Genomic DNA, 144,179 nt, shown 5'->3' with positions numbered 1-144,179 from the left:
CCGACATACAATCGCAATCATAGAACCACAATCGTACAATCACAATCACACAATCACAATCATACAATCAGCATTATACAATAGCAATCCGGCAATAACAATCACGCAAATACAATTATATATTCACAATCATACAACCACAATCACCCAAGTAGAATCATACAATCACAATCATACAATCACAATCATACAATCACAATCTTACAATCACAATCATACAATCACAATCATACAATCACAATCATAAAACCACAATCATACAATGACAATCATAGAATCACAATCATGCAATCACAATCATACAATCACAATCGTACAATCACTATCGTACAATCACAATCATACAATCACAATCATAGAACCACAATCGTACAATCAAAGTCACACAATCACTATCATACAATCAGAATTATACAATAGCAATCCGGCAATCACAGTAACTCAAATACAATTATATATTCACAATCATACAATCACAATCATACAATCACAAGCATACAATCACAATCATACAATCACAATCATACAATCACAGTCATACAATCACGATCATACAATCACGATCAAACAATCACGATCAAACAATCACGATCAAACAATCACGATCATACAATCACAATCTTACAATCACAATCATACAATTACAATCATACAATCTCAATCATACAATCGCAATCATATTATGACAAACATACAATCAGAATTATACATTCACATGCATACAATTAGAATCATACAAACGCAATCACGCAATAACAATGAAACAATCACAATCGTACAATCACATTCATACAATTACAATCATACAATCACAATCATAGAATCACAATCATAGAGTCAGAATCATACATTCACAATCACACAATCGCAATCAGACAATTGCAATCAGGGAATCATAATCATACATTCACAATCATACAATTGCGGTCATGCAATCACAATCACATTCACACAATCAATATCATATAGTTACAATGATAATGTCACAATTATAAAATCACAATCGTACAATCACAATCGTACAATCACAATCGTACAATCACAATCATACAATCACAACCATACAATCACAAAGATACAATCACAATCATACAATCACAATCATACAATCACAATCATACAACCGCAATCATACAATCGCAATCATACAATCGCAATCATACAATCACAATCATACAATCACAATCATACAATCACAATCATACAATCACAATCATACAATCACAATCATACAATCACAATCATACAATCACAATCATACATTCACAATCATACAATCACGATCATACAATCACGATCATACAATCACGATCATACAATCACGATCAAACAATCACGATCAAACAATCACGATCAAACAATCACGATCATACAATCACAATCTTACAATCACAATCATACAATTACAATCATACAATCACAATCATACAATCACAATCACAATCCTGCATTCGCAATCATACAATCAGAATCAGACAACCACAATCACACAATCACTATCATACAATCACAGTTATACAATGAGAATCATAGGAACACAATCACACAATCAAAATCATACAACCACAATCACAATCCTGCATTCGCAATCATACAATCACAATCAGACAACCACAATCACACAATCACTATCATACAATCACAGTCATACATAGAGAAACATAGCAACACAATCACAACAACCACAATCATACAATCACAATGATACAATCACAATGATACAATCACAATGATACAATCACAATGATACAATCACAATGATACAATCACAATGATACAATCACAATGATACAATCACAATGATACAATCACAATGATACAATCACAATGATACAATCACAATGATACAATCGCAATGATACAATCGCAATGATACAATCGCAATGATACAATCGCAATGATACAATCGCAATGATACAATCGCAATGATACAATCGCAATGATACAATCGCAATGATACAATCGCAATGATACAATCGCAATCACACAATCGCAATCACACAATCGCAATCACACAATCGCAATCACACAATCGCAATCACACAATCGCAATCACACAATCGCAATCACACAATCGCAATCACACAATCGCAATCACACAATCGCAATCACACAATCGCAATCACACAATCGCAATCACACAATCGCAATCACACAATCGCAATCACACAATCGCAATCACACAATCGCAATCACACAATCGCAATCACACAATCGCAATCACACAATCGCAATCACACAATCGCAATCACACAATCGCAATCACACAATCGCAAACACACAATCGCAATCACACAATCGCAATCACACAATCGCAATCACACAATCGCAATCACACAATCGCAATCACACAATCGCAATCACACAATCGCAATCACACAATCGCAATCACACAATCGCAATCACACAATCGCAATCACACAATCGCAATCACACAATCGCAATCACACAATCGCAATCACACAATCGCAATCACACAATCGCAATCACACAATCGCAATCACACAATCGCAATCATACAATCGCAATCATACAATCGCAATCATACAATCACAATCATACACTCACAATCATACAGTCACAATTATAAAAACACAATCATACAATCACAATCACACAATCACTATCATACAATCACAGTTATACATAGAGAAACATTGCAACACAATCACAACAAACACAATCGTACAATCACTATCATACAATCACAATCATGCATCCACAATCATACAATTACAATCATACAATCACAATCTCACAATCACAACCCTACAATCGCAATCATACAATCGCCATCATACAATTACAATCATATAATAACAGTCATACAATCACAATCATACAATCACAATCACGCAAGTAGAATCATACAATCACAATCGTACATTTACAATCATTCAATCACAATCATAGAATCACAATCATGCAATCACAATCACACAATCACAGTCATACAATCACAATCATTTAATCACAATCCTACAATCACAATCATACAATCACAATCATACAATCACAATCATACAATCACAATCATACAATCACAATCATACAATCACAATCATTTAATCACAATCACACAATCACAATCACACAATCACAATCATACAATCACAATCATACAATCACAATCATACAATCACAATCATGCAATCACAATCCTACAATCACTATCATACAATCACAATCATACAATCACAATCATACAATCACAATCATACAATCACAATCATACAATCACAATCATACAATCACAATCATACAATCACAATTATACAATCACAATCATACAATCACAATCATACATTCACAATCATACAATCACAATCATACATTCACAATCATACAATCACAATCATACAATCACAATCATACAATCACAGTCATACAATCACAATCATACAATCGCAATCAAACAATCACAATCATACAATCACGATCATACAATCACAATCATACAATCACAATCATACAATCACCGACATACAATCGCAATCATAGAACCACAATCGTACAATCACAATCACACAATCACTATCGTACAATCAGCATTATACAATAGCAATCCGGCAATAACAATCACGCAAATACAATTATATATTCACAATCATACAACCACAATCACCCAAGTACAATCATACAATCACAATCATACAATCACAATCATACAATCACAATCTTACAATCACAATCATACAATCACAATCATAAAACCACAATCATACAATGACAATCATAGAATCACAATCATGCAATCACAATCATACAATCACAATCGTACAATCACTATCGTACAATCACAATCATACAATCACAATCATAGAACCACAATCGTACAATCAAAGTCACACAATCACTATCATACAATCAGAATTATACAATAGCAATCCGGCAATCACAGTAACTCAAATACAATTATATCTTCACAATCATACAATCACAATCATACAATCACAAGCATACCATCACAATCATACAATCACAATCATACAATCACAATCAGACAATCACAATCATACAATCACAATCATACAATCACAATCATACAATCACAATCACACAATCACAATCATACAATCTCAATCATACAATCGCAATCATATTATCACAAACATACAATCAGAATTATACATTCACATGCATACAATTAGAATCATACAAACGCAATCACGCAATAACAATGAAACAATCACCATCGTACAATCACATTCATACAATTACAATCATACAATCACAATCATAGAATCACAATCATAGAGTCAGAATCATACATTCACAATCACACAATCGCAATCAGACAATTGCAATCAGGGAATCATAATCATACATTCACAATCATAGAATTGCGGTCATGCAATCACAATCACATTCACACAATCAATATCATATAGTTACAATGATAATGTCACAATTATAAAATCACAATCGTACAATCACAATCGTACAATCACAATCGTACAATCACAATCATACAATCACAACCATACAATCACAAAGATACAATCACAATCATACAATCACAATCATACAATCACAATCATACAACCGCAATCATACAATCGCAATCATACAATCAGAATCATACATTCACAATCACACAATCGCAATCAGACAATCGCAATCATACAATCATAATCCTACAATCACAATCATAGAATCACAATCATACAATCACAATCATACAATCACAATCATACAATCACAATCATACAATCACAATCATACAATCACAATCATACAATCACAATCCTAAAATCCCAATCATACAATCACAATCATAAAACCACAATCATACAGTGACAATCATACAATCATAATCATGCAATCTCAATCACACAATCACAATCATACAACCACTATAATACAATCACAATAATACAATCACAATCATACAATCACAATCATACAATCATAACCATACATTCGCAATCATACAATTACGATCATGCAATCACAATCATACAATCACAATCATACAATCACAATCATACATTCACAATCATACAATCACAATCATACAATCACAATCATACAATCACAATCATACAATCACGATCATACAATCACGATCAAACAATCACAATCATACAATCACAATCATACAATCACGATCAAACAATCACAATCATACAATCACAATCATACAATCACAATCATACAATCACGATCAAACAATCGCAATCATACAATCACGATCATAAAACCACAATCATACAGTGACAATCATACAATCACAATCATGCAATCACAATCACACAATCACAATCATACAACCACTATAATACAATCACAATCATACAATCACAATCATACAATCACAATCATACAATCATAATCATACATTCACAATCATACAATTACGATCATGCAATCACAATCATACAATCACAATCATACAATCACAATCATACATTCACAATCATACAATCACAATCATACAATCACAATCATACAATCACAATCATACAATCACGATCAAACAATCACGATCATACAATCACAATCATACAATCACAATCATACAATCACAATCATACATTCACAATCATTCAATCACAATCATACAATCACAATCATACAATCACAATCATACAATCACGATCAAACAATCACGATCATACAATCACGATCATACAATCACAATCATACAATCACAATCATACAATCACCGACATACAATCGCAATCATAGAACCACAATCGTACAATCACAATCACACAATCACTATCATACAATCAGCATTATACAATAGCAATCCGGCAATAACAATCACGCAAATACAATTATATATTCACAATCGTACAACCACAATCACCGAAGTAGAATCACACAATCACAATCATGCAATCACAATCATACAATCACAATCATACAATCACAATCTTACAATCACAATCATACAATCACAATCATACAATCGCAATCATACAATCACAATCACAATCCTGCATTCGCAATCATACAATCAGAATCAGACAACCACAATCACACAATCACTATCATACAATCACAGTTATACAATGAGAATCATACGAACACAATCACACAATCAAAATCATACAATCACAATCACAATCCTGCATTCGCAATCATACAATCACAATCAGACAACCACAATCACACAATCACTATCATACAATCACAGTCATACATAGAGAAACATAGCAACACAATCACAACAACCACAATCGTACAATCTCAATCATACAATCACAATCATACAATCACAATCATACAATTAAAATCATACAGTGACAATTACAAACACAATCATACAATCACAATCACACAATCACTATCATACAATCACAGTTATACATAGAGAAACATTGCAACACAATCACAACAAACACAATCGTACAATCACTATCATACAATCACAATCATGCATTCACAATCATACAATTACAATCATACAATCACAATCTCACAATCACAACCCTACAATCGCAATCATACAATCGCCATCATACAATTACAATCATATAATAACAGTCATACAATCACAATCATACAATCACAATCACGCAAGTAGAATCATACAATCACAATCGTACATTTACAATCATTCAATCACAAACATGCAATCACAATCATACAATCACAATCATACAATCACAATCATACAATCACAGTCATACAATCACAATCATTTAATCACAATCACACAATCACAATCACACAATCGCAATCGGACAATCTCAATCATACAATCACAATCATACAATCACAAACATACAATCACAATCATACAATCACAATCATACAATCATAATCATACAATCACAATCATACAATCACAATCATATAAACACAATCATACAATCACAATCATACAATCACAATCATACAATCACAATCCTAAAATCCCAATCATACAATCACAATCATAAAACCACAATCATACAGTGACAATCATACAATCACAATCATGCAATCATAATCACACAATCACAATCATACAACCACTATAATACAAACACAATCATACAATCACAATCATACAATCACAATCATACAATCACAATCATACAATCATAATCATACATTCACAGTCATACAATCACAATCATACAATCACAATCCTAAAATCCCAATCATACAATCACAATCATAAAACCACAATCATACAGTGACAATCATACAATCACAATCATGCAATCACAATCACACAATCACAATCATACAACCACTATAATACAAACACAATCATACAGTCACAATCATACAATCACAATCATACAATCACAATCATACAATCATAATCATACATTCACAATCATACAATTACGATCATGCAATCACAATCATACAATCACAATCATACAATCACAATCATTCATTCACAATCATACAATCACAATCATACAATCACAATCATACAATCACGATCATACAATCACGATCAAACAATCACGATCATACAATCACAATCATACAATCACAATCATACAATCACAATCATACATTCACAATCCTACAATCACAATCATACAATCACAATCATACAATCACAATCATACAATCACAATCATACAATCACGATCAAACAATCACGATCATACAATCACGATCATACAATCACAATCATACAATCACAATCATACAATCACCGACATACAATCGCAATCATAGAACCACAATCGTACAATCGCAATCACACAATCACTATCATACAATCAGCATTATACAATAGCAATCCGGCAATAACAATCACGCAAATACAATTATATATACACAATCATACAACCACAATCACCCAAGTAGAATCATACAATCACAATCATGCAATCACAATCATACAATCACAATCATACAATCACAATCTTACAATCACAATCATACAATCACAATCATACAATCGCAATCATACAATCACAATCACAATCCTGCATTCGCAATCATACAATCACAATCAGACAACCACAATCACACAATCACTATCATACAATCACAGTCATACATAGAGAAACATAGCAACACAATCACAACAACCACAATCGTACAATCTCAATCATACAATCACAATCACACAATCACTATCATACAATCACAGTTATACATAGAGAAACATAGCAACACAATCACAACAAACACAATCGTACAATCACTATCATACAATCACAATCATATATTCACAATCACACAATCGCCGTCCGACAATCGCAATCATACAATCACAATCCTACAATCACAATCATAGGATCTCAATCATACAATCACAATCATACAATCACAATCATACAATCACAATCATACAATCACAATCATACAATCATAATCATACAATCACAATCATAGAACCACAATCGTACAATCAAAATCACACAATCACTATCATACAATCAGAATTATACAATAGCAATCCGGCAATCACAGTAACTCAAATACAATTATATATTCACAATCATACAATCACAATCACGCAAGTAGAATCATACAATCACAATCATACAATCATAATCGTACAATTACAATCATACAATCACAATCATAGAATCACGATCATGCAGTCAAAATCACACAATCACTATCACACAATAACAATTATACAATCAAAATCATACAATCACAATCATACAATCACAATCATACAATCACAATCATACAATCACAATCATACAATCACAATCATACAATCACAATTATACAATCACAATCATACAATCACAATCATACATTCACAATCATACAATCACAATCATACATTCACAATCATACAATCACAATCATACAATCACAATCATACAATCACAATCATACAATCACAATCATACAATCGCAATCAAACAATCACAATCATACAATCACGATCATACAATCACAATCATACAATCACAATCATACAATCACCGACATACAATCGCAATCATAGAACCACAATCGTACAATCACAATCACACAATCACTATCGTACAATCAGCATTATACAATAGCAATCCGGCAATAACAATCACGCAAATACAATTATATATTCACAATCATACAACCACAATCACCCAAGTACAATCATACAATCACAATCATACAATCACAATCATACAATCACAATCTTACAATCACAATCATACAATCACAATCATAAAACCACAATCATACAATGACAATCATAGAATCACAATCATGCAATCACAATCATACAATCACAATCGTACAATCACTATCGTACAATCACAATCATACAATCACAATCATAGAACCACAATCGTACAATCAAAGTCACACAATCACTATCATACAATCAGAATTATACAATAGCAATCCGGCATTCACAGTAACTCAAATACAATTATATCTTCACAATCATACAATCACAATCATACAATCACAAGCATACAATCACAATCATACAATCACAATCATACAATCACAATCAGACAATCACAATCATACAATCACAATCATACAATCACAATCATACAATCACAATCACACAATCACAATCATACAATCTCAATCATACAATCGCAATCATATTATCACAAACATACAATCAGAATTATACATTCACATGCATACAATTAGAATCATACAAACGCAATCACGCAATAACAATGAAACAATCACCATCGTACAATCACATTCATACAATTACAATCATACAATCACAATCATAGAATCACAATCATAGAGTCAGAATCATACATTCACAATCACACAATCGCAATCAGACAATTGCAATCAGGGAATCATAATCATACATTCACAATCATAGAATTGCGGTCATGCAATCACAATCACATTCACACAATCAATATCATATAGTTACAATGATAATGTCACAATTATAAAATCACAATCGTACAATCACAATCGTACAATCACAATCGTACAATCACAATCATACAATCACAACCATACAATCACAAAGATACAATCACAATCATACAATCACAATCATACAATCACAATCATACAACCGCAATCATACAATCGCAATCATACAATCAGAATCATACATTCACAATCACAAAATCGCAATCAGACAATCGCAATCATACAATCATAATCCTACAATCACAATCATAGAATCACAATCATACAATCACAATCATACAATCACAATCATACAATCACAATCATACAATCACAATCATACAATCACAATCATACAATCACAATCATACAATCACAATCCTAAAATCCCAATCATACAATCACAATCATAAAACCACAATCATACAGTGACAATCATACAATCACAATCATGCAATCTCAATCACACAATCACAATCATACAACCACTATAATACAATCACAATAATACAATCACAATCATACAATCACAATCATACAATCATAACCATACATTCGCAATCATACAATTACGATCATGCAATCACAATCATACAATCACAATCATACAATCACAATCATACATTCACAATCATACAATCACAATCATACAATCACAATCATACAATCACAATCATACAATCACGATCATACAATCACGATCAAACAATCACAATCATACAATCACAATCATACAATCACGATCAAACAATCACAATCATACAATCACAATCATACAATCACAATCATACAATCACGATCAAACAATCGCAATCATACAATCACGATCATAAAACCACAATCATACAGTGACAATCATACAATCACAATCATGCAATCACAATCACACAATCACAATCATACAACCACTATAATACAATCACAATCATACAATCACAATCATACAATCACAATCATACAATCATAATCATACATTCACAATCATACAATTACGATCATGCAATCACAATCATACAATCACAATCATACAATCACAATCATACATTCACAATCATACAATCACAATCATACAATCACAATCATACAATCACAATCATACAATCACGATCAAACAATCACGATCATACAATCACAATCATACAATCACAATCATACAATCACAATCATACATTCACAATCATTCAATCACAATCATACAATCACAATCATACAATCACAATCATACAATCACGATCAAACAATCACGATCATACAATCACGATCATACAATCACAATCATACAATCACAATCATACAATCACCGACATACAATCGCAATCATAGAACCACAATCGTACAATCACAATCACACAATCACTATCATACAATCAGCATTATACAATAGCAATCCGGCAATAACAATCACGCAAATACAATTATATATTCACAATCGTACAACCACAATCACCGAAGTAGAATCACACAATCACAATCATGCAATCACAATCATACAATCACAATCATACAATCACAATCTTACAATCACAATCATACAATCACAATCATACAATCGCAATCATACAATCACAATCACAATCCTGCATTCGCAATCATACAATCAGAATCAGACAACCACAATCACACAATCACTATCATACAATCACAGTTATACAATGAGAATCATACGAACACAATCACACAATCAAAATCATACAATCACAATCACAATCCTGCATTCGCAATCATACAATCACAATCAGACAACCACAATCACACAATCACTATCATACAATCACAGTCATACATAGAGAAACATAGCAACACAATCACAACAACCACAATCGTACAATCTCAATCATACAATCACAATCATACAATCACAATCATACAATTAAAATCATACAGTGACAATTACAAACACAATCATACAATCACAATCACACAATCACTATCATACAATCACAGTTATACATAGAGAAACATTGCAACACAATCACAACAAACACAATCGTACAATCACTATCATACAATCACAATCATGCATTCACAATCATACAATTACAATCATACAATCACAATCTCACAATCACAACCCTACAATCGCAATCATACAATCGCCATCATACAATTACAATCATATAATAACAGTCATACAATCACAATCATACAATCACAATCACGCAAGTAGAATCATCCAATCACAATCCTACATTTACAATCATTCAATCACAAACATGCAATCACAATCATACAATCACAATCATACAATCACAATCATACAATCACAGTCATACAATCACAATCATTTAATCACAATCACACAATCACAATCACACAATCGCAATCGGACAATCGCAATCATACAATCACAATCATACAATCACAAACATACAATCACAATCATACAATCACAATCATACAATCATAATCATACAATCACAATCATACAATCACAATCATACAAACACAATCATACAATCACAATCATACAATCACAATCATACAATCACAATCCTAAAATCCCAATCATACAATCACAATCATAAAACCACAATCATACAGTGACAATCATACAATCACAATCATGCAATCATAATCACACAATCACAATCATACAACCACTATAATACAAACACAATCATACAATCACAATCATACAATCACAATCATACAATCACAATCATACAATCATAATCATACATTCACAATCATACAATCACAATCATACAATCACAATCCTAAAATCCCAATCATACAATCACAATCATAAAACCACAATCATACAGTGACAATCATACAATCACAATCATGCAATCACAATCACACAATCACAATCATACAACCACTATAATACAAACACAATCATACAGTCACAATCATACAATCACAATCATACAATCACAATCATACAATCATAATCATACATTCACAATCATACAATTACGATCATGCAATCACAATCATACAATCACAATCATACAATCACAATCATTCATTCACAATCATACAATCACAATCATACAATCACAATCATACAATCACGATCATACAATCACGATCAAACAATCACGATCATACAATCACAATCATACAATCACAATCATACAATCACAATCATACATTCACAATCCTACAATCACAATCATACAATCACAATCATACAATCACAATCATACAATCACAATCATACAATCACGATCAAACAATCACGATCATACAATCACGATCATACAATCACAATCATACAATCACAATCATACAATCACCGACATACAATCGCAATCATAGAACCACAATCGTACAATCGCAATCACACAATCACTATCATACAATCAGCATTATACAATAGCAATCCGGCAATAACAATCACGCAAATACAATTATATATACACAATCATACAACCACAATCACCCAAGTAGAATCATACAATCACAATCATGCAATCACAATCATACAATCACAATCATACAATCACAATCTTACAATCACAATCATACAATCACAATCATACAATCGCAATCATACAATCACAATCACAATCCTGCATTCGCAATCATACAATCACAATCAGACAACCACAATCACACAATCACTATCATACAATCACAGTCATACATAGAGAAACATAGCAACACAATCACAACAACCACAATCGTACAATCTCAATCATACAATCACAATCACACAATCACTATCATACAATCACAGTTATACATAGAGAAACATAGCAACACAATCACAACAAACACAATCGTACAATCACTATCATACAATCACAATCATATATTCACAATCACACAATCGCAATCCGACAATCGCAATCATACAATCACAATCCTACAATCACAATCATAGGATCTCAATCATACAATCACAATCATACAATCACAATCATACAATCACAATCATACAATCACAATCATACAATCATAATCATACAATCACAATCATAGAACCACAATCGTACAATCAAAATCACACAATCACTATCATACAATCAGAATTATACAATAGCAATCCGGCAATCACAGTAACTCAAATACAATTATATATTCACAATCATACAATCACAATCACGCAAGTAGAATCATACAATCACAATCATACAATCATAATCGTACAATTACAATCATACAATCACAATCATAGAATCACGATCATGCAGTCAAAATCACACAATCACTATCACACAATAACAATTATACAATCAAAATCATACAATCACAATCATACAATCACAATCATACAATCACAATCATACAATCACAATCATACAATCACAATCATACAATCACAATCATAAAATCACAATCATACAATCAAAATCACACAATCACTATCATACAATCAGAATTATACAATAGCAATCCGGCAATCACAGTAACTAAAATACAATTATATATTCACAATCATACAATCACAATCACGCAAGTAGTATCATACAATCACAATCATACAATCACAATCCTACAATCACAATCATACAATCACAATCATAAAACCACAATCATACAATGACAATCATAGAACCACAATCATGCAATCACAATCATACAATCACAATCGTACAATCACTATCATACAATAACTATCATACAATCACAATCATACAATCACAATCATACAATCACAATCATACAATCACAATCATACAATCACAATCATACAATCACAATCATACAATCACAATCATACATTCACAATCATACAATCACAATCATACAATCACAATCATACAATCACAATCATACAATCACAATCATACAATCACAATCATACAATCACAATCAAACAATCACAATCGTAAAATCACGATCATACAATCACAATCATACAATCACAATCATACAATCACAATCATACAATCACAATCACACAATCACAATCACACAATCGCAATCATACAATCACAATCATACAATTACAATCATACAATCACAATCATACAATCACAATGATACAATCACAATCATACAATCACAATCATACAACCACAATCACACAATCGCAATCAGACAATCGCAATCATACAGTCATAATCATACATCCACAACCATACAATTACGATCATGCAATCACAATCACATTCACACAATCACTATCATACAGTTACAATCATACAATCACAATCATACAATCACAATCATACAATCACAATCATACAATCACAATCATACAATCATAATCATACAATCACAATCATACAATCACAATCATACAAACACAATCATACAATCACAATCATACAATCACAATCATACAATCACAATCCTAAAATCCCAATCATACAATCACAATCATAAAACCACAATCATACAGTGACAATCATACAATCACAATCATGCAATCACAATCACACAATCACAATCATACAACCACCATAATATAATCACAATCATACAATCACAATCATACAATCACAATCATACAATCACAATCATACAATCACAATCATACAATCATAATCATACATTCACAATCATACGATTACGATCATGCAATCACAATCATACAATCACAATCATACAATCACAATCATACATTCACAATCATACAATCACAATCATACAATCACAATCATACAATCACAATCATACAATCACGATCAAACAATCACGATCATACAATCACAATCATACAATCACAATCATACAATCACAATCATACATTCACAATCATACAATCACAATCATACAATCACAATCATACAATCACAATCATACAATCACGATCAAACAATCACGATCATACAATCACGATCATACAATCACAATCATACAATCACAATCACACAATCACCGACATACAATCGCAATCATAGAACCACAATCGTACAATCGCAATCACACAATCACTATCATACAATCAGCATTATACAATAGCAATCCGGCAATAACAATCACGCAAATACAATTATATATTCACAATCATAAAACCACAATCACCCAAGTAGAATCATACAATCACAATCATGCAATCACAATCATACAATCACAATCATACAATCACAATCATACAATCACAATCTTACAATCACAATCATACAATCACAATCATACAATCGCAATCATACAATCACAATCACAATCATACAATCACAATCTTACAATCACAATCATACAATCACAATCACACAATCACTATCATACAATCACAGTTATACATAGAGAAACATAGCAACACAATCACAACAAACACAATCGTACAATCACTATCATACAATCACAATCATGCAATCACAATCATACAATTACAATCATACAATCACAATCTCACAATCACAACCCTACAATCGCAATCATACAATCACAATCATACAATCACAATCATACAATTACAATCATGCAATCACAATCATAGAATCACAATCATACAATCACAATCATAGAACCACAATCGTACAATCAAAATCACACAATCACTATCATACAATCAGAATTATACAATAGCAATCCGGCAATCACAGTAACTCAAATACAATTATATATTCACAATCATACAATCACAATCACGCAAGTAGAATCATACAATCACAATCATACAATCATAATCGTACAATTACAATCATACAATCACAATCATAGAATCACGATCATGCAGTCACAATCACACAATCACTATCACACAATAACAATTATACAATCAAAATCATACAATCACAATCATACAATCACAATCATACAATCACAATCATACAGTCACAATGATACAATCACAATCATACAATCACAATCATACAACCACAATCACACAATCGCAATCAGACAATCGCAATCATACAGTCATAATCATACATCCACAATCATACAATTACGATCATGCAATCACAATCACATTCACACAATCACTATCATACAGTTACAATCATACAGTCACAATCATAAAATCACAATCGTACAAACATAATCGTACAATCACAATCATACAATCACTGTCATACAATCACAATCATATAATCACAATCATACGATCACAATCATACAATCACAATCATACAACCACAATCATACAATCACAATCAGACAACCACAATCACACAATCGCAATCATATTATCTCAAACATACAATCAGAATTATACATTCACATGCATACAATTAGAATCATACAAACGCAATCACACAATAACAATCAAACAATCACAATCATACAATCACATTCATACAATTACAATCATACAATCACAATCATAGAATCACAATCATAGAGTCAGAATCATACATTCACAATCACACAATCGCAATCAGACAATTGCAATCAGGGAATCATAATCATACATTCACAATCATACAATTGCGGTCATGCAACCACAATCACATTCACACAATCAATATCATATAGTTACAATGATAATGTCACAATTATAAAATCACAATCGTACAATCACAATCGTACAATCACAATCGTACAATCACAATCATACAATCACAACCATACAATCACAAAGATACAATCACAATCATACAATCACAATCATACAATCACAATCATACAACCGCAATCATACAATCGCAATCATACAATCGCAATCATACAATCGCAATCATACAATCGCAATCATACAATCAGAATCATACATTCACAATCACACAATCGCAATCAGACAATCGCAATCATACAATCATAATCCTACAATCACAATCATAGAATCACAATCATACAATCACAATCATACAATCACAATCATACAATCACAATCATACAATCACAATCATACAATCACAATCATACAATCACAATCCTAAAATCCCAATCATACAATCACAATCATAAAACCACAATCATACAGTGACAATCATACAATCACAATCATGCAATCTCAATCACACAATCACAATCATACAACCACTATAATACAATCACAATAATACAATCACAATCATACAATCACAATCATACAATCATAACCATACATTCGCAATCATACAATTACGATCATGCAATCACAATCATACAATCACAATCATACAATCACAATCATACATTCACAATCATACAATCACAATCATACAATCACAATCATACAATCACAATCATACAATCACGATCATACAATCACGATCAAACAATCACAATCATACAATCACAATCATACAATCACGATCAAACAATCACAATCATACAATCACAATCATACAATCACAATCATACAATCACGATCAAACAATCGCAATCATACAATCACGATCATAAAACCACAATCATACAGTGACAATCATACAATCACAATCATGCAATCACAATCACACAATCACAATCATACAACCACTATAATACAATCACAATCATACAATCACAATCATACAATCACAATCATACAATCATAATCATACATTCACAATCATACAATTACGATCATGCAATCACAATCATACAATCACAATCATACAATCACAATCATACATTCACAATCATACAATCACAATCATACAATCACAATCATACAATCACAATCATACAATCACGATCAAACAATCACGATCATACAATCACAATCATACAATCACAATCATACAATCACAATCATACATTCACAATCATTCAATCACAATCATACAATCACAATCATACAATCACAATCATACAATCACGATCAAACAATCACGATCATACAATCACGATCATACAATCACAATCATACAATCACAATCATACAATCACCGACATACAATCGCAATCATAGAACCACAATCGTACAATCACAATCACACAATCACTATCATACAATCAGCATTATACAATAGCAATCCGGCAATAACAATCACGCAAATACAATTATATATTCACAATCGTACAACCACAATCACCGAAGTAGAATCACACAATCACAATCATGCAATCACAATCATACAATCACAATCATACAATCACAATCTTACAATCACAATCATACAATCACAATCATACAATCGCAATCATACAATCACAATCACAATCCTGCATTCGCAATCATACAATCAGAATCAGACAACCACAATCACACAATCACTATCATACAATCACAGTTATACAATGAGAATCATACGAACACAATCACACAATCAAAATCATACAATCACAATCACAATCCTGCATTCGCAATCATACAATCACAATCAGACAACCACAATCACACAATCACTATCATACAATCACAGTCATACATAGAGAAACATAGCAACACAATCACAACAACCACAATCGTACAATCTCAATCATACAATCACAATCATACAATCACAATCATACAATTAAAATCATACAGTGACAATTACAAACACAATCATACAATCACAATCACACAATCACTATCATACAATCACAGTTATACATAGAGAAACATTGCAACACAATCACAACAAACACAATCGTACAATCACTATCATACAATCACAATCATGCATTCACAATCATACAATTACAATCATACAATCACAATCTCACAATCACAACCCTACAATCGCAATCATACAATCGCCATCATACAATTACAATCATATAATAACAGTCATACAATCACAATCATACAATCACAATCACGCAAGTAGAATCATACAATCACAATCGTACATTTACAATCATTCAATCACAAACATGCAATCACAATCATACAATCACAATCATACAATCACAATCATACAATCACAGTCATACAATCACAATCATTTAATCACAATCACACAATCACAATCACACAATCGCAATCGGACAATCTCAATCATACAATCACAATCATACAATCACAAACATACAATCACAATCATACAATCACAATCATACAATCATAATCATACAATCACAATCATACAATCACAATCATACAAACACAATCATACAATCACAATCATACAATCACAATCATACAATCACAATCCTAAAATCCCAATCATACAATCACAATCATAAAACCACAATCATACAGTGACAATCATACAATCACAATCATGCAATCACAATCACACAATCACAATCATACAACCACTATAATACAAACACAATCATACAATCACAATCATACAATCACAATCATACAATCACAATCATACAATCACAATCATACAATCACAATCCTAAAATCCCAATCATACAATCACAATCATAAAACCACAATCATACAGTGACAATCATACAATCACAATCATGCAATCACAATCACACAATCACAATCATACAACCACTATAATACAAACACAATCATACAGTCACAATCATACAATCACAATCATACAATCACAATCATACAATCACAATCATACAATCACAATCATTCATTCACAATCATACAATCACAATCATACAATCACAATCATACAATCACGATCATACAATCACGATCAAACAATCACGATCATACAATCACAATCATACAATCACAATCATACAATCACAATCATACAATCACGATCAAACAATCACGATCATACAATCACGATCATACAATCACAATCATACAATCACAATCATACAATCACCGACATACAATCGCAATCATAGAACCACAATCGTACAATCGCAATCACACAATCACTATCATACAATCAGCATTATACAATAGCAATCCGGCAATAACAATCACGCAAATACAATTATATATACACAATCATACAACCACAATCACCCAAGTAGAATCATACAATCACAATCATGCAATCACAATCATACAATCACAATCATACAATCACAATCTTACAATCACAATCATACAATCACAATCATACAATCGCAATCATACAATCACAATCACAATCCTGCATTCGCAATCATACAATCACAATCAGACAACCACAATCACACAATCACTATCATACAATCACAGTCATACATAGAGAAACATAGCAACACAATCACAACAACCACAATCGTACAATCTCAATCATACAATCACAATCACACAATCACTATCATACAATCACAGTTATACATAGAGAAACATAGCAACACAATCACAACAAACACAATCGTACAATCACTATCATACAATCACAATCATACATTCACAATCACACAATCGCAATCCGACAATCGCAATCATACAATCACAATCCTACAATCACAATCATAGGATCTCAATCATACAATCACAATCATACAATCACAATCATACAATCACAATCATACAATCACAATCATACAATCATAATCATACAATCACAATCATAGAACCACAATCGTACAATCAAAATCACACAATCACTATCATACAATCAGAATTATACAATAGCAATCCGGCAATCACAGTAACTCAAATACAATTATATATTCACAATCATACAATCACAATCACGCAAGTAGAATCATACAATCACAATCATACAATCATAATCGTACAATTACAATCATACAATCACAATCATAGAATCACGATCATGCAGTCAAAATCACACAATCACTATCACACAATAACAATTATACAATCAAAATCATACAATCACAATCATACAATCACAATCATACAATCACAATCATACAATCACAATCATACAATCACAATCATACAATCACAATCATAAAATCACAATCATACAATCAAAATCACACAATCACTATCATACAATCAGAATTATACAATAGCAATCCGGCAATCACAGTAACTAAAATACAATTATATATTCACAATCATACAATCACAATCATACAATCACAATCCTACAATCACAATCATACAATCACAATCATAAAACCACAATCATACAATGACAATCATAGAACCACAATCATGCAATCACAATCATACAATCACAATCGTACAATCACTATCATACAATAACTATCATACAATCACAATCATACAATCACAATCATACAATCACAATCATACAATCACAATCATACAATCACAATCATACAATCACAATCATACAATCACAATCATACATTCACAATCATACAATCACAATCATACAATCACAATCATACAATCACAATCATACAATCACAATCATACAATCACAATCATACAATCACAATCAAACAATCACAATCGTAAAATCACGATCATACAATCACAATCATACAATCACAATCATACAATCACAATCATACAATCACAATCACACAATCACAATCACACAATCGCAATCATACAATCACAATCATACAATCACAATCATACAATCACAATCATACAATCACAATGATACAATCACAATCATACAATCACAATCATACAACCACAATCACACAATCGCAATCAGACAATCGCAATCATACAGTCATAATCATACATCCACAACCATACAATTACGATCATGCAATCACAATCACATTCACACAATCACTATCATACAGTTACAATCATACAATCACAATCATACAATCACAATCATACAATCACAATCATACAATCACAATCATACAATCACAATCATACAATCATAATCATACAATCACAATCATACAATCACAATCATACAAACACAATCATACAATCACAATCATACAATCACAATCATACAATCACAATCCTAAAATCCCAATCATACAATCACAATCATAAAACCACAATCATACAGTGACAATCATACAATCACAATCATGCAATCACAATCACACAATCACAATCATACAACCACCATAATATAATCACAATCATACAATCACAATCATACAATCACAATCATACAATCACAATCATACAATCACAATCATACAATCATAATCATACATTCACAATCATACGATTACGATCATGCAATCACAATCATACAATCACAATCATACAATCACAATCATACATTCACAATCATACAATCACAATCATACAATCACAATCATACAATCACAATCATACAATCACGATCAAACAATGACGATCATACAATCACAATCATACAATCACAATCATACAATCACAATCATACATTCACAATCATACAATCACAATCATACAATCACAATCATACAATCACAATCATACAATCACGATCAAACAATCACGATCATACAATCACGATCATACAATCACAATCATACAATCACAATCATACAATCACCGACATACAATCGCAATCATAGAACCACAATCGTACAATCGCAATCACACAATCACTATCATACAATCAGCATTATACAATAGCAATCCGGCAATAACAATCACGCAAATACAATTATATATTCACAATCATAAAACCACAATCACCCAAGTAGAATCATACAATCACAATCATGCAATCACAATCATACAATCACAATCATACAATCACAATCTTACAATCACAATCATACAATCACAATCATACAATCGCAATCATACAATCACAATCACAATCATACAATCACAATCTTACAATCACAATCATACAATCACAATCACACAATCACTATCATACAATCACAGTTATACATAGAGAAACATAGCAACACAATCACAACAAACACAATCGTACAATCACTATCATACAATCACAATCATGCAATCACAATCATACAATTACAATCATACAATCACAATCTCACAATCACAACCCTACAATCGCAATCATACAATCACAATCATACAATCACAATCATACAATCACAATCATACAATTACAATCATGCAATCACAATCATAGAATCACAATCATACAATCACAATCATAGAACCACAATCGTACAATCAAAATCACACAATCACTATCATACAATCAGAATTATACAATAGCAATCCGGCAATCACAGTAACTCAAATACAATTATATATTCACAATCATACAATCACAATCACGCAAGTAGAATCATACAATCACAATCATACAATCATAATCGTACAATTACAATCATACAATCACAATCATAGAATCACGATCATGCAGTCACAATCACACAATCACTATCACACAATAACAATTATACAATCAAAATCATACAATCACAATCATACAATCACAATCATACAATCACAATCATACAGTCACAATGATACAATCACAATCATACAATCACAATCATACAACCACAATCACACAATCGCAATCAGACAATCGCAATCATACAGTCATAATCATACATCCACAATCATACAATTACGATCATGCAATCAAAATCACATTCACACAATCACTATCATACAGTTACAATCATACAGTCACAATCATAAAATCACAATCGTACAAACATAATCGTACAATCACAATCATACAATCACTGTCATACAATCACAATCATATAATCACAATCATACGATCACAATCATACAATCACAATCGTACAACCACAATCATACAATCACAATCAGACAACCACAATCACACAATCGCAATCATATTATCTCAAACATACAATCAGAATTATACATTCACATGCATACAATTAGAATCATACAAACGCAATCACACAATAACAATCAAACAATCACAATCATACAATCACATTCATACAATTACAATCATACAATCACAATCATAGAATCACAATCATAGAGTCAGAATCATACATTCACAATCACACAATCGCAATCAGACAATTGCAATCAGGGAATCATAATCATACATTCACAATCATACAATTGCGGTCATGCAACCACAATCACATTCACACAATCAATATCATATAGTTACAATGATAATGTCACAATTATAAAATCACAATCGTACAATCACAATCGTACAATCACAATCGTACAATCACAATCATACAATCACAACCATACAATCACAAAGATACAATCACAATCATACAATCACAATCATACAATCACAATCATACAACCGCAATCATACAATCGCAATCATACAATCGCAATCATACAATCGCAATCATACAATCGCAATCATACAATCAGAATCATACATTCACAATCACACAATCGCAATCAGACAATCGCAATCATACAATCATAATCCTACAATCACAATCATAGAATCACAATCATACAATCACAATCATACAATCACAATCATACAATCACAATCATACAATCACAATCATACAATCACAATCATACAATCACAATCCTAAAATCCCAATCATACAATCACAATCATAAAACCACAATCATACAGTGACAATCATACAATCACAATCATGCAATCACAATCACACAATCACAATCATACAACCACTATAATACAATCACAATCATACAATCACAATCATACAATCACAATCTTACAATCACAATCATACAATCACAATCATACAATCGCAATCATACAATCACAATCACAATCATACAATCACGATCATACAATCACAACCATACAATCACAATCATACAATCGCAATCATAGAACCACAATCGTACAATCGCAATCACACAATCACTATCATACAATCAGCATTATACAATAGCAATCCGGCAATAACAATCACGTAAATACAATTATATATTCACAATCGTACAACCACAATCACCCAAGTAGAATCATACAATCACAATCATGCAATCACAATCATACAATCACAATCATACAATCACAATCTTACAATCACAATCATACAATCACAATCATACAATCGCAATCATACAATCACAATCACCATCCTGCATTCGCAATCATACAATCAGAATCAGACAACCACAATCACACAATCACTATCATACAATCACAGTTATACAATGAGAATCATACGAACACAATCACACAATCAAAATCATACAATCACAATCACAATCCTGCATTCGCAATCATACAATCACAATCAGACAACCACAATCACACAATCACTATCATACAATCACAGTCATACATAGAGAAACATAGCAACACAATCACAACAACCACAATCGTACAATCTCAATCATACAATCACAATCACACAATCACTATCATACAATCACAGTTATACATAGAGAAACATTGCAACACAATCACAACAAACACAATCGTACAATCACTATCATACAATCACAATCATGCATTCACAATCATACAATTACAATCATACAATCACAATCTCACAATCACAACCCTACAATCGCAATCATACAATCGCCATCATACAATTACAATCATATAATAACAGTCATACAATCACAATCATACAATCACAATCACGCAAGTAGAATCATACAATCACAATCGTACATTTACAATCATTCAATCACAAACATACAATCACAATCATACAATCACAATCACACAATCACAATCATACAATCACAATCATACAATCACAATCATACAATCATAATCATACAATCACAATCATACAATCACAATCATACAAACACAATCATACAATCACAATCATACAATCACAATCATACAATCACAATCATACAATCACAATCCTAAAATCCCAATCATACAATCACAATCATAAAACCACAATCATACAGTGACAATCATACAATCACAATCATGCAATCACAATCATACAATCACAATCATACAATCACAATCCTAAAATCCCAATCATACAATCACAATCATAAAACCACAATCATACAGTGACAATCATACAATCACAATCATGCAATCACAATCACACAATCACAATCATACAACCACTATAATACAATCACAATCATACAATCACAATCATACAATCACAATCATACAATCACAATCATACAATCATAATCATACATTCACAATCATACAATTACGATCATGCAATCACAATCATACAATCACAATCATACAATCACAATCATACATTCACAATCATACAATCACAATCATACAATCACAATCATACAATCACAATCATACAATCACAATCATACATTCACAATCATACAATCATAATCATACAATCACAATCATAGAACCACAATCGTACAATCAAAATCACACAATCACTATCATACAATCAGAATTATACAATAGCAATCCGGCAATCACAGTAACTCAAATACAATTATATATTCACAATCATACAATCACAATCACGCAAGTAGAATCATACAATCACAATCATACAATCACAATCGTACAATTACAATCATACAATCACAATCATAGAATCACGATCATGCAGTCACAATCACACAATCACTATCACACAATAACAATTATACAATCAAAATCATACAATCACAATCATACAATCACAATCATACAATCACAATCATACAATCACAATCATACAATCACAATCATACAATCACAATCATACAATCACAATCATAAAATCACAATCATACAATCAAAATCACACAATCACTATCATACAATCAGAATTATACAATAGCAATCCGGCAATCACAGTAACTCAAATACAATTATATATTCACAATCATACAATCACAATCACGCAAGTAGTATCATACAATCACAATCATACAATCACAATCCTACAATCACAATCATACAATCACAATCATAAAACCACAATCATACAATGACAATCATAGAATCACAATCATGCAATCACAATCATACAATCACAATCGTACAATCACTATCATACAATCACAATCGTAAAATCACGATCATACAAACACAATCATACAATCACAATCATACAATCACAATCATACAATCACTATCACACAATCACAATCACACAATCGCAATCATACAATCACAATCATACAATCACAATCATACAATCACAATCATACAATCACAATGATACAACCACAATCATACAATCACAATCATACAACCACAATCACACAATCGCAATCAGACAATCGCAATCATACAGTCATAATCATACATCCACAATCATACAATTACGATCATGCAATCACAATCACATTCACACAATCACTATCATACAGTTACAATCATACAGTCACAATCATAAAATCACAATCGTACAAACATAATCGTACAATCACAATCATACAATCGCAGTCATACAATCACAATCATATAATCACAATCATACGATCACAATCATACAATCACAATCATACAACCACAATCATACAATCACAATCAGACAACCACAATCACACAATCGCAATCATATTATCTCAAACATACAATCAGAATTATACATTCACATGCATACAATTAGAATCATACAAACGCAATCACACAATAACAATCAAACAATCACAATCATACAATCACATTCATACAATTACAATCATACAATCACAATCATAGAATCACAATCATAGAGTCAGAATCATACATTCACAATCACACAATCGCAATCAGACAATTGCAATCAGAGCATCATAATCATACATTCACAATCATACAATTGCGATCATGCAATCACAATCACATTCACACAATCCATATCATACAGTTACAATGATAATGTCACAATTATAAGATCACAATCGTACAATCACAATCGTACAATCACAATCATACAATCACATTCATACAATCACAAAGATACAATCACAATCATACAATCACAATCATACAATCACAATCATACAATCACAATCATACAATCACAATCATACAATCGCAATCGTACAATCGCCATCATACAATTACAATCATATAATAACAGTCATACAATCACAATCATACAATCACAATCACGCAAGTAGAATCATACACTCACAATCGTACATTTACAATCATTGAATCACAATCATAGAATCACAATCATGCAATCACAATCACACAATCACAGTCATACAATCACAATCATTTAATCACAATCCTACAATCACAATCATACAATCACAATCATACAATCACAATCATACAATCACAATCATAAAACCACAATCATACAATGACAATCATAGAATCACAATCATGCAATCACAATCATACAATCACAATCGTACAATCACTATCGTACAATCGCAATCATACAATCACAATCATAGAACCACAATCGTACAATCAAAGTCACACAATCACTATCATACAATCAGAATTATACAATAGCAATCCGGCAATCACAGTAACTCAAATACAATTATATATTCACAATCATACAATCACAATCATACAATCACAAGCATACAATCACAATCATACAATCACAATCATACAATCACAATCAGACAATCACAATCATACAATCACAATCATACAATCACAATCATACAATCACAATCACACAATCACAATCATACAATCTCAATCATACAATCGCAATCATATTATCACAAACATACAATCAGAATTATACATTCACATGCATACAATTAGAATCATACAAACGCAATCACGCAATAACAATGAAACAATCACAATCGTACAATCACATTCATACAATTACAATCATACAATCACAATCATAGAATCACAATCATAGAGTCAGAATCATACATTCACAATCACACAATCGCAACCAGACAATTGCAATCAGGGAATCATAATCATACATTCACAATCATACAATTGCGGTCATGCAATCACAATCACATTCACACAATCAATATCATATAGTTACAATGATAATGTCACAATTATAAAATCACAATCGTACAATCACAATCGTACAATCACAATCGTACAATCACAATCATACAATCACAACCATACAATCACAAAGATACAATCACAATCATACAATCACAATCATACAATCACAATCATACAACCGCAATCATACAATCGCAATCATACAATCGCAATCATACAATCGCAATCATACAATCGCAATCATACAATCAGAATCATACATTCACAATCGCACAATCGCAATCAGACAATCGCAAGCATACAATCATAATCCTACAATCACAATCATAGAATCACAATCATACAATCACAATCATACAATCACAATCATACAATCACAATCATACAATCACAATCATACAATCACAATCATACAATCACAATCATACAATCACAATCCTAAAATCCCAATCATACAATCACAATCATAAAACCACAATCATACAGTGACAATCATACAATCACAATCATGCAATCACAATCACACAATCACAATCATACAACCACTATAATACAATCACAATCATACAATCACAATCATACAATCACAATCATACAATCATAATCATACATTCACAATCATACAATTACGATCATGCAATCACAATCATACAATCACAATCATACAATCACAATCATACATTCACAATCATACAATCACAATCATACAATCACAATCATACAATCACAATCATACAATCACGATCAAACAATCACAATCATACAATCACAATCATACAATCACGATCAAACAATCACAATCATACAATCTCAATCATACAATCACAATCATACAATCACGATCAAACAATCGCGATCATACAATCACGATCATAAAACCACAATCATACAGTGACAATCATACAATCACAATCATGCAATCACAATCACACAATCACAATCATACAACCACTATAATACAATCACAATCATACAATCACAATCATACAATCATAATCATACATTCACAATCATACAATTACGATCATGCAATCACAATCATACAATCACAATCATACAATCACAATCATACATTCGCAATCATACAATCACAATCATACAATCACAATCATACAATCACAATCATACAATCACGATCAAACAATCACGATCATACAATCACAATCATACAATCACAATCATACAATCACAATCATACATTCACAAACATACAATCACAATCATACAATCACAATCATACAATCACAATCATACAATCACGATCAAACAATCACGATCATACAATCACGATCATACAATCACAACCATACAATCACAATCATACAATCACCGACATACAGTCGCAATCATAGAACCACAATCGTACAATCGCAATCACACAATCACTATCATACAATCAGCATTATACAATAGCAATCCGGCAATAACAATCACGTAAATACAATTATATATTCACAATCGTACAACCACAATCACCCAAGTAGAATCATACAATCACAATCATGCAATCACAATCATACAATCACAATCATACAATCACAATCTTACAATCACAATCATACAATCTCAATCATACAATCACAATCATACAATCACAATCATACAATCACGATCAAACAATCACGATCATACAATCACGATCATACAATCACAACCATACAATCACAATCATACAATCACCGACATACAGTCGCAATCATAGAACCACAATCGTACAATCGCAATCACACAATCACTATCATACAATCAGCATTATACAATAGCAATCCGGCAATAACAATCACGTAAATACAATTATATATTCACAATCGTACAACCACAATCACCCAAGTAGAATCATACAATCACAATCATGCAATCACAATCATACAATCACAATCATACAATCACAATCTTACAATCACAATCATACAATCACAATCATACAATCGCAATCATACAATCACAATCACAATCATACAATCACAATCATACAATCACAATCATACAATCGCAATCATACAATCGCAATCATACAATCACAATCACAATCCTGCATTCGCAATCATACAATCACAATCAGACAACCACAATCACACAATCACTATCATACAATCACAGTCATACATAGAGAAACATAGCAACACAATCACAACAACCACAATCGTACAATCTCAATCATACAATCACAATCATACAATCACAATCATACAATTAAAATCATACAGTGACAATTATAAAAACACAATCATACAATCACAATCACACAATCACTATCATACAATCACAGTTATACATAGAGAAACATAGCAACACAATCACAACAAACACAATCGTACAATCACTATCATACAATCACAATCATGCAATCACAATCATACAATTACAATCATACAATCACAATCTCATAATCACAACCCTACAATCGCAATCATACAATCACAATCATACAATCACAATCATACAATTACAATCATGCAATCACAATCATAGAATCACAATCATACAATCACAATCATAGAACCACAATCGTACAATCAAAATCACACAATCACTATCATACAATCAGAATTATACAATAGCAATCCGGCAATCACAGTAACTCAAATACAATTATATATTCACAATCATACAATCACAATCACGCAAGTAGTATCATACAATCACAATCATACAATCACAATCCTACAATCACAATCATAAAATCACAATCATAAAACCACAATCATACAATGACAATCATAGAATCACAATCATGCAATCACAATCGTACAATCACTATCATACAATCACAATCGTAAAATCACGATCATACAATCACAATCATACAATCACAATCATACAATCACAATCATACAATCACAATCACACAATCACAATCACACAATCGCAATCATACAATCACAATCATACAATCACAATCATACAATCACAATCATACAGTCACAATGATACAATCACAATCATACAATCACAATCATACAGCCACAATCACACAATCGCAATCAGACAATCGCAATCATACAGTCATAATCATACATCCACAATCATACAATTACGATCATGCAATCACAATCACATTCACACAATCACTATCATACAGTTACAATCATACAGTCACAATCATAAAATCACAATCGTACAAACATAATCGTACAATCACAATCATACAATCACTGTCATACAATCACAATCATATAATCACAATCATACGATCACAATCATACAATCACAATCATACAACCACAATCATACAATCACAATCAGACAACCACAATCACACAATCGCAATCATATTATCTCAAACATACAATCAGAATTATACATTCACATGCATACAATTAGAATCATACAAACGCAATCACACAATAACAATCAAACAATCACAATCATACAATCACATTCATACAATTACAATCATACAATCACAATCATAGAATCACAATCATAGAGTCAGAATCATACATTCACAATCACACAATCGCAATCAGACAATTGCAATCAGGGAATCATAATCATACATTCACAATCATACAATTGCGGTCATGCAACCACAATCACATTCACACAATCAATATCATATAGTTACAATGATAATGTCACAATTATAAAATCACAATCGTACAATCACAATCGTACAATCACAATCGTACAATCACAATCATACAATCACAACCATACAATCACAAAGATACAATCACAATCATACAATCACAATCATACAATCACAATCATACAATCACAATCATACAACCGCAATCATACAATCGCAATCATACAATCGCAATCATACAATCGCAATCATACAATCAGAATCATACATTCACAATCACACAATCGCAATCAGACAATCGCAATCATACAATCATAATCCTACAATCACAATCATAGAATCACAATCATACAATCACAATCATACAATCACAATCATACAATCACAATCATACAATCACAATCATACAATCACAATCCTAAAATCCCAATCATACAATCACAATCATAAAACCACAATCATACAGTGACAATCATACAATCACAATCATGCAATCACAATCACACAATCACAATCATACAACCACTATAATACAATCACAATCATACAATCACAATCATACAATCACAATCTTACAATCACAATCATACAATCACAATCATACAATCGCAATCATACAATCACAATCACAATCATACAATCACGATCATACAATCACAACCATACAATCACAATCATACAATCGCAATCATAGAACCACAATCGTACAATCGCAATCACACAATCACTATCATACAATCAGCATTATACAATAGCAATCCGGCAATAACAATCACGTAAATACAATTATATATTCACAATCGTACAACCACAATCACCCAAGTAGAATCATACAATCACAATCATGCAATCACAATCATACAATCACAATCATACAATCACAATCTTACAATCACAATCATACAATCACAATCATACAATCGCAATCATACAATCACAATCACCATCCTGCATTCGCAATCATACAATCAGAATCAGACAACCACAATCACACAATCACTATCATACAATCACAGTTATACAATGAGAATCATACGAACACAATCACACAATCAAAATCATACAATCACAATCACAATCCTGCATTCGCAATCATACAATCACAATCAGACAACCACAATCACACAATCACTATCATACAATCACAGTCATACATAGAGAAACATAGCAACACAATCACAACAACCACAATCGTACAATCTCAATCATACAATCACAATCACACAATCACTATCATACAATCACAGTTATACATAGAGAAACATTGCAACACAATCACAACAAACACAATCGTACAATCACTATCATACAATCACAATCATGCATTCACAATCATACAATTACAATCATACAATCACAATCTCACAATCACAACCCTACAATCGCAATCATACAATCGCCATCATACAATTACAATCATATAATAACAGTCATACAATCACAATCATACAATCACAATCACGCAAGTAGAATCATACAATCACAATCGTACATTTACAATCATTCAATCACAAACATACAATCACAATCATACAATCACAATCACACAATCACAATCATACAATCACAATCATACAATCACAATCATACAATCATAATCATACAATCACAATCATACAATCACAATCATACAAACACAATCATACAATCACAATCATACAATCACAATCATACAATCACAATCATACAATCACAATCCTAAAATCCCAATCATACAATCACAATCATAAAACCACAATCATACAGTGACAATCATACAATCACAATCATGCAATCACAATCATACAATCACAATCATACAATCACAATCCTAAAATCCCAATCATACAATCACAATCATAAAACCACAATCATACAGTGACAATCATACAATCACAATCATGCAATCACAATCACACAATCACAATCATACAACCACTATAATACAATCACAATCATACAATCACAATCATACAATCACAATCATACAATCACAATCATACAATCATAATCATACATTCACAATCATACAATTACGATCATGCAATCACAATCATACAATCACAATCATACAATCACAATCATACATTCACAATCATACAATCACAATCATACAATCACAATCATACAATCACAATCATACAATCACAATCATACATTCACAATCATACAATCATAATCATACAATCACAATCATAGAACCACAATCGTACAATCAAAATCACACAATCACTATCATACAATCAGAATTATACAATAGCAATCCGGCAATCACAGTAACTCAAATACAATTATATATTCACAATCATACAATCACAATCACGCAAGTAGAATCATACAATCACAATCATACAATCATAATCGTACAATTACAATCATACAATCACAATCATAGAATCACGATCATGCAGTCACAATCACACAATCACTATCACACAATAACAATTATACAATCAAAATCATACAATCACAATCATACAATCACAATCATACAATCACAATCATACAATCACAATCATACAATCACAATCATACAATCACAATCATAAAATCACAATCATACAATCAAAATCACACAATCACTATCATACAATCAGAATTATACAATAGCAATCCGGCAATCACAGTAACTCAAATACAATTATATATTCACAATCATACAATCACAATCACGCAAGTAGTATCATACAATCACAATCATACAATCACAATCCTACAATCACAATCATACAATCACAATCATAAAACCACAATCATACAATGACAATCATAGAATCACAATCATGCAATCACAATCATACAATCACAATCGTACAATCACTATCATACAATCACAATCGTAAAATCACGATCATACAAACACAATCATACAATCACAATCATACAATCACAATCATACAATCACTATCACACAATCACAATCACACAATCGCAATCATACAATCACAATCATACAATCACAATCATACAATCACAATCATACAATCACAATGATACAACCACAATCATACAATCACAATCATACAACCACAATCACACAATCGCAATCAGACAATCGCAATCATACAGTCATAATCATACATCCACAATCATACAATTACGATCATGCAATCACAATCACATTCACACAATCACTATCATACAGTTACAATCATACAGTCACAATCATAAAATCACAATCGTACAAACATAATCGTACAATCACAATCATACAATCGCAGTCATACAATCACAATCATATAATCACAATCATACGATCACAATCATACAATCACAATCATACAACCACAATCATACAATCACAATCAGACAACCACAATCACACAATCGCAATCATATTATCTCAAACATACAATCAGAATTATACATTCACATGCATACAATTAGAATCATACAAACGCAATCACACAATAACAATCAAACAATCACAATCATACAATCACATTCATACAATTACAATCATACAATCACAATCATAGAATCACAATCATAGAGTCAGAATCATACATTCACAATCACACAATCGCAATCAGACAATTGCAATCAGAGCATCATAATCATACATTCACAATCATACAATTGCGATCATGCAATCACAATCACATTCACACAATCCATATCATACAGTTACAATGATAATGTCACAATTATAAGATCACAATCGTACAATCACAATCGTACAATCACAATCATACAATCACATTCATACAATCACAAAGATACAATCACAATCATACAATCACAATCATACAATCACAATCATACAATCACAATCATACAATCACAATCATACAATCGCAATCGTACAATCGCCATCATACAATTACAATCATATAATAACAGTCATACAATCACAATCATACAATCACAATCACGCAAGTAGAATCATACACTCACAATCGTACATTTACAATCATTGAATCACAATCATAGAATCACAATCATGCAATCACAATCACACAATCACAGTCATACAATCACAATCATTTAATCACAATCCTACAATCACAATCATACAATCACAATCATACAATCACAATCATACAATCACAATCATAAAACCACAATCATACAATGACAATCATAGAATCACAATCATGCAATCACAATCATACAATCACAATCGTACAATCACTATCGTACAATCGCAATCATACAATCACAATCATAGAACCACAATCGTACAATCAAAGTCACACAATCACTATCATACAATCAGAATTATACAATAGCAATCCGGCAATCACAGTAACTCAAATACAATTATATATTCACAATCATACAATCACAATCATACAATCACAAGCATACAATCACAATCATACAATCACAATCATACAATCACAATCAGACAATCACAATCATACAATCACAATCATACAATCACAATCATACAATCACAATCACACAATCACAATCATACAATCTCAATCATACAATCGCAATCATATTATCACAAACATACAATCAGAATTATACATTCACATGCATACAATTAGAATCATACAAACGCAATCACGCAATAACAATGAAACAATCACAATCGTACAATCACATTCATACAATTACAATCATACAATCACAATCATAGAATCACAATCATAGAGTCAGAATCATACATTCACAATCACACAATCGCAACCAGACAATTGCAATCAGGGAATCATAATCATACATTCACAATCATACAATTGCGGTCATGCAATCACAATCACATTCACACAATCAATATCATATAGTTACAATGATAATGTCACAATTATAAAATCACAATCGTACAATCACAATCGTACAATCACAATCGTACAATCACAATCATACAATCACAACCATACAATCACAAAGATACAATCACAATCATACAATCACAATCATACAATCACAATCATACAACCGCAATCATACAATCGCAATCATACAATCGCAATCATACAATCGCAATCATACAATCAGAATCATACATTCACAATCGCACAATCGCAATCAGACAATCGCAAGCATACAATCATAATCCTACAATCACAATCATAGAATCACAATCATACAATCACAATCATACAATCACAATCATACAATCACAATCATACAATCACAATCATACAATCACAATCATACAATCACAATCATACAATCACAATCCTAAAATCCCAATCATACAATCACAATCATAAAACCACAATCATACAGTGACAATCATACAATCACAATCATGCAATCACAATCACACAATCACAATCATACAACCACTATAATACAATCACAATCATACAATCACAATCATACAATCACAATCATACAATCATAATCATACATTCACAATCATACAATTACGATCATGCAATCACAATCATACAATCACAATCATACAATCACAATCATACATTCACAATCATACAATCACAATCATACAATCACAATCATACAATCACAATCATACAATCACGATCAAACAATCACAATCATACAATCACAATCATACAATCACGATCAAACAATCACAATCATACAATCTCAATCATACAATCACAATCATACAATCACGATCAAACAATCGCGATCATACAATCACGATCATAAAACCACAATCATACAGTGACAATCATACAATCACAATCATGCAATCACAATCACACAATCACAATCATACAACCACTATAATACAATCACAATCATACAATCACAATCATACAATCATAATCATACATTCACAATCATACAATTACGATCATGCAATCACAATCATACAATCACAATCATACAATCACAATCATACATTCGCAATCATACAATCACAATCATACAATCACAATCATACAATCACAATCATACAATCACGATCAAACAATCACGATCATACAATCACAATCATACAATCACAATCATACAATCACAATCATACATTCACAAACATACAATCACAATCATACAATCACAATCATACAATCACAATCATACAATCACGATCAAACAATCACGATCATACAATCACGATCATACAATCACAACCATACAATCACAATCATACAATCACCGACATACAGTCGCAATCATAGAACCACAATCGTACAATCGCAATCACACAATCACTATCATACAATCAGCATTATACAATAGCAATCCGGCAATAACAATCACGTAAATACAATTATATATTCACAATCGTACAACCACAATCACCCAAGTAGAATCATACAATCACAATCATGCAATCACAATCATACAATCACAATCATACAATCACAATCTTACAATCACAATCATACAATCTCAATCATACAATCACAATCATACAATCACAATCATACAATCACGATCAAACAATCACGATCATACAATCACGATCATACAATCACAACCATACAATCACAATCATACAATCACCGACATACAGTCGCAATCATAGAACCACAATCGTACAATCGCAATCACACAATCACTATCATACAATCAGCATTATACAATAGCAATCCGGCAATAACAATCACGTAAATACAATTATATATTCACAATCGTACAACCACAATCACCCAAGTAGAATCATACAATCACAATCATGCAATCACAATCATACAATCACAATCATACAATCACAATCTTACAATCACAATCATACAATCACAATCATACAATCGCAATCATACAATCACAATCACAATCATACAATCACAATCATACAATCACAATCATACAATCGCAATCATACAATCGCAATCATACAATCACAATCACAATCCTGCATTCGCAATCATACAATCACAATCAGACAACCACAATCACACAATCACTATCATACAATCACAGTCATACATAGAGAAACATAGCAACACAATCACAACAACCACAATCGTACAATCTCAATCATACAATCACAATCATACAATCACAATCATACAATTAAAATCATACAGTGACAATTATAAAAACACAATCATACAATCACAATCACACAATCACTATCATACAATCACAATCATACAATCACAATCATACAATCACAATCATAGAATCACAATCATACAATCACAATCATAGAACCACAATCGTACAATCAAAATCACACAATCACTATCATACAATCAGAATTATACAATAGCAATCCGGCAATCACAGAAACTCAAATACAATTATATATTCACAATCATACAATCACAATCACGCAAGTAGAATCATACAATCACAATCATACAATCATAATCGTACAATTACAATCATACAATCACAATCATAGAATCACGATCATGCAGTCACAATCACACAATCACTATCACACAATAACAATTATACAATCAAAATCATACAATCACAATCATACAATCACAATCATACAATCACAATCATACAATCACAATCATACAATCACAATCATACAATCACAATCATACAATCACAATCATACAATCACAATCATACAATCAAAATCACACAATCACTATCATACAATCAGAATTATACAATAGCAATCCGGCAATCACAGTAACTCAAATACAATTATATATTCACAACCATACAATCACAATCACGCAAGTAGTATCATACAATCACAATCATACAATCACAATCCTACAATCACAATCATAAAATCACAATCATAAAACCACAATCATACAATGACAATCATAGAATCACAATCATGCAATCACAATCGTACAATCACTATCATACAATCACAATCGTAAAATCACGATCATACAATCACAATCATACAATCACAATCATACAATCACAATCATACAATCACAATCACACAATCACAATCACACAATCGCAATCATACAATCACAATCATACAATCACAATCATACAATCACAATCATACAGTCACAATGATACAATCACAATCATACAATCACAATCATACAGCCACAATCACACAATCGCAATCAGACAATCGCAATCATACAGTCATAATCATACATCCACAATCATACAATTACGATCATGCAATCACAATCACATTCACACAATCACTATCATACAGTTACAATCATACAGTCACAATCATAAAATCACAATCGTACAAACATAATCGTACAATCACAATCATACAATCACTGTCATACAATCACAATCATACAATCACAATCATACGATCACAATCATACAATCACAATCATACAACCACAATCATACAATCACAATCAGACAACCACAATCACACAATCGCAATCATATTATCTCAAACATACAATCAGAATTATACATTCACATGCATACAATTAGAATCATACAAACGCAATCACACAATAACAATCAAACAATCACAATCATACAATCACATTCATACAATTACAATCATACAATCACAATCATAGAATCACAATCATAGAGTCAGAATCATACATTCACAATCACACAATCGCAATCAGACAATTGCAATCAGGGAATCATAATCATACATTCACAATCATACAATTGCGGTCATGCAACCACAATCACATTCACACAATCAATATCATATAGTTACAATGATAATGTCACAATTATAAAATCACAATCGTACAATCACAATCGTACAATCACAATCGTACAATCACAATCATACAATCACAACCATACAATCACAAAGATACAATCACAATCATACAATCACAATCATACAATCACAATCATACAATCACAATCATACAACCGCAATCATACAATCGCAATCATACAATCGCAATCATACAATCGCAATCATACAATCGCAATCATACAATCAGAATCATACATTCACAATCACACAATCGCAATCAGACAATCGCAATCATACAATCATAATCCTACAATCACAATCATAGAATCACAATCATACAATCACAATCATACAATCACAATCATACAATCACAATCATACAATCACAATCATACAATCACAATCATACAATCACAATCATACAATCACAATCCTAAAATCCCAATCATACAATCACAATCATAAAACCACAATCATACAGTGACAATCATACAATCACAATCATGCAATCACAATCACACAATCACAATCATACAACCACTATAATACAATCACAATCATACAATCACAATCATACAATCACAATCTTACAATCACAATCATACAATCACAATCATACAATCGCAATCATACAATCACAATCACAATCATACAATCACGATCATACAATCACAACCATACAATCACAATCATACAATCGCAATCATAGAACCACAATCGTACAATCGCAATCACACAATCACTATCATACAATCAGCATTATACAATAGCAATCCGGCAATAACAATCACGTAAATACAATTATATATTCACAATCGTACAACCACAATCACCCAAGTAGAATCATACAATCACAATCATGCAATCACAATCATACAATCACAATCATACAATCACAATCTTACAATCACAATCATACAATCACAATCATACAATCGCAATCATACAATCACAATCACAATCCTGCATTCGCAATCATACAATCAGAATCAGACAACCACAATCACACAATCACTATCATACAATCACAGTTATACAATGAGAATCATACGAACACAATCACACAATCAAAATCATACAATCACAATCACAATCCTGCATTCGCAATCATACAATCACAATCAGACAACCACAATCACACAATCACTATCATACAATCACAGTTATACATAGAGAAACATTGCAACACAATCACAACAAACACAATCGTACAATCACTATCATACAATCACAATCATGCATTCACAATCATACAATCACAGTTATACATAGAGAAACATTGCAACACAATCACAACAAACACAATCGTACAATCACTATCATACAATCACAATCATGCATTCACAATCATACAATTACAATCATACAATCACAATCTCACAATCACAACCCTACAATCGCAATCATACAATCGCCATCATACAATTACAATCATATAATAACAGTCATACAATCACAATCATACAATCACAATCACGCAAGTAGAATCATACAATCGCAATCGTACATTTACAATCATTCAATCACAAACATACAATCACAATCATACAATCACAATCACACAATCACAATCATACAATCACAATCATACAATCACAATCATACAATCATAATCATACAATCACAATCATACAATCACAATCATACAAACACAATCATACAATCACAATCATACAATCACAATCATACAATCACAATCATACAATCACAATCCTAAAATCCCAATCATACAATCACAATCATAAAACCACAATCATACAGTGACAATCATACAATCACAATCATGCAATCACAATCACACAATCACAATCATACAACCACTATAATACAATCACAATCATACAATCACAATCATACAATCACAATCATACAATCACAATCATACAATCATAATCATACATTCACAATCATACAATTACGATCATGCAATCACAATCATACAATCACAATCATACAATCACAATCATACAACCGCAATCATACAATCGCAATCATACAATCGCAATCATACAATCGCAATCATACAATCGCAATCATACAATCAGAATCATACATTCACAATCACACAATCGCAATCAGACAATCGCAATCATACAATCATAATCCTACAATCACAATCATAGAATCACAATCATACAATCACAATCATACAATCACAATCATACAATCACAATCATACAATCACAATCATACAATCACAATCATACAATCACAATCATACAATCACAATCCTAAAATCCCAATCATACAATCACAATCATAAAACCACAATCATACAGTGACAATCATACAATCACAATCATGCAATCACAATCACACAATCACAATCATACAACCACTATAATACAATCACAATCATACAATCACAATCATACAATCACAATCTTACAATCACAATCATACAATCACAATCATACAATCGCAATCATACAATCACAATCACAATCATACAATCACGATCATACAATCACAACCATACAATCACAATCATACAATCGCAATCATAGAACCACAATCGTACAATCGCAATCACACAATCACTATCATACAATCAGCATTATACAATAGCAATCCGGCAATAACAATCACGTAAATACAATTATATATTCACAATCGTACAACCACAATCACCCAAGTAGAATCATACAATCACAATCATGCAATCACAATCATACAATCACAATCATACAATCACAATCTTACAATCACAATCATACAATCACAATCATACAATCGCAATCATACAATCACAATCACAATCCTGCATTCGCAATCATACAATCAGAATCAGACAACCACAATCACACAATCACTATCATACAATCACAGTTATACAATGAGAATCATACGAACACAATCACACAATCAAAATCATACAATCACAATCACAATCCTGCATTCGCAATCATACAATCACAATCAGACAACCACAATCACACAATCACTATCATACAATCACAGTTATACATAGAGAAACATTGCAACACAATCACAACAAACACAATCGTACAATCACTATCATACAATCACAATCATGCATTCACAATCATACAATCACAGTTATACATAGAGAAACATTGCAACACAATCACAACAAACACAATCGTACAATCACTATCATACAATCACAATCATGCATTCACAATCATACAATTACAATCATACAATCACAATCTCACAATCACAACCCTACAATCGCAATCATACAATCGCCATCATACAATTACAATCATATAATAACAGTCATACAATCACAATCATACAATCACAATCACGCAAGTAGATTCATACAATCGCAATCGTACATTTACAATCATTCAATCACAAACATACAATCACAATCATACAATCACAATCACACAATCACAATCATACAATCACAATCATACAATCACAATCATACAATCATAATCATACAATCACAATCATACAATCACAATCATACAAACACAATCATACAATCACAATCATACAATCACAATCATACAATCACAATCATACAATCACAATCCTAAAATCCCAATCATACAATCACAATCATAAAACCACAATCATACAGTGACAATCATACAATCACAATCATGCAATCACAATCACACAATCACAATCATACAACCACTATAATACAATCACAATCATACAATCACAATCATACAATCACAATCATACAATCACAATCATACAATCATAATCATACATTCACAATCATACAATTACGATCATGCAATCACAATCATACAATCACAATCATACAATCACAATCATACATTCACAATCATACAATCACAATCATACAATCACAATCATACAATCACAATCATACAATCACAATCATACATTCACAATCATACAATCATAATCATACAATCACAATCATAGAACCACAATCGTACAATCAAAATCACACAATCACTATCATACAATCAGAATTATACAATAGCAATCCGGCAATCACAGTAACTCAAATACAATTATATATTCACAATCATACAATCACAATCACGCAAGTAGAATCATACAATCACAATCATACAATCATAATCGTACAATTACAATCATACAATCACAATCATAGAATCACGATCATGCAGTCACAATCACACAATCACTATCACACAATAACAATTATACAATCAAAATCATACAATCACAATCATACAATCACAATCATACAATCACAATCATACAATCACAATCATACAATCACAATCATAAAATCACAATCATACAATCAAAATCACACAATCACTATCATACAATCAGAATTATACAATAGCAATCCGGCAATCACAGTAACTCAAATACAATTATATATTCACAATCATACAATCACAATCACGCAAGTAGTATCATACAATCACAATCATACAATCACAATCCTACAATCACAATCATACAATCACAATCATAAAACCACAATCATACAATGACAATCATAGAATCACAATCATGCAATCACAATCATACAATCACAATCGTACAATCGCAATCATATTATCTCAAACATACAATCAGAATTATACATTCACATGCATACAATTAGAATCATACAAACGCAATCACACAATAACAATCAAACAATCACAATCATACAATCACATTCATACAATTACAATCATACAATCACAATCATAGAATCACAATCATAGAGTCAGAATCATACATTCACAATCACACAATCGCAATCAGACAATTGCAATCAGAGCATCATAATCATACATTCACAATCATACAATTGCGATCATGCAATCACAATCACATTCACACAATCCATATCATACAGTTACAATGATAATGTCACAATTATAAGATCACAATCGTACAATCACAATCGTACAATCACAATCGTACAATCACAATCATACAATCACATTCATACAATCACAAAGATACAATCACAATCATACAATCACAATCATACAATCACAATCATACAATCACAATCATACAATCACAATCATACAATCGCAATCGTACAATCGCCATCATACAATTACAATCATATAATAACAGTCATACAATCACAATCATACAATCACAATCACGCAAGTAGAATCATACAATCACAATCGTACATTTACAATCATTGAATCACAATCATAGAATCACAATCATGCAATCACAATCACACAATCACAGTCATACAATCACAATCATTTAATCACAATCCTACAATCACAATCATACAATCACAATCATACAATCACAATCATACAATCACAATCATAAAACCACAATCATACAATGACAATCATAGAATCACAATCATGCAATCACAATCATACAATCACAATCGTACAATCACTATCGTACAATCACAATCATACAATCACAATCATAGAACCACAATCGTACAATCAAAGTCACACAATCACTATCATACAATCAGAATTATACAATAGCAATCCGGCAATCACAGTAACTCAAATACAATTATATATTCACAATCATACAATCACAATCATACAATCACAAGCATACAATCACAATGATACAATCACAATCATACAATCACAATCAGACAATCACAATCATACAATCACAATCATACAATCACAATCATACAATCACAATCACACAATCACAATCATACAATCTCAATCATACAATCGCAATCATATTATCACAAACATACAATCAGAATTATACATTCACATGCATACAATTAGAATCATACAAACGCAATCACGCAATAACAATGAAACAATCACAATCGTACAATCACATTCATACAATTACAATCATACAATCACAATCATAGAATCACAATCATAGAGTCAGAATCATACATTCACAATCACACAATCGCAATCAGACAATTGCAATCAGGGAATCATAATCATACATTCACAATCATACAATTGCGGTCATGCAATCACAATCACATTCACACAATCAATATCATATAGTTACAATGATAATGTCACAATTATAAAATCACAATCGTACAATCACAATCGTACAATCACAATCGTACAATCACAATCATACAATCACAACCATACAATCACAAAGATACAATCACAATCATACAATCACAATCATACAATCACAATCATGCAACCGCAATCATACAATCGCAATCATACAATCGCAATCATACAATCGCAATCATACAATCGCAATCATACAATCAGAATCATACATTCACCATCACACAATCGCAATCAGACAATCGCAAGCATACAATCATAATCCTACAATCACAATCATAGAATCACAATCATACAATCACAATCATACAATCACAATCATACAATCACAATCATACAATCACAATCATACAATCACAATCATACAATCACAATCATACAATCACAATCCTAAAATGCCAATCATACAATCACAATCATAAAACCACAATCATACAGTGACAATCATACAATCACAATCATGCAATCACAATCACACAATCACAATCATACAACCACTATAATACAATCACAATCATACAATCACAATCATACAATCACAATCATACAATCATAATCATACATTCACAATCATACAATTACGATCATGCAATCGCAATCATACAATCACAATCATACAATCACGATCAAACAATCACAATCATACAATCACAATCATACAATCACGATCAAACAATCACAATCATACAATCACAATCATACAATCACAATCATACAATCACGATCAAACAATCGCGATCATACAATCACGATCATAAAACCACAATCATACAGTGACAATCATACAATCACAATCATGCAATCACAATCACACAATCACAATCATACAACCACTATAATACAATCACAATCATACAATCACAATCATACAATCATAATCATACATTCACAATCATACAATTACGATCACGCAATCACAATCATACAATCACAATCATACAATCACAATCATACATTCACAATCATACAATCACAATCATACAATCACAATCATACAATCACAATCATACAATCACGATCAAACAATCACGATCATACAATCACAATCATACAATCACAATCATACAATCACAATCATACATTCACAAACATACAATCACAATCATACAATCACAATCATACAATCACAATCATACAATCACGATCAAACAATCACGATCATACAATCACGATCATACAATCACAACCATACAATCACAATCATACAATCACCGACATACAGTCGCAATCATAGAACTACAATCGTACAATCGCAATCACACAATCACTATCATACAATCAGCATTATACAATAGCAATCCGGCAATAACAATCACGTAAATACAATTATATATTCACAATCGTCCAACCACAATCACCCAAGTAGAATCATACAATCACAATCATGCAATCACAATCATACAATCACAATCATACAATCACAATCTTACAATCACAATCATACAATCTCAATCATACAATCACAATCATACAATCACAATCATACAATCACGATCAAACAATCACGATCATACAATCACAATCATACAATCACAATCATACAATCACAATCATACATTCACAATCATACAATCACAATCATACAATCACAATCATACAATCACAATCATACAATCACGATCAAACAATCACGATCATACAATCACGATCATACAATCACAATCATACAATCACAATCATACAATCACAATCATACAATCACCGACATACAATCGCAATCATAGAACCACAATCGTACAATCGCAATCACACAATCACTATCATACAATCACAATCATGCATTCACAATCATACAATTACAATCATACAATCACAATCTCACAATCACAACCCTACAATCGCAATCATACAATCGCCATCATACAATTACAATCATATAATAACAGTCATACAATCACAATCATACAATCACAATCACGCAAGTAGAATCATACAATCACAATCGTACATTTACAATCATTCAATCACAATCATAGAATCACAATCATGCAATCACAATCACACAATCACAGTCATACAATCACAATCATTTAATCACAATCCTACAATCACAATCATACAATCAGAATCATACAATCACAATCATACAATCACAATCATACAATCACAATCATACAATCACAATCATTTAATCACAATCACACAATCACAATTACACAATCGCAATCGGACAATCGCAATCATACAATCATAATCCTACAATCACAATCATAGAATCACAATCATACAAGCACAATCATACAATCACAATCATACAATCACATTCAAACAATCACAATCATACAATCAGAATCATACAATCACAATCATACAATCACAATCATACAATCACAATCATACAATCACAATCATACAATCACAATCATACAATCACAATCATACAATCATAATCATACAATCACAATCATACAATCACAATCATACAAACACAATCATACAATCACAATCATACAATCACAATCATGCAATCACAATCATACAATTACAATCATACAACCACAATCTCACAATCACAACCGTACAATCGCAATCATACAATCACAATCATACAATCACAATCACACAATCGCAATCAGACAATCGCAATCATACAATCACAATCACAATCCTGCATTCGCAATCATACAATCACAATCAGACAACCACAATCACACAATCACTATCATACAATCACAGTCATACATAGACAAACATAGCAACACAATCACAACAACCACAATCATACAATGACAATGATACAATGACAATGATACAATCAGAATGATACAATCACAATGATACAATCACAATGATACAATCACAATGATACAATCACAATGATACAATCACAATGATACAATCACAATGATACAATCACAATGATACAATCACAATGATACAATCACAGTGATACAATCACAATAATACAATCACAATCATACAATCACAATCATACAATCACAATCATACAATCACAATCACAAAACCGCAATCACACAATCGCAATCACACAATCACAATCATACAATCACAATCATACAATCACAATCATACAATCACAATCATACAATCACAATCATACAACCACAATCATACAATCACAATCATACAATCACAATCATACAATCACAATCATACAATCACAATCATACAATCACAATCATACAATTAAAATCATACAGTCACAATTATAAAAACACAATCATACAATCACAATCACACAATCACTATCATACAATCACAGTTATACATAGAGAAACATTGCAACACAATCACAACAAACACAATCGTACAATCACTATCATACAATCACAATCATGCATTCACAATCATGCAATTACAATCATACAATCACAATCTCACAATCACAACCCTACAATCGCAATCATACAATCGCCATCATACAATTACAATCATATAATAACAGTCATACAATCACAATCATACAATCACAATCACGCAAGTAGAATCATACAATCACAATCGTACATTTACAATCATTCAATCACAATCATAGAATCACAATCATGCAATCACAATCACACAATCACAGTCATACAATCACAATCATTTAATCACAATCACACAATCACAATCACACAATCGCAATCCGACAATCGCAATCATACAATCATAATCCTACAATCACAATCATACAATCCCTATCATACAATCACAATCATACAATCACAATCTTACAATCACAATCATACAATCACAATCATACAATCACAATCATACAATCACAATCATACAATCACAATCATACAATCACGATCAAACAATCACGATCATACAATCACAATCATACAATCACAATCATACAATCACAATCATACATTCACAATCATACAATCACAATCATACAATCACAATCATACAATCACGATCATACAATCACGATCAAACAATCACGATCATACAATCACGATCATACAATCACAATCATACAATCACAATCATACAATCACCGACATACAATCGCAATCATAGAACCACAATCGTACAATCGCAATCACACAATCACTATCATACAATCAGCATTATACAATAGCAATCCGGCAATAACAATCGCGCAAATACAATTATATATTCACAATCATACAACCACAATCACCCAAGTAGAATCATACAATCACAATCATGCAATCACAATCATACAATCACAATCATACAATCACAATCTTACAATCACAAACATACAATCACAATCATACAATCGCAATCATACAATCACAGTCAGAATCCTGCATTCGCAATCATACAATCACAATCAGACAACCACAATCACACAATCACTATCATACAATCACAGTCATACATAGAGAAACATAGCAACACAATCACAACAACCACAATCGTACAATCTCAATCATACAATCACAATCATACAATCACAATCATACAATTAAAATCATACAGTGACAATTATAAAAACACAATCATACAATCACAATCACACAATCACTATCATACAATCACAGTTATACATAGAGAAACATAGCAACACAATTACAACAAACACAATCGTACAATCACTATCATACAATCACAATCATGCAATCACAATCATACAATTACAATCATAAAATCACAATCATAGAATCACAATCATACAATCACAATCATACATTCACAATCACACAATCGCAATCAGACAATCGCAATCATACAATCACAATCCTACAATCACAATCATAGAATCTCAATCATACAATCACAATCATACAATCACAATCATACAATCACAATCATACAATCACAATCATACAATCACAATCATACAATCACAATCATACAATCACGATCATACAATCACGATCATACAATCACGATCATACAATCACGATCATACAATCACGATCATACAATCACGATCATACAATCACGATCATACAATCACGATCAAACAATCACGATCAAACAATCACGATCAAACAATCACGATCATACAATCACAATCTTACAATCACAATCATACAATTACAATCATACAATCGCAATCATACAATCACAATCACAATCCTGCATTCGCAATCATACAATCAGAATCAGACAACCACAATCACACAATCATTATCATACAATCACCGTTATACAATGAGAATCATAGGAACACAATCACACAATCAAAATCATACAATCACAATCACAATCCTGCATTCGCAATCATACAATCACAATCACACAATCGCAATCACACAATCGCAATCACACAATCGCAATCACACAATCGCAATCACACAATCGCAATCACACAATCGCAATCACACAATCGCAATCACACAATCCCAATCATACAATCACAATCATACAATCACAATCATACAATCACAATCATACAATCACAATCATACAATCACAATCATACAATCACAATCATACAATCACAATCATACAATCACAATCATACAATCACAATCATACAATCACAATCATACAATCACAATCATACAATCACAATCATACAATCACAATCATACAATCACAATCATACAATCACAATCACACAATCACAATCATACAATCTCAATCATACAATCTCAATCATACAATCGCAATCATATTATCACAAACATACAATCAGAATTATACATTCACATGCATACAATTAGAATCATACAAACGCAATCACGCAATAACAATGAAACAATCACAATCGTACAATCACATTCATACAATTACAATCATACAATCACAATCATAGAATCACAATCATAGAGTCAGAATCATACATTCACAATCACACAATCGCAATCAGACAATTGCAATCAGGGAATCATAATCATACATTCACAATCATACAATTGCGATCATGCAATCACAATCACATTCACACAATCAATATCATATAGTTACAATGATAATGTCACAATTATAAAATCACAATCGTACAATCACAATCGTACATTCACAATCGTACTATCACAATCATACAATCACAACCATACAATCACAAAGATACAATCACAATCATACAATCACAATCATACAATCACAATCATACAATCGCAATCATACATCGCAATCATACAATCGCAATCATACAATCGCAATCATACAATCGCAATCATACAATCACAATCATACATTCACAATCACACAATCGCAATCAGACAATCGCAATCATACAATCATAATCCTACAATCACAATCATAGAATCACAATCATACAAGCACAATCATACAATCACAATCATACAATCACAATCATACACTCACAATCATACAATCACGATCATACAATCACGATCATACAATCACGATCATACAATCACGATCATACAATCACGATCAAACAATCACGATCAAACAATCACGATCAAACAATCACGATCATACAATCACAATCATACAATCGCAATCATACAATCGCAATCATACAATCACAATCATACATTCACAATCACACAATCGCAATCAGACAATCGCAATCATACAATCATAATCATGCAATCACAATCATACATTCACAATCATACAATCACAATCATACAATCACGATCATACAATCACGATCAAACAATCCCGATCAAACAATCACGATCAAACAATCACGATCAAACAATCACGATCATACAATCACAATCTTACAATCACAATCATACAATTACAATCATACAATCGCAATCATACAATCATAATCACAATCCTGCATTCGCAATCATACAATCAGAATCAGACAACCACAATCACACAATCACTATCATACAATCACAGTCATACATAGAGAAACATAGCAACACAATCACAACAACCACAATCATACAATCACAATGATACAGTCACAATGATACAGTCACAATGATACAATCGCAATGATACAATCGCAATGATACAATCGCAATGATACAATCGCAATGATACAATCGCAATGATACAATCGCAATCATACAATCGCAATCATACAATCGCAATCATACAATCGCAATCATACAATCGCAATCATACAATCGCAATCATACAATCGCAATCATACAATCGCAATCATACAATCGCAATCATACAATCGCAATCATACAATCGCAATCATACAATCGCAATCATACAATCGCAATCATACAATCGCAATCATACAATCGCAATCATACAATCGCAATCATACAATCGCAATCATACAATCGCAATCATACAATCGCAATCATACAATCGCAATCATACAATCGCAATCATACAATCCCAATCATACAATCACAATCATACAATCACAATCATACAATTAAAATCATACAGTGACAATTATAAAAACACAATCATACAATCACAATCACACAATCACTATCATACAATCACAGTTATACATAGAGAAACATTGCAACACAATCACAACAAACACAATCGTACAATCACTATCATACAATCACAATCATGCATTCACAATCATACAATTACAATCATACAATCACAATCTCACAATCACAACCCTACAATCGCAATCATACAATCGCCATCATACAATTACAATCATATAATAACAGTCATACAATCACAATCATACAATCACAATCACGCAAGTAGAATCATACAATCACAATCGTACATTTACAATCATTCAATCACAAACATACAATCACAATCATACAATCACAATCATACAATCACAATCATACAATCACAATCATACAATCACAATCATACAATCATAATCATACAATCACAATCATACAATCACAATCATACAAACACAATCATACAATCACAATCATACAATCACAATCATACAATCACAATCATACAATCACAATCATACAATCACAATCATACAATCACAATCCTAAAATCCCAATCATACAATCACAATCATAAAACCACAATCATACAGTGACAATCATACAATCACAATCATGCAATCACAATCACACAATCACAATCATACAACCACTATAATACAATCACAATCATACAATCACAATCATACAATCACAATCATACAATCACAATCATACAATCATAATCATACATTCACAATCATACAATTACGATCATGCAATCACAATCATACAATCACAATCATACAATCACAATCATACATTCACAATCATACAATCACAATCATACAATCACAATCATACAATCACAATCATACAATCACAATCATACATTCACAATCATACAATCATAATCATACAATCACAATCATAGAACCACAATCGTACAATCAAAATCACACAATCACTATCATACAATCAGAATTATACAATAGCAATCCGGCAATCACAGTAACTCAAATACAATTATATATTCACAATCATACAATCACAATCACGCAAGTAGAATCATACAATCACAATCATACAATCATAATCGTACAATTACAATCATACAATCACAATCGTAGAATCACGATCATGCAGTCACAATCACACAATCACTATCACACAATAACAATTATACAATCAAAATCATACAATCACAATCATACAATCACAATCATACAATCACAATCATACAATCACAATCATACAATCACAATCATACAATCACAATCATACAATCACAATCATAAAATCACAATCATACAATCAAAATCACACAATCACTATCATACAATCAGAATTATACAATAGCAATCCGGCAATCACAGTAACTCAAATACAATTATATATTCACAATCATACAATCACAATCACGCAAGTAGTATCATACAATCACAATCATACAATCACAATCCGACAATCACAATCATACAATCACAATCATAAAACCACAATCATACAATGACAATCATAGAATCACAATCATGCAATCACAATCATACAATCACAATCGTACAATCACTATCATACAATCACAATCGTAAAATCACGATCATACAAACACAATCATACAATCACAATCATACAATCACAATCATACAATCACTATCACACAATCACAATCACACAATCGCAATCATACAATCACAATCATACAATCACAATCATACAATCACAATCATACAATCACAATGATACAATCACAATCATACAATCACAATCATACAACCACAATCACACAATCGCAATCAGACAATCGCAATCATACAGTCATAATCATACATCCACAATCATACAATTACGATCATGCAATCACAATCACATTCACACAATCACTATCATACAGTTACAATCATACAGTCACAATCATAAAATCACAATCGTACAAACATAATCGTACAATCACAATCATACAATCACAGTCATACAATCACAATCATATAATCACAATCATACGATCACAATCATACAATCACAATCATACAACCACAATCATACAATCACAATCAGACAACCACAATCACACAATCGTAATCATATTATCTCAAACATACAATCAGAATTATACATTCACATGCATACAATTAGAATCATACAAACGCAATCACACAATAACAATCAAACAATCACAATCATACAATCACATTCATACAATCACAATCATACAATCACAATCATAGAATCACAATCATAGAGTCAGAATCATACATTCACAATCACACAATCGCAATCAGACAATTGCAATCAGAGCATCATAATCATACATTCACAATCATACAATTGCGATCATGCAATCACAATCACATTCACACAATCCATATCATACAGTTACAATGATAATGTCACAATTATAAGATCACAATCGTACAATCACAATCGTACAATCACAATCGTACAATCACAATCATACAATCACAATCATACAATCACAAAGATACAATCACAATCATACAATCACAATCATACAATCACAATCATACAATCACAATCATACAATCACAATCATACAATCACAATCATACAATCGCAATCGTACAATCGCCATCATACAATTACAATCATATAATAACAGTCATACAATCACAATCATACAATCACAATCACGCAAGTAGAATCATACAATCACAATCGTACATTTACAATCATTCAATCACAATCATAGAATCACAATCATGCAATCACAATCACACAATCACAGTCATACAATCACAATCATTTAATCACAATCCTACAATCACAATCATACAATCACAATCATACAATCACAATCATACATTCACAATCATAAAACCACAATCATACAATGACAATCATAGAATCACAATCATGCAATCACAATCATACAATCACAATCGTACAATCACTATCGTACAATCACAATCATACAATCACAATCATAGAACCACAATCGTACAATCAAAGTCACACAATCACTATCATACAATCAGAATTATACAATAGCAATCCGGCAATCACAGTAACTCAAATACAATTATATATTCACAATCATACAATCACAATCATACAATCACAAGCATACAATCACAATCATACAATCACAATCATACAATCGCAATCAGACAATCACGATCATACAATCACGATCATACAATCACAATCACACAATCACAATCATACAATCTCAATCATACAATCTCAATCATACAATCGCAATCATATTATCACAAACATACAATCAGAATTATACATTCACATGCATACAATTAGAATCATACAAACGCAATCACGCAATAACAATGAAACAATCACAATCGTACAATCACATTCATACAATTACAATCATACAATCACAATCATAGAATCACAATCATAGAGTCAGAATCATACATTCACAATCACACAATCGCAATCAGACAATTGCAATCAGGGAATCATAATCATACATTCACAATCATACAATTGCGATCATGCAATCACAATCACATTCACACAATCAATATCATATAGTTACAATGATAATGTCACAATTATAAAATCACAATCGTACAATCACAATCGTACATTCACAATCGTACTATCACAATCATACAATCACAACCATACAATCACAAAGATACAATCACAATCATACAATCACAATCATACAATCACAATCATACAATCGCAATCATACATCGCAATCATACAATCGCAATCATACAATCGCAATCATACAATCGCAATCATACAATCACAATCATACATTCACAATCACACAATCGCAATCAGACAATCGCAATCATACAATCATAATCCTACAATCACAATCATAGAATCACAATCATACAAGCACAATCATACAATCACAATCATACAATCGCAATCATACAATCATAATCACAATCCTGCATTCGCAATCATACAATCAGAATCAGACAACCACAATCACACAATCACTATCATACAATCACAGTCATACATAGAGAAACATAGCAACACAATCACAACAACCACAATCATACAATCACAATGATACAGTCACAATGATACAGTCACAATGATACAATCGCAATGATACAATCGCAATGATACAATCGCAATGATACAATCGCAATGATACAATCGCAATGATACAATCGCAATCATACAATCGCAATCATACAATCGCAATCATACAATCGCAATCATACAATCGCAATCATACAATCGCAATCATACAATCGCAATCATACAATCGCAATCATACAATCGCAATCATACAATCGCAATCATACAATCGCAATCATACAATCGCAATCATACAATCGCAATCATACAATCGCAATCATACAATCGCAATCATACAATCGCAATCATACAATCGCAATCATACAATCGCAATCATACAATCGCAATCATACAATCGCAATCATACAATCGCAATCATACAATCCCAATCATACAATCACAATCATACAATCACAATCATACAATTAAAATCATACAGTGACAATTATAAAAACACAATCATACAATCACAATCACACAATCACTATCATACAATCACAGTTATACATAGAGAAACATTGCAACACAATCACAACAAACACAATCGTACAATCACTATCATACAATCACAATCATGCATTCACAATCATACAATTACAATCATACAATCACAATCTCACAATCACAACCCTACAATCGCAATCATACAATCGCCATCATACAATTACAATCATATAATAACAGTCATACAATCACAATCATACAATCACAATCACGCAAGTAGAATCATACAATCACAATCGTACATTTACAATCATTCAATCACAAACATACAATCACAATCATACAATCACAATCATACAATCACAATCATACAATCACAATCATACAATCACAATCATACAATCATAATCATACAATCACAATCATACAATCACAATCATACAAACACAATCATACAATCACAATCATACAATCACAATCATACAATCACAATCATACAATCACAATCATACAATCACAATCATACAATCACAATCCTAAAATCCCAATCATACAATCACAATCATAAAACCACAATCATACAGTGACAATCATACAATCACAATCATGCAATCACAATCACACAATCACAATCATACAACCACTATAATACAATCACAATCATACAATCACAATCATACAATCACAATCATACAATCACAATCATACAATCATAATCATACATTCACAATCATACAATTACGATCATGCAATCACAATCATACAATCACAATCATACAATCACAATCATACATTCACAATCATACAATCACAATCATACAATCACAATCATACAATCACAATCATACAATCACAATCATACATTCACAATCATACAATCATAATCATACAATCACAATCATAGAACCACAATCGTACAATCAAAATCACACAATCACTATCATACAATCAGAATTATACAATAGCAATCCGGCAATCACAGTAACTCAAATACAATTATATATTCACAATCATACAATCACAATCACGCAAGTAGAATCATACAATCACAATCATACAATCATAATCGTACAATTACAATCATACAATCACAATCGTAGAATCACGATCATGCAGTCACAATCACACAATCACTATCACACAATAACAATTATACAATCAAAATCATACAATCACAATCATACAATCACAATCATACAATCACAATCATACAATCACAATCATACAATCACAATCATACAATCACAATCATACAATCACAATCATAAAATCACAATCATACAATCAAAATCACACAATCACTATCATACAATCAGAATTATACAATAGCAATCCGGCAATCACAGTAACTCAAATACAATTATATATTCACAATCATACAATCACAATCACGCAAGTAGTATCATACAATCACAATCATACAATCACAATCCGACAATCACAATCATACAATCACAATCATAAAACCACAATCATACAATGACAATCATAGAATCACAATCATGCAATCACAATCATACAATCACAATCGTACAATCACTATCATACAATCACAATCGTAAAATCACGATCATACAAACACAATCATACAATCACAATCATACAATCACAATCATACAATCACTATCACACAATCACAATCACACAATCGCAATCATACAATCACAATCATACAATCACAATCATACAATCACAATCATACAATCACAATGATACAATCACAATCATACAATCACAATCATACAACCACAATCACACAATCGCAATCAGACAATCGCAATCATACAGTCATAATCATACATCCACAATCATACAATTACGATCATGCAATCACAATCACATTCACACAATCACTATCATACAGTTACAATCATACAGTCACAATCATAAAATCACAATCGTACAAACATAATCGTACAATCACAATCATACAATCACAGTCATACAATCACAATCATATAATCACAATCATACGATCACAATCATACAATCACAATCATACAACCACAATCATACAATCACAATCAGACAACCACAATCACACAATCGTAATCATATTATCTCAAACATACAATCAGAATTATACATTCACATGCATACAATTAGAATCATACAAACGCAATCACACAATAACAATCAAACAATCACAATCATACAATCACATTCATACAATCACAATCATACAATCACAATCATAGAATCACAATCATAGAGTCAGAATCATACATTCACAATCACACAATCGCAATCAGACAATTGCAATCAGAGCATCATAATCATACATTCACAATCATACAATTGCGATCATGCAATCACAATCACATTCACACAATCCATATCATACAGTTACAATGATAATGTCACAATTATAAGATCACAATCGTACAATCACAATCGTACAATCACAATCGTACAATCACAATCATACAATCACAATCATACAATCACAAAGATACAATCACAATCATACAATCACAATCATACAATCACAATCATACAATCACAATCATACAATCACAATCATACAATCACAATCATACAATCGCAATCGTACAATCGCCATCATACAATTACAATCATATAATAACAGTCATACAATCACAATCATACAATCACAATCACGCAAGTAGAATCATACAATCACAATCGTACATTTACAATCATTCAATCACAATCATAGAATCACAATCATGCAATCACAATCACACAATCACAGTCATACAATCACAATCATTTAATCACAATCCTACAATCACAATCATACAATCACAATCATACAATCACAATCATACATTCACAATCATAAAACCACAATCATACAATGACAATCATAGAATCACAATCATGCAATCACAATCATACAATCACAATCGTACAATCACTATCGTACAATCACAATCATACAATCACAATCATAGAACCACAATCGTACAATCAAAGTCACACAATCACTATCATACAATCAGAATTATACAATAGCAATCCGGCAATCACAGTAACTCAAATACAATTATATATTCACAATCATACAATCACAATCATACAATCACAAGCATACAATCACAATCATACAATCACAATCATACAATCGCAATCAGACAATCACGATCATACAATCACGATCATACAATCACAATCACACAATCACAATCATACAATCTCAATCATACAATCTCAATCATACAATCGCAATCATATTATCACAAACATACAATCAGAATTATACATTCACATGCATACAATTAGAATCATACAAACGCAATCACGCAATAACAATGAAACAATCACAATCGTACAATCACATTCATACAATTACAATCATACAATCACAATCATAGAATCACAATCATAGAGTCAGAATCATACATTCACAATCACACAATCGCAATCAGACAATTGCAATCAGGGAATCATAATCATACATTCACAATCATACAATTGCGATCATGCAATCACAATCACATTCACACAATCAATATCATATAGTTACAATGATAATGTCACAATTATAAAATCACAATCGTACAATCACAATCGTACATTCACAATCGTACTATCACAATCATACAATCACAACCATACAATCACAAAGATACAATCACAATCATACAATCACAATCATACAATCACAATCATACAATCGCAATCATACATCGCAATCATACAATCGCAATCATACAATCGCAATCATACAATCGCAATCATACAATCACAATCATACATTCACAATCACACAATCGCAATCAGACAATCGCAATCATACAATCATAATCCTACAATCACAATCATAGAATCACAATCATACAAGCACAATCATACAATCACAATCATACAATCACAATCATACACTCACAATCATACAATCACGATCATACAATCACGATCATACAATCACGATCATACAATCACGATCATACAATCACGATCAAACAATCACGATCAAACAATCACGATCAAACAATCACGATCATACAATCACAATCATACAATCACGATCATACAATCACGATCAAACTATCACGATCAAACAATCACGATCAAACAATCACGATCATACAATCACAATCATACAATCACAATCATACAATCACAATCATACAATCGCAATCATACAATCGCAATCATACAATCGCAATCATACAATCGCAATCATACAATCGCAATCATACAATCACAATCATACATTCACAATCACACAATCGCAATCAGACAATCGCAATCATACAATCATAATCATGCAATCACAATCATACATTCACAATCATACAATCACAATCATACAATCACGATCATACAATCACGATCAAACAATCACGATCAAACAATCACGATCATACAATCACAATCTTACAATCACAATCATACAATTACAATCATACAATCGCAATCATACAATCATAATCACAATCCTGCATTCGCAATCATACAATCAGAATCAGACAACCACAATCACACAATCACTATCATACAATCACAGTTATACAATGAGAATCATAGGAACACAATCACACAATCAAAATCATAGAACCACAATCACAATCCTGCATTCGCAATCATACAATCACAATCAGACAACCACAATCACACAATCACTATCATACAATCATAGTCATACATAGAGAAACATAGCAACACAATCACAACAACCACAATCATACAATCACAATGATACAATCACAATGATACAGTCACAATGATACAGTCACAATGATACAGTCACAATGATACAATCGCAATGATACAATCGCAATGATACAATCGCAATGATACAATCGCAATGATACAATCGCAATGATACAATCGCAATGATACAATCGCAATCATACAATCGCAATCATACAATCGCAATCATACAATCGCAATCATACAATCGCAATCATACAATCGCAATCATACAATCCCAATCATACAATCACAATCATACAATCACAATCATACAATTAAAATCATACAGTGACAATTATAAAAACACAATCATACAATCACAATCACACAATCACTATCATACAATCACAGTTATACATAGAGAAACATTGCAACACAATCACAACAAACACAATCGTACAATCACTATCATACAATCACAATCATGCATTCACAATCATACAATTACAATCATACAATCACAATCTCACAATCACAACCCTACAATCGCAATCATACAATCGCCATCATACAATTACAATCATATAATAACAGTCATACAATCACAATCATACAATCACAATCACGCAAGTAGAATCATACAATCACAATCGTACATTTACAATCATTCAATCACAAACATACAATCACAATCATACAATCACAATCATACAATCACAATCATACAATCACAATCATACAATCACAATCATACAATCATAATCATACAATCACAATCATACAATCACAATCATACAAACACAATCATACAATCACAATCATACAATCACAATCCTAAAATCCCAATCATACAATCACAATCATAAAACCACAATCATACAGTGACAATCATACAATCACAATCATGCAATCACAATCACACAATCACAATCATACAACCACTATAATACAATCACAATCATACAATCACAATCATACAATCACAATCATACAATCACAATCATACAATCATAATCATACATTCACAATCATACAATTACGATCATGCAATCACAATCATATAATCACAATCATACAATCACAATCATACATTCACAATCATACAATCACAATCATACATTCACAATCATACAATCATAATCATACAATCACAATCATAGAACCACAATCGTACAATCAAAATCACACAATCACTATCATACAATCAGAATTATACAATAGCAATCCGGCAATCACAGTAACTCAAATACAATTATATATTCACAATCATACAATCACAATCACGCAAGTAGAATCATACAATCACAATCATACAATCATAATCGTACAATTACAATCATACAATCACAATCATAGAATCACGATCATGCAGTCACAATCACACAATCACTATCACACAATAACAATTATACAATCAAAATCATACAATCACAATCATACAATCACAATCATACAATCACAATCATACAATCACAATCATACAATCACAATCATACAATCACAATCATACAATCACAATCATAAAATCACAATCATACAATCAAAATCACACAATCACTATCATACAATCAGAATTATACAATAGCAATCCGGCAATCACAGTAACTCAAATACAATTATATATTCACAATCATACAATCACAATCACGCAAGTAGTATCATACAATCACAATCATACAATCACAATCCGACAATCACAATCATACAATCACAATCATAAAACCACAATCATACAATGACAATCATAGAATCACAATCATGCAATCACAATCATACAATCACAATCGTACAATCACTATCATACAATCACAATCGTAAAATCACGATCATACAAACACAATCATACAATCACAATCATACAATCACAATCATACAATCACTATCACACAATCACAATCACACAATCGCAATCATACAATCACAATCATACAATCACAATCATACAATCACAATCATACAATCACAATGATACAATCACAATCATACAATCACAATCATACAACCACAATCACACAATCGCAATCAGACAATCGCAATCATACAGTCATAATCATACATCCACAATCATACAATTACGATCATGCAATCACAATCACATTCACACAATCACTATCATACAGTTACAATCATACAGTCACAATCATAAAATCACAATCGTACAAACATAATCGTACAATCACAATCATACAATCACAGTCATACAATCACAATCATATAATCACAATCATACGATCACAATCATACAATCACAATCATACAACCACAATCATACAATCACAATCAGACAACCACAATCACACAATCGCAATCATATTATCTCAAACATACAATCAGAATTATACATTCACATGCATACAATTAGAATCATACAAACGCAATCACACAATAACAATCAAACAATCACAATCATACAATCACATTCATACAATTACAATCATACAATCACAATCATAGAATCACAATCATAGAGTCAGAATCATACATTCACAATCACACAATCGCAATCATACAATCACAATCATACAATCACAATCATACAATCACAATCATACAATCACAATCATACAATCATAATCATACATTCACAATCATACAATTACGATCATGCAATCACAATCATACAATCACAATCATACAATCACAATCATACATTCACAATCATACAATCACAATCATACAATCACAATCATACAATCACAATCATACAATCACGATCAAACAATCACAATCATACAATCACAATCATACAATCACGATCAAACAATCACAATCATACAATCACAATCATACAATCACAATCATACAATCACGATCAAACAATCGCGATCATACAATCACGATCATAAAACCACAATCATACAGTGACAATCATACAATCACAATCATGCAATCACAATCACACAATCACAATCATACATTCACAATCATAAAACCACAATCATACAATGACAATCATAGAATCACAATCATGCAATCACAATCATACAATCACAATCGTACAATCACTATCGTACAATCACAATCATACAATCACAATCATAGAACCACAATCGTACAATCAAAGTCACACAATCACTATCATACAATCAGAATTATACAATAGCAATCCGGCAATCACAGTAACTCAAATACAATTATATATTCACAATCATACAATCACAATCATACAATCACAAGCATACAATCACAATCATACAATCACAATCATACAATCGCAATCAGACAATCACGATCATACAATCACGATCATACAATCACAATCACACAATCACAATCATACAATCTCAATCATACAATCTCAATCATACAATCGCAATCATATTATCACAAACATACAATCAGAATTATACATTCACATGCATACAATTAGAATCATACAAACGCAATCACGCAATAACAATGAAACAATCACAATCGTACAATCACATTCATACAATTACAATCATACAATCACAATCATAGAATCACAATCATAGAGTCAGAATCATACATTCACAATCACACAATCGCAATCAGACAATTGCAATCAGGGAATCATAATCATACATTCACAATCATACAATTGCGATCATGCAATCACAATCACATTCACACAATCAATATCATATAGTTACAATGATAATGTCACAATTATAAAATCACAATCGTACAATCACAATCGTACATTCACAATCGTACTATCACAATCATACAATCACAACCATACAATCACAAAGATACAATCACAATCATACAATCACAATCATACAATCACAATCATACAATCGCAATCATACATCGCAATCATACAATCGCAATCATACAATCGCAATCATACAATCGCAATCATACAATCACAATCATACATTCACAATCACACAATCGCAATCAGACAATCGCAATCATACAATCATAATCCTACAATCACAATCATAGAATCACAATCATACAAGCACAATCATACAATCACAATCATACAATCACAATCATACACTCACAATCATACAATCACGATCATACAATCACGATCATACAATCACGATCATACAATCACGATCATACAATCACGATCAAACAATCACGATCAAACAATCACGATCAAACAATCACGATCATACAATCACAATCATACAATCACGATCATACAATCACGATCAAACTATCACGATCAAACAATCACGATCAAACAATCACGATCATACAATCACAATCATACAATCACAATCATACAATCGCAATCATACAATCGCAATCATACAATCGCAATCATACAATCGCAATCATACAATCGCAATCATACAATCACAATCATACATTCACAATCACACAATCGCAATCAGACAATCGCAATCATACAATCATAATCATGCAATCACAATCATACATTCACAATCATACAATCACAATCATACAATCACGATCATACAATCACGATCAAACAATCACGATCAAACAATCACGATCATACAATCACAATCTTACAATCACAATCATACAATTACAATCATACAATCGCAATCATACAATCATAATCACAATCCTGCATTCGCAATCATACAATCAGAATCAGACAACCACAATCACACAATCACTATCATACAATCACAGTTATACAATGAGAATCATAGGAACACAATCACACAATCAAAATCATAGAACCACAATCACAATCCTGCATTCGCAATCATACAATCACAATCAGACAACCACAATCACACAATCACTATCATACAATCATAGTCATACATAGAGAAACATAGCAACACAATCACAACAACCACAATCATACAATCACAATGATACAATCACAATGATACAGTCACAATGATACAGTCACAATGATACAGTCACAATGATACAATCGCAATGATACAATCGCAATGATACAATCGCAATGATACAATCGCAATGATACAATCGCAATGATACAATCGCAATGATACAATCGCAATGATACAATCGCAATCATACAATCGCAATCATACAATCGCAATCATACAATCGCAATCATACAATCGCAATCATACAATCGCAATCATACAATCCCAATCATACAATCACAATCATACAATCACAATCATACAATTAAAATCATACAGTGACAATTATAAAAACACAATCATACAATCACAATCACACAATCACTATCATACAATCACAGTTATACATAGAGAAACATTGCAACACAATCACAACAAACACAATCGTACAATCACTATCATACAATCACAATCATGCATTCACAATCATACAATTACAATCATACAATCACAATCTCACAATCACAACCCTACAATCGCAATCATACAATCGCCATCATACAATTACAATCATATAATAACAGTCATACAATCACAATCATACAATCACAATCACGCAAGTAGAATCATACAATCACAATCGTACATTTACAATCATTCAATCACAAACATACAATCACAATCATACAATCACAATCATACAATCACAATCATACAATCACAATCATACAATCACAATCATACAATCATAATCATACAATCACAATCATACAATCACAATCATACAAACACAATCATACAATCACAATCATACAATCACAATCCTAAAATCCCAATCATACAATCACAATCATAAAACCACAATCATACAGTGACAATCATACAATCACAATCATGCAATCACAATCACACAATCACAATCATACAACCACTATAATACAATCACAATCATACAATCACAATCATACAATCACAATCATACAATCACAATCATACAATCATAATCATACATTCACAATCATACAATTACGATCATGCAATCACAATCATATAATCACAATCATACAATCACAATCATACATTCACAATCATACAATCACAATCATACATTCACAATCATACAATCATAATCATACAATCACAATCATAGAACCACAATCGTACAATCAAAATCACACAATCACTATCATACAATCAGAATTATACAATAGCAATCCGGCAATCACAGTAACTCAAATACAATTATATATTCACAATCATACAATCACAATCACGCAAGTAGAATCATACAATCACAATCATACAATCATAATCGTACAATTACAATCATACAATCACAATCATAGAATCACGATCATGCAGTCACAATCACACAATCACTATCACACAATAACAATTATACAATCAAAATCATACAATCACAATCATACAATCACAATCATACAATCACAATCATACAATCACGATCAAACAATCACAATCATACAATCACAATCATACAATCACGATCAAACAATCACAATCATACAATCACAATCATACAATCACAATCATACAATCACGATCAAACAATCGCGATCATACAATCACGATCATAAAACCACAATCATACAGTGACAATCATACAATCACAATCATGCAATCACAATCACACAATCACAATCATACATTCACAATCATAAAACCACAATCATACAATGACAATCATAGAATCACAATCATGCAATCACAATCATACAATCACAATCGTACAATCACTATCGTACAATCACAATCATACAATCACAATCATAGAACCACAATCGTACAATCAAAGTCACACAATCACTATCATACAATCAGAATTATACAATAGCAATCCGGCAATCACAGTAACTCAAATACAATTATATATTCACAATCATACAATCACAATCATACAATCACAAGCATACAATCACAATCATACAATCACAATCATACAATCACAATCAGACAATCACAATCATACAATCACAATCATACAATCACAATCATACAATCACAATCACACAATCACAATCATACAATCTCAATCATACAATCGCAATCATATTATCACAAACATACAATCAGAATTATACATTCACATGCATACAATTAGAATCATACAAACGCAATCACGCAATAACAATGAAACAATCACAATCGTACAATCACATTCATACAATTACAATCATACAATCACAATCATAGAATCACAATCATAGAGTCAGAATCATACATTCACAATCACACAATCGCAATCAGACAATTGCAATCCGGGAATCATAATCATACATTCACAATCATACAATTGCGGTCATGCAATCACAATCACATTCACACAATCAATATCATATAGTTACAATGATAATGTCACAATTATAAAATCACAATCGTACAATCACAATCGTACAATCACAATCGTACAATCACAATCATACAATCACAACCATACAATCACAAAGATACAATCACAATCATACAATCACAATCATACAATCACAATCATACAACCGCAATCATACAATCGCAATCATACAATCGCAATCATACAATCGCAATCATACAATCGCAATCATACAATCAGAATCATACATTCACAATCACACAATCGCAATCAGACAATCGCAAGCATACAATCATAATCCTACAATCACAATCATAGAATCACAATCATACAATCACAATCATACAATCACAATCATACAATCACAATCATACAATCACAATCATACAATCACAATCATACAATCACAATCATACAATCACAATCCTAAAATCCCAATCATACAATCACAATCATAAAACCACAATCATACAGTGACAATCATACAATCACAATCATGCAATCACAATCACACAATCACAATCATACAACCACTATAATACAATCACAATCATACAATCACAATCATACAATCACAATCATACAATCATAATCATACATTCACAATCATACAATTACGATCATGCAATCACAATCATACAATCACAATCATACAATCACAATCATACATTCACAATCATACAATCACAATCATACAATCACGATCAAACAATCACAATCATACAATCACAATCATACAATCACGATCAAACAATCACAATCATACAATCACAATCATACAATCACAATCATACAATCACGATCAAACAATCGCGATCATACAATCACGATCATAAAACCACAATCATACAGTGACAATCATACAATCACAATCATGCAATCACAATCACACAATCACAATCATACATTCACAATCATAAAACCACAATCATACAATGACAATCATAGAATCACAATCATGCAATCACAATCATACAATCACAATCGTACAATCACTATCGTACAATCAAAGTCACACAATCACTATCATACAATCAGAATTATACAATAGCAATCCGGCAATCACAGTAACTCAAATACAATTATATATTCACAATCATACAATCACAATCATACAATCACAAGCATACAATCACAATCATACAATCACAATCATACAATCACAATCAGACAATCACAATCATACAATCACAATCATACAATCACAATCATACAATCACAATCATACAATCACAATCACACAATCACAATCATACAATCTCAATGATACAATCGCAATCATATTATCACAAACATACAATCAGAATTATACATTCACATGCATACAATTAGAATCATACAAACGCAATCACGCAATAACAATGGAACAATCACAATCGTACAATCACATTCATACAATTACAATCATACAATCACAATCATAGAATCACAGTCATAGAGTCAGAATCATACATTCACAATCACACAATCGCAATCAGACAATTGCAATCAGGGAATCATAATCATGCATTCACAATCATACAATTGCGGTCATGCAATCACAATCACATTCACACAATCAATATCATATAGTTACAATGATAATGTCACAATTATAAAATCACAATCGTACAATCACAATCGTACAATCACAATCGTACAATCACAATCATACAATCACAACCATACAATCACAAAGATACAATCACAATCATACAATCACAATCATACAATCACAATCATACAACCGCAATCATACAATCGCAATCATACAATCGCAATCATACAATCGCAATCATACAATCAGAATCATACATTCACAATCACACAATCGCAATCAGACAATCGCAAGCATACAATCATAATCCTACAATCACAATCATAGAATCACAATCATACAATCACAATCATACAATCACAATCATACAATCACAATCATACAATCACAATCATACAATCACAATCATACAATCACAATCATACAATCACAATCCTAAAATCCCAATCATACAATCACAATCATAAAACCACAATCATACAGTGACAATCATACAATCACAATCATGCAATCACAATCACACAATCACAATCATACAACCACTATAATACAATCACAATCATACAATCACAATCATACAATCACAATCATACAATCATAATCATACATTCACAATCATACAATTACGATCATGCAATCACAATCATACAATCACAATCATACAATCACAATCATACATTCACAATCGTACAATCACAATCATACAATCATAATCATACATTCACAATCATACAATTACGATCATGCAATCACAATCATACAATCACAATCATACAATCACAATCATACATTCACAATCATACAATCACAATCATACAATCACAATCATACAATCACAATCATACAATCACGATCAAACAATCACGATCATACAATCACAATCATACAATCACAATCATACAATCACAATCATACATTCACAATCATACAATCACAAACATACAATCACAATCATACAATCACAATCATACAATCACGATCAAACAATCACGATCATACAATCACGATCATACAATCACAACCATACAATCACAATCATACAATCACCGACATACAATCGCAATCATAGAACCACAATCGTACAATCGCAATCACACAATCACTATCATACAATCAGCATTATACAATAGCAATCCGGCAATAACAATCACGTAAATACAATTATATATTCACAATCGTACAACCACAATCACCCAAGTAGAATCATACAATCACAATCATGCAATCACAATCATACAATCACAATCATACAATCACAATCTTACAATCACAATCATACAATCACAATCATACAATCGCAATCATACAATCACAATCGCAATCCTGCATTCGCAATCATACAATCAGAATCAGACAACCACAATCACACAATCACTATCATACAATCACAGTTATACAATGAGAATCATACGAACACAATCACACAATCAAAATCATACAATCACAATCACAATCCTGCATTCGCAATCATACAATCACAGTCAGACAACCACAATGACACAATCACTATCATACAATCACAGTCATACATAGAGAAACATAGCAACACAATCACAACAACCACAATCGTACAATCTCAATCATACAATCACAATCATACAATCACAATCATACAATTAAAATCATACAGTGACAATTATAAAAACACAATCATACAATCACAATCACACAATCACAATCATACAACCACTATAATACAATCACAATCATACAATCACAATCATACAATCACAATCATACAATCATAATCATACATTCACAATCATACAATTACGATCATGCAATCACAATCATACAATCACAATCATACAATCACAATCATACATTCACAATCATACAATCACAATCATACAATCACAATCATACAATCACAATCATACAATCACGATCAAACAATCACAATCATACAATCACAATCATACAATCACGATCAAACAATCACAATCATACAATCACAATCATACAATCACAATCATACAATCACGATCAAACAATCGCGATCATACAATCACGATCATAAAACCACAATCATACAGTGACAATCATACAATCACAATCATGCAATCACAATCATACAATCACAATCGTACAATCACTATCGTACAATCAAAGTCACACAATCACTATCATACAATCAGAATTATACAATAGCAATCCGGCAATCACAGTAACTCAAATACAATTATATATTCACAATCATACAATCACAATCATACAATCACAAGCATACAATCACAATCATACAATCACAATCATACAATCACAATCAGACAATCACAATCATACAATCACAATCATACAATCACAATCATACAATCACAATCATACAATCACAATCACACAATCACAATCATACAATCTCAATGATACAATCGCAATCATATTATCACAAACATACAATCAGAATTATACATTCACATGCATACAATTAGAATCATACAAACGCAATCACGCAATAACAATGGAACAATCACAATCGTACAATCACATTCATACAATTACAATCATACAATCACAATCATAGAATCACAGTCATAGAGTCAGAATCATACATTCACAATCACACAATCGCAATCAGACAATTGCAATCAGGGAATCATAATCATGCATTCACAATCATACAATTGCGGTCATGCAATCACAATCACATTCACACAATCAATATCATATAGTTACAATGATAATGTCACAATTATAAAATCACAATCGTACAATCACAATCGTACAATCACAATCGTACAATCACAATCATACAATCACAACCATACAATCACAAAGATACAATCACAATCATACAATCACAATCATACAATCACAATCATACAACCGCAATCATACAATCGCAATCATACAATCGCAATCATACAATCGCAATCATACAATCAGAATCATACATTCACAATCACACAATCGCAATCAGACAATCGCAAGCATACAATCATAATCCTACAATCACAATCATAGAATCACAATCATACAATCACAATCATACAATCACAATCATACAATCACAATCATACAATCACAATCATACAATCACAATCATACAATCACAATCATACAATCACAATCCTAAAATCCCAATCATACAATCACAATCATAAAACCACAATCATACAGTGACAATCATACAATCACAATCATGCAATCACAATCACACAATCACAATCATACAACCACTATAATACAATCACAATCATACAATCACAATCATACAATCACAATCATACAATCATAATCATACATTCACAATCATACAATTACGATCATGCAATCACAATCATACAATCACAATCATACAATCACAATCATACATTCACAATCGTACAATCACAATCATACAATCATAATCATACATTCACAATCATACAATTACGATCATGCAATCACAATCATACAATCACAATCATACAATCACAATCATACATTCACAATCATACAATCACAATCATACAATCACAATCATACAATCACAATCATACAATCACGATCAAACAATCACGATCATACAATCACAATCATACAATCACAATCATACAATCACAATCATACATTCACAATCATACAATCACAAACATACAATCACAATCATACAATCACAATCATACAATCACGATCAAACAATCACGATCATACAATCACGATCATACAATCACAACCATACAATCACAATCATACAATCACCGACATACAATCGCAATCATAGAACCACAATCGTACAATCGCAATCACACAATCACTATCATACAATCAGCATTATACAATAGCAATCCGGCAATAACAATCACGTAAATACAATTATATATTCACAATCGTACAACCACAATCACCCAAGTAGAATCATACAATCACAATCATGCAATCACAATCATACAATCACAATCATACAATCACAATCTTACAATCACAATCATACAATCACAATCATACAATCGCAATCATACAATCACAATCGCAATCCTGCATTCGCAATCATACAATCAGAATCAGACAACCACAATCACACAATCACTAACATACAATCACAGTTATACAATGAGAATCATACGAACACAATCACACAATCAAAATCATACAATCACAATCACAATCCTGCATTCGCAATCATACAATCACAGTCAGACAACCACAATGACACAATCACTATCATACAATCACAGTCATACATAGAGAAACATAGCAACACAATCACAACAACCACAATCGTACAATCTCAATCATACAATCACAATCATACAATCACAATCATACAATTAAAATCATACAGTGACAATTATAAAAACACAATCATACAATCACAATCACACAATCACAATCATACAACCACTATAATACAATCACAATCATACAATCACAATCATACAATCACAATCATACAATCATAATCATACATTCACAATCATACAATTACGATCATGCAATCACAATCATACAATCACAATCATACAATCACAATCATACATTCACAATCATACAATCACAATCATACAATCACAATCATACAATCACAATCATACAATCACGATCAAACAATCACAATCATACAATCACAATCATACAATCACGATCAAACAATCACAATCATACAATCACAATCATACAATCACAATCATACAATCACGATCAAACAATCGCGATCATACAATCACGATCATAAAACCACAATCATACAGTGACAATCATACAATCACAATCATGCAATCACAATCACACAATCACAATCATACAACCACTATAATACAATCACAATCATACAATCACAATCATACAATCATAATCATACATTCACAATCATACAATTACGATCATGCAATCACAATCATACAATCACAATCATACAATCACAATCATACATTCACAATCATACAATCACAATCATACAATCACAATCATACAATCACAATCATACAATCACGATCAAACAATCACGATCATACAATCACAATCATACAATCACAATCATACAATCACAATCATACATTCACAATCATACAATCACAAACATACAATCACAATCATACAATCACAATCATACAATCACGATCAAACAATCACGATCATACAATCACGATCATACAATCACAACCATACAATCACAATCATACAATCACCGACATACAATCGCAATCATAGAACCACAATCGTACAATCGCAATCACACAATCACTATCATACAATCAGCATTATACAATAGCAATCCGGCAATAACAATCACGTAAATACAATTATATATTCACAATCGTACAACCACAATCACCCAAGTAGAATCATACAATCACAATCATGCAATCACAATCATACAATCACAATCATACAATCACAATCTTACAATCACAATCATACAATCACAATCATACAATCGCAATCATACAATCACAATCGCAATCCTGCATTCGCAATCATACAATCAGAATCAGACAACCACAATCACACAATCACTATCATACAATCACAGTTATACAATGAGAATCATACGAACACAATCACACAATCAAAATCATACAATCACAATCACAATCCTGCATTCGCAATCATACAATCACAGTCAGACAACCACAATGACACAATCACTATCATACAATCACAGTCATACATAGAGAAACATAGCAACACAATCACAACAACCACAATCGTACAATCTCAATCATACAATCACAATCATACAATCACAATCATACAATTAAAATCATACAGTGACAATTATAAAAACACAATCATACAATCACAATCACACAATCACTATCATACAATCACAGTTATACATAGAGAAACATTGCAACACAATCACAACAAACACAATCGTACAATCACTATCATACAATCACAATCATGCATTCACAATCATACAATTACAATCATACAATCACAATCTCACAATCACAACCCTACAATCGCAATCATACAATCGCCATCATACAATTACAATCATATATTAACAGTCATACAATCACATTCATACAATCACAATCACGCAAGTAGAATCATACAATCACAATCGTACATTTACAATCATTCAATCACAAACATACAATCACAATCATACAATCACAATCATACAATCACAATCATACAATCACAATCATACAATCACAATCATACAACCATAATCATACAATCACAATCATACAATCACAATCATACAAACACAATCATACAATCACAATCATACAATCACAATCATACAATCACAATCATACAATCACAATCATACAATCACAATCCTAAAATCCCAATCATACAATCACAATCATAAAACCACAATCATACAGTGACAATCATACAATCACAATCATGCAATCACAATCACACAATCACAATCATACAACCACTATAATACAATCACAATAATACAATCACAATCATACAATCACAATCATACAATCACAATCATACAATCATAATCATACATTCACAATCATACAATTACGATCATGCAATCACAATCATACAATCACAATCATACAATCACAATCATACATTCACAATCATACAATCACAATCATACAATCACAATCATACAATCACAATCATACAATCACAATCATACATTCACAATCATACAATCATAATCATACAATCACAATCATAGAACCACAATCGTACAATCAAAATCACACAATCACTATTATACAATCAGAATTATACAATAGCAATCCGGCAATCACAGTAACTCAAATACAATTATATATTCACAATCATACAATCACAATCACGCAAGTAGAATCATACAATCACAATCATACAATCATAATCGTACAATTACAATCATACAATCACAATCATAGAATCACGATCATGCAGTCACAATCACACAATCACTATCACACAATAACAATTATACAATCAAAATCATACAATCACAATCATACAATCACAATCATACAATCACAATCATAAAATCACAATCATACAATCAAAATCACACAATCACTATCATACAATCAGAATTATACAATAGCAATCCGGCAATCACAGTAACTCAAATACAATTATATATTCACCATCATACAATCACAATCACGCAAGTAGTATCATACAATCACAATCATACAATCACAATCATACAATCACAATCACACAATCACAATCACACAATCGCAATCATACAATCACAATCATACAATCAGAATCATACAATCACAATCATACAATCACAATGATACAATCACAATCATACAATCACAATCATACAACCACAATCACACAATCGCAATCAGACAATCGCAATCATACAGTCATAATCATACATCCACAATCATACAATTACGATCATGCAATCACAATCACATTCACACAATCACTATCATACAGTTACAATCATACAGTCACAATCATAAAATCACAATCGTACAAACATAATCGTACAATCACAATCATACAATCACAGTCATACAATCACAATCATATAATCACAATCATACGATCACAATCATACAATCACAATCATACAACCACAATCATACAATCACAATCAGACAACCACAATCACAAAATCGCAATCATATTATCTCAAACATACAATCAGAATTGTACATTCACGTGCATACAATTAGAATCATACAAACGCAATCACACAATAACAATGAAACAATCACAATCATACAATCACATTCATACAATTACAATCATACAATCACAATCATAGAATCACAATCATAGAGTCAGAATCATACATTCACAATCACACAATCGCAATCAGACAATTGCAATCAGAGCATCATAATCATACATTCACAATCATACAATTGCGATCATGCAATCACAATCACATTCACACAATCCATATCATACAGTTACAATGATAATGTCACAATTATAAGATCACAATCGTACAATCACAATCGTACAATCACAATCGTACAATCACAATCGTACAATCACAATCATACAATCACAATCATACAATCACAAAGATACAATCACAATCATACATTCACAATCACACAATCGCAATCAGACAATAGCAATCATACAATCATAATCCTACATTCACAATCATAGAATCACAATCATACAAGCACAATCATACAATCACAATCATACAATCACAATCATACAATCACAATCATACAATCACAATCACACAATCACAATCATACAATCACAATCACACAATCACAATCATACAACCACAATAATACAATCACAATCATACAATCACGATCATACAATCACAATCATACAATCACAATCATACAATCACCGACATACAATCGCAATCATAGAACCACAATCGTACAATCACAATCACACAATCACTATCATACAATCAGCATTATACAATAGCAATCCGGCAATAACAATCGCGCAAATACAATTATATATTCACAATCATACAACCACAATCACCCAAGTAGAATCATACACTCACAATCATACAATCACTATCATACAATCACAATCATACAATCACAATCTTACAATCACAATCATACAATCACAATCATACAATCGCAATCATACAATCACAATCACAATCCTGCATTCGCAATCATACAATCAGAATCAGTCAACCACAATCACACAATCACTATCATACAATCACAGTTATACAATGAGAATCATAGGAACACAATCACACAATCAAAATCATACAATCACAATCACAATCCTGCATTCGCATTCATACAATCACAATCAGACAACCACAATCACACAATCACTATCATACAATCACAGTCATACATAGAGAAACATAGCAACACAATCACAACAACCACAATCGTACAATCTCAATCATACAATCACAATCATACAATCACAATCATACAATCACAATCATACAATTAAAATCATACAGTCACAATTATAAAAACACAATCATACAATCACAATCACACATTCACTATCGTACAATCACAGTTATACATAGAGAAACATAGCAACACAATCACAACAAACACAATCGTACAATCACTATCATACAATCACAATCATACAATCACAATCATACAATCACAATCATACAATCGCAATCTACAATCACAATCACAATCCTGCATTCGCAATCATACAATCAGAATCAGTCAACCACAATCACACAATCACTATCATACAATCACAGTTATACAATGAGAATCATAGGAACACAATCACACAATCAAAATCATACAATCACAATCACAATCCTGCATTCGCAATCATACAATCACAATCAGACAACCACAATCACACAATCACTATCATACAATCACAGTCATACATAGAGAAACATAGCAACACAATCACAACAACCACAATCGTACAATCTCAATCATACAATCACAATCATACAATCACAATCATACAATTAAAATCATACAGTCACAATTATAAAAACACAATCATACAATCACAATCACACATTCACTATCGTACAATCACAGTTATACATAGAGAAACATAGCAACACAATCACAACAAACACAATCGTACAATCACTATCATACAATCACAATCATGCAATCACAATCATACAATTACAATTATACAATCACAATCTCACAATCACAACCGTACAATCGCAATCATACAATCACAATCATACAATCACAATCATACAATTACAATCATACAATCACAATCATAGAATCACAATCATACAATCACAATCATACAATCACAATCATACAATCACAATCACACAATCACAATCATACAATCTCAATCACACAATCTCAATCATACAATCGCAATCATATTATCACAAACATACAATCAGAATTATACATTCACATGCATACAATTAGAATCATACAAACGCAATCACGCAATAACAATGAAACAATCACAATCGTACAATCACATTCATACAATTACAATCATACAATCACAATCATAGAATCACAATCATAGAGTCAGAATCATAGATTCACAATCACACAATCGCAATCAGACAATTGCAATCAGGGAATCATAATCATACATTCACAATCATACAATTGCGATCATGCAATCACAATCACATTCACACAATCAATATCATATAGTTACAATGATAATGTCACAATTATAAAATCACAATCGTACAATCACAATCGTACAATCACAATCGTACAATCACAATCATACAATCACAACCATACAATCACAAAGATACAATCACAATCATACAATCACAATCATACAATCACAATCATACAATCACAATCATACAATCACAATCATACAATCGCAATCATACAATCGCCATCATACAATCGTCATCATACAATCGCAATCATACAATCGCAATCATACAATCACAATCATACATTCACAATCACACAATCGCAATCAGACAATCGCAATCATACAATCATAATCCTACAATCACAATCATAGAATCACAATCATACAAGCACAATCATACAATCACAATCATACAATCACAATCATACAATCGCAATCATACAATCACAATCATACAATCACAATCATACAATCACAATCATACAATCACAATCATACATTCACAATCATACAATCACAATCATACAATTACAATCATACAATAACGATCATACAATCACGATCAAACAATCACGATCAAACAATCACGATCAAACAATCACGATCATACAATCACAATCTTACAATCACAATCATACAATTACAATCATACAATCGCAATCATACAATCACAATCACAATCCTGCATTCGCAATCATACAATCAGAATCAGACAACCACAATCACACAATCACTATCATACAATCACAGTCATACAATCACAATCATACAATCACAATCATACAATCACATTCAAACAATCACAATCATACAATCACAATCATACAATCACAATCATACAATCACAATCATACAATCACAATCATACAATCACAATCATACAATCACAATCATACAATCACAATCATACAATCACAATCATACAATCACAATCATACAATCACAATCATACAATCACAATCATACAATCGCAATCATACAATCGCAATCATACAATCACAATCACAATCCTGCATTCGCAATCATACAATCAGAATCAGTCAACCACAATCACACAATCACTATCATACAAACACAGTTATACAATGAGAATCATAGGAACACAATCACACAATCAAAATCATACAATCACAATCACAATCCTGCATTCGCAATCATACAATCACAATCAGACAACCACAATCACACAATCACTATCATACAATCACAGTCATACATAGAGAAACATAGCAACACAATCACAACAACCACAATCGTACAATCTCAATCATACAATCACAATCATACAATCACAATCATACAATTAAAATCATACAGTCACAATTATAAAAACACAATCATACAATCACAATCACACATTCACTATCGTACAATCACAGTTATACATAGAGAAACATAGCAACACAATCACAACAAACACAATCGTACAATCACTATCATACAATCACAATCATGCAATCACAATCATACAATTACAATCATACAATCACAATCTCACAATCACAACCGTACAATCGCAATCATACAATCACAATCATACAATCACAATCATACAATTACAATCATACAATCACAATCATAGAATCACAATCATACAATCACAATCATACATTCACAATCACACAATCGCAATCAGACAATCGCAATCATACAATCACAATCCTACAATCACAATCATAGAATCTCAATCATACAATCACAATCATACAATCACAATCATACAATCACAATCATACAATCACAATCATACAATCACAATCATTGAACCACAATCGTACAATCAAAGTCACACAATCACTATCATACAATCAGAATTATACAATAGCAATCCGGCAATCACAGTAACTCAAATACAATTATATATTCACAATCATACAATCACAATCATACAATCACAAGCATTCAATCACAATCATACAATCACAATCATACAATCACAATCATACAATCATAATCATACAATCACAATCATACAATCACAATCATACAATCACAATCATACAATCACAATCATACAATCACAATCATACAATCACAATCATACAATCACAATCATACAATCACAATCACACAATCACAATCATACAATCTCAATCATACAATCTCAATCATACAATCGCAATCATATTATCACAAACATACAATCAGAATTATACATTCACATGCATACAATTAGAATCATACAAACGCAATCACGCAATAACAATGAAACAATCACAATCGTACAATCACATTCATACAATTACAATCATACAATCACAATCATAGAATCACAATCATAGAGTCAGAATCATACATTCACAATCACACAATCGCAATCAGACAATTGCAATCAGGGAATCATAATCATACATTCACAATCATACAATTGCGATCATGCAATCACAATCACATTCACACAATCAATATCATATAGTTACAATGATAATGTCACAATTATAAAATCACAATCGTACAATCACAATCGTACAATCACAATCGTACAGTCACAATCATACAATCACAACCATACAATCACAAAGATACAATCACAATCATACAATCACAATCATACAATCACAATCATACAATCACAATCATACAATCACAATCATACAATCGCAAACATACAATCGCCATCATACAATCGCAATCATACAATCGCAATCATACAATCACAATCATACATTCACAATCACACAATCGCAATCAGACAATCGCAATCATACAATCATAATCCTACAATCACAATCATAGAATCACAATCATACAAGCACAATCATACAATCACAATCATACAATCACAATCATACAATCACAATCATACAATCACAATCATACAATCACAATCATAGAATCACAATCATACAATCACAATCATACATTCACAATCATACAATCACAATCAGGCAATCACCGACATACAATCGCAATCAAAGAACCACAATCGTACAATCACAATCACACAATCACTATCATACAATCAGCATTATACAATAGCAATCCGGCAATAACAATCACGCAAATACAATCATACAATCACAATCAAACAATCACAATCGTAAAATCACGATCATACAATCACAATCATACAATCACAATCATACAATCACAATCATACAATCACAATCACACAATCACAATCACACAATCGCAATCATACAATCACAATCATACAATCAGAATCATACAATCACAATCATACAATCACAATGATACAATCACAATCATAGAACCACAATCGTACAATCGCAATCACACAATCACTATCATACAATCAGCATTATACAATAGCAATCCGGCAATAACAATCGCGCAAATACAATTATATATTCACAATCATACAACCACAATCACCCAAGTAGAATCATACAATCACAATCATGCAATCACAATCACACAATCACTATCATACAATCACAGTCATACATAGAGAAACATAGCAACACAATCACAACAACCACAATCGTACAATCTCAATCATACAATCACAATCATACAATCACAATCATACAATTAAAATCATACAGTGACAATTACAAAAACACAATCATACAATCACAATCACACAATCACTATCATACAATCACAGTTATACATAGAGAAACATAGCAACACAATCACAACAAACACAATCGTACAATCACTATCATACAATCAGAATCATGCAATCACAATCATACAATTACAATCATACAATCACAATCATAGAATCACGATCATGCAGTCACAATCCCACAATCACTATCACACAATAACAATTATACAATCAAAATCATACAATCACAATCATTCAATCACAATCATACAATCACAATCATACAATCACAATCATAAAATCACAATCAAACAATCACAATCGTAAAATCACGATCATACAATCACAATCATACAATCACAATCATACAATCACAATCACACAATCACAATCACACAATCGCAATCATACGATCACAATCATACAATCACAATCATACAACCCCAATCATACAATCACAATGATACAATCACAATGATACAATCACAATGATACAATCACAATGATACAATCACAATCATACAATCACAATCATACAACCACAATCACACAATCGCAATCAGACAATCGCAATCATACAGTCATAATCATACATCCACAATCATACAATTACGATCATGCAATCACAATCACATTCACACAATCACTATCATACAGTTACAATCATACAGTCACAATCATAAAATCACAATCGTACAAACATAATCGTACAATCACAATCATACAATCACAGTCATACAATCACAATCATATAATCACAATCATACGATCACAATCATACAATCACAATCATACAACCACAATCATACAATCACAATCAGACAACCACAATCACACAATCACTATCATACAATCAGAGTCATACACAGAGAAACATAGCAACACAATCACAACAACCACAATCGTACAATCTCAATCATACAATCACAATCATACAATCACAATCATACAATCACAATCATACAATCACAATCATACAATTAAAATCATACAGTCACAATTATAAAGACACAATCATACAATCACAATCACACAATCACTATCATACAATCACAGTTATACATAGATAAACATTGCAACACAATCACAACAAACACAATCGTACAATCCCTATCATACAATCACAATCATGCATTCACAATCATACAATTACAATGATACAATCACAATCTCACAATCACAACCCTACAATCGCAATCATACAATCGCAATCATATTATCTCAAACATACAATCAGAATTATACATTCACATGCATACAATTAGAATCATACAAACGCAATCACACAATAACAATCAAACAATCACTATCATACAATCACATTCATACAATTACAATCATACAATCACAATCATAGAATCACAATCATAGAGTCAGAATCATACATTCACAATCACACAATCGCAATCAGACAATTGCAATCAGAGCATCATAATCATACATTCACAATCATACAATTGCGATCATGCAATCACAATCACATTCACACAATCCATATCATACAGTTACAATGATAATGTCACAATTATAAGATCACAATCGTACAATCACAATCGTACAATCACAATCGTACAATCACAATCGTACAATCACAATCATACAATCACAATCATACAATCACAAAGATACAATCACAATCATACAATCACAATCATACAATCACAATCATACAATCACAATCATACAATCGCAATCATACAATCGCAATCATACAATCGCAATCATACAATCACAATCATACATTCACAATCACACAATCGCAATCAGACAATAGCAATCATACAATCATAATCCTACATTCACAATCATAGAATCACAATCATACAAGCACAATCATACAATCACAATCATACAATCACAATCATACAATCACAATCATACAATCACAATCACACAATCACAATCATACAATCACAATCACACAATCACAATCATACAACCACAATAATACAATCACAATCATACAATCACGATCATACAATCACAATCATACAATCACAATCATACAATCACCGACATACAATCGCAATCATAGAACCACAATCGTACAATCGCAATCACACAATCACTATCATACAATCAGCATTATACAATAGCAATCCGGCAATAACAATCGCGCAAATACAATTATATATTCACAATCATACAACCACAATCACCCAAGTAGAATCATACAATCACAATCATGCAATCACTATCATACAATCACAATCATACAATCACAATCTTACAATCACAAACATACAATCACAATCATACAATCGCAATCATACAATCACAATCACAATCCTGCATTCGCAATCATACAATCACAATCAGACAACCACAATCACACAATCACTATCATACAATCACAGTCATACATAGAGAAACATAGCAACACAATCACAACAACCACAATCGTACAATCTCAATCATACAATCACAATCATACAATCACAATCATACAATTAAAATCATACAGTGACAATTATAAAAACACAATCATACAATCACAATCACACAATCACTATCATACAATCACAGTTATACATAGAGAAACATAGCAACACAATTACAACAAACACAATCGTACAATCACTATCATACAATCACAATCATGCAATCACAATCATACAATTACAATCATAAAATCACAATCATAGAATCACAATCATACAATCACAATCATACATTCACAATCACACAATCGCAATCAGACAATCGCAATCATACAATCACAATCCTACAATCACAATCATAGAATCTCAATCATACAATCACAATCATACAATCACTATCATACAATCACAATCATACAATCACAATCATACAATCACAATCATAGAACCACAATCGTACAATCAAAGTCACACAATCACTATCATACAATCAGAATTATACAATAGCAATCCGGCACTCACAGTAACTCAAATACAATTATATATTCACAATCATACAATCACAATCATACAATCACAAGCATACAATCACAATCATACAATCACAATCATACAATCACAATCATACAATCACAATCATAGAACCACAATCGTACAATCAAAGTCACACAATCACTATCATACAATCAGAATTATACAATAGCAATCCGGCACTCACAGTAACTCAAATACAATTATATATTCACAATCATACAATCACAATCATACAATCACAAGCATACAATCACAATCATACAATCACAATCATACAATCACAATCATACAATCACAATCATACAATCACGATCATACAATCACGATCATACAATCACGATCATACAATCACGATCATACAATCACGATCATACAATCACGATCAAACAATCACGATCAAACAATCACGATCAAACAATCACGATCATACAATCACAATCTTACAATCACAATCATACAATTACAATCATACAATCGCAATCATACAATCACAATCACAATCCTGCATTCGCAATCATACAATCAGAATCAGACAACCACAATCACACAATCATTATCATACAATCACCGTTATACAATGAGAATCATAGGAACACAATCACACAATCAAAATCATACAATCACAATCACAATCCTGCATTCGCAATCATACAATCACAATCAGACAACCACAATCACACAATCACTATCAAACAATCACAGTCATACATAGAGAAACATAGCAACACAATCACAACAACCACAATCATACAATCACAGTGATACAATCACAATCGTACAATCTCAATCATACAATCACAATCATACAATCACAATCATACAATCACAATCATACAATCACAATCATACAATCACAATCATACAATCACAATCATACAATCACAATCATACAATCACAATCATACAATTAAAATCATACAGTCACAATCATACAATCACAATCATACAATCACAATCATACAATCACAATCATACAATCACAATCCTAAAATCCCAATCATACAATCACAATCATAAAACCACAATCATACAGTGACAATCATACAATCACAATCATGCAATCACAATCATACATTCACAATCATACAATCACAATCATACAATCACAATCATACAACCAGAATCATACAATCACGATCATACAATCACGATCAAACAATCACAATCATACAGTCACGATCATACAATCACAATCATACAATCACAATCATACAATCACCGACATACAATCGCAATCATAGAACCACAATCGTACAATCACAATCACACAATCACTATCATACAATCAGCATTATACAATAGCAATCCGGCAATATCAATCACGCAAATACAATTATATATTCACAATCATACAACCACAATCACCCAAGTAGAATCATACAATCACAATCATACAATCACAATCATACAATCACAATCATACAATCACAATCTTACAATCACAATCATACAATCACAATCATACAATCACAATCATACAATCGCAATCATACAATCACAATCACAATCCTGCATTCGCAATCATACAATCAGAATCGGACAACCGCAATCACACAATCACTATCATACAATCACAGTCATACATAGAGGAACATAGCAACACAATCACAACAACCACAATCATACAATCACAATCATACAATTACAATGAGACAATCACAATGATACAATCACAATGATACAATCACAATGATACAATCACAATGATACAATCACAATGATACAATCACAATCATACAATCACAATCACACAATCACAATCACACAATCGCAATCACACAATCGCAATCATACAATCACAATCATACAATCACAATCATACAATCACAATCATACAATCACAATGATACAATCACAATGATACAATCACAATGATACAATCACAATCACACAATCACAATCATACAACCACAATAATACAATCACAATCATACAATCACGATCATACAATCACAATCATACAATCACAATCATACAATCACCGACATACAATCGCAATCATAGAACCACAATCGTACAATCGCAATCACACAATCACTATCATACAATCAGCATTATACAATAGCAATCCGGCAATAACAATCGCGCAAATACAATTATATATTCACAATCATACAACCACAATCACCCAAGTAGAATCATACAATCACAATCATGCAATCACTATCATACAATCACAATCATACAATCACAATCTTACAATCACAAACATACAATCACAATCATACAATCGCAATCATACAATCACAATCACAATCCTGCATTCGCAATCATACAATCACAATCAGACAACCACAATCACACAATCACTATCATACAATCACAGTCATACATAGAGAAACATAGCAACACAATCACAACAACCACAATCGTACAATCTCAATCATACAATCACAATCATACAATCACAATCATACAATTAAAATCATACAGTGACAATTATAAAAACACAATCATACAATCACAATCACACAATCACTATCATACAATCACAGTTATACATAGAGAAACATAGCAACACAATTACAACAAACACAATCGTACAATCACTATCATACAATCACAATCATGCAATCACAATCATACAATTACAATCATAAAATCACAATCATAGAATCACAATCATACAATCACAATCATACATTCACAATCACACAATCGCAATCAGACAATCGCAATCATACAATCACAATCCTACAATCACAATCATAGAATCTCAATCATACAATCACAATCATACAATCACTATCATACAATCACAATCATACAATCACAATCATACAATCACAATCATAGAACCACAATCGTACAATCAAAGTCACACAATCAATATCATACAATCAGAATTATACAATAGCAATCCGGCACTCACAGTAACTCAAATACAATTATATATTCACAATCATACAATCACAATCATACAATCACAAGCATACAATCACAATCATACAATCACAATCATACAATCACAATCATACAATCACAATCATAGAACCACAATCGTACAATCAAAGTCACACAATCACTATCATACAATCAGAATTATACAATAGCAATCCGGCACTCACAGTAACTCAAATACAATTATATATTCACAATCATACAATCACAATCATACAATCACAAGCATACAATCACAATCATACAATCACAATCATACAATCACAATCATACAATCACGATCATACAATCACGATCATACAATCACGATCATACAATCACGATCATACAATCACGATCATACAATCACGATCATACAATCACGATCATACAATCACGATCAAACAATCACGATCAAACAATCACGATCAAACAATCACGATCATACAATCACAATCTTACAATCACAATCATACAATTACAATCATACAATCGCAATCATACAATCACAATCACAATCCTGCATTCGCAATCATACAATCAGAATCAGACAACCACAATCACACAATCATTATCATACAATCACCGTTATACAATGAGAATCATAGGAACACAATCACACAATCAAAATCATACAATCACAATCACAATCCTGCATTCGCAATCATACAATCACAATCAGACAACCACAATCACACAATCACTATCAAACAATCACAGTCATACATAGAGAAACATAGCAACACAATCACAACAACCACAATCATACAATCACAGTGATACAATCACAATCGTACAATCTCAATCATACAATCACAATCATACAATCACAATCATACAATCACAATCATACAATCACAATCATACAATCACAATCATACAATCACAATCATACAATCACAATCATACAATCACAATCATACAATTAAAATCATACAGTCACAATCATACAATCACAATCATACAATCACAATCATACAATCACAATCATACAATCACAATCATACAATCACAATCCTAAAATCCCAATCATACAATCACAATCATAAAACCACAATCATACAGTGACAATCATACAATCACAATCATGCAATCACAATCATACATTCACAATCATACAATCACAATCATACAATCACAATCATACAACCAGAATCATACAATCACGATCATACAATCACGATCAAACAATCACAATCATACAGTCACGATCATACAATCACAATCATACAATCACAATCATACAATCACCGACATACAATCGCAATCATAGAACCACAATCGTACAATCACAATCACACAATCACTATCATACAATCAGCATTATACAATAGCAATCCGGCAATATCAATCACGCAAATACAATTATATATTCACAATCATACAACCACAATCACCCAAGTAGAATCATACAATCACAATCATACAATCACAATCATACAATCACAATCATACAATCACAATCTTACAATCACAATCATACAATCACAATCATACAATCACAATCATACAATCGCAATCATACAATCACAATCACAATCCTGCATTCGCAATCATACAATCAGAATCGGACAACCGCAATCACACAATCACTATCATACAATCACAGTCATACATAGAGGAACATAGCAACACAATCACAACAACCACAATCATACAATCACAATCATACAATTACAATGAGACAATCACAATGATACAATCACAATGATACAATCACAATGATACAATCACAATGATACAATCACAATCATACAATCACAATCACACAATCACAATCACACAATCGCAATCACACAATCGCAATCATACAATCACAATCATACAATCACAATCATACAATCACAATCATACAATCACAATGATACAATCACAATGATACAATCACAATGATACAATCACAATGATACAATCACAATGATACAATCACAATGATACAATCACAATCATACAATCACAACCATACAACCACAATCACACAATGGCAATCAGACAATCGCAATCATACAGTCATAAACATACATCCACAATCATACAATTACGATCATGCAATCAGAATCACATTCACACAATCACTATCATACAGTTACAATCATACAGTCACAATCATAAAATCACAATCGTACAAACATAATCGTACAACCACAATCATACAATCACAATCATACAATTACAATGAGACAATCACAATGATACAATCACAATGATACAATCACAATGATACAATCACAATGATACAATCACAATCATACAATCACAATCATACAATCACAATCACACAATCACAATCACACAATCGCAATCATACAATCACAATCATACAATCACAATCATACAATCACAATCATACAATCACAATGATACAATCACAATGATACAATCACAATGATACAATCACAATCATATAATCACAATCATACGATCACAATCATACAATCACAATCATACAACCACAATCATACAATCACAATCACACAATCACAATCACACAATCGCAATCACACAATCGCAATCATACAATCACAATCATACAATCACAATCATACAATCACAATCATACAATCACAATGATACAATCACAATGATACAATCACAATGATACAATCACAATGATACAATCACAATGATACAATCACAATGATACAAGCACAATCATACAATCACAATCATACAATCACAATCATACAATCACAATCATACAATCACAATCATACAATCACAATCATACAATCACAATCAAACAATCACAATCATACATTCACAATCATACAATCACAATCATACAATCACGATCATACAATCACGATCAAACAATCACGATCAAACAATCACGATCAAACAATCACGATCATACGATCACAATCTTACAATCACAATCATACAATTACAATCATACAATCGCAATCATACAATCATAATCACAATCCTGCATTCGCAATCATACAATCAGAATCAGACAACCACAATCACACAATCACTATCATACAATCACAGTTATACAATGAGAATCATAGGAACACAATCACACAATCAAAATCATAGAACCACAATCACAATCCTGCATTCGCAATCATACAATCACAATCAGACAACCACAATCACACAATCACTATCATACAATCACAGTCATACATAGAGAAACATAGCAACACAATCACAACAACCACAATCATACAATCACAATGATACAATCACAATGATACAATCGCAATGATACAATCGCAATGATACAATCGCAATGATACAATCGCAATGATACAATCGCAATCATACAATCGCAATCATACAATCGCAATCATACAATCGCAATCATACAATCGCAATCATACAATCGCAATCATATTATCACAAACATACAATCAGAATTATACATTCACATGCATACAATTAGAATCATACAAACGCAATCACGCAATAACAATGAAACAATCACAATCGTACAATCACATTCATACAATTACAATCATACAATCACAATCATAGAATCACAATCATAGTGTCAGAATCATACATTCACAATCACACAATCGCAATCAGACAATTGCAATCATGGAATCATAATCATACATTCACAATCATACAATTGCGATCATGCAATCACAATCACATTCACACAATCAATATCATATAGTTACAATGATAATGTCACAATTATAAAATCACAATCGTACAATCACAATCGTACATTCACAATCGTACTATCACAATCATACAATCACAACCATACAATCACAAAGATACAATCACAATCATACAATCACAATCATACAATCACAATCATACAATCGCAATCATACAATCGCAATCATACAATCGCAATCATACAATCGCAATCATACAATCGCAATCATACAATCACAATCATACATTCGCAATCATAGAATCACAATCATACAAGCACAATCATACAATCACAATCATACAATCACAGTCATACACTCACGATCATACAATCACGATCATACAATCACGATCATACAATCACGATCATACAATCACGATCATACAATCACGATCAAACAATCACGATCAAACAATCACGATCATACAATCACGATCATACAATCACGATCAAACTATCACGATCAAACAATCACGATCAAACAATCACGATCATACAATCACAATCATACAATCACAATCATACAATCACAATCATACAATCGCAATCATACAATCGCAATCATACAATCGCAATCATACAATCGCAATCATACAATCGCAATCATACAATCACAATCATACATTCACAATCACACAATCGCAATCAGACAATCGCAATCATACAATCATAATCCTACAATCACAACCATAGAATCACAATCATACAAGCACAATCATACAATCACAATCATACAATCACAATCATACAATCACAATCATACAATCACAATCATACAATCACAATCATGCAATCACAATCATACATTCACAATCATACAATCACGATCATACAATCACGATCATACAATCACGATCAAACAATCACGATCAAACAATCACGATCAAACAATCACGATCATACAATCACAATCTTACAATCACAATCATACAATTACAATCATACAATCGCAATCATACAATCATAATCACAATCCTGCATTCGCAATCATACAATCAGAATCAGACAACCACAATCACACAATCACTATCATACAATCACAGTCATACATAGAGAAACATAGCAACACAATCACAACAACCACAATCATACAATCACAATGATACAGTCACAATGATACAATCACAATGATACAATCGCAATGATACAATCGCAATGATACAATCGCAATGATACAATCGCAATGATACAATCGCAATGATACAATCGCAATGATACAATCGCAATGATACAATCGCAATGATACAATCGCAATGATACAATCGCAATGATACAATCGCAATGATACAATCGCAATGATACAATCGCAATGATACAATCGCAATGATACAATCGCAATGATACAATCGCAATGATACAATCGCAATGATACAATCGCAATGATACAATCGCAATGATACAATCGCAATGATACAATCGCAATGATACAATCGCAATGATACAATCGCAATGATACAATCGCAATGATACAATCGCAATGATACAATCGCAATGATACAATCGCAATGATACAATCGCAATGATACAATCGCAATGATACAATCGCAATGATACAATCGCAATGATACAATCGCAATGATACAATCGCAATGATACAATCGCAATGAGACAATCGCAATGACACAATCGCAATGACACAATCGCAATGACACAATCGCAATGACACAATCGCAATGACACAATCGCAATGACACAATCGCAATCACACAATCGCAATCACACAATCGCAATCACACAATCGCAATCACACAATCGCAATCACACAATCGCAATCACACAATCGCAATCACACAATCGCAATCACACAATCGCAATCACACAATCGCAATCACACAATCGCAATCACACAATCGCAATCACACAATCGCAATCACACAATCGCAATCACACAATCGCAATCACACAATCGCAATCACACAATCGCAATCACACAATCGCAATCACACAATCGCAATCACACAATCGCAATCACACAATCGCAATCACACAATCGCAATCACACAATCGCAATCACACAATCGCAATCACACAATCGCAATCACACAATCGCAATCACACAATCGCAATCACACAATCGCAATCACACAATCGCAATCACACAATCGCAATCACACAATCGCAATCATACAATCGCAATCATACAATCGCAATCATACAATCGCAATCATACAATCGCAATCATACAATCGCAATCATACAATCGCAATCATACAATCGCAATTATACAATCCCAATCATACAATCACAATCATACAATCACAATCATACAATTAAAATCATACAGTCACAATTATAAAAACACAATCATACAATCACAATCACACAATCACTATCATACAATCACAGTTATACATAGAGAAACATTGCAACACAATCACAACAAACACAATCGTACAATCACTATCATACAATCACAATCATGCATTCACAATCATACAATTACAATCATACAATCACAATCTCACAATCACAACCCTACAATCGCAATCATACAATCGCCATCATACAATGACAATCATATAATAACAGTCATACAATCACAATCATACAATCACAATCACGCAAGTAGAATCATACAATCACAATCGTACATTTACCATCATTCAATCACAATCATAGAATCACAATCATGCAATCACAATCACACAATCACAGTCATACAATCACAATCATTTAATCACAATCCTACAATCACAATCATACAATCACAATCATACAATCACAATCATACAATCACAATCATACAATCACAATCATACAATCACAATCATACAATCACAATCATACAATCACAATCATACAATCACAATCATACAATCACAATCATACAATCACAATCATTTAATCACAATCACACAATCACAATCACACAATCGCAATCGGACAATCGCAAACATACAATCATAATCCTACATTCACAATCATAGAATCACAATCATACAAGCACAATCATACAATCACAATCATACAATCACAATCATACAATCACAATCATTTAATCACAATCACACAATCACAATCACACAATCGCAATCGGACAATCGCAAACATACAATCATAATCCTACATTCACAATCATAGAATCACAATCATACAAACACAATCATACAATCACAATCATACAATCACAATCATACAATCACAATCCTAAAATCCCAATCATACAATCACAATCATAAAACCACAATCATACAGTGACAATGATACAATCACAATCATGCAATCACAATCACACAATCACAATCATACAACCACTATAATACAATCACAATCATACGATCACAATCATACAATCACAATCATACAATCATAATCATACATGCACAATCATACAATTACGATCATGCAATCACAATCATACAATCACAATCATACAATCACAATCATACATTCACAATCATACAATCACAATCATACAATCACAATCATACAATCACAATCGTACAATCACGATCAAACAATCACGATCATACAATCACAATCATACAATCACAATCATACAATCACGATCATACAATCACGATCAAACAATCACGATCATACAATCACGATCATACAATCACAATCATACAATCACAATCATACAATCACCGACATACAATCGCAATCATAGAACCACAATCGTACAATCGCAATCACACAATCACTATCATACAATCAGCATTATACAATAGCAATCCGGCAATAACAATCACGCAAATACAATTATATATTCACAATCATACAACCACAATCACCCAAGTAGAATCATACAATCACAATCATGCAATCACAATCATACAATCACAATCATACAATCACAATCTTACAATCACAATCATACAATCACAATCATACAATCGCAATCATACAATCACAATCACAATCCTGCATTCGCAATCATACAATCAGAATCAGACAACCACAATCACACAATCACTATCATACAATCACAGTTATACAATGAGAATCATACGAACACAATCACACAATCAAAATCATACAATCACAATCACAATCCTGCATTCGCAATCATACAATCACAATCAGACAACCACAATCACACAATCACTATCATACAATCACAGTCATACATAGAGAAACATAGCAACACAATCACAACAACCACAATCGTACAATCTCAATCATACAATCACAATCATACAATCACAATCATACAATCACAATCATACAATTAAAATCATACAGTGACAATTATAGAAACACAATCATACAATCACAATCACACAATCACTATCATGCAATCACAGTTATACATAGAGAAACATAGCAACACAATCACAACAAACACAATCGTACAATCACTATCATACAATTACAATCATACAATCACAATCTCACAATCCCAACCCTACAATCGCAATCATACAATCACAATCATACAATCACAATCATACAATTACAATCATGCAATCACAATCATAGAATCACAATCATAGAATCTCAATCATACAATCACAATCATACAATCACAATCATACAATCACAATCATACAATCACAATCATGGAACCACAATCGTACAATCAAAATCACACAATCACTATCATACAATCAGAATTATACAATAGCAATCCGGCAATCACAGTAACTCAAATACAATTATATATTCACAATCATACAATCACAATCACGCAAGTAGAATCATACAATCACAATCATACAATCATAATCGTACAATTACAATCATACAATCACAATCATAGAATCACGATCATGCAGTCACAATCACACAATCACTATCACACAATAACAATTATACAATCAAAATCATACAATCACAATCATACAATCACAATCATACAATCACAATCATACAATCACAATCATACAATCACAATCATACAATCACAATCATACAATCACAATCATACAATCACAATCATAAAATCACAATCATACAATCAAAATCACACAATCACTATCATACAATCAGAATTATACAATAGCAATCCGGCAATCACAGTAACTCAAATACAATTATATATTCACAATCATACAATCACAATCACGCAAGTAGAATGATACAATCACAATCATACAATCACAATCCTACAATCACAATCATACAATCACAATCATAAAACCACAATCATACAATGACAATCATGGAATCACAATCATGCAATCACAATCATACAATCACAATCGTACAATCACTATCATACAATCACTATCATACAATCACAATCATACAATCGCAATCATACAATCGCAATCATACAATCGCAATCATACAATCGCAATCATATTATCACAAACATACAATCAGAATTATACATTCACATGCATACAATTAGAATCATACAAACGCAATCACGCAATAACAATGAAACAATCACAATCGTACAATCACATTCATACAATTACAATCATACAATCACAATCATAGAATCACAATCATAGAGTCAGAATCATACATTCACAATCACACAATCGCAATCAGACAATTGCAATCATGGAATCATAATCATACATTCACAATCATACAATTGCGATCATGCAATCACAATCACATTCACACAATCAATATCATATAGTTACAATGATAATGTCACAATTATAAAATCACAATCGTACAATCACAATCGTACATTCACAATCGTACTATCACAATCATACAATCACAACCATACAATCACAAAGATACAATCACAATCATACAATCACAATCATACAATCACAATCATACAATCGCAATCATACAATCGCAATCATACAATCGCAATCATACAATCGCAATCATACAATCGCAATCATACAATCGCAATCATACAATCACAATCATACATTCACAATCACACAATCGCAATCATACAATCGCAATCATACAATCACGATCAAACAATCACGATCATACAATCACGATCATACAATCACGATCATACAATCACAATCATACATTCACAATCATACAATCACAATCATACAATCACAATCATACAATCACAATCATACAATCACGATCAAACAATCACGATCAAACAATCACGATCATACAATCACGATCATACAATCACAATCATACAATCACAATCATACAATCACCGACATACAATCGCAATCATAGAACCACAATCGTACAATCGCAATCACACAATCACTATCATACAATCAGCATTATACAATAGCAATCCGGCAATAACAATCGCGCAAATACAATTATATATTCACAATCATACAACCACAATCACCCAAGTAGAATCATACAATCACAATCATGCAATCACAATCATACAATCACAAACATACAATCACAATCATACAATCGCAATCATACAATCACAATCACAATCCTGCATTCGCAATCATACAATCAGAATCAGACAACCACAATCACACAATCATTATCATACAATCACCGTTATACAATGAGAATCATAGGAACACAATCACACAATCAAAATCATACAATCACAATCACAATCCTGCATTCGCAATCATACAATCACAATCAGACAACCACAATCACACAATCACTATCAAACAATCACAGTCATACATAGAGAAACATAGCAACACAATCACAACAACCACAATCATACAATCACAGTGATACAATCACAATGATACAATCACAATGATACAATCACAATGATACAATCACAATGATACAATCACAATGATACAATCACAATGATACAATCACAATGATACAATCACAATGATACAATCACAATGATACAATCGCAATCACACAATCGCAATCACACAATCGCAATCACACAATCGCAATCACACAATCGCAATCACACAATCGCAATCACACAATCGCAATCACACAATCGCAGTCACACAATCGCAGTCACACAATCGCAGTCACACAATCGCAGTCACACAATCGCAGTCACACAATCGCAGTCACACAATCGCAGTCACACAATCGCAGTCAGACAATCGCAATTATACAATCCCAATCATACAATCACAATCATACAATCACAATCATACAATCACAATCATACAATCACAATCATACAATCACAATCATACAATCACAATCATACAATCACAATCATACAATCACAATCATACAATCACAATCATACAATCACAATCATACAATCACAATCATACAATCACAATCATACAATCACAATCATACAATCACAATCATACAATCACAATCATACAATCACAATCATACAATTAAAATCATACAGTCACAATCATACAATCACAATCATACAATCACAATCATACAATCACAATCCTAAAATCCCAATCATACAATCACAATCATAAAACCACAATCATACAGTGACAATCATACAATCACAATCATGCAATCACAATCATACATTCACAATCATACAATCACAATCATACAATCACAATCATACAACCAGAATCATACAATCACGATCATACAATCACGATCAAACAATCACAATCATACAGTCACGATCATACAATCACAATCATACAATCACAATCATACAATCACCGACATACAATCGCAATCATAGAACCACAATCGTACAATCACAATCACACAATCACTATCATACAATCAGCATTATACAATAGCAATCCGGCAATATCAATCACGCAAATACAATTATATATTCACAATCATACAACCACAATCACCCAAGTAGAATCATACAATCACAATCATACAATCACAATCATACAATCACAATCATACAATCACAATCTTACAATCACAATCATACAATCACAATCATACAATCACAATCATACAATCGCAATCATACAATCACAATCACAATCCTGCATTCGCAATCATACAATCAGAATCGGACAACCGCAATCACACAATCACTATCATACAATCACAGTCATACATAGAGAAACATAGCAACACAATCACAACAACCACAATCATACAATCACAATCATACAATTACAATGAGACAATCACAATGATACAATCACAATGATACAATCACAATGATACAATCACAATGATACAATCACAATCATACAATCACAATCACACAATCACAATCACACAATCGCAATCATACAATCACAATCATACAATCACAATCATACAATCACAATCATACAATCACAATGATACAATCGCAATGATACAATCGCAATGATACAATCGCAATGATACAATCGCAATCATACAATCGCAATCATACAATCGCAATCATACAATCACAATCATACAACCACAATCACACAATGGCAATCAGACAATCGCAATCATACAGTCATAAACATACATCCACAATCATACAATTACGATCATGCAATCAGAATCACATTCACACAATCACTATCATACAGTTACAATCATACAGTCACAATCATAAGATCACAATCGTACAAACATAATCGTACAACCACAATCATACAATCACAATCATACAATTACAATGAGACAATCACAATGATACAATCACAATGATACAATCACAATGATACAATCACAATCATACAATCACAATCACACAATCACAATCACACAATCGCAATCATACAATCACAATCATACAATCACAATCATACAATCACAATCATACAATCACAATGATACAATCACAATGATACAATCACAATGATACAATCACAATCATATAATCACAATCATACGATCACAATCATACAATCACAATCATACAACCACAATCATACAATCACAATCATACAATCACAATCACACAATCACAATCACACAATCACAATCACACAATCGCAATCATACAATCACAATCATACAATCACAATCATACAATCACAATCATACAATCACAATGATACAATCACAATGATACAATCACAATGATACAATCACAATGATACAATCACAATGATACAATCACAATGATACAATCACAATGATACAATCACAATGATACAAGCACAATCATACAATCACAATCATACAATCACAATCATACAATCACGATCATACAATCACGATCATACAATCACAATCATACAATCACAATCATACAATCACAATCATACAATCACCGACATACAATCGCAATCATAGAACCACAATCGTGCAATCACAATCACACAATCACTATCATACAATCAGCATTATACAATAGCAATCCGGCAATAACAATCACGCAAATACAATTATATATTCACAATCATACAACCACAATCACCCAAGTAGAATCATACAATCACAATCACAATCATACAATCACAATCAAACAATCACAATCAAACAATCACAATCATACATTCACAATCATACAATCACAATCATACAATCACGATCATACAATCACGATCAAACAATCACGATCAAACAATCACGATCAAACAATCACGATCATACAATCACAATCTTACAATCACAATCATGCAATTACAATCATACAATCGCAATCATACAATCATAATCACAATCCTGCATTCGCAATCATACAATCAGAATCAGACAACCACAATCACACAATCACTATCATACAATCACAGTTATACAATGAGAATCATAGGAACACAATCACACAATCAAAATCATAGAACCACAATCACAATCCTGCATTCGCAATCATACAATCACAATCAGACAACCACAATCACACAATCACTATCATACAATCACAGTCATACATAGAGAAACATAGCAACACAATCACAACAACCACAATCATACAATCACAATGATACAATCACAATGATACAATCGCAATGATACAATCGCAATGATACAATCGCAATGATACAATCGCAATCATACAATCGCAATCATACAATCGCAATCATACAATCGCAATCATACAATCGCAATCATACAATCGCAATCATACAATCGCAATCATATTATCACAAACATACAATCAGAATTATACATTCACATGCATACAATTAGAATCATACAAACGCAATCACGCAATAACAATGAAACAATCACAATCGTACAATCACATTCATACAATTACAATCATACAATCACAATCATAGAATCACAATCATAGAGTCAGAATCATACATTCACAATCACACAATCGCAATCAGACAATTGCAATCATGGAATCATAATCATACATTCACAATCATACAATTGCGATCATGCAATCACAATCACATTCACACAATCAATATCATATAGTTACAATGATAATGTCACAATTATAAAATCACAATCGTACAATCACAATCGTACATTCACAATCGTACTATCACAATCATACAATCACAACCATACAATCACAAAGATACAATCACAATCATACAATCACAATCATACAATCACAATCATACAATCGCAATCATACAATCGCAATCATACAATCGCAATCATACAATCGCAATCATACAATCACAATCATACATTCACAATCACACAATCGCAATCAGACAATCGCAATCATACAATCATAATCCTACAATCACAATCATAGAATCACAATCATACAAGCACAATCATACAATCACAATCATACAATCACAATCATACACTCACAATCATACAATCACAATCATACAATCACGATCATACAATCACGATCATACAATCACGATCATACAATCACGATCAAACAATCACGATCAAACAATCACGATCATACAATCACGATCATACAATCACGATCAAACTATCACGATCAAACAATCACGATCAAACAATCACGATCATACAATCACAATCATACAATCACAATCATACAATCACAATCATACAATCGCAATCATACAATCGCAATCATACAATCGCAATCATACAATCGCAATCATACAATCGCAATCATACAATCACAATCATACATTCACAATCACACAATCGCAATCAGACAATCGCAATCATACAATCATAATCCTACAATCACAACCATAGAATCACAATCATACAAGCACAATCATACAATCACAATCATACAATCACAATCATACAATCACAATCATACAATCAGAATCATACAATCACAATCATGCAATCACAATCATACATTCACAATCATACAATCACGATCATACAATCACGATCATACAATCACGATCAAACAATCACGATCAAACAATCACGATCAAACAATCACGATCATACAATCACAATCTTACAATCACAATCATACAATTACAATCATACTATCGCAATCATACAATCATAATCACAATCCTGCATTCGCAATCATACAATCAGAATCAGACAACCACAATCACACAATCACTATCATACAATCACAGTCATACATAGAGAAACATAGCAACACAATCACAATAACCACAATCATACAATCACAATGATACAGTCACAATGATACAATCCCAATGATACAATCGCAATGATACAATCGCAATGATACCATCGCAATGATACCATCGCAATGATACCATCGCAATGATACCATCGCAATGATACAATCGCAATGATACAATCGCAATGATACAATCGCAATGATACAATCGCAATGATACAATCGCAATGATACAATCGCAATGATACAATCGCAATGATACAATCGCAATGATACAATCGCAATGATACAATCGCAATGATACAATCGCAATGATACAATCGCAATGATACAATCGCAATGACACAATCGCAATGACACAATCGCAATGACACAATCGCAATGACACAATCGCAATGACACAATCGCAATCACAAAATCGCAATCACACAATCGCAATCACACAATCGCAATCACACAATCGCAATCACACAATCGCAATCACACAATCGCAATCAGACAATCGCAATCAGACAATCGCAATCATACAATCGCAATCATACAATCGCAATCATACAATCGCAATCATACAATCGCAATCATACAATCGCAATCATACAATCGCAATCATACAATCGCAATCATACAATCGCAATCATACAATCGCAATCATACAATCGCAATCATACAATCCCAATCATACAATCACAATCATACAATCACAATCATACAATTAAAATCATACAGTCACAATTATAAAAACACAATCATACAATCACAATCACACAATCACTATCATACAATCACAGTTATACATAGAGAAACATTGCAACACAATCACAACAAACACAATCGTACAATCACTATCATACAATCACAATCATGCATTCACAATCATACAATTACAATCATACAATCACAATCTCACAATCACAACCCTACAATCGCAATCATACAATCGCCATCATACAATTACAATCATATAATAACAGTCATACAATCACAATCATACAATCACAATCACGCAAGTAGAATCATACAATCACAATCGTACATTTACAATCATTCAATCACAATCATAGAATCACAATCATGCAATCACAATCACACAATCACAGTCATACAATCACAATCATTTAATCACAATCCTACAATCACAATCATACAATCACAATCATACAATCACAATCATACAATCACAATCATACAATCACAATCATACAATCACAATCATACAATCACAATCATACAATCACAATCATACAATCACAATCATACAATCACAATCATTTAATCACAATCACACAATCGCAATCGGACAATCGCAAACATACAATCATAATCCTACATTCACAATCATAGAATCACAATCATACAAGCACAATCATACAATCACAATCATACAATCACATTCAAACAATCACAATCATACAATCACAATCATACAATCACAATCATACAATCACAATCATACAATCACAATCATACAATCACAATCATACAATCACAATCATACAATCATAATCATACAATCACAATCATACAATCACAATCATACAAACACAATCATACAATCACAATCATACAATCACAATCATACAATCACAATCCTAAAATCCCAATCATACAATCACAATCATAAAACCACAATCATACAGTGACAATGATACAATCACAATCATGCAATCACAATCACACAATCACAATCATACAACCACTATAATACAATCACAATCATACGATCACAATCATACAATCACAATCATACAATCATAATCATACATGCACAATCATACAATTACGATCATGCAATCACAATCATACAATCACAATCATACAATCACAATCATACATTCACAATCATACAATCACAATCATACAATCACAATCATACAATCACAATCATACAATCACGATCAAACAATCACGATCATACAATCACAATCATACAATCACAATCATACAATCACAATCATACAATCACGATCAAACAATCACGATCATACAATCACGATCATAAAATCACAATCATACAATCACAATCATACAATCACCGACATACAATCGCAATCATAGAACCACAATCGTACAATCGCAATCACACAATCACTATCATACAATCAGCATTATACAATAGCAATCCGGCAATAACAATCACGCAAATACAATTATATATTCACAATCATACAACCACAATCACCCAAGTAGAATCATACAATCACAATCATGCAATCACAATCATACAATCACAATCATACAATCACAATCTTACAATCACAATCATACAATCACAATCATACAATCGCAATCATACAATCACAATCACAATCCTGCATTCGCAATCATACAATCAGAATCAGACAACCACAATCACACAATCACTATCATACAATCACAGTTATACAATGAGAATCATACGAACACAATCACACAATCAAAATCATACAATCACAATCACAATCCTGCATTCGCAATCATACAATCACAATCAGACAACCACAATCACACAATCACTATCATACAATCACAGTCATACATAGAGAAACATAGCAACACAATCACAACAACCACAATCATACAATCACAATGATACAGTCACAATGATACAATCGCAATGATACAATCGCAATGATACAATCGCAATGATACAATCGCAATGATACAATCGCAATGATACAATCGCAATGATACAATCGCAATGATACAATCGCAATGATACAATCGCAATGATACAATCGCAATGATACAATCGCAATGATACAATCGCAATGATACAATCGCAATGATACAATCGCAATGATACAATCGCAATGATACAATCGCAATGAGACAATCGCAATGACACAATCGCAATGACACAATCGCAATGACACAATCGCAATGACACAATCGCAATGACACAATCGCAATCACACAATCGCAATCACACAATCGCAATCACACAATCGCAATCACACAATCGCAATCACACAATCGCAATCACACAATCGCAATCACACAATCGCAATCACACAATCGCAATCACACAATCGCAATCACACAATCGCAATCACACAATCGCAATCACACAATCGCAATCACACAATCGCAATCACACAATCGCAATCACACAATCGCAATCACACAATCGCAATCACACAATCGCAATCACACAATCGCAATCACACAATCGCAATCACACAATCGCAATCACACAATCGCAATCACACAATCGCAATCACACAATCGCAATCACACAATCGCAATCACACAATCGCAATCACACAATCGCAATCACACAATCGCAATCACACAATCGCAATCACACAATCGCAATCATACAATCGCAATCATACAATCGCAATCATACAATCGCAATCATACAATCGCAATCATACAATCGCAATCATACAATCGCAATCATACAATCGCAATCATACAATCGCAATCATACAATCGCAATCATACAATCGCAATCATACAATCGCAATCATACAATCGCAATCATACAATCGCAATCATACAATCGCAATCATACAATCCCAATCATACAATCCCAATCATACAATCCCAATCATACAATCCCAATCATACAATCACAATCATACAATCACAATCATACAATTAAAATCATACAGTCACAATTATAAAAACACAATCATACAATCACAATCACACAATCACTATCATACAATCACAGTTATACATAGAGAAACATTGCAACACAATCACAACAAACACAATCGTACAATCACTATCATACAATCACAATCATGCAATCACAATCACACAATCACAATCATACAACCACTATAATACAATCACAATCATACGATCACAATCATACAATCACAATCATACAATCATAATCATACATGCACAATCATACAATTACGATCATGCAATCACAATCATACAATCACAATCATACAATCACAATCATACATTCACAATCATACAATCACAATCATACAATCACAATCATACAATCACAATCATACAATCACGATCAAACAATCACGATCATACAATCACAATCATACAATCACAATCATACAATCACAATCATACAATCACGATCAAACAATCACGATCATACAATCACGATCATACAATCACAATCATACAATCACAATCATACAATCACCGACATACAATCGCAATCATAGAACCACAATCGTACAATCGCAATCACACAATCACTATCATACAATCAGCATTATACAATAGCAATCCGGCAATAACAATCACGCAAATACAATTATATATTCACAATCATACAACCACAATCACCCAAGTAGAATCATACAATCACAATCATGCAATCACAATCATACAATCACAATCATACAATCACAATCTTACAATCACAATCATACAATCACAATCATACAATCGCAATCATACAATCACAATCACAATCCTGCATTCGCAATCATACAATCAGAATCAGACAACCACAATCACACAATCACTATCATACAATCACAGTTATACAATGAGAATCATACGAACACAATCACACAATCAAAATCATACAATCACAATCACAATCCTGCATTCGCAATCATACAATCACAATCAGACAACCACAATCACACAATCACTATCATACAATCACAGTCATACATAGAGAAACATAGCAACACAATCACAACAACCACAATCGTACAATCTCAATCATACAATCGCAATCATACAATCGCAATCATACAATCGCAATCATACAATCGCAATCATACAATCGCAATCATACAATCGCAATCATACAATCGCAATCATACAATCGCAATCATACAATCGCAATCATACAATCGCAATCATACAATCGCAATCATACAATCCCAATCATACAATCCCAATCATACAATCCCAATCATACAATCACAATCATACAATCACAATCATACAATTAAAATCATACAGTCACAATTATAAAAACACAATCATACAATCACAATCACACAATCACTATCATACAATCACAGTTATACATAGAGAAACATTGCAACACAATCACAACAAACACAATCGTACAATCACTATCATACAATCACAATCATGCAATCACAATCACACAATCACAATCATACAACCACTATAATACAATCACAATCATACGATCACAATCATACAATCACAATCATACAATCATAATCATACATGCACAATCATACAATTACGATCATGCAATCACAATCATACAATCACAATCATACAATCACAATCATACATTCACAATCATACAATCACAATCATACAATCACAATCATACAATCACAATCATACAATCACGATCAAACAATCACGATCATACAATCACAATCATACAATCACAATCATACAATCACAATCATACAATCACGATCAAACAATCACGATCATACAATCACGATCATACAATCACAATCATACAATCACAATCATACAATCACCGACATACAATCGCAATCATAGAACCACAATCGTACAATCGCAATCACACAATCACTATCATACAATCAGCATTATACAATAGCAATCCGGCAATAACAATCACGCAAATACAATTATATATTCACAATCATACAACCACAATCACCCAAGTAGAATCATACAATCACAATCATGCAATCACAATCATACAATCACAATCATACAATCACAATCTTACAATCACAATCATACAATCACAATCATACAATCGCAATCATACAATCACAATCACAATCCTGCATTCGCAATCATACAATCAGAATCAGACAACCACAATCACACAATCACTATCATACAATCACAGTTATACAATGAGAATCATACGAACACAATCACACAATCAAAATCATACAATCACAATCACAATCCTGCATTCGCAATCATACAATCACAATCAGACAACCACAATCACACAATCACTATCATACAATCACAGTCATACATAGAGAAACATAGCAACACAATCACAACAACCACAATCGTACAATCTCAATCATACAATCACAATCATACAATCACAATCATACAATCACAATCATACAATTAAAATCATACAGTGACAATTATAAAAACACAATCATACAATCACAATCACACAATCACTATCATGCAATCACAGTTATACATAGAGAAACATAGCAACACAATCACAACAAACACAATCGTACAATCACTATCATACAATTACAATCATACAATCACAATCTCACAATCCCAACCCTACAATCGCAATCATACAATCACAATCATACAATCACAATCATACAATTACAATCATGCAATCACAATCATAGAATCACAATCATAGAATCTCAATCATACAATCACAATCATACAATCACAATCATACAATCACACTCATACAATCACAATCATGGAACCACAATCGTACAATCAAAATCACACAATCACTATCATACAATCAGAATTATACAATAGCAATCCGGCAATCACAGTAACTCAAATACAATTATATATTCACAATCATACAATCACAATCAGGCAAGTAGAATGATACAATCACAATCATACAATCCCAACCCTACAATCGCAATCATACAATCACAATCATACAATCACAATCATACAATTACAATCATGCAATCACAATCATAGAATCACAATCATAGAATCTCAATCATACAATCACAATCATACAATCACAATCATACAATCACACTCATACAATCACAATCATGGAACCACAATCGTACAATCAAAATCACACAATCACTATCATACAATCAGAATTATACAATAGCAATCCGGCAATCACAGTAACTCAAATACAATTATATATTCACAATCATACAATCACAATCACGCAAGTAGAATGATACAATCACAATCATACAATCACAATCCTACAATCACAATCATACAATCACAATCATAAAACCACAATCATACAATGACAATCATGGAATCACAATCATGCAATCACAATCATACAATCACAATCGTACAATCACTATCATACAATCACTATCATACAATCACAATCATACAATCACAATCATACAATCACAATCATACAATCACAATCATACAATCACAATCATACAATCACAATCATACAATCACAATCATACAATCACAATCATACATTCACAATCATACAATCACAATCATACAATCACAATCATACTATCACAATCATACAATCACAATCATACAATCACAATCAAACAATCACAATCATACAGTCACGATCATACAATCACAATCATACAATCACAATCATACAATCACCGACATACAATCGCAATCATAGAACCACAATCGTACAATCACAATCACACAATCACTATCATACAATCAGCATTATACAATAGCAATCCGGCAATATCAATCACGCAAATACAATTATATATTCACAATCATACAACCACAATCACCCAAGTAGAATCATACAATCACAATCATACAATCACAATCATACAATCACAATCATACAATCACAATCTTACAATCACAATCATACAATTACAATCATACAATCACAATCATACAATCGCAATCATACAATCACAATCACAATCCTGCATTCGCAATCATACAATCAGAATCGGACAACCGCAATCACACAATCACTATCATACAATCACAGTCATACATAGAGAAACATAGCAACACAATCACAACAACCACAATCATACAATCACAATCATACAATTACAATGAGACAATCACAATGATACAATCACAATGATACAATCACAATGATACAATCACAATGATACAATCACAATCATACAATCACAATCACACAATCACAATCACACAATCGCAATCATACAATCACAATCATACAATCACAATCATACAATCACAATCATACAATCACAATGATACAATCACAATGATACAATCACAATGATACAATCACAATGATACAATCACAATGATACAATCACAATGATACAATCACAATCATACAATCACAATCATACAACCACAATCACACAATGGCAATCAGACAATCGCAATCATACAGTCATAAACATACATCCACAATCATACAATTACGATCATGCAATCACAATCACATTCACACAATCACTATCATACAGTTACAATCATACAGTCACAATCATAAAATCACAATCGTACAAACATAATCGTACAACCACAATCATACAATCACAATCATACAATTACAATGAGACAATCACAATGATACAATCACAATGATACAATCACAATGATACAATCACAATGATACAATCACAATCATACAATCACAATCACACAATCACAATCACACAATCGCAATCATACAATCACAATCATACAATCACAATCATACAATCACAATCATACAATCACAATGATACAATCACAATGATACAATCACAATGATACAATCACAATCATATAATCACAATCATACGATCACAATCATACAATCACAATCATACAACCACAATCATACAATCACAATCATACAATCACAATCACACAATCACAATCATACAATCTCAATCATACAATCAAAATCACACAATCACTATCATACAATCAGAATTATACAATCGCAATCATACAATCGCAATCATACAATCACAATCATACATTCACAATCACACAATCGCAATCAGACAATCGCAATCATACAATCATAATCCTACAATCACAACCATAGAATCACAATCATACAAGCACAATCATACAATCACAATCATACAATCACAATCATACAATCACAATCATACAATCACAATCATACAATCACAATCATACAATCACAATCATACAATCACAATCAAACAATCACAATCATACATTCACAATCATACAATCACAATCATACAATCACGATCATACAATCACGATCAAACAATCACGATCAAACAATCACGATCAAACAATCACGATCATACAATCACAATCTTACAATCACAATCATACAATTACAATCATACAATCGCAATCATACAATCATAATCACAATCCTGCATTCGCAATCATACAATCAGAATCAGACAACCACAATCACACAATCACTATCATACAATCACAGTTATACAATGAGAATCATAGGAACACAATCACACAATCAAAATCATAGATCCACAATCACAATCCTGCATTCGCAATCATACAATCACAATCAGACAACCACAATCACACAATCACTATCATACAATCACAGTCATACATAGAGAAACATAGCAACACAATCACAACAACCACAATCATACAATCACAATGATACAATCACAATGATACAATCGCAATGATACAATCGCAATGATACAATCGCAATGATACAATCGCAATGATACAATCGCAATGATACAATCGCAATCATACAATCGCAATCATACAATCGCAATCATACAATCGCAATCATACAATCGCAATCATACAATCGCAATCATACAATCGCAATCATACAATCGCAATCATACAATCGCAATCATACAATCACAATCATACAATTAAAATCATACAGTCACAATTATAAAAACACAATCATACAATCACAATCACACAATCACTATCATACAATCACAGTTATACATAGAGAAACATTGCAACACAATCACAACAAACACAATCGTACAATCACTATCATACAATCACAATCATGCATTCACAATCATACAATTACAATCATACAATCACAATCTCACAATCACAACCCTACAATCGCAATCATACAATCGCCATCATACAATTACAATCATATAATAACAGTCATACAATCACAATCATACAATCACAATCACGCAAGTAGAATCATGCAATCACAATCGTACATTTACAATCATTCAATCACAATCATAGAATCACAATCATGCAATCACAATCACACAATCACAGTCATACAATCACAATCATTTAATCACAATCCTACAATCACAATCATACAATCACAATCATACAATCACAATCATACAATCACAATCATACAATCACAATCATTTAATCACAATCACACAATCACAATCACACAATCGCAATCGGACAATCGCAATCATACAATCATAATCCTACAATCACAATCATAGAATCACAATCATACAAGCACAATCATACAATCACAATCATACAATCACATTCAAACAATCACAATCATACAATCACAATCATACAATCACAATCATACAATCACAATCATACAAACACAATCATACAATCACAATCATACAATCACAATCATACAACCACAATCATACAATCATAATCATACAATCACAATCATACAATCACAATCATACAATCACAATCATACAAACACAATCATACAATCACAATCATACAATCACAATCATACAATCACAATCATACAATCACAATCATACAATCACAATCATACAATCACAATCATACAATCACAATCCTAAAATCCCAATCATACAATCACAATCATAAAACCACAATCATACAGTGACAATCATACAATCACAATCATGCAATCACAATCACACAATCACAATCATACAACCACTATAATACAATCACAATCATACGATCACAATCATACAATCACAATCATACAATCATAATCATACATTCACAATCATACAATTACGATCATGCAATCACAATCATACAATCACAATCATACAATCACAATCATACATTCACAATCATACAATCACAATCATACAATCACAATCATACAATCACGATCATACAATCACGATCAAACAATCACGATCATACAATCACAATCATACAATCACAATCATACAATCACAATCATACAATCACGATCAAACAATCACGATCATACAATCACGATCATACAATCACAATCATACAATCACAATCATACAATCACCGACATACAATCGCAATCATAGAACCACAATCGTACAATCGCAATCACACAATCACTATCATACAATCAGCATTATACAATAGCAATCCGGCAATAACAATCACGCAAATACAATTATATATTCACAATCATACAACCACAATCGCCCAAGTAGAATCATACAATCACAATCATGCAATCGCAATCATACAATCACAATCATACAATCACAATCTTACAATCACAATCATACAATCACAATCATACAATCGCCATCATACAATCACAATCACAATCCTGCATTCGCAATCATACAATCAGAATCAGACAACCACAATCACACAATCACTATCATACAATCACAGTTATACAATGAGAATCATACGAACACAATCACACAATCAAAATCATACAATCACAATCACAATCCTGCATTCGCAATCATACAATCACAATCAGACAACCACAATCACACAATCACTATCATACAATCACAGTCATACATAGAGAAACATAGCAACACAATCACAACAACCACAATCGTACAATCTCAATCATGCAATCACAATCATACAATCACAATCATACAATTAAAATCATACAGTGACAATTATAAAAACACAATCATACAATCACAATCACACAATCACTATCATGCAATCACAGTTATACATAGAGAAACATAGCAACACAATCACAACAAACACAATCGTACAATCACTATCATACAATCACAATCATGCAATCACAATCATACAATTACAATCATACAATCACAATCTCACAATCACAACCCTACAATCGCAATCATACAATCACAATCATACAATCACAATCATACAATTACAATCATGCAATCACAATCATAGAATCACAATCATAGAATCTCAATCATACAATCACAATCATACAATCACAATCATACAATCACAATCATACAATCACAATCATACAATCACAATCATGGAACCACAATCGTACAATCAAAATCACACAATCACTATCATACAATCAGAATTATACAATAGCAATCCGGCAATCACAGTAACTCAAATACAATTATATATTCACAATCATACAATCACAATCACGCAAGTAGAATCATACAATCACAATCATACAATCATAATCGTACAATTACAATCATACAATCACAATCATAGAATCACGATCATGCAGTCACAATCACACAATCACTATCACACAATAACAATTATACAATCAAAATCATACAATCACAATCATACAATCACAATCATACAATCACAATCTCACAATCACAACCCTACAATCGCAATCATACAATCACAATCATACAATCACAATCCTACAATCACAATCATACAATCACAATCATAAAACCACAATCATACAATGACAATCATGGAATCACAATCATGCAATCACAATCATACAATCACAATCGTACAATCACTATCATACAATCACTATCATACAATCACAATCATACAATCACAATCATACAATCACAATCATCCAATCACAATCATACAATCACAATCATACAATCACAATCATACAATCACAATCATACAATCACAATCATACATTCACAATCATACAATCACAATCATACAATCACAATCATACAATCACAATCATACAATCACAATCATACAATCACAATCAAACAATCACGATCATACAATCACGATCATACAATCACAATCATACAATCACAATCATACAATCACCGACATACAATCGCAATCATAGAACCACAATCGTGCAATCACAATCACACAATCACTATCATACAATCAGCATTATACAATAGCAATCCGGCAATATCAATCACGCAAATACAATTATATATTCACAATCATACAACCACAATCACCCAAGTAGAATCATACAATCACAATCATACAATCACAATCATACAATCACAATCATACAATCACAATCTTACAATCACAATCATACAATCACAATCATACAATCACAATCATACAATCGCAATCATACAATCACAATCACAATCCTGCATTCGCAATCATACAATCAGAATCGGACAACCACAATCACACAATCACTATCATACAATCACAGTCATACATAGAGAAACATAGCAACACAATCACAACAATCACAATCATACAATCGCAATCATACAATCACAATAACAATCCTGCATTCGCAATCATACAATCAGAATCAGACAACCACAATCACACAATCACTATCATACAATCACAGTTATGCAATGAGAATCATACGAACACAATCACACAATCAAAATCATACAATCACAATCACAATCCTGCATTCGCAATCATACAATCACAATCAGACAACCACAAGCACACAATCACTATCATACAATCACAGTCATACATAGAGAAACATAGCAACACAATCACAACAACCACAATCGTACAATCTCAATCATGCAATCACAATCATACAATCACAATCATACAATTAAAATCATACAGTGACAATTATAAAAACACAATCATACAATCACAATCACACAATCACTATCATGCAATCACAGTTATACATAGAGAAACATAGCAACACAATCACAACAAACACAATCGTACAATCACTATCATACAAACACAATCATGCAATCACAATCATACAATTACAATCATACAATCACAATCTCACAATCACAACCCTACAATCGCAATCATACAATCACAATCATACAATCACAATCATACAATTACAATCATGCAATCACAATCATAGAATCACAATCATAGAATCTCAATCATACAATCACAATCATACAATCACAATCATACAATCACAATCATACAATCACAATCATACAATCACAATCATACAATCACAATCATGGAACCACAATCGTACAATCAAAATCACACAATCACTATCATACAATCAGAATTATACAATAGCAATCCGGCAATCACAGTAACTCAAATACAATTATATATTCACAATCATACAATCACAATCACGCAAGTAGAATCATACAATCACAATCATACAATCATAATCGTACAATTACAATCATACAATCACAATCATAGAATCACGATCATGCAGTCACAATCACACAATCACTATCACACAATAGCAATTATACAATCAAAATCATACAATCACAATCATACAATCACAATCATACAATCACAATCATACAATCACAATCATACAATCACAATCATACAATCACAATCATACAATCACAATCATACAATCACAATCATACAATCACAATCATACAATCACAATCATACAATCAAAATCACACAATCACTATCATACAATCAGAATTATACAATAGCAATCCGGCAATCACAGTAACTCAAATACAATTATATATTCACAATCATACAATCACAATCACGCAAGTAGAATCATACAATCACAATCATACAATCACAATCCTACAATCACAATCATACAATCACAATCATAAAACCACAATCATACAATGACAATCATGGAATCACAATCATGCAATCACAATCATACAATCACAATCGTACAATCACTATCATACAATCACTATCATACAATCACAATCATACAATCACAATCATACAATCACAATCATACAATCACAATCATACAATCACAATCATACAATCACAATCATACAATCACAATCATACAATCACAATCATACATTCACAATCATACAATCACAATCATACAATCACAATCATACAATCACAATCATACAATCACAATCATACAATCACAATCAAACAATCACGATCATACAATCACGATCATACAATCACAATCATACAATCACAATCATACAATCACCGACATACAATCGCAATCATAGAACCACAATCGTGCAATCACAATCACACAATCACTATCATACAATCAGCATTATACAATAGCAATCCGGCAATATCAATCACGCAAATACAATTATATATTCACAATCATACAACCACAATCACCCAAGTAGAATCATACAATCACAATCATACAATCACAATCATACAATCACAATCATACAATCACAATCTTACAATCACAATCATACAATCACAATCATACAATCACAATCATACAATCGCAATCATACAATCACAATCACAATCCTGCATTCGCAATCATACAATCAGAATCGGACAACCACAATCACACAATCACTATCATACAATCACAGTCATACATAGAGAAACATAGCAACACAATCACAACAATCACAATCATACAATCGCAATCATACAATCACAATCACAATCCTGCATTCGCAATCATACAATCAGAATCGGACAACCACAATCACACAATCACTATCATACAATCACAGTCATACATAGAGAAACATAGCAACACAATCACAACAACCACAATCATACAATCACAATCATACAATTACAATGAGACAATCACAATGATACAATCACAATGATACAATCACAATGATACAATCACAATGATACAATCACAATGATACAATCACAATGATATAATCACAATCATACAATCACAATCATACAATCACAATCATACAATCACAATCACACAATCACAATCACACAATCGCAATCATACAATCACAATCATACAATCACAATCATACAATCACAATCATACAATCACAATGATACAATCACAATGATACAATCACAATCATACAATCACAATCATACAACCACAATCACACAATGGCAATCAGACAATCGCAATCATACAGTCATAAACATACATCCACAATCATACAATTACGATCATGCAATCACAATCATGCAACCACAATCACACAATCGCAATCAGACAATCGCAATCATACAGTCATAATCATACATCCACAATCATACAATTACGATCATGCAATCACAATCACATTCACACAATCACTATCATACAGTTACAATCATACAGTCTCAATCATAAAATCACAATCGTACAAACATAATCGTACAATCACAATCATACAATCACAGTCATACTATCGCAATCATATAATCACAATCATACGATCACAATCATACAATCACAATCATACAACCACAATCATACAATCACAATCAGACAACCAAAATCACACAATCACTATCATACAATCACAGTCATACATAGAGAAACATAGCAACTCAATCACAACAACCACAATCGTACAATCTCAATCATACAATCACAATCATACAATCACAAGCATACAATTAAAATCATACAGTCACAATTATAAAAACACAATCATACAATCACAATCACACAATCCCTATCATACAATCACAGTTATACATAGAGAAACATTGCAACACAATCACAACAAACACAATCGTACAATCACTATCATACAATCACAATCATGCATTCACAATCATACAATTACAATCATACAATCACAATCTCACAATCACAACCCTACAATCGCAATCATACAATCGCAATCATACAATTACAATCACGCAAGTAGAATCATACAATCACAATCGTACATTTACAATCATTCAATCACAATCATAGAATCACAATCATGCAATCACAATCACACAATCACAATCATACAATCACAATCATACAATCACAATCATACATTCACAATCATACAATCACAATCATACAATCACAATCATACAATCACAATCATATTATCACAAACATACAATGAGAATTATACATTCACATGCATACAATTAGAATCATACAAACGCAATCACACAATCATACAATCACAATCATACAATCACAATCATACAATCACGATCATACAATCACAATCATACAATCACAATCATACAATCACCGACATACAATCGCAATCATAGAACCACAATCGTACAATCACAATCACACAATCACTATCATACAATCACAGTCATACATAGAGAAACATAGCAACTCAATCACAACAACCACAATCGTACAATCTCAATCATGCAATCACAATCATACAATCACAATCATACAATTAAAATCATACAGTGACAATTATAAAAACACAATCATACAATCACAATCACACAATCACTATCATGCAATCACAGTTATACATAGAGAAACATAGCAACACAATCACAACAAACACAATCGTACAATCACTATCATACAATCACAATCATGCAATCACAATCATACAATTACAATCATACAATCACAATCTCACAATCACAACCCTACAATCGCAATCATACAATCACAATCATACAATCACAATCATACAATTACAATCATGCAATCACAATCATAGAATCACAATCATAGAATCTCAATCATACAATCACAATCATACAATCACAATCATACAATCACAATCATACAATCACAATCATACAATCACAATCATACAATCACAATCATACAATCACAATCATGGAACCACAATCGTACAATCAAAATCACACAATCACTATCATACAATCAGAATTATACAATAGCAATCCGGCAATCACAGTAACTCAAATACAATTATATATTCACAATCATACAATCACAATCACGCAAGTAGAATCATACAATCACAATCATACAATCATAATCGTACAATTACAATCATACAATCACAATCATAGAATCACGATCATGCAGTCACAATCACACAATCACTATCACACAATAACAATTATACAATCAAAATCATACAATCACAATCATACAATCACAATCATACAATCACAATCATACAATCACAATCATACAATCACAATCATACAATCACAATCATACAATCACAATCATACAATCACAATCATACAATCACAATCATACAATCACAATCATAAAACCACAATCATACAATGACAATCATGGAATCACAATCATGCAATCACAATCATACAATCACAATCGTACAATCACTATCATACAATCACTATCATACAATCACAATCATACAATCACAATCATACAATCACAATCATACAATCACAATCATACAATCACAATCATACAATCACAATCATACAATCACAATCATACAATCACAATCATACATTCACAATCATACAATCACAATCACAATCCTGCATTCGCAATCATACAATCAGAATCAGACAACCACAATCACACAATCACTATCATACAATCACAGTTATACAATGAGAATCATAGGAACACAATCACACAATCAAAATCATACAATCACAATCACAACCCTGCATTCGCAATCATACAATCACAATCAGACAACCACAATCACACAATCACTATCATACAATCACAGTCATACATAGAGAAACATAGCAACACAATCACAACAACCACAATCATACAATCACAATGATACAATCACAATGATACAATCACAATGATACAATCACAATGATACAATCACAATGATACAATCACAATGATACAATCACAATGATGCAATCACAAAGATGCAATCACAATGATACAATCACAATGATACAATCACAATCATACAATCACAATCATACAATCACAATGATACAATCACAATCATACACTCACAATCATGCAACCACAATCACACAATCGCAATCAGACAATCGCAATCATACAGTCATAATCATACATCCACAATCATACAATTACGATCATGCAATCACAATCACATTCACACAATCACTATCATACAGTTACAATCATACAGTCACAATGATAAAATCACAATCGTACAAACATAATCGTACAATCACAATCATACAATCACAGTCATACTATCGCAATCATATAATCACAATCATACGATCACAATCATACAATCACAATCATACAACCACAATCATACAATCACAATCAGACAACCAAAATCACACAATCACTATCATACAATCACAGTCATACATAGAGAAACATAGCAACTCAATCACAACAACCACAATCGTACAATCTCAATCATACAATCACAATCATACAATCACAAGCATACAATTAAAATCATACAGTCACAATTATAAAAACACAATCATACAATCACAATCACACAATCCCTATCATACAATCAAAGTTATACATAGAGAAACATTGCAACACAATCACAACAAACACAATCGTACAATCACTATCATACAATCACAATCATGCATTCACAATCATACAATTACAATCATACAATCACAATCTCACAATCACAACCCTACAATCGCAATCATACAATCGCAATCATACAATTACAATCACGCAAGTAGAATCATACAATCACAATCGTACATTTACAATCATTCAATCACAATCATAGAATCACAATCATGCAATCACAATCACACAATCACAATCATACAATCACAATCATACAATCACAATCATACATTCACAATCATACAATCACAATCATACAATCACAATCATACAATCACAATCATATTATCACAAACATACAATGAGAATTATACATTCACATGCATACAATTAGAATCATACAAACGCAATCACACAATCATACAATCACAATCATACAATCACAATCATACAATCACGATCATACAATCACAATCATACAATCACAATCATACAATCACCGACATACAATCGCAATCATAGAACCACAATCGTACAATCACAATCACACAATCACTATCATACAATCACAGTCATACATAGAGAAACATAGCAACTCAATCACAACAACCACAATCGTACAATCTCAATCATACAATCACAATCATACAATCACAATCATACAATTAAAATCATACAGTCACAATTATAAAAACACAATCATACAATCACAATCACACAATCACTATCATACAATCACAGTTATACATAGAGAAATATTGCAACACAATCACAACAAACACAATCGTACAATCACTATCATACAATCACAATCATGCATTCACAATCATACAATTACAATCATACAATCACAATCTCACAATCACAACCCTACAATCGCAATCATACAATCACCATCATACAATTACAATCATATAATAACAGTCATACAATCACAATCATACAATCACAATCACGCAAGTAGAATCATGCAATCACAATCGTACATTTACAATCATTCAATCACAATCATAGAATCACAATCATGCAATCACAATCACACAATCACAGTCATACAATCACAATCATTTAATCACAATCCTACAATCACAATCATACAATCACAATCATACAATCACAATCATACAATCACAATCATACAATCACAATCATACAATCACAATCATACAATCACAATCATTTAATCACAATCACACAATCACAATGACACAATCGCAATCGGACAATCGCAATCATACAATCATAATCCTACAATCACAATCATAGAATCACAATCATACAAGCACAATCATACAATCACAATCATACAATCACATTCAAACAATCACAATCATACAATCACAATCATACAATCACAATCATACAATCGCAATCATACAATCACAATCATACAATCACAATCATACAATCACAATCATACAATCACAATCATACAATCATAATCATACAATCACAATCATACAATCACAATCATACAATCACAATCATACAAACACAATCATACAATCACAATCATACAATCACAATCATACAATCACAATCCTAAAATCCCAATCATACAATCACAATCATAAAACCACAATCATACAGTGACAATCATACAATCACAATCATGCAATCACAATCACACAATCACAATCATACAACCACTATAATACAATCACAATCATACGATCACAATCATACAATCACAATCATACAATCATAATCATACATTCACAATCATACAATTACGATCATGCAATCACAATCATACAATCACAATCATACAATCACAATCATACATTCACAATCATACAATCACAATCATACAATCACAATCATACAATCACGATCATACAATCACGATCAAACAATCACGATCATACAATCACAATCATACAATCACAATCATACAATCACAATCATACAATCACGATCAAACAATCACGATCATACAATCACGATCATACAATCACAATCATACAATCACAATCATACAATCACCGACATACAATCGCAATCATAGAACCACAATCGTACAATCGCAATCACACAATCACTATCATACAATCAGCATTATACAATAGCAATCCGGCAATAACAATCACGCAAATACAATTATATATTCACAATCATACAACCACAATCACCCAAGTAGAATCATACAATCACAATCATGCAATCGCAATCATACAATCACAATCATACAATCACAATCTTACAATCACAATCATACAATCACAATCATACAATCGCAATCATACAATCACAATCACAATCCTGCATTCGCAATCATACAATCAGAATCAGACAACCACAATCACACAATCACTATCATACAATCACAGTTATACAATGAGAATCATACGAACACAATCACACAATCAAAATCATACAATCACAATCACAATCCTGCATTCGCAATCATACAATCACAATCAGACAACCACAATCACACAATCACTATCATACAATCACAGTCATACATAGAGAAACATAGCAACACAATCACAACAACCACAATCGTACAATCTCAATCATACAATCACAATCATACAATCACAATCATACAATCACAATCATACAATTAAAATCATACAGTGACAATTATAAAAACACAATCATACAATCACAATCACACAATCACTATCATGCAATCACAGTTATACATAGAGAAACATAGCAACACAATCACAACAAACACAATCGTACAATCACTATCATACAATCACAATCATGCAATCACAATCATACAATTACAATCATACAATCACAATCTCACAATCACAACCCTACAATCGCAATCATACAATCACAATCATACAATCACAATCATACAATTACAATCATGCAATCACAATCATAGAATCACAATCATAGAATCTCAATCATACAATCACAATCATACAATCACAATCATACAATCACAATCATACAATCACAATCATACAATCACAATCATACAATCACAATCATGGAACCACAATCGTACAATCAAAATCACACAATCACTATCATACAATCAGAATTATACAATAGCAATCCGGCAATCACAGTAACTCAAATACAATTATATATTCACAATCATACAATCACAATCACGCAAGTAGAATCATACAATCACAATCATACAATCATAATCGTACAATTACAATCATACAATCACAATCATAGAATCACGATCATGCAGTCACAATCACACAATCACTATCACACAATAACAATTATACAATCAAAATCATACAATCACAATCATACAATCACAATCATACAATCACAATCATACAATCACAATCATACAATCACAATCATACAATCACAATCATACAATCACAATCATACAATCACAATCATACAATCACAATCATACAATCACAATCATACAATCAAAATCACATAATCACTATCATACAATCAGAATTATACAATAGCAATCCGGCAATCACAGTAACTCAAATACAATTATATATTCACAATCATACAATCACAATCACGCAAGTAGAATCATACAATCACAATCATACAATCACAATCCTACAATCACAATCATACAATCACAATCATAAAACCACAATCATACAATGACAATCATGGAATCACAATCATGCAATCACAATCATACAATCACAATCGTACAATCACTATCATACAATCACTATCATACAATCACAATCATACAATCACAATCATACAATCACAATCATACAATCACAATCATACAATCACAATCATACAATCACAATCATACAATCACAATCATACAATCACAATCATACATTCACAATCATACAATCACAATCATACAATCACAATCATACAATCACAATCATACAATCACAATCATACAATCACAATCAAACAATCACAATCATACAATCACGATCATACAATCACAATCATACAATCACAATCATACAATCACCGACATACAATCGCAATCATAGAACCACAATCGTGCAATCACAATCACACAATCACTATCATACAATCAGCATTATACAATAGCAATCCGGCAATATCAATCACGCAAATACAATTATATATTCACAATCATACAACCACAATCACCCAAGTAGAATCATACAATCACAATCATACAATCACAATCATACAATCACAATCGTACAATCACAATCTTACAATCACAATCATACAATCACAATCATACAATCACAATCATACAATCGCAATCATACAATCACAATCACAATCCTGCATTCGCAATCATACAATCAGAATCGGACAACCACAATCACACAATCACTATCATACAATCACAGTCATACATAGAGAAACATAGCAACACAATCACAACAACCACAATCATACAATCACAATCATACAATTACAATGAGACAATCACAATGATACAATCACAATGATACAATCACAATGATACAATCACAATGATACAATCACAATGATACAATCACAATGATATAATCACAATCATACAATCACAATCATACAATCACAATCATACAATCACAATCACACAATCACAATCACACAATCGCAATCATACAATCACAATCATACAATCACAATCATACAATCACAATCATACAATCACAATGATACAATCACAATGATACAATCACAATCATACAATCACAATCATACAACCACAATCACACAATGGCAATCAGACAATCGCAATCATACAGTCATAAACATACATCCACAATCATACAATTACGATCATGCAATCACAATCACATTCACACAATAACTATCATACAGTTACAATCATACAGTCACAATCATAAAATCACAATCGTACAAACATAATCGTACAATCACAATCATACAATCACAGTCATACCATCACAATCATATAATCACAATCATACGATCACAATCATACAATCACAATCATACAACCACAATCATACAATCACAATCATACAATTACAATGAGACAATCACAATGATACAATCACAATGATACAATCACAATGATACAATCACAATGATACAATCACAATGATACAATCACAATGATATAATCACAATCATACAATCACAATCATACAATCACAATCATACAATCAGAATCAGACAACCACAATCACACAATCACTATCATACAATCACAGTTATACAATGAGAATCATAGGAACACAATCACACAATCAAAATCATACAATCACAATCACAACCCTGCATTCGCAATCATACAATCACAATCAGACAACCACAATCACACAATCACTATCATACAATCACAGTCATACATAGAGAAACATAGCAACACAATCACAACAACCACAATCATACAATCACAATGATACAATCACAATCATATTATCACAAACATACAATGAGAATTATACATTCACATGCATACAATTAGAATCATACAAACGCAATCACACAATCATACAATCACAATCATACAATCACAATCATACAATCACGATCATACAATCACAATCATACAATCACAATCATACAATCACCGACATACAATCGCAATCATAGAACCACAATCGTACAATCACAATCACACAATCACTATCATACAATCACAGTCATACATAGAGAAACATAGCAACTCAATCACAACAACCACAATCGTACAATCTCAATCATACAATCACAATCATACAATCACAATCATACAATTAAAATCATACAGTCACAATTATAAAAACACAATCATACAATCACAATCACACAATCACTATCATACAATCACAGTTATACATAGAGAAATATTGCAACACAATCACAACAAACACAATCGTACAATCACTATCATACAATCACAATCATGCATTCACAATCATACAATTACAATCATACAATCACAATCTCACAATCACAACCCTACAATCGCAATCATACAATCGCCATCATACAATTACAATCATATAATAACAGTCATACAATCACAATCATACAATCACAATCACGCAAGTAGAATCATGCAATCACAATCGTACATTTACAATCATTCAATCACAATCATAGAATCACAATCATGCAATCACAATCACACAATCACAGTCATACAATCACAATCATTTAATCACAATCCTACAATCACAATCATACAATCACAATCATACAATCACAATCATACAATCACAATCATACAATCACAATCATTTAATCACAATCACACAATCACAATCACACAATCGCAATCGGACAATCGCAATCATACAATCATAATCCTACAATCACAATCATAGAATCACAATCATACAAGCACAATCATACAATCACAATCATACAATCACATTCAAACAATCACAATCATACAATCACAATCATACAATCACAATCATACAATCACAATCATACAATCACAATCATACAATCACAATCATACAATCACAATCATACAATCACAATCATACAATCATAATCATACAATCACAATCATACAACCACAATCATACGATCACAATCATACAATCACAATCATACAATCATAATCATACATTCACAATCATACAATTACGATCATGCAATCACAATCATACAATCACAATCATACAATCACAATCATACATTCACAATCATACAATCACAATCATACAATCACAATCATACAATCACGATCATACAATCACGATCAAACAATCACGATCATACAATCACAATCATACAATCACAATCATACAATCACGATCATACAATCACGATCAAACAATCACGATCATACAATCACGATCATACAATCACAATCATACAATCACAATCATACAATCACCGACATACAATCGCAATCATAGAACCACAATCGTACAATCGCAATCACACAATCACTATCATACAATCAGCATTATACAATAGCAATCCGGCAATAACAATCACGCAAATACAATTATATATTCACAATCATACAACCACAATCACCCAAGTAGAATCATACAATCACAATCATGCAATCGCAATCATACAATCACAATCATACAATCACAATCTTACAATCACAATCATACAATCACAATCATACAATCGCAATCATACAATCACAATCACAATCCTGCATTCGCAATCATACAATCAGAATCAGACAACCACAATCACACAATCACTATCATACAATCACAGTTATACAATGAGAATCATACGAACACAATCACACAATCGAAATCATACAATCACAATCACAATCCTGCATTCGCAATCATACAATCACAATCAGACAACCACAATCACACAATCACTATCATACAATCACAGTCATACATAGAGAAACATAGCAACACAATCACAACAACCACAATCGTACAATGTCAATCATACAATCACAATCATACAATCACAATCATACAATTAAAATCATACAGTGACAATTATAAAAACACAATCATACAATCACAATCACACAATCACTATCATGCAATCACAGTTATACATAGAGAAACATAGCAACACAATCACAACAAACACAATCGTACAATCACTATCATACAATCACAATCATGCAATCACAATCATACAATTACAATCATACAATCACAATCTCACAATCACAACCCTACAATCGCAATCATACAATCACAATCATACAATCACAATCATACAATTACAATCATGCAATCACAATCATAGAATCACAATCATAGAATCTCAATCATACAATCACAATCATACAATCACAATCATACAATCACAATCATACAATCACAATCATACAATCACAATCATACAATCACAATCATGGAACCACAATCGTACAATCAAAATCACACAATCACTATCATACAATCAGAATTATACAATAGCAATCCGGCAATCACAGTAACTCAAATACAATTATATATTCACAATCATACAATCACAATCACGCAAGTAGAATCATACAATCACAATCATACAATCATAATCGTACAATTACAATCATACAATCACAATCATAGAATCACAATCATACAATCACAATCATACAATCACAATCATACAATCACAATCATACAATCACAATCATACAATCAAAATCACACAATCACTATCATACAATCAGAATTATACAATAGCAATCCGGCAATCACAGTAACTCAAATACAATTATATATTCACAATCATACAATCACAATCGCGCAAGTAGGATCATACAATCACAATCATACAATCACAATCCTACAATCACAATCATACAATCACAATCATAAAACCACAATCATACAATGACAATCATGGAATCACAATCATGCAATCACAATCATACAATCACAATCGTACAATCACTATCATACAATCACTATCATACAATCACAATCATACAATCACAATCATACAATCACAATCATACAATCACAATCATACAATCACAATCATACAATCACAATCATACAATCACAATCATACAATCACAATCATACAATCACAATCATACAATCACAATCATACAATCAAAATCACACAATCACTATCATACAATCAGAATTATACAATAGCAATCCGGCAATCACAGTAACTCAAATACAATTATATATTCACAATCATACAATCACAATCACGCAAGTAGAATCATACAATCACAATCATACAATCACAATCCTACAATCACAATCATACAATCACAATCATAAAACCACAATCATACAATGACAATCATGGAATCACAATCATGCAATCACAATCATACAATCACAATCGTACAATCACTATCATACAATCACTATCATACAATCACAATCATACAATCACAATCATACAATCACAATCATACAATCACAATCATACAATCACAATCATACAATCACAATCATACAATCACAATCATACAATCACAATCATACAATCACAATCAAACAATCACAATCATACAATCACGATCATACAATCACAATCATACAATCACAATCATACAATCACCGACATACAATCGCAATCATAGAACCACAATCGTGCAATCACAATCACACAATCACTATCATACAATCAGCATTATACAATAGCAATCCGGCAATATCAATCACGCAAATACAATTATATATTCACAATCATACAACCACCATCACCCAAGTAGAATCATACAATCACAATCATACAATCACAATCATACAATCACAATCATACAATCACAATCTTACAATCACAATCATACAATCACAATCATACAATCACAATCATACAATCGCAATCATACAATCACAATCACAATCCTGCATTCGCAATCATACAATCAGAATCGGACAACCACAATCACACAATCACTATCATACAATCACAGTCATACATAGAGAAACATAGCAACACAATCACAACAATCACAATCATACAATCGCAATCATACAATCACAATCACAATCCTGCATTCGCAATCATACAATCAGAATCAGACAACCACAATCACACAATCACTATCATACAATCACAGTTATGCAATGAGAATCATACGAACACAATCACACAATCAAAATCATACAATCACAATCACAATCCTGCATTCGCAATCACACAATCACAATCAGACACCCACAATCACACAATCACTATCATACAATCACAGTCATACATAGAGAAACATAGCAACACAATCACAACAACCACAATCGTACAATCTCAATCATGCAATCACAATCATACAATCACAATCATACAATTACAATCATACAATCACAATCTCACAATCACAACCCTACAATCGCAATCATACAATCACAATCATACAATCACAATCATACAATTACAATCATGCAATCACAATCATAGAATCACAATCATAGAATCTCAATCATACAATCACAATCATACAACCACAATCATACAATCACAATCACACAATCACAATCATACAATCACAATCATACAATCACAATCATGGAACCACAATCGTACAATCAAAATCACACAATCACTATCATACAATCAGAATTATACAATAGCAATCCGGCAATCACAGTAACTCAAATACAATTATATATTCACAATCATACAATCACAATCACGCAAGTAGAATCATACAATCACAATCATACAATCATAATCGTACAATTACAATCATACAATCACAATCATAGAATCACGATCATGCAGTCACAATCACACAATCACTATCACACAATAACAATTATACAATCAAAATCATACAATCACAATCATACAATCACAATCATACAATCACAATCATACAATCACAATCATACAATCACAATCATACAATCACAATCATACAATCACAATCATACAATCACAATCATACAATCACAATCATACAATCACAATCATACAATCACAATCATACAATCAAAATCACACAATCACTATCATACAATCAGAATTATACAATAGCAATCCGGCAATCACAGTAACTCAAATACAATTATATATTCACAATCATACAATCACAATCACGCAAGTAGAATCATACAATCACAATCATACAATCACAATCCTACAATCACAATCATACAATCACAATCATAAAACCACAATCATACAATGACAATCATGGAATCACAATCATGCAATCACAATCATACAATCACAATCGTACAATCACTATCATACAATCACTATCATACAATCACAATCATACAATCACAATCATACAATCACAATCATACAATCACAATCATACAATCACAATCATACAATCACAATCATACAATCACAATCATACATTCACAATCATACAATCACAATCATACAATCACAATCATACAATCACAATCATACAATCACAATCATACAATCACAATCAAACAATCACGATCATACAATCACGATCATACAATCACAATCATACAATCACAATCATACAATCACCGACATACAATCGCAATCATAGAACCACAATCGTGCAATCACAATCACACAATCACTATCATACAATCAGCATTATACAATAGCAATCCGGCAATATCAATCACGCAAATACAATTATATATTCACAATCATACAACCACAATCACCCAAGTAGAATCATACAATCACAATCATACAATCACAATCATACAATCACAATCATACAATCACAATCATACAATCACAATCTTACAATCACAATCATACAATCACAATCATACAATCACAATCATACAATCGCAATCATACAATCACAATCACAATCCTGCATTCGCAATCATACAATCGGAATCGGACAACCACAATCACACAATCACTATCATACAATCACAGTCATACATAGAGAAACATAGCAACACAATCACAACAACCACAATCATACAATCACAATCATACAATTACAATGAGACAATCACAATGATACAATCACAATGATACAATCACAATGATACAATCACAATGATACAATCACAATGATACAATCACAATGATATAATCACAATCATACAATCACAATCATACAATCACAATCATACAATCACAATCACACAATCACAATCACACAATCGCAATCATACAATCACAATCATACAATCACAATCATACAATCACAATCATACAATCACAATGATACAATCACAATGATACAATCACAATCATACAATCACAATCATACAACCACAATCACACAATGGCAATCAGACAATCGCAATCATACAGTCATAAACATACATCCACAATCATACAATTACGATCATGCAATCACAATCACATTCACACAATAACTATCATACAGTTACAATCATACAGTCACAATCATAAAATCACAATCGTACAAACATAATCGTACAATCACAATCATACAATCACAGTCATACAATCACAATCATATAATCACAATCATACGATCACAATCATACAATCACAATCATACAACCACAATCATACAATCACAATCATACAACCACAATCACCCAAGTAGAATCATACAATCACAATCATACAATCACAATCATACAATCACAATCATACAATCACAATCATACAATCACAATCTTACAATCACAATCATACAATCGCAATCATACAATCACAATCACAATCCTGCATTCGCAATCATACAATCAGAATCAGACAACCACAATCACACAATCACTATCATACAATCACAGTTATACAATGAGAATCATAGGAACACAATCACACAATCAAAATCATACAATCACAATCACAACCCTGCATTCGCAATCATACAATCACAATCAGACAACCACAATCACACAATCACTATCATACAATCACAGTCATACATAGAGAAACATAGCAACACAATCACAACAACCACAATCATACAATCACAATGATACAATCACAATGATACAATCACAATGATACAATCACAATGATACAATCACAATGATACAATCACAATGATACAATCACAATGATGCAATCACAAAGATGCAATCACAATGATACAATCACAATGATACAATCACAATCATACAATCACAATCATACAATCACAATGATACAATCACAATCATACACTCACAATCATGCAACCACAATCACACAATCGCAATCAGACAATCGCAATCATACAGTCATAATCATACATCCACAATCATACAATTACGATCATGCAATCACAATCACATTCACACAATCACTATCATACAGTTACAATCATACAGTCACAATCATAAAATCACAATCGTACAAACATAATCGTACAATCACAATCATACAATCACAGTCATACTATCGCAATCATATAATCACAATCATACGATCACAATCATACAATCACAATCATACAACCACAATCATACAATCACAATCAGACAACCAAAATCACACAATCACTATCATACAATCACAGTCATACATAGAGAAACATAGCAACTCAATCACAACAACCACAATCGTACAATCTCAATCATACAATCACAATCATACAATCACAAGCATACAATTAAAATCATACAGTCACAATTATAAAAACACAATCATACAATCACAATCACACAATCCCTATCATACAATCACAGTTATACATAGAGAAACATTGCAACACAATCACAACAAACACAATCGTACAATCACTATCATACAATCACAATCATGCATTCACAATCATACAATTACAATCATACAATCACAATCTCACAATCACAACCCTACAATCGCAATCATACAATCGCAATCATACAATTACAATCACGCAAGTAGAATCATACAATCACAATCGTACATTTACAATCATTCAATCACAATCATAGAATCACAATCATGCAATCACAATCACACAATCACAATCATACAATCACAATCATACAATCACAATCATACATTCACAATCATACAATCACAATCATACAATCACAATCATACAATCACAATCATATTATCACAAACATACAATGAGAATTATACATTCACATGCATACAATTAGAATCATACAAACGCAATCACACAATCATACAATCACAATCATACAATCACAATCATACAATCACGATCATACAATCACAATCATACAATCACAATCATACAATCACCGACATACAATCGCAATCATAGAACCACAATCGTACAATCACAATCACACAATCACTATCATACAATCACAGTCATACATAGAGAAACATAGCAACTCAATCACAACAACCACAATCGTACAATCTCAATCATACAATCACAATCATACAATCACAATCATACAATTAAAATCATACAGTCACAATTATAAAAACACAATCATACAATCACAATCACACAATCACTATCATACAATCACAGTTATACATAGAGAAATATTGCAACACAATCACAACAAACACAATCGTACAATCACTATCATACAATCACAATCATGCATTCACAATCATACAATTACAATCATACAATCACAATCTCACAATCACAACCCTACAATCGCAATCATACAATCGCCATCATACAATTACAATCATATAATAACAGTCATACAATCACAATCATACAATCACAATCACGCAAGTAGAATCATGCAATCACAATCGTACATTTACAATCATTCAATCACAATCATAGAATCACAATCATGCAATCACAATCACACAATCACAGTCATACAATCACAATCATTTAATCACAATCCTACAATCACAATCATACAATCACAATCATACAATCACAATCATACAATCACAATCATACAATCACAATCATACAATCACAATCATTTAATCACAATCACACAATCACAATCACACAATCGCAATCGGACAATCGCAATCATACAATCATAATCCTACAATCACAATCATAGAATCACAATCATACAAGCACAATCATACAATCACAATCATACAATCACATTCAAACAATCACAATCATACAATCACAATCATACAATCACAATCATACAATCGCAATCATACAATCACAATCATACAATCACAATCATACAATCACAATCATACAATCACAATCATACAATCATAATCATACAATCACAATCATACAATCACAATCATACAATCACAATCATACAAACACAATCATACAATCACAATCATACAATCACAATCATACAATCACAATCCTAAAATCCCAATCATACAATCACAATCATAAAACCACAATCATACAGTGACAATCATACAATCACAATCATGCAATCACAATCACACAATCACAATCATACAACCACTATAATACAATCACAATCATACGATCACAATCATGCAATCACAATCATACAATCACAATCATACAATCACAATCATACATTCACAATCATACAATCACAATCATACAATCACAATCATACAATCACGATCATACAATCACGATCAAACATTCACGATCATACAATCACAATCATACAATCACAATCATACAATCACGATCAAACAATCACGATCATACAATCACGATCATACAATCACGATCATACAATCACAATCATACAATCACCGACATACAATCGCAATCATAGAACCACAATCGTACAATCGCAATCACACAATCACTATCATACAATCAGCATTATACAATAGCAATCCGGCAATAACAATCACGCAAATACAATTATATATTCACAATCATACAACCACAATCACCCAAGTAGAATCATACAATCACAATCATGCAATCGCAATCATACAATCACAATCATACAATCACAATCTTACAATCACAATCATACAATCACAATCATACAATCGCAATCATACAATCACAATCACAATCCTGCATTCGCAATCATACAATCAGAATCAGACAACCACAATCACACAATCACTATCATACAATCACAGTTATACAATGAGAATCATACGAACACAATCACACAATCAAAATCATACAATCACAATCACAATCCTGCATTCGCAATCATACAATCACAATCAGACAACCACAATCACACAATCACTATCATACAATCACAGTCATACATAGAGAAACATAGCAACACAATCACAACAACCACAATCGTACAATCTCAATCATACAATCACAATCATACAATCACAATCATACAATTAAAATCATACAGTGACAATTATAAAAACACAATCATACAATCACAATCACACAATCACTATCATGCAATCACAGTTATACATAGAGAAACATAGCAACACAATCACAACAAACACAATCGTACAATCACTATCATACAATCACAATCATGCAATCACAATCATACAATTACAATCATACAATCACAATCTCACAATCACAACCCTACAATCGCAATCATACAATCACAATCATACAATCACAATCATACAATTACAATCATGCAATCACAATCATAGAATCACAATCATAGAATCTCAATCATACAATCACAATCATACAATCACAATCATACAATCACAATCATACAATCACAATCATACAATCACAATCATACAATCACAATCATGGAACCACAATCGTACAATCAAAATCACACAATCACTATCATACAATCAGAATTATACAATAGCAATCCGGCAATCACAGTAACTCAAATACAATTATATATTCACAATCATACAATCACAATCACGCAAGTAGAATCATACAATCACAATCATACAATCATAATCGTACAATTACAATCATACAATCACAATCATAGAATCACGATCATGCAGTCACAATCACACAATCACTATCACACAATAACAATTATACAATCAAAATCATACAATCACAATCATACAATCACAATCATACAATCACAATCATACAATCACAATCATACAATCACAATCATACAATCACAATCATACAATCACAATCATACAATCACAATCATACAATCACAATCATACAATCACAATCATACAATCAAAATCACACAATCACTATCATACAATCAGAATTATACAATAGCAATCCGGCAATCACAGTAACTCAAATACAATTATATATTCACAATCATACAATCACAATCACGCAAGTAGAATCATACAATCACAATCATACAATCACAATCCTACAATCACAATCATACAATCACAATCATAAAACCACAATCATACAATGACAATCATGGAATCACAATCATGCAATCACAATCATACAATCACAATCGTACAATCACTATCATACAATCACTATCATACAATCACAATCATACAATCACAATCATACAATCACAATCATACAATCACAATCATACAATCACAATCATACAATCACAATCATACAATCACAATCATACATTCACAATCATACAATCACAATCATACAATCACAATCATACAATCACAATCATACAATCACAATCATACAATCACAATCAAACAATCACAATCATACAATCACGATCATACAATCACAATCATACAATCACAATCATACAATCACCGACATACAATCGTTATCATAGAACCACAATCGTGCAATCACAATCACACAATCACTATCATACAATCAGCATTATACAATAGCAATCCGGCAATATCAATCACGCAAATACAATTATATATTCACAATCATACAACCACAATCACCCAAGTAGAATCATACAATCACAATCATACAATCACAATCATACAATCACAATCGTACAATCACAATCTTACAATCACAATCATACAATCACAATCATACAATCACAATCATACAATCGCAATCATACAATCACAATCACAATCCTGCATTCGCAATCATACAATCAGAATCGGACAACCACAATCACACAATCACTATCATACAATCACAGTCATACATAGAGAAACATAGCAACACAATCACAACAACCACAATCATACAATCACAATCATACAATTACAATGAGACAATCACAATGATACAATCACAATGATACAATCACAATGATACAATCACAATGATACAATGACAATGATACAATCACAATGATATAATCACAATCATACAATCACAATCATACAATCACAATCATACAATCACAATCACACAATCACAATCACACAATCGCAATCATACAATCACAATCATACAATCACAATCATACAATCACAATCATACAATCACAATGATACAATCACAATGATACAATCACAATCATACAATCACAATCATACAACCACAATCACACAATGGCAATCAGACAATCGCAATCATACAGTCATAAACATACATCCACAATCATACAATTACGATCATGCAATCACAATCACATTCACACAATAACTATCATACAGTTACAATCATACAGTCACAATCATAAAATCACAATCGTACAAACATAATCGTACAATCACAATCATACAATCACAGTCATACCATCACAATCATATAATCACAATCATACGATCACAATCATACAATCACAATCATACAACCACAATCATACAATCACAATCATACAACCACAATCACCCAAGTAGAATCATACAATCACAATCATACAATCACAATCATACAATCACAATCATACAATCACAATCTTACAATCACAATCATACAATCGCAATCATACAATCACAATCACAATCCTGCATTCGCAATCATACAATCAGAATCAGACAACCACAATCACACAATCACTATCATACAATCACAGTTATACAATGAGAATCATAGGAACACAATCACACAATCAAAATCATACAATCACAATCACAACCCTGCATTCGCAATCATACAATCACAATCAGACAACCACAATCACACAATCACTATCATACTATCACAGTCATACATAGAGAAACATAGCAACACAATCACAACAACCACAATCATACAATCACAATGATACAATCACAATCATATTATCACAAACATACAATGAGAATTATACATTCACATGCATACAATTAGAATCATACAAACGCAATCACACAATCATACAATCACAATCATACAATCACAATCATACAATCACGATCATACAATCACAATCATACAATCACAATCATACAATCACCGACATACAATCGCAATCATAGAACCACAATCGTACAATCACAATCACACAATCACTATCATACAATCACAGTCATACATAGAGAAACATAGCAACTCAATCACAACAACCACAATCGTACAATCTCAATCATACAATCACAATCATACAATCACAATCATACAATTAAAATCATACAGTCACAATTATAAAAACACAATCATACAATCACAATCACACAATCACTATCATACAATCACAGTTATACATAGAGAAATATTGCAACACAATCACAACAAACACAATCGTACAATCACTATCATACAATCACAATCATGCATTCACAATCATACAATTACAATCATACAATCACAATCTCACAATCACAACCCTACAATCGCAATCATACAATCGCCATCATACAATTACAATCATATAATAACAGTCATACAATCACAATCATACAATCACAATCACGCAAGTAGAATCATGCAATCACAATCGTACATTTACAATCATTCAATCACAATCATAGAATCACAATCATGCAATCACAATCACACAATCACAGTCATACAATCACAATCATTTAATCACAATCCTACAATCACAATCATACAATCACAATCATACAATCACAATCATACAATCACAATCATACAATCACAATCATACAATCACAATCATTTAATCACAATCACACAATCACAATCACACAATCGCAATCGGACAATCGCAATCATACAATCATAATCCTACAATCACAATCATAGAATCACAATCATACAAGCACAATCATACAATCACAATCATACAATCACATTCAAACAATCACAATCATACAATCACAATCATACAATCACAATCATACAATCACAATCATACAATCACAATCATACAATCACAATCATACAATCACAATCATACAATCACAATCATACAATCATAATCATACAATCACAATCATACAACCACAATCATACAATCACAATCATACAAACACAATCATACAATCACAATCATACAATCACAATCATACAATCACAATCCTAAAATCCCAATCATACAATCACAATCATAAAACCACAATCATACAGTGACAATCATACAATCACAATCATGCAATCACAATCACACAATCACAATCATACAACCACTATAATACAATCACAATCATACGATCACAATCATACAATCACAATCATACAATCATAATCATACATTCACAATCATACAATTACGATCATGCAATCACAATCATACAATCACAATCATACAATCACAATCATACATTCACAATCATACAATCACAATCATACAATCACAATCATACAATCACGATCATACAATCACGATCAAACAATCACGATCATACAATCACAATCATACAATCACAATCATACAATCACAATCATACAATCACGATCAAACAATCACGATCATACAATCACGATCATACAATCACAATCATACAATCACAATCATACAATCACCGACATACAATCGCAATCATAGAACCACAATCGTACAATCGCAATCACACAATCACTATCATACAATCAGCATTATACAATAGCAATCCGGCAATAACAATCACGCAAATACAATTATATATTCACAATCATACAACCACAATCACCCAAGTAGAATCATACAATCACAATCATGCAATCGCAATCATACAATCACAAT

This window comes from Megachile rotundata, chromosome 12, assembly GCF_050947335.1.
Source record: "Megachile rotundata isolate GNS110a chromosome 12, iyMegRotu1, whole genome shotgun sequence".
NCBI lineage: Eukaryota > Metazoa > Arthropoda > Insecta > Hymenoptera > Megachilidae > Megachile > Megachile rotundata.
Note: the sequence above shows the minus strand (reverse complement) of the source record.